This window comes from Phocoena sinus, chromosome 3 (assembly GCF_008692025.1).
Source record: "Phocoena sinus isolate mPhoSin1 chromosome 3, mPhoSin1.pri, whole genome shotgun sequence".
Classification (NCBI taxonomy): Eukaryota; Metazoa; Chordata; class Mammalia; order Artiodactyla; family Phocoenidae; genus Phocoena; species Phocoena sinus.
Window position 1 is genome coordinate 12,755,970 of NC_045765.1, and position 106,877 is coordinate 12,862,846.

Genomic DNA, 106,877 nt, shown 5'->3' on the forward strand with positions numbered 1-106,877 from the left:
CGAAGGGGAAGGGAATGGGTCAGGTCTGGGGGTGCGTCCGGGCTGAGGGCGGGGCGGGTCCCAGGAGATATTGGGGGAGAGTCGGTTTTGAGGGGGGGGATGAGTCCCGGGAAGGGAGCGGGGGGAGGGGGCGGGACGAGGTCCGGAGAGTGGGCGGGGCGGGAGGCCGGGAGGGGGTGAGCGGGGCGGGTCCGGGTGGGGGCGGGCCCGGGGACAAGGCGGGTCCGGGGAGGGGGCTGGTCCCCCGCTGCCCCAGCCTAGCCGGGCGCGGAGTTGGGCGCATGGCGCCGGGCGCACTGCGCGGGGGCTGCGAACAAAGGGCCCCCTACCCGGGCGCGGCAGCCCCGTGGAGCCGGAAAATGTGGGTCGCCCTGCTCTGGCCGCTGCTCCGGCTCCTGCTGCTGCTGCTGTCGCCGCGGGACGGCGTGCGCGCTGCGCAGTCCCAGGCCCCGTGAGTAGCCCCGGGCGACGGAGGAGGCTGGCCGCCTTCTCGGGGTGGGGGTCGCGGGGTCTGGTTCAGAGACGCAGCGACCTGTCCAAGGCCACACAGCCTCCGGGCTGGGCGGGACCTAGAATCTTGACCCCCTAGCCGCCACGAGTCGGACTGGGAAGAGGGTAGCCTGAGGCTTCAGAAGTGGCCCCGTGGGGGTACAAGGACTCCTCAGAGCTAAGGCGGTGAGGCCCTCCCCCCATCCCACCTCGCTCCCTTGGTGTGACCAGGGCTGTCTTCTTGGGTGGCGATTTCCAGTTGTCCGTGGCTTGAAGGTAAGAGGTGCGTGTCTTGGCTGAGAAATGGAAGGAGAGACCTGCCGTTCGTTCCGTTTTCCTTGGGAGGGCGTGGGGGGGGGGTGGGGCGGAGGAAGTGTTTATTTTGCTTCCACATTTTTCTTGAAGTTTGCTTACAGAGCTTCTGGTGAGTTGAAACAGTGAGGAGGTGAATTAACTAGCTGCTAAGGAGAATTTCCCATGAGTTGGCTTCACAGGGACTATTCGCAGACCTGCCAAGTTTGGGTGAGCCCTGCGGGGTTGTGGGCTGGGAGGGGGCCTGCCTGCAGCGGCTCAAGCTCAGCCGTTTAGTGCAGACCGGCCTTTCTGAGCCTTGTTCAAGCAGCCCTTGTATAGGAGTTCCCAGAAAACAGGTCAGCAGTGAGACGAGGTGAGCGGAGGCACCTCCCGTGCTGCTCCTTTGGATTACAAGTTTGAAAAGTAAGACACCGTGCTGCAGTTGGAATCATGGGATTTACCTCCCCTGGGCCTTGTGAAATTGGAACCCAGCAAACTTTTGACCTGATGCTTTCAAAGCTGGCATCCCTCAGGAGAGCAGTTTTCAGCCAAGGGGCGATTTTTGTCTCCCTGGGGTCATTCAGCAATGTCCGGAGGCATTTTTGGTTGTCACATCTAGGGGGAGGCCATGCGGCTGGAATCTACTGGGTGGAGGCCAGGGATGCTGCTACACATCCTGCCATGCACAGGACAGTCCCCAGCACGAAGCATGACCCTGCCTTCCATGAGAGACCCCGCCTTATAAGGACCAAATTCAGAGTTCCTGTGTTGCAGGGTTTTAAACAGTTCTCAGGAGTGTTTGCCTCTGACTAAAATTGCCCTGGGATCTTACCTACTGTTGGGTCAAACGGAACTTCCGTGCTGGGAGACACACAGTGACCAACCCAGGGGTCCAGATTAGCTGACCTCTAAGCCAGAGCCATGGCTTATCAGCCCGAAGGATCCCGTTTTAGGAATAGCCCCGGATACCCACTTCTATGATCCATTTGATTGTAGTGTGAGGAATGCCTGATGCCAGAAAGCCCCATGGATTTGCACACTGTTATGAGACCAATACTGTCTACACTTTACCAAATACCACCCTTCCCCGGATGGGACCTTCCAAGACCAAAGGATGAGAAGCCAGTGTCAGCCCAGATGGCAGGGGTGTATCAGGTAGACAGTGATTGGCTGGCGAGCCCTCCAACAGCTGTAATTCCTGAGTCGCAGGGAGAGTTAATTTGATTCCATCAGGTTCTCTGGGCCTGTGAGTGAAGACCCTAACTCAGATCTGGATAAGGGCTTTAGAAGTGCCCAAGGAAAGTGAACACATGGATTGTGTATTTCCCCCAGTACTCTTCCACACTCAGCAGGTGCTATGTGGGAGGCCCTGTGGGTCATCTGGGAGCTGGGCAGAAAGTTTCTGTCCTGAAGGTGGCCGTATTCCCGTGCTGCAGTGGGGCAGGACACACAGGAACCCAGGGTCATTGCCCGTGCAGGTCGGTGTTAAAGATAGTACACATCACGTACGTGGGGGTGATTGTGTGCTCCAGACAGTACAGTTACGTACCCAGGATCATTGCGTGCTCTGTGCACTGCTGAGGCCAGACGCTGCAGAGGTGACCCCAGGGTCATTGCACCCTCTGGTCAGTGCTGGAGCTGGATGGTGCACATCACACATGAAGCAAAGGTCTTCCCATGCTTGAGGTAGTACATGTCTGTCCCAGGGTCACTGAATGCTGTGTTTGATGCTGGAGTGGGACAGAACATATAGGACGCAGGGTCAGTACACACTGTGGTCAGTGCTGGATCCGGACAGAACATCCATGAAACCCAGGGTCATTGCATGCTCCGGCTGGTGCAGTCACATACCCAGGATCAATGTATGCTCTGTGCAGGGCCAAGGCCTGACACTGCAGAGGAGCCCTGTCATTGCAGGCGCTTGTCGGTGCTGGAGTCAGACAGAACATCGGACCCCAGGGTTACTGGGTCCAGCCACTGCTGGGCAGTGCACCTACGAAACTAGGGTCTTTGCACACTCTCATCAGTGCTGGAGTCATATAGTACATGGCATGTCTCGAAGGTCCTCTTCGTGTATGGTGTGTGGTAAGGGTCTAAATTCATCTCTTTGTATGTGGACCTGGGGTTGTCCCAGAGAGGATGTTGAGAAATAAAAAAACCTCTCCTGATCTCACTGTTTGCCCAGTGTCTTCCCTCTCTCCTCTTTCCTTCTGAAGCCTGTAGTTCTGCAGCGTTGGAATTGTGCTGCCTTTGCTGCCAGGCTCCTGGCACTTGCCATTGCCCTGTGAGTGGGTCACGTGGTTACGGATGAGCCTTTGTGATCTTCTACCTAAGGCTGCAAAATAACGGGGAAGCAGGAGCTCAGGTGGGGAGGACCTAGGCCTCCAGGTCCGGTGCCATAAGGGGACCCCAGGGCCCTCTCCTGCCTGGCTGGGTGATCTGGTGCACGTTCCTTCTCCTTCTGCAAGGTCAGGCCTTCCCGTCTGGAAAACAGGATAATAACACCTCTCTTCCAGAAATGTCTTCCCGGTCAAGCTGAGTCTTTTGAGAAAGAAAGAGCTGTTTTGACTCCATTGTTCACAGTGCTTTTCCTGTTTCAGGCCATTTAGTTTGTTTTTAGGGTCTTATTCTTAAAATTAATGCTGCAGGTAGTTCCTTGCTTCTTTCCACTGGGGTCCAGAGTCTGGCTGCCTGGGTTTGTAGCCTAATCTCTCACTGACTCGGGCACATGAATTGGCTTCTCTGGGGCTTAATTTCTGACTCTGTAAATGGGAGATGTTAGCACGTCTCATGGGTGGCTTTGAGGATGAAGTGGGATCCTACCAGTAACTCAGTCTACAGGGGAGAGTATTTTAGTTTGTGGGTGTGGCATGTGCAAAGGTCCTGTGGCAGAAGGAGCTGCGGAAAAAAGTCCAGAGGCCATAATGCCGAGATCGAAGGGGGTGTGGTTCCGGGTAGATCCAGAGAAGCCAGATTCTTACTTACTCGGGGTGGGGGGTACTTCAGAGGTGAACAAGCCTCAAGGAGCTCACAGGTTGGTAGGGGACACGGACACATAAAGTGACAGTGCCAGTGGAGTGTGGTCAGGCATAGGTGGGAGTCCACCTAGGGTGCACCCTGATTCAGCCAGGTGACAGTGAGGCTAGGGATGAGTCAGGACCTTTGGCCTTCACTGCGGTTCTCCTCTTCTGCAGGGGCTATTTGATCGCTGCACCCTCCGTCTTCCGCTCAGGAGTGGAGGAAGTCATCAGTGTGACCATCTTTAACTCCCCGAGGGAAGTCATGGTCCAGGCTCAGCTGGTGGCCCAGGGCGAGGCAGTGGCGCAGAGCCAGGGAGCCATCCTGGGTAGGTCCCTGGGGTGCCTGACCAGGCCTTCCCCTCCCTTTGCAAAGTGGTCTTTAGGGCTCAGGCAGTATCGGCATTGCTTTGCTTCCTTCCCACTTCACCTCCAGAACCCTGGCAGGAGTAGGAGGACAGGTTGCATTCTCCTCACTTTACAGATGGAGAGAGTAAGGCCCAGCAGGGGAAGCCACCTGCCCAGTCTGGGAAATCAGAGTTCCTTGTTCCTCAGCACCTCAGGTTCAGTGAGTGCAGATCTGGATAGATTTAGGCACCCTTTCGTGCCAGTTTTGGCTAGACGTGGGAAGGGGGCCCAGAGGGAATCTTGTGACCTTTTCAGATCCTTTGTTGAGCTTCTAGCACCCCTGTGGTGTTAGACCTGGAGCTGGGCTCACAGCCAGCCTGCCACTGAGTTGAGCTCAGGCCCTCGGCCAGCCTCTCCCTGGCTCTCCTTCGTAAAATGCAGACAACAGCAGCAGCGTTGGCCTCTTGGACTAAGTGTGGAGACCAGGCGCTGCCTTAGGGCCTGCCGACAAGGCAGCCTCTGTCCCCTGGGAGAGGGAGACTCGGGTAGGCAGGAGAAGTGCAGGCAGTCCCGACTCCACTGGCCAGTCCTGAAACCCAAATCAGGTTGGCTTCAGCAACAGAGAGTTTATGGGCTCTTATAACTGGAAAAGTCCCCTGGCATCACTGGCCCAGTCTCCCAGCTCCACTTCTGGATGTGCCTGTGTCTCTCCAAAGCAGGGAGGGACTGGCAGTTACAGGACCTTTGGGCAAAGTCCCAGGATTAACTCTTGATTGGCTCATGTTGGGTCATGTGCTCAATCCTGAGCCAATCCCCGTGAGCAGAGGGAAGGCCTATGCTGATTGGCCCATGTGGGTCATGTGCTCAACTCTGAACCAAGTCCTGTGACCAGGTGGACGGCCCATGCTGATTGGCCCATTTTAGGACATGTGCTCAACTCTGAACCAATCACCGTGTCTAGGAGGAAGGCCTATGTAGATCTGCACAGAGCCCCAGGGAAGATGGGCAGAACCCACTAAACCTTAAGAATTAGGAGTTGGGTAGGTGGGCTCCTGCAAGAAAATCGGGCTTCTGCTAGCAGGAAATGGACACTGGGAGGCAGAAACAGTAGATGCCTAATTAAGTCCTGGAGGCCAAAGAGCCTGGAGAAGTGTCAGACGACAGATGACTCAGTTTGGGTGGAAGAGAGAGGTAGATGGAAGACTAGTTAGACCCATTGGAGTGAGGTCCACTGGAGACCTCAGGCTTCTCTTTTTTCTCTCCACCTTTCTCCTTGTTCCTCTCCCGTGGAGTTTTCTCTTTGCTCCCCTCACAGCTTACCTTGGGCAGGGGCCAGGGGTGAAGTGAATAAAGTATGCAGGCTGGCCAACCTTCCCCTGAATAGCTCGGCTTTGTCCATGCCCTCCGGTCTTCAGTACTCTCCAGCTTGGAGGAAACCTCTCACTTCCGCCGATCCCAGCCCAGGCCAGACCAGCATGACCCAGGGTGTGTGTTTGTCCACAGAAAATCCCTCTGGGTTGAGAAAGCCCCTGTTTGTAAGGTTGCAGCTCAAGGAGGCAGGAAAACACAGCTCCTGATTTAACTGTTTTTATTTTCATTTTTTAGATAAAGGGACGATCAAACTCAAGGTAAGCTATGAATTTTTAAAATCAGAAACCCTACCTTGGAAATAAAGAATTGAACTGGAATGGAACAAGAGAAGTTGTGTTGTGAAAAGAATCCTTAATGGTGATGTAAAAAAAAAAAAAAAGAATAATGAAGGAAAAACAATTTACAAAAGGAGAAAGCTCACCCATAATCCCATTCCTCATACTTTTCACTTTTTCATGTTTCCCATAAATCCTTGTCCACATAAAGACATTTTCTTTCATAGTTGCAGTTAAAGGGTATATTGTGGTCTTTCATGCCATTTTCTCTTCACACGTTGCGTAAACATACTTCCCTGTTTCCAAGTCTCTATAATTGCATCCTATTGTAAATAACATTCCACTGCATCTCTTTTATATACTAATTTACTAACACCTCCCCCTCACACACACATCGCTTGTACATAGTTAGATTTCTTTCTTGTTTTCAGGGTTTTGATAATGTAATCCAAAAGTTGAGAGCATCTTTGTGCGTAAAGCTGTTAACGTACTGGATGCCTGCCTTAGACTGAACAGCCTGAAAGAACTACCAAATTAGGATCCAAGGCTCTTGCTGTGTCCTGTTTTGTCTTGGAAGACACAGCAGTGCACGTGCATGGCACCACCAGCTATACATTAGAGACCAAATTGCCCTCAGCCTTGTTGGCATTGAATATTATTATTTTAAAATTATTTTACATACCAAACTACAGGTAGGTCATTCTCTGACATGGGTTTTTTAACTGGAGTCCTTGGATTTCAAGGCAGTCATAAGCCCTGAAATTGTCGGCTTTTTCTGGGTTAGCTAGTCCTTAACGCTTACCAGATGCTCAAAGGAGTCCCTGAAAGGATGGGCTAAGTAGAGAATCTTTCCAAATTGTAATGTGCTCTCTCCCAGTGATTAGAACCAAGTCCGGGGCGGTTCCTCTTCCATGGGATGGGATGCATCATTAGTGTCTCATTGCTGTGGGGCAGTGGTCTTCCTGCCCTCTTGTCCATGTTAGAATTCTTTCTCTAGAGTTCTCTCCCGGGGGTGAGGTTTGCAGGGTCTGGAGACAGTTATGGTTGTCACAGCTTGGGGGGCAGGGATGGAGGTTGCTACTGGCTTCTAGTGGGTAAAGACCAAGGATGCTGCTCAAGTCCTATAATACACAGGACAGCCCCTCCGCAGAGAATGAGCCAGCCCCAGATGTCAACATTTGGAAAACCCTGGATAAATAGGCTAGAGCCGCCCTTGCCAGCTTCCTGTGAGCAGATCTGCTTTCTTGTGAATAGAATGCAGGGCTGCCCTGTCCACTGATAGATGAACTACTTAGGAAAAAAGAAAGCCTCGTATATTTTATTTAGAGAAGTACTTTTACTAAAGCATATTACTTACCAGAAAGAAAAAAGAAGAAAGGAAGAAACCAGGGCTGCCCCAGCGGGGTTAAGATTATGCTCTGTCCCTAGTCACCGCACATAAGAAGGCACTCTTCACAGGCTAGATGCTGTGGATTTGTATAAGAAACCAGTAAAGGGCCATATAACTTTGGGAGAAGGGCCGGGGATCCCTGGACTGGAGACTTTCAGAAGGGTCTTGGGATCCTTAGCATTTAGAAGAGCTCTGGATGAGCCTTTCTCAACTTGGGGGATGGGGAAGGATGCTCCCCTCCCCCACCGGGGGACAATGGCAGTGTCTGGAGATATTTCTGGTTATGGTAGCTGGGGGTGAGGGTGCTACTGCCATCTAGTGGGTGGAGGTCAGGGATGCTGCTCAACACTCTACAGGGACAGGACGCCCCCGTCCCCGTCACGGCAGAGGATGATTCAGCCCTAAACGTCAGTAGTGCCGAAGTTGAGTTAAGAAACTCTGCTCTGTGGAACCATGGTGTGGGCCTCAGACAAGAGAGAAGCTGCTCTTGTGGGTGTAGGACTCCCCTGCCCACTACCCCACCCACTCCCCAGCCGTGCCTGCCTTGGGGACCTGAGTGCTTCCGGGTACAGGGTTTGGAAACCCGTGTTGTGGGGACCTAGTGTTGCCACTGACTGCCACGGGCAGGCTCTGCCCGGTCTGTGCCTCTCCTCGTCCTTCTCATCTGTGCAGCAGCGAGGATGCCGGTAAGAGGCCCTTGATGGAACTTTCAAGAAAGCGTACCTAAAACCTCGTGATATTTGTTTTATTCTGATTTTTTAGACTTAACCCGTGCATCTGTGTAACAAATGTCTTAAGCGTCTATTCAGTTTCAAGCAGGAAGTTGGCCACATTCCCTGCTCTCAGCCACCAGCCTTATTGGTGATGGGCAAAGGGGTGGGTCAGATAGTAAACCCTCAACTACATAAACATGATCACCTCAGATAGTAGCATGTGTCCTATTTTAGGACACTAAATGTTAATCAAATTCTAACATTTTATTTTAAAATGTGTCAGAGAAAGAGAATGCTGAGGAGTGGGGGGTAGAGTCACATTTTATATGGCAGCAGGGTCCCTCTGAGCTGAAACCAGGAGGAACCGACATGCAGGAATCTGGGGGCAGGGCATTCCAGGCAGAGGGAACCACCAGTGCAAAAGCCCTGGGGCAGGAAAGAGGCCAAAAGAGGCAGCCAGTGGCCTGGAGTGGAGCCAGCCAGCAGCTCCCATGAATAGTGGGAGGGAGATTTCCAATCTGTGGAATCAGCCTTCACCTGAATCCCTGTGCTTTGGATGGTTTCCATTTAGGAGTGGAATCGTGATACCTGCCGCCACTAACCATGGGTGTCTACTGTGTGCCATGCCTTTATAGTCCTGATCACCCATCTGCACAGCAATGTGTCGGAAACTCAGGGTCTAGTGAGTCTGGTGGCTTCTCTCTCGGGTATGTTTGGTGGAGTCCGGTAATCTGGGACCCACACCCAGAGCCCCAGGGGCCTCTCCTGCCTGGAGGGGTGGGGAGCTGGGCGTTCATCAGGGCGGTGGATCAGCCTGCCGTAGGACTGGCCCCTCCACACAGCCTTCCCCAGAGGACAGCCAGCCTCTTGCTTTAGCTGGGCCCCAAGCCCCCCACCTTTGTACTCAGCTGCCAGCTACACTAACTTTGCCTGGCCGCCTCCCTTGCTTGGATCTCGGCCCCCCGAGTCCTTGGCTGTCACTGATGCTAAAGGAGCAAATGTGGATCACTGAGGTCAGGGGTGGGGATGGGGGTCAGCTCAGTCCAGAACCTTCCGGCAAGACCTCTGAGGGCTGGCAGGTGCAGGACCAGTAGGAATGCCACTTTGAGCTGAGATTTGATTGGAAACGGCAGCTCTGCAGCTTTCAAGACCCGGGGCGGGTCACTTCATGTCCCCAAAGGTCACATCTGATCCTTTCTGTTCTCAGGGGCAGCTTCTTGGTCCCAGCACCCACGACCCCCCGCTGGCACACAGCCCCCCTCCCCTCCCCCCCCCCCCCCCCCCCCCCCCCCGGCCCACCAGCTACTTCCTACCTGTCCATGCCTGCTCCCCTGGGTGGCCTGGGGTTTTTTCCTCCTTGCATGGAGGTCTTTGGCTGGTGCTGAGTGGTTTCCAGAAACAAAAGCAGGTAAAGATTTGGGGGTCAAAGTAAGGGGATTATCCTCAAGTTCGTCCTAAAGGTTCTCAAGGTTAACTGCAGTTAGGAGGGACCCCAGAGTCCTGAGACGCCCCATCCCGAGGGTGGCAGGTGGGCAGGCAGGCAGGCAGGGTCCCTCTGATGCTGTTCAGAGCAGACAAGAGAGGCAGCCAGAGACAGGTGCTGGAAGGATGGAGAAGGTCCTGGCATGCCCCGACCTCATCCATAAAATGGGCACACTGGTGTGAGGACCGGTCAGATAATTCACCAGGATACTTAGCATGGTTGCTTGCTGTGATGGTGATGAAGACTTTTTCACCCCTTGAGCAATCACACAGGTGGATGCTGACAAACAACTGGGAGAAGAACACCCCCGCATTTGGATGGTCTTAGGAACAGGTGGTGCTGTAGCTCCCAGTGTGAACTGATGACACGTAATGTCCACCCGCCAGGCACCCAGGGTTGGCCACGAGCATCGCATTCATGGCACATGGTCACATCCAGAGTCGTGACTTTTGTTTGCTTTAGTCACAAAAGGAGTTTCTGTAGGCTATGACTCACATGCATGGGTATTCGGCTCATCGCTTAAAAAGGAAAAAATGAGGGAATTATATAGGGTAGTTTCCATTCCCTAAATGTTGGAAATTTTGCCATAGAAGGATTTGAACTCCAGGGTGAATCCTTAAGACTGCAGTGGGTATTTTTTTAATCCATCTAGGTGGCCAAAAAAACCCTCTTTTTTTTTTTTTTTTTTTTACCACTTTCACCATTTTAAAGTGGACAGTTCAGTGGCATTTAGAACATTCACATTGCAACCACCACCCCCATCTAGTTCCAGAACACTTTCATTACCCAGGAAGGAAACCCCATCCCCGTTAGCTGTCACTCCCCATTCCCCAACTCCCTCCAGCTCCTGGTACCCAATAATCTGCTTTCTGTCTCTATGGATTTGCCTATTGTGGACATTTCATATAAATGGGATTGTATAATGTGTGTGCAGTGTTTACAGTGAGACAAAGCACAGAGGCTCATGCACTATATACATATATGAAATATGAAAACATACATACATATGCATACATGTATATATGTATATGAAGGGACTAGGGTCTCCATACCTCCCAGCTTACCAGCTATGACTGCATTTGGGTAAGATGGGAGATAATTCTTGTAGCTCTACAGGGATGAGAATATCTTTGCAAGCTTGCAGTGTCAGGAGAGGAGAAGGCTCTGTCTTGTCAAGCTACACCAGTGTTTCTCATTCTCAGCGCTGCTGACCGCTGTCCTGTGCTTCACAGGGTCTTGAACAGCATCCCTGGTCTCCACCCACCAGATGCCCAGTAGCGCCTGCTCCCCGAAGCTGTGACACCCCAAAAATCTCCAGAAACTGCTGAGTGTCCCCTGGGTGCACAATTGCCCCCGGGTGTGCTCCCCTGTCCTAGATCTCCATGCTGCTTTCACAATACCTGGGTACCTTCCAGGGTGACACGCCCTGCCCAAAGCTCTGTGCTCTGCCTGCAGGTGCCCACGGGCCTCTGGGGCCAGGCCCTCCTGAAGGTGTGGGGCCGTGGTTGGTGGGCAGAGGAGGGCCCCTTCTTCCACAACCAGACTTCAGTGACTGTGGACAGCCGGGGAGCCTCTGTGTTCATCCAGACCGACAAGCCGGTGTACAGGCCCCAACACCGAGGTGGGTGGCCGGTGCGCGCCAGGGCGGGGAGGGCCAGCCATGGCCTGGAGCTGCCAAACGCCTATGTCCTTTCTTCCAGTGCTCATCAGCATCTTCACTGTCACTCCAGACCTGAGGCCCATCAGCGAGAAGGTGAGATTGGCTTCTAAAACCGTGGGCCCGGAACATACCCACCTGGGTTCGGCCTGGCCAGGGCCACCATCCACAACTGGCCTTTCCCCCGCCTCTTCCAATTTCTACCTCCATTCTCGGTTTCTTCCTGGGGCTCCACGTCCCTTGGGGGACCCAGGGGAAGTTCTGTGTGACAAGAGCGCTTGTGGGCATGCTTCCTCCGCAAGGGGTACCAGTGGTCCCCGCAGTGGCCAGTACCCCTCTGTGCGGGGTCGGGGCCGTGGCACATCATTTAAAATCTTAATAGCCCTGCATTTGTTTAACGTTTATTAGAAAGAAAATATAATTGCCACTTAAAACCCACCGTTTCTCCTTCAAAGTAAATACACTCACATAAAAAAGGCATTGATTTTCTCTTAATCTTTATTTGGAAATAACTTCAATAACTTATTTGGAAGAAAGTCACAGAGAACTTCCCATAAGCCCTTCATGGAGCCCAGGGGTGGGCAAACTTCCTGTAAAGGGCCAGGTAGTAAGTACGTTCGGGTCTGCCAGTCAGAGGGATTCTGTCATAACTTGAATGGACTCAGCTACAGACAGCACGTGAATGAATGGGTGTGCCTGGGTGCCAATAAAGCTTTATTTACACAAACAGCCAGAGGGACGGATTTAGCCCAAGGGTCATAGTTGGCCAAGCTCTGATCAGGAACAGAGGTTCTCAAACTGGAGTGTGCAGCAGAACCACCTGGAGGGCTTGTTCACATACAAGTTATTGGGCCCTCGCCAGAATTTTTTTTTTTTTTTTGCGATACGCGGGCCTCTCACTGTTGTGGCCCCTCCCGTTGCGGAGCACAGGCTCCAGACACGCAGGCTCAGCGGCCGTGTCTCACGGGCGCAGCCGCTCCGCGGCATGTGGGATCTTCCAGGATCGGGTCACGAACCCGTGTCCCCTGCATCGACAGGCGGACTCTCAACCACTGCGCCACCAGGGAAGCCCTCCCCAGAATTTTTGATTCAGCAGCTTCCTGGATGGGCCCCAAGGATCTGTATTTCTCACAAGTCCCTGGTTTCTGCTGCTGCTCTGGGAAACCCACTTTGAGAACCACGTATCTAGATTCACCAATTACAAAACATTTTATTATATTTATGTGCTTTCAGTGTGTGTATATACATATACATGTATTGTATGTATATATGTATATGTACATACATAGTTTTAAAATTATTTTAATGATATATCATTTGAGAATAATTTGCAGATATCACATCTCTTTGTCCCCGAACACCTCCTGTATCCTTTAAAGAACAAGAACATTCTTTCAAACAACGAAAGTACAATCATTACATTTGGGAATTTTGACATCGGTACAATAATATTATCTAATCCAGAGTCCATATTGTTCCAATAATGTCCTTTATAGCATGTTTCTTTGCTGGTCCAGGACCTAGTCTCTGACGACGTGTCGAATTCAATCGTCATGTCTCTCGCATCCTTTACTCTGAATCAGCTCCTCAGCCTTTGCCTGTGTTTCACGGCACTGACGTTTTTGGAGACTCCAGGCAGTTGTTTTGAATGGTGTTCCCCAGTGGGCTGGTCTGCTGGCTTGTTCTCTGCGATCAGGTTCAAGTTGTGCGTCATGGGGGAGGATCCCCAGGAGCCGTGCTGGTCCTCCCCAGCGTGTCGTATCCTGAGGTACCTGACGGTAGTTCAGATAGAGTCTGCCTGGTTTCTCCCCGCCAAAGTCACTGTTTCCCCTTTGTAATCCGTAAGTAATCTGTGGGGGACACTTGAGACTGTGTGGACACCCTGTTACCAGTCACCATGATCACCCGCTAGTTCTAGCCTCCACAGATGAGTTCAGAATTACATGAATCAAAACTTGCTATGATGCTTACAAAGTGGTGATTTTTCCAACTCTGTTGCTTCTTCTGTATTTATTAGTTGGCATTCGGCTGCAAAGAGGCACTTTCAGAAGGAAAGAGATCGTAAAGGAAGAGATTTAAGTAAACTGTACATATCCAGAGCAAAGATGGGAATGCAGTCTGGGGTGACTTCAGTTGAGGGATCCCTGAGGGGTCACGTGTACGGTGGTTACTGCATGCCAGGCGCCGTTCTAACACTTGGGGCACGTGACTGGGCAGAGCAGACCCAGACCCCACCCCAGGGGGCTGGAAAATAATCCTGCAAAATTCTCCAGTGGGCCCCAGCCTAGAAGCACAGTTCCATTGGGTACACGCAGCTTTCTCTTAACTTTCACCAGCCCGAGTTTCCACGTTACTTTTTTCATTAGATCTTTGAATGCACTTGCCCACGTTTTTGACACAGCCTTGCAAACTCACCTCAGTGCCTGAGGTCCTTCTGCCAAAGGAAGGCTTCATACCCAGCTGCCCCCTCCTGGTGGACATTTGCTTGTTTCCAGGTTTCGGTCATTGTCAGAAATGCTGCCACGATTGTTTTTATGCTCAAACCTTCTTTTTCACTGGTGTGTCCTTCCTTAGGCTCAGCTGGACCCCAGGAGTGGGATACTGAGGTCCACGGCCAGGGAGGTTTTGAAGGTCCCAAACGTGTATGTTTCTGAGCGGATGGTGTTGAGTCCCTGTGCCCAGTTGTTTTAGGGGGTCGTCTGCCCACAGCCTTCCCTGGAGAGGGGGCAAGTTGTGCAAGCAGTTGACCTTCACCGGAGTCAGTGTTGACTGTTCAGTGTGACATTGATGGAGCTAGAAGCCAGGCTCCAGGCAGGTGCTGGGGGTTCAGGGATGAAAGCGTGCATTCCAGACCTTCGAGGAACCTGGCATGATCCCTTGAAAAAACAACCCAGCTGCAACATGGGAGGGCTGCCTGGAGGAGCTGTCCTTGGTTGGGGCGTGTGGGAGTCTGGAGAGGAGGGCAGGGCTGTGATGGGGAGCCAGGAACACAGAGGTCCTGGATGGGGCTCAGCCACCCTCATTGCCAGTGGCCACTGTATGAGTTTGCTCAGTGATTTAAAGGGCAGAAATGTATTATTTCCCAGTTCTGGAGGTCAGAAGTCTAAGATCAAGGTGGGGGCAGAATTGGTTCCTTCCAGGGACCATGAAGGAGGGATTTGTTCCAGGCCTCCCTCCTTGGCTTGTAGCTGGCCATCTTCTCTCTGTGTCTTCATATTGTCTTCCCTCTATGTGCATCTGTGTCCAAATTTCCCCTTCTTATCACACCAGTCCTATTGGACTGGGACCTATGCTAGGGACCTTATTTTAGCTCATCACCACTATCAAGACTTATCTCCAAATACAGTCACATTCTGAGACACTGAGCGTGAGGACATCAACATGTGAATTTTGGGAGGAGGGGGACACCATTAAACCCATTACAGAAACTGTGCCTGTCCCGAGGGATGAACACTTAGCGTGCACGGAGGGCTCGGGTCTTATGGGAGGGTTTGCTCACTGCCTCTGTTTGTCTCTGTTGCAGCTGGAAGCTTATGTCCTGGTGAGTGGCCTGCCCCTCTGCAGCTGGCTCAGAGACAGTTAGCCCGCTCTCTGCAAGACCTGGTCTGTTTTTGCCTAAGACCCACCCTCTGGGTTGACCCCTGCCTGCCTCGGCACCCCATAGACTGGGACCTGGTCCATCCCGATCCCTGGGCCCACCCTGGAATAAGCTGAGTGTGTGTCTGTCCATCTCTTTGTAGATTTGCATGCCGCTCCCTAAATGAGGAGGCAGGCCAGCCCTTTCCGCCACCTTGTCCTCAGACAAGTCCCTTCTTTGCCCTGAGCTTCTGTTTGCCCCGAGCTCTCTGTTCTGCCTAGAGAGCAGGCTTGGAAGGCCCGCATGCACACCGGGCACACACAGGCTGCCTTGAGTTTACTGTGCATCCGTCCCCCTGCAGGACCCCCGGGGCTCACGGATGATGGAGTGGAGACACTTGCAGCCCTTATGCTGCGGTAAGTCTCTCTTCTCATCCTCTCTCCTAATTCCTTCTGTGGTTTGGGGCCACCTTTGGGTGGCAGATGTGATAAACCTTCCAGGAAAATAGAATGTGCTCTGTCTGGGCACCTGCCCCTCCTTCCCTGCAGCGTTGGGACCCTCCGCCCACATTTCTGTGTGCCTGGGATCCCAGCTGGGGATCCTCCTGTAACTTGAGATCTTTCTGGAGTATCAGGGCCTTGTTTGTGGGCACCCCCCACCTTCCTCCTGCTGCAGATCTTCTTTGTCCTCATCCCCAACCCAACACGAGCCATGGCATTTTTTTCTTTCTCTATGACAATAAGGGCCATGTAATTGACATCTGTCTCCCTTTGTGCTTCGGTCCTAAGGGAAGTGGAGTCCTGGGAGAGGGGAGCTGTAGGTGGGGTTTGGGGAGACTGAGGACAGCTGTGCACCCTCGACCTGGGAAATGCACAGACATGACAGACCCCTGAGTCCTGCTCGGGGGCTCCTGGCCCCCGCGTGCCTCTGTGAACCAGACACAGAGAATGGGGTCTCTAGCCACCGTGTGGGCTGTGGTGGTTTGTGCAGATCTCCTGGCCTGGCCTTGACCCCTCTCCATGTTCATTTCGCTCTTCCTGATTCTGAGATGCCTGGAGAGGGCTGCCAAGTAGGGACAGGGCTTGTGTGATTCTCTGTCACCAAGGGAACGACTCGCGTGGGGAGCAGAGCTGTCTGCGCCTGGCCTTGGCCTCGGGGGTCCCCCAGGAACCCAAGGTGCAGTGTCTCGCTGCTTCCCCTTCAGACTGCAGAGGTGCTTGTTCTGCACAAATCCCCGCCAGCCTCGGGTGGCTTCTGGCTTCCCCGAGGGACTGCTCGGCCAGGGGAAGGCGCAGGGTCCCCGGGGCGCCTCTGCCCTGACCTCACCACCAGATGCCAGGCCCTCTGTACACTCACTTGCCCCAGGATGAGGGGGGGCGTCTCTCTTCACACAGGTATCACCAACATGACCTTCCCCTTGTCTGACCAGCCGGTACTGGGAGAATGGTTCGTTTTTGTCGAAATGCAAGGCCACGTGTACAACAAGTCCTTTGAAGTTCAGAAGTATGGTAAGTCAGAGAATCTTAGGACCCAAGGATTTCAGATCTGGGAGAAACCACAGCCCTAGTGACAACACACATGACAAGGGGGAAGATGGCAGGAGCCTTATTCGCTGAGGGCTCAGTAGGGCCAGGCATGATATGGAAGGCTGGGCCTTTGTCATGTCCTTTAAAAAAAATTGTAAAATATATGACTTCATATGAGTAGAATCATAAGGTATTTGTCTTTTTGTGAGTAGCTTATATCACGGAGCATAATGTCCTCAGGGTTCATCCATGTTGCATTATGTGTCCGAATGTCCTTCCTTTTTAAGGCTGTCACTTCCTTTTGTTCTTTCATCCTTGTCCTGAACCTATGAGGTATCTCCATTTTACAGATGGGGAAACTGAGGCTGAGAGAGCTGTTAAGGAAACTGCTCAAGTAATAAGAGCTGGGGAATGAACCTGGGCCAGAGCCATATACTCTGCTTCTGTGCTAAAATTCTCCCTGATGGGGTCAAGGATTTCTCTTCCTTTCACGAGGCAGGTCTTGGAAGGAAAATCCTTAGAGGTCAGGATTATGGGTTGCAAGCAACAGAAGCCTGGTGCAGACCCAGTAAGCAAAAGGAAAGGGTTATAGGCTTGTGTAACAAGCTCTCAGGACCAGAGTCTTCATGTTTCCTCCATTCTGCTCCTTGGTGTCCATCTCTCCGTGGGCTGTGCAGTGGGACGAGCTGGCTGGATGTGCCCAGGGTGGCAAAGAGTGACCCTTTCCAGCTGCAGGCACCCTCAGGATGCCCCTGACGGGTCCAGAAGCCTGGCTACTTGTGCACCCCTGGGATGGGCTGGAATTGGCTGCACTCAGTTCAGGTGGCCTAAAACTGATGATACATGGCCCCCTGAGAAAAACGAAGTGCTGGTCCCCCAAAGATAGGAAATAGATGCAGCCGGCAAAACCCCCAGAGAGCTGCTCAGCAACGGGTGGTGTGGATTCCTATGGTGTCAGCAGCACAGAAACCCCAGAGGTGGCTTTGTGTTCCTCCCTCCCACATCTCCGGTACCCTTCTGGGGCCGCCCCAGAGGTGGAAGCCACCCTGCCTCCTTCCTCTCTGCTCTCTCCCTTCAGTGTTGCCGAAGTTTGAGCTCCTTATTGACCCGCCCCGATATATCCAGGACCTGGACACTTGTGAGACCGGCACTGTGCGGGCCAGGTGAGAAAGAGGCGGCCACTGTCGGTGAGCCCTTCCCACTGTGGGCACGCCCCTCCCCTAGGACCCACCCCTTCCCAGCAGTGCTCCTCCCCTAGGACACGCCCCTCCTCCAGAGCACACCCAGTCCCCTTAGGATTTGCTCCTCCCCTAGTACTTGCCCCTCCCCAGGGAAGCCCCTGCCCCTAGGACATGGCCCTCCCCTAGGGCATGCCCTTCCCCAGGGCACACCCCCCAGGCCATGCCCCTTACCCTGCGGGCAGCATCCACAGCCAGTGGACTGACTTACAGCCAGTGGGCTGACCCGTCTAATGACCAGGCTGTTGACGGAGCACGATGTGAGGGTCGACCGGAGGGAGTCAAGAGGCTCTGTCCCTTTCTGGGACCCCTGGGAGAGCCCTACATGGCCCGCGTCCCCGCCCCATCTCTGCCACCTGCCGGAGGTTGTGGCTGAGACTTCTCCCTCGTGTGTCTCCCCTGGCTGTGTGTGTTTTAAAATCCAGGGACGTGGTGGATACACACATTTTTTTTTTAACATCTCTATTGGAGTATAATAGCTTTATATTGTTGTGTTAGTTTCTGCTGTATAACAAAGTGAATCAGCCATGCGTATACATATATCCCCATATCCCCTCCCTCTTGCGCCTCCCTCCCACCCTCCCTTTCCCACCCCTCTAGGTGGTCACAAAGCACCGAGCTGATCTCCCTGTGCTATGTGGCTGCTTCCCACTAGCTATCTATTTTACATTTGGTAGTGTGTATATGTCCATGCCACTCTCTCACTTCGTCCCAGCTTACCCTTCCCCCTCCCCGTGTACGCAAGTCCATTCTCTACGTCTGCATCTTTATTCCTGTCCTGCCCCTAGGGTCATCAGAACCTTTTTTTTTTTTTTTTAGATTCCATATATATGTGTTAGCATATGGTATTTGTTTTTCTCTTTCTGACTTACTTCACTCTGTATGACAGACTCTAGGTCCATCCACCTCATTACAAATGACTCAATTTTGTTTCTTTTTATGGCTGAGTAATATTCCATTGTATATATGTGCCACATCTTCTTTATCCATTCATCTGTTGATGGGCACTTAGGTTGCTTCCATGTCCTGGCTATTGTAAATAGAGCTGCTGGATACACACATTTTATAGTCTAGAAAATACTAGCAAAATTCTGGGTGTTATTTTTTAAATTTTGCTCCCATTTTGCCCCTGTGTCCCAGTAAGCAGGTGTCTCCACTGCATCAGGCATGATATACATACATTTAAGTATTTTACCAACATCCCTGAGAGGATGGTTTTATTCTCATTCTCCCGATGAGGGAACCAAAGCTCAGAGAGGTCAGATCTCTGGTTCAAAGTTGAACTCCCTGGGCACTTAAGCCCAGCCAGGCCTTCCTGTTGTCCACGGTTGCTCGATCCTCTGGGCTGCCTTGCTCCAATGTGTGGCCAGCCTCAGTGGTTGTCTCATATACCCTGCTGCTTTGGTCCAGAGTTCCTCTTTGACCCTTGGTCTCTTTTTCTGTCCAACATGAGGCTTGGTGCAGAGGATCACAGGGCCCTGATGTGATCTGTCCTTACTCAGGGCTACAGGGAGGGCTGTAAGGTGGAGTGTAGGATGGGAAGCATCCCTGGATTAGCCACTGTACCACTGATCACATCTTGCGGGGCCTGGCCTTCCTGAAACTGACCCCTCCTCCGCTGTCCCCTGGGCATCTCCTGCTTGTGAAACTTACTACCCTTTGTCCTTTCGTTCCAGGTATACCTTTGGGAAACCTGTCTCAGGGACTTTAACCATCAACATGACTGTAAATGGCGTGGGGTACTACAGCCAGGAGGTGGGGCGCCCCATCCTTAGGACCACCAAGGTGAGGAGCAGGAACCCCGACCCACTCGGTGGGTCCCTTCCCACCAGCTTCATCTCTGTGATCGTCCGTTTTATTTTGCTTTCCAAAACACTTTAGCTGGTGGGGATATTCCGATGATAAAATTCCTGCAGGCTGAACATAGAGGCTAGAACATATAAAAAAGAAGTAATAAAGTCGACTTGTCCTCTGATAGGCAGACACAGCCACTATTGGTATTTTGATGTGTTTCCTCTTAGGATGTTGTGTGTAAAGTTAAAAAAAAGTTTTCTTGAGACATAATTCACATATCATATAATTCAAATCCCCATATAGAATGTACGAATCAGTAGTTTTTAGTATATTACAGAGTTGTACAACCACCACCATACAGTTTTAGAATATTTCTGCTAACCGTCCCCCCACCCCCGCCAATCTCTCACATCCTTTTGCAGTTAAGCCCTGTTTGCATCTCCAGCCCCTGGCAACCACTTACTTACATGCTTTGTCTCTGTGGATTTCTGGACATTTCATATAAATGGAATCATGTACCATGTGACCTTTTGTGTCTGGTTTCTTTCACTCAGCCTGATGCTTTCAAGGTTCATCCACATTGTACCGTGTGTAGGTACTTCATCCTTTTTTATGGCTGAGTAATATTCCGCTGCGTGGTTGGACCACATTTTGTTTATCCGTTCATTAGCTGACGGACATCTGAGGTGTTTCTGCTTTTCGGCTATTCTGGATGATGCTATGAACATTCACGTACAAGTTTTTGTGTGGCCAGATGTTTTCATTTCTCTTGCATTTGGAATCCCTGGGTTGTATGGTATGCAATTAAATGAAGACCGCCCAAACAAGAACAAGCAAAGGCTATCTATTCGAAGCTTGCAGCAAGGGAGCCAGCCACCATCACCTGTGTTTGGCAGAGACTCAAAGGCAGGTGGAGAAGTGGGAAGGCTTTATAGTGAAAGAAAGGGAAGGCTTCCAGTGTGCCGTGATGGGAGGCTATTGGTGTGCAGAAAGTCATGGGCGGGTAACTAGAAACAGGCATCCAAAGTGATTGATGAGGGGGTGCACATTTGGCTCTTTCCAATTGGTCCTAAGATGGAAGTGGGAGCCAAAATCAGAAAAATTGTCAGTTATGAATCTGGTCCTGGCCATTTGGGGCTTGTTGTGACGGGGGTTATGGTTTGGTTGCTATTGAGATAGGGGTCTGACTTCTTACAAGTCTGACTTATAGATACAGTTGGCCCTTCCATGTCTGAGGCTTCTGCATCCCAGGATCCCAGATTGAAACTCTTTGAAGTGGGTTGAATCCGCAAATGCGGAGCCGCGAATACGGAGAGCCGACTGTAATGGGTTGGCTTCCTTGCTGGTGGCTGCAGAGTGTGGGTCCGAGTTCTCTTTTTTTCTGTATTATCTGGCCCTGGTCCATTTGTATATTCAGTCTCTCAGTGGTGTCTCTCTGTTTAGTTGTTTGAAGAGCTCCCAGACTGTTTTCCAAAGTGGCTGCATGATTTCACGTTCCCGTGCGTGTCCAGTTTTATAAGCTGGTTTTTGTTTTTCTTTTTCAACTTAACATTAAGTTGTGAGTGTGCTACTATGTAACATACACACACATCTTGGAGATTCGGTGCCCCTGTAGGCATTAAACCCTGTCAGCGCCACCTCCTTCCCATTTCCACCCGAAGCTATGTCTTCATCCCTTTGCCACCTGGGATGTGTCCCCGCTCTCTGTCCCTGAGGCTTCTCTTCTGTGGAGTAGACACCCTGGCCCCTCACCTCTTTCGTGCCTGGTGTTGGTGCCCTCGGTATCCTAGCCATTGTCCCTGGAGGCTGCCCCTGGTGGCTCTTGCCTTAATTTTCTCCTTTACTGAGTAATTCACTCCACAGCTGTTTGTGAATGTGGATTATTTGCCAGCCTCTGCCTCCAGGTCCTGAGATAGGGGTTGATTGAGGGGGTTCTGTACCCCGGGCGTGGGAGGCGAGCCAGTGCTCCAGTGTGGCTGACCAGGTTCAAGTCCCTGCCTGCAGTCTGGCCCGAGGGGTTGTCTCACCTTCTGCCCAAGGAGCTGACTCCCTTCCTCCTGGGACATAATGCATGTCCAGCCAGGGATTCAGTCCCCACGCAGTGACTCACGGCATAGGTTGGGTGGGTCACCGAGTGTCCCCCTGGGCCTCCAAGCCACCAGAGGCACCTACTTTTTTTTTTTTTTTAATATTTATTTATTTGGCTGCGCCTGGTCTTAGTTGCGGCACGCAGGATCTTTGTTGCGGCATGTGGGATCTGGTTCTCTGACCAGGGATCGAACCTGGGCCCCCCAGATTGGGAGCATGCAGTCTTAACCGTTGGACCGCCAGGGAAGTCCCCAGAGTCACCTACTCGAGCTCTGCGCTTGCGAGTCGTCTCTCAAAGCCACTCCAGCTCCCGGCGAGCACGACCTGTGTGTTTCCCGCCTCCAGATCCACGGCTCCCAGGACTTCAACATCTGCGTGAAGGACATGATCCTGGCCGATGTCCCTGAGCACTTCCGGGGCACCGTCAGCATCTGGGCCATGGTGACCAGCACGGACGGGAGCCAACAGGTGGCTTTTGATGACTCCACCCCCGTCCAGAGACAGCTGGTGGATGTCCGGTACTCCAAGGACACCAGGAAGCAGTTTAAGCCGGGTCTGTCCTATGTGGGGAAGGTAAGCCCTGGGCATGGTGCCCAGCAGGGGCCGTCAAGGTCACAGGTTCTGCGCTGCCTCCCAGCCCAGCTCCTGCCCAAGGACCACTGTGTAACCACTGCAGTGCATGCCGCGTGCCCCACAGCCGTGACTTGGCTGAATACTACGTCGTTTGATTTTGCCAGCAGAACTTTTGCCCTCTTGGGATCAAGGGACTGCTTTGCTGAGTGTGATGAGAGCTGGTACCCAGGGCAGGGGACACTGGACATTCTGCTCCACCTAAAAGCATGGTTTACTTTAATCCACATAGTTAGACATTCCCGTACCTAGAGCGTTAAACCATGATGCTACGTATCCACTTATTATTTTTTTTAACATCCTTATTGGAGTATAATTGCTTGACAATTGTGTGTTAGTTTCTGCCTTATAACAAAGTGAGTCAGCTATACATATACATATATCCCCATATCTCCTCCCTTGCATCTCCTTCCCATATACACTACCAAACGTATCCACTTATTAAATCACCTTCCTTAACTGGGTTGACGTTATCTCTGGATGACTTAATAGCTAAGTCCCTAAAAGTCAGATCCCCGTCCCTGAGACAGACTGATTCAGATCCCCTGTGGGGAACAGCATTTTGAACAAGCCCCCATCTCCCTCCCACCCACCACACCATTTTTTCTACACAGTAAAGTTTGAGGTGACTAGAAATTCGAGATCCTTATCCTAATTGCTGAACTGGGGCATCTGTGTTTCAATTGCAGCTGGGGGAGTCAAGGCCAGTGGAGCCTAGCATCACCTCAAGGGGAAGCTGGCCATGCCCTCTAACCCCTGCCTCTGCCCAGCACCCACACCCCTGTCCCCTTTTATGTTCCATGGGTCACCCACAGGATCCTAGCGGTCTGTCCTCATGCTGTGTCCTGCTTCTCCTGCTCTGCTCTGGGACCTCTCTTTTCTCCTCCGTGATGAGATCTCAGTTCTCACTGTCCCACACACAGAGACATGGCTTGTGTGCCCCTGGCTTTGAGGGTACCAGCTTGAGTAGAAGCTAAGGCACCATGTGCAGGGTCAGATGGTGTGTGAAGAAGGGGCTTGGAGCTGTCCATTCAGTGAAAGGGGAGCATTTCACCTACACCTAAGAAATTTTCTACTGTCTGCCTTAAAGAACGGAGCTGAAGCTGGTCACCCCATCACCAGATAACCTACACAGTTGAGGGGTGCTCCAGGGTCCTTCAGGAACCACTGACCATATTTCTTCACAATATCTGAACCCCTCATTCTGACTGCCTTTTCTACCTGCCTGAATGAGTGAGGTCTGAGAGTCACGTGGCACGGTCCGTGGCATTGCCCGCCCCATTCCTACCTGGCTATGGCACCAGGAGAATGGCTGGCATGGGGTGATTTGTGCCTTGTGACTTCTTTGCCAAGTCTAAGGTCATAAAAGTTTTCCCCTACGTTATCTTCGAAGTGTTTTGTAGTTCTAGCCATTACATTTAGGTTTCTGATCCATTTTGAGTTAATTTTGGTATATGGTGTGAGGTAGGGGTTCAACTGCATTCTTCTGCATGTGGAGATCCAGTTGTCCCAGAACCACTTGTTGAAGGAATTGTTCTTTCCCCATTGAATGGTCTTGGCACCCTTGTCATAAATCAATTGACTATAATCTTTTTCTTTTCTTTTTTTTTTTTTTGCTGTGCCACTCGGCATGCAGGATCTTAGTTCCCTGAGCAGGAATTGAACCCATGCCCCCTGCAGTGGAAGCGTGGAGTCCTAATCACTGGACTGCCAGAGAATTCCCCCTCACCATATTTTAATCTTATTTTTTTGAATCAATTGACTATAGGTGGGTGGATTTATATCTGGACTCTCAGTTCTTCTACTCCACTGGTCTGCATATCTGTCCTTATACCAGTACCACGTGTCTTGATTACTGTACCTTTTTTTTTTTTTTTTTTTTTTTTTTTTTTTTGCGGTATGCGAGCCTCTCACTGTTGTGGCCTCTCCCGTTGCGGAGCACAGGCTCCAGACGCGGAGGCTCAGCAGCCGTGGCTCACGAGCCCAGCTGCTCCGTGGCATGTGGGATCTTCCCGGACCGGGGCACGAACCCGTGTCCCCTGCATTGGCAGGCGGACTCTCAACCACTGCGCCACCAGGGAAGCCCCTTGATTACTGTACCTTTGTAGGACGTTTTGAAATTGAGACGTGTGAGTTCTTGGTTCTTTTTCAGGATTGCTTTGGCTGTTCGGTGCCACTTGCAATTCCGTATGAATTTTAGCATTAGATTGTTGATTGCTAAAAGGAAGCTGGCTGGGAGTCTGCTGGGTGATTGGGTTGAATCTGTAGATCCATTTGGGAAGTGTTGCCACCCTAACCACGTTGAATCATTGGTGACTCCTTCCAGGTGGAGCTGTCCTACCCAGACGGCAGCCCGGCTGAGGGGGTGACGGTCCAGATCAGGGCAGAGCTGACGCCGAAGGACAACATATACACCACCGAGTCTGTGTCCCGGGGTGGGCTGGTAGGGTTTGAAATCCCCTCCATCCCTGTGTCAGCCCAGCACGTGTGGCTGGAGGTGGGTGAGTCACCTAGACCCTTGTCATTCAGCCAGCAGGCATGGATTTGGCCCCTCCTCCAGGCCATGCTCAGGCACTGGGTCAGTGGACCTGGGTCCTGCCCCTGCCCTGAGGGAGTTCAAAGTCTGATGGGGGAGGCTGATAGTAAGTCAGATAACCCAACCACCCCAGAGTGAGGCGGGGGCTGAGAAGAGATGAGGGTGCCTGGCTTCTGTGAGGGGATCTTCCCAGGTGGACTCCTGACAAGGGGGAGGTTCAGCCAGGCTGCTTCCAGGAAGGTGGAACAGCATATGCACAGCCCCAGTGGCCCAGAGTCCTAGCGTAATTGGATCCTGCAAATGCCCAGGCAGCCAAGCCATTTCAAGAAGATATGGAGGAGGGAGCCAGTGGGGCTTCCCCTCACCTCACAGGGGTGCTCAGGGCTTACCCAGAAGGCAGTCTGTCACTCCAGTGCCCATAGTGGGGGATGTCTGGGCGGGGCCACAGGTGGGCAGACGGGAGGTGATGATGGAGAAGACACTGAGCCTGGAGCTGTGGAGGTAGAATTGGCAGGACCTGGTGTCTCCTTGTCCGGCGAGGGAGGAGCAGGTGTGGTAAAGAGGATGTCCCAGCCCTCACCTCTATAGCTGGTGGTAGGCGTGGTGGCCCCACGGACACTGGGATGGTGGGGACAGAAGGTAGCTGAGAATAAATGTGTAGGTGGGAGCCGAGGACACTTGTGGTCACTATGTCCCCTGTGGGCGACATGTCCTTAAAGACTTTTTTTTTTTTTTTTTTTTTGCGGTACACGGGCCTCTCACTGTTGTGGCCTCTCCCATTGCGGAGCACAGGCTCCAGACGTGCAGGCTCAGCGGCCATGGCCATGGCTCACGGGCCCAGCCGCTCCGCGGCACGTGGGATCTTCCCGGACCGGGGTAGGAACCCGTGTCCCCTGCATCAGCAGGTGGACTCTCAACCACTGCGCCACCAGGGAAGCCCTCCTTAAAGATTTTTAACAGCCAGGGATCCCCAGGCCACCGACACTTTTTACCACCTGGCTACAAATTTGGAGGTTCCTGCTACCCCACTACCTTACAATTACAGCACCTGTGGACATGTAGCATTATATTCATTTCAGGTGTTCAACGTAATGATTTAATGTATGTATATATTGTGAAATGACACCGCAATATGTCCAGTTACCATACACAGTTACACTTTTTTTCTTGTGATGAGAACCTCTAAGATCTATTCTTTTAGCACCTTTCTCAAATGTACAATACGATATTATTAACTATAGACCCCATGCTGTACATTACATCCCCAGGACTGAATTTATAACTGGAAGTTTGTATTTTTTGCAATTACAGTTTTATTATAGCAAAATGATACAAATTGGGACCAACCAAAGAGAGAGACACACATGCACAGGACGAGAGCTGGGAGGGTCCCCAATTTGTAGCTTCATGTGCTGTCCCCATGCAGTTGGGACACATCACCCTCCTGACACTACACAGAGCACTGCCAATAGGGATGCACACTTCCACTTTGGTGTCCACCGTTTTAATTGGGGTTTCACTACATAGGCTTGATTGATTAATCATTGGCCCCATGACTGAACTCAGTCTCTAGCCGCCTCCCCTCCCTAGAGGTCAAGTTGATACCACATCACGTGGCTCAAAGCCCCAACCCTCTAATCCCATGATTGGTCTTTCTGGCATGATTGTCCCCATCCCGAACTATCTCATTAGCTCATATTATCAGGACCCACCATGAATAACAAAGACACCCGCATCACTTGGGAAATTTTAGGGGTTCAGAGGCTATCTGCCAGTAACTGAGATAAAGGTGGGCCAGCTTCTTTTCTCTAGTTGCGGTGAGCGGGGGCTACTCTTCGTTGAGGTGTGGGCTTCTCACTGCGGTGGCTTCTCTTGTTGCGGAGCACGGGCTCTAGGCATACGGGCCTCAGTAGCTGTGGCTCGTGGGCTCTAGAGCGCAGGCTCAGTAGTTGTGGCGCATGGGCTTAGTTGCTCCGCAGCATGTGGGATCTTCCCAGACCAGGGCTCGAACCCGTGTCCCCTGCATTGGCAGGTGGATTCTTAACCACTGCGCCACCAGGGAAGTCCCCAGCTTCTTTGTTCTTTATCACACAGAGGTCTTAGACTACTCCCTTCTTGCCCCCACTTCTGGCAACTCTCTTGTGTTAGCAACACTTTTCCAGCAGCAAGTGAAGGCAACAGGTTCAAACTCCCAAAAGAGCAAAAGTAATATAACGGGGCATGAAGGGGGAGGATGGAGAACTCCAGGGGGAGCAGCGTCCACAGCTCTGGGGATGCTGCCCAGCGCGGCTTCTCCCTCTCCTGACCACCATCTCCCCTGTGCTCACTTCCCAAGGAGGTTTTACCCTCCGAGAAGCCACCGAAGCTGCTGGCAAGCCCAGGACATGGGCTTCCCTAATATGCCCATGATGGAACTGTCTCTCAGTGGCCACGTGGGCCACCTGCCATTGCCTGAGCCAACCCCCAACACCCTGTGGCCAGCCTTGGACACTTGCTTCCCGTGGAGCTGGGGAAGAACAAGCTAGCCACACTGGACCCCATACTCTGAGAATTGGGGAAGAGGTTCTCCAAAGGGAAATTGGAACATGAGAAGATCTTGTTGCAGGGCAGGGCAGGGCAGGGCAGGCAGAAGCGTGGAGTCGGGACACATCACCCTCCTGATACTACACCCAGAGCACAGGCAATAGGGATGCTCACACCCACCTCAGTGTCCACAGTTTTTATTGGGGTTTCATTACATAGGCCTGATTAAGACCCCCTTCCGACACCAAGCATCCAAGCCTTGATCAAATACCCTCTCTTCTTTAGACCAAGGTGACAGCCCTCGGTGGAAAGCTCGTGGGGGCCCAGTACCTGCCCAGCTACCTCTCCCTCAGCAGCTGGTACTCCCCCAGCCAGTGCTACCTGCAGCTGCAGCCGCCCTCCCTCCCCCTGCAGGTAAGGCTTTCAGGTGTGCCCTTCTGGAGCAGGACGGGGCCCGAGGAGCAGCATGCATGTGCCTCCAGGGAGTCTGCACGTGCCCCAGCAGGGTTAATACTCATGCTGACACAGGAGCCCCATCCCTCCGGCAAGGGGAGTATTCCATGGAATGAATTCCTGTCATTCATTTATGATGGACATTTAGGCCAAGGCCAGGGTTTACTGTGATGTCACCTGCCCTCAGGGTCCCGTTGGCCCTGGTTCCCCACTGTCTGGAGTTTCTTGTGCAAAGGCACCGGAAGTCACCCACCAGACACTTGCAGACACACCGAGTGCAAAGATGAGACAAACTCAGAGCTGGGTCTCACGTTATAGTTCTTCCCAAGTCTGTTATTCCATGATCCAAATTAAGTAAGATGCGTGAAGATGTGTGTGGAAATAGGGATCCGTAAACACTGAGCAGAAACTACGGAGACTTCCCATACACCCACTTCCCCTGCACGCAGTTTCCCTGATTATTACCATCTGTTAAAATTGATGAGCCGCTATTAATATGTGACTATGGACTGAAGTCCCCAGTGTATGTCAGGGTTCCCTCTTGGTGGTGCACGTTTTATGACAAATGCACAATGTCACGTATCCACCGTTACAATGTCATACAGGATCGTTTCACTTCCCGAAAAATCCACTGTGCTCTACCTATTCCTCCCTCCCTCCCTCCAACCCCTGGCAAACGCTGAGCTTTTCACTGTCTTTATACTTTTTCCTTTTCAGGAATGTCATAGAGCCAGAATTATATAGTGCATGTACTTTTCAGATTGTCTTCTTCTTTTTTAAAAAATATTTATTTGGCTGCAGTGGGTATTTTTTTTTTTTTTTTTTTGGCTGTGTTGGGTTCGTTGCTGCACGAGGGCTTTCTCTAGTTGTAACGAGCGGGGGCTACTCTTCATTGCGGTGCCCGTGCTTCTCATTGCGGTGGCTTCTCGTTGTGGAGCACGGGCTCTAGGCACGTGGGCTTCAATAGTTGTGGCACGTGGGCTCAGTAGTTGTGGCACATGGGCTTAATTGCCCTGCGGCGTGTGGGATCTTCCTGGACCAGGGATTGAACCTGTGCCCCCTGCATCGGCAGGCGGATTCTTAACCATTGCACCACCAGGGAAGTCCTGTGCCGGGTCTTAGTTGCAGCACGTGGGATCTTTGTTGCCACTTGCGGGATCTTCGTTGTGGCACGTGGAATCTTTTTTAGTTGCGACATGTGGGATCTAGTTCCCTGACCAGGGACTGAACCCAGGCCCCCAGCATTGGAAGTGCGGAGTCTTAGCCACTGGACCACCGGGGAAGTCCCCAGATTGGCTTCTTTCATTTAGCAATTTGCATCGAACTACCTCCGATTCTTTTCCTGACTGGAGAGGGCCTTTCATTTTCGTGGCGAATTACATTGCATCATACGGTTGGGATCAACTGCGGTTTGTTTGTCCCCTCACCTCTTAAACGATGTATACGTATATGTATGTTTTATAAAGCACTCCGTTAATTCCCCTAATTGATGTTCTGAGGGCTGAGCCCGGCTGCCGTGGGTGGTGGCAGGCTTGCCAGCATTGCCTCTAATGGAAACCACTTGCCAACGGGACTCCCAGGTCCTACCAGCCCTGTAAACCTCTGAGATCCCCTCTCCGAGGGTGCTGCCCAGACCTGAGGGGCCCCTGGGATGCGTCTTGGAGGAACTGAGGTGGCAGGGCTGCCTAGTCCCTGGGTTTAATGGCCCTCTGTGGGGGTTATGAGAATGAGAAACTCCAGTGAGATCATGCCCAGCTTGGCTGCACACCCTGTTCTTGTTTTAATACTGTTTAACCATCTGTGCTGCGTAGGGATGCTGGGGTTGGCCACCTTCTTGTGGGGGTGGGAAGGAGTCCTGTGTCATGTCTGCTGGGACCACTGTTCCCGTAGGCGAGGACTTGGCTGGGCTGCTCAGAATTTCTTCTTGGAGGGACACCTCTGTCCTGCCTCAGTTAGGTCAGCAGGCGCCAGCTCTCCCCGTCCCAGACTGTCATCGAGGGGCCCTGAGTGTGACCTCAGGGCATTGAGGCAAGAGTGGCCATGCCTGGTGCAGTCCCAGCTCTGTGTTGGGGCCCTTTCTTCTTCCTCCAGCACCAAGAGATGTACAGGGAGGAGCTGCTCTGTAAATGGGACTGTCACCCCAATATTTTAGGGTTGCTCTGATGCCATGGGGTTAGTTCGTGAGAAGAAAAAGATTTGCACTCTTTCCTTTTTTTTTTCCCAACATCTTGAACAGAAAGAGACTTTTGTTTGGGTGTTGTTATAAGGAGGATATTTGCAAATTTAGAGAGAAATAAAAAAAAGTATAATAAATAACCATACGCTTTTCACCTAGATTTATGAATTAATATTTTGCCTCCATCCATCTACCCACCCATCTACCCACCCACCCACTCACCTACCTACCCATCCATCTACCCATCCACCCATCCATCCACTCATCTATTTATCTCTCCATCCACCCATCCACCCACCCATCTACCCACCCCCCCACCCATCCACCTAGCCATCCATCTTCCCATCTACCCACCCATGCACCCATCATCCACCTACCACCCATTCCCCCACCCATCTACCCATCCATCCATCCACTCACCTATTTATCCATCTATTTCTTTCCACCTTATTTATTTATTTATTTATTTATTGCGGTACGCGGGCCTCTCACTGCTGTGGCCTCTCCCGTCGCGGAGCACAGGCTCCGGACGCGCAGGCTCAGCGGCCATGGCTCACGGGCCCAGCCGCTCCGCGGCACGTGGGATCTTCCCGGACCGGGGTAGGAACCCGTGTCCCCTGCATCGGCAGGTGGACTCTCAACCACTGCGCCACCAGGGAAGCCCTCCCCCTTTTTTGACTGCAGTATTTGAAAGTAAATTACAGATATGATGCTTCACTCTTAAATACTTGAGCATGATGTGTTTTAAAAATAGGGACATTCTTCAACATGACCGCAAGGTCATTGTTATATCTAAGAAAATTATATTAACTCAATCACATTGTTTAACTCACAGGCAATATTCAGATTCTCAAAGGTGTCCTCGAGATATAGCTTATATATGGTGTGTGTGCGCACCCATGCATGCCTGCACATATGTGTGTGTGCATGCATGTCTTGCAGATGCATGCTTGTACATGTGCACATGTGTGTGCGCTCACCTGTGTGAGCATGTGTGTATGCGTGCATGGATTTTACTCAGGATCAATTTAAAAGTTGCATCTGGCTCTTCCTGTGTCCGTAATCGTTCTTGATCTAGAACAGTCTCCCTGCCTTTTCGTTGCCATGACTTCTGTAAAGAATTCAAGCCTGTGATCTTGTAGATTATCCCACATTATGAGTGAGATTCAGGTTAAAACATGGTTCTGGCAAAACCACTATGTACGTACTCCTTTTGTTGAGTGCCATCAGGAGACACAGATTTGGGCAGCCCCACCCTTGCTGAAGCTGGGTCTGGTTCCTACCAGCTCTTTCCCTCTGCAGGTGAAGCTAATAAATAATCTGGGTGACACTCTGAGGTCCCTGCCACAGTGTCCTGAGCCCCAGCAACCTTTCACCAAATGCCTTTGGCATCTTTGATGATTCTTGCTGTAATCAGTTATCACATTGGCTTTATGATGGATATTCTGATTTCTGCACTTACCGTGATTCTGACATTCCTTCTAAATTTATTAGCTGGTAAAAAAAGAACTTGCCCCACTATTAATTTTGCTGTATTATTGTTGTTTTCAGTGTGCCTATGGAGTTGTGAACTTCTAAAAGATTATTCAATGTGTTATAATCTGTTACCACCATGCTTCCTTTTTTCATTTCAGATTTTGGAATAACTTTAGACTTACAGAAGAGTTGCTCATATAGGGCAGAGAGTTCCTGCATATCCTTCATCCAGCTTTCTTTCCCTAGTGTTTTAAATTGTTTGTCTTTTTGTTTTTGTGAGGGTACTTTATATATTTTGGACATTAGACCCTTATCAGATATATGACTTGGAAGTATTTTCTGCCATTCTGTGGGTTGTCTTTTCACTTTCCTGATAGTGTCCTTTGATGCCACAAAGGTTTTTAATTTTGGTGAAATCCAATTTATCTATTATTTTCCTTTGGTTGTTTGTGCTTTTGGTGCCATATCTCAAAGAAACCATTGCCAAATCCAAGGTCATGAAGGTTTACCCCTGTGTTTTCTCCTAACAGTTTATGGTTTTAGCTCTTACATTTAAGTCTTTGAACCATTTTGAGTAAACTTCTGTATATGGTGTGAGGTAGGGTCCAACTTCATTCCTTTGAATGTGGAGATCCAGTTGTTCCAGAATCATCTGTTGAAAAGACTGTTCTTTCCCCATCAAAACGTCTTGGCACCCTTGATGAGAATCAATTTGCCACAGATGTTTATTTCTGGACTCTCAGTTCTATCCTATTGATCTATATGTCTGTCCTTATACCAATACCACACTGTCTTGATACTGTAGCTTTGTAGTAAGTTTTGAAATTGGCAAGTGTGAGTCCCACAACCTTGTTCTTTGTCAAGATTGTTTTGGTTATCCTGGATCCTTTGCATTTCCGTGTGAATTTTAGGATCAGCTTTTGCACTTGGACAAAAAAGGCCACTGGCACTTCGTTAGGCTTCCCCCTAATGTTACCATCTTATGAGACCATGACACATTTGTCAAAACTAAGACATCAGCACTGGACATGACTATTAACTAAACCCCGGACTTTATTTGCATTTCCCTAGTTTTTCCAGGCACCTGCTTTTTTTGGTCCAGGATCCCATGCAGGATCTCACACTGCATTTTGTGTCCTCCAGTCTGATGGTTTCTTGGTCTTTCCTTGTCTTTCATGACCTTGACACTCAAGAGTTCATTCTTCTTTCTGCTACTCCAGTTTCCCAAATTTGGCTGTGGGAGTGAGGACCTTTGGGTCAGCTCCTTAAACGGGTGGGTTCTTGTCTTCAGTGGGAAGTAGAATGACATTTATTAACCACCCACAGTGAACAGGTGTGGTGTTGAGAATGATACATTCATCATTTCATTGGATCCTCAGGACCTTCTGTCCAGGAGATATAACCTTATTTTACAAACGGGGAAACTGAGGATCAGAGAGGTGAAATGACTTGACCAAGGACCCACAGTGAGAATGATACTCACCACTCACCACCTCAGATTACCCTCCTCTGGGCATTCAGGGTGGCCCAGATGTTTGGGGAGAGTCATGGATTGTAAAACATGGGGCAGAGGAGGGAACCTCTGGGGCAAAAGTCCAGAGGATGACTTCTCATGCAGCCTGTAACATCAGTGTTGGAAATGGTCACACTCCAAGCTCTTGGGGAGGTCACAGGACCTGGGAGACCTCAGCTGTAACACAGGGAATGAGGGCAGCTTGGAGGTTAAGCATGGGGCTCTGGCTTCAGCCCTTTGGGGTTTGAATCCTGTCCCCACCACTCACTGATGTTGGGAAGGGATCAAACCCCCTCTGGAAACTTGGGGATTGTGATAGAACCCAACTCATCAAGTGTATATCCAATGAGAAGTTCCAGCCCATTGCCTGCACTGGTGCCTGTGAAGTTAGGGAATAGTCCCCAAGACCATCCCCCATCAATTGCAGAATTTGGGGGGGGGGTCACCAAACCACTTTCAGTTTCTTTAATCTCTAGAGGGAGTCACAGAATCACTGAAAGCTGTTAGAATCAGTTACAGTTTAATACAGTGAAAGATACAGATTAAAATCAGGCAAGGCAAGAGGATCATAAGGCAGGGGCCAGGTGAGTTCTGAATGTGAACTTCCAGTTGTCCTCCCCCCACAGAGTCAAGGACAGTGTGGCTTTGCCGGCAACAATGTGTGACTACACGCATGGTGTACTGCCAACCAGGGGTGTTCACCCGAGCCTCAGTGTCCAGGGTTTTTATTGGAGGTTAGTCACATAGACATGGCTAACCACCTGCCTGGCCGACCCTAGTCTCAGCCCCTCCAGAGGTCAAACTGATATGGTGTGGTCTAATGTCCCTACCATAAATTATATTGTTAGTATCTGGTGTGGCCCCAGACCCCAGATAAACAAAGACTCATCAGGCAGGACATTTCAAGGCCTTAAAGATCACCTTCCAGGAGCAGGGGACGAAGGCCAGACCTCTCTTAGGCTAGGTTCAGATCCTTACTACACTGCACTCACTGAGAGGTTCCGTACCCTTATCACGGTCCATCTGCAGCACAGCCCCATTTACAGAGCATCAGCTGAGGTTGCCATGGCGATGTGGCCACAGCCAGGACCAGATGCTGAGCACTCAGCTCTGAAGCTAGTGCTCCTCCCTCAGCTTTCTTGGACTCCCTGTGGCCCCACAGTGGCCTTCTCCCTAGGGTAGGCTGTGGCATTGGTGCTGGGCTGTGGGTGCCAGGCATGGCTCCCCATGCTACATGTCTCCCACAGGTCGGGGAGGATGCCCATTTCCCAGTGAAGTCCACGTGTCCCTGCAATTTCACTCTGTACTATGAGGTAGCTGCGAGGGGCAACATTGTGCTCTCGGGCCAGCAGCCTGCCCACATCACCCAGCAGAGAAGCAAGCGGGCAGCCCCGGAGAAACCCATCCGCTTAATGCACCTTTCCGAGACAGGTGAGCTAGGCCACGGGCTGGAGTTTCCTATATTCCTTCTGAACCATTGAGACTGGGGTGGGTGCCTCAGCAAGGAGGAGTAGGCAGGGTGCAGCCAGGAGTGGGGGCCTGCCTCAGGGTGGAGGGCACATGTTCCAGGTAAGACCGGGTTGGGGCCAGGAGGTTGGGCAGTGACCAGCTGTTGGAGGCAGCTCCTCTTGAGCCTGCCATGGGCTGGGCCCCTGCACAGGCCCATGATGTGCCAGGTTGCCATCTGCCAGGCCCCTTCTGCCTTTGCCCAGACTGATTCCACATTCAGGGGTCCTTCTTTTCCCTCTCCTTGACTCTACATGTTCCTCACAAGACCCACCTCCTCCCCTGGGTCCCCCCAGCCTCCTCCTCTTCACAGCCCTTCTGCCTAAAGCAGGATCCCCTAACTGAGGACTGTGGACACTTGCAGGATATTCTTTGTGATGGGGCCTGTGCTGTGCACTGTAGGGTGCTGAGCAACATCCCTGGTCTCCCCCCACTAGATGCCAGGGGCAACCCCCCTACACACAGTATGACAACCTAAAATGTCTCCAGATATCACCAATGTCTCTAGGGGGAAAAGTGACTCCTGGGTGTGAATCACTGAGATAGATAGATAGATAGATAGGGAGACAGATTCATAGAATTATCAATAGATAAATTGATGGATGGATAGAGTCATGGATAGGTGGGTGGATAAAGAGATAGCTTTATAGATAGAATCATCAATAGATAAATTGATAGATGGATGGTTAGATAGAGTCATAGATGGATGGATGGGTGGATAATTGGATGGATGGATGGATAGTTAGATGGATGATGGATAGGAAGGCGGGCAGACAGGCAGACAGGACGTCAGACAGGGTCTCTCTCATCCACGTCACTTTCTCATCCTCCACACTACTGATGTTTGGGGCCGGATTATTCTCTGTGGGGCTGTCCTGTGCATTGTAGGGTGTTGGATAGCATCCCTGGCCTCCACCCACTAGATGCCAGTAACACCCCCAAGTTGTGACAACCCAAATTACCAAACGTCCCCTGGGGAGCAGCATTGCCATGGTTGAGAACCACTGGCCTGAATGGTGCTTTGGACATTGTGCATCCACATCCTCTTGGGTTTATCTTCCCTTCTGGGTGAAATAACAGGGGGTGTGAGTATCCATGGAGTAGTTGCCCTGGGCCAGCCCTGGGCTGCCATCTCTTCGTGCTACCCCCTATGTAACCCCCAGAGCAACTGGGGCGTCAGTGGTTCTACTGTGGGATGCTGAGTTTTCACGTCTGTCCCCACCTTTGACTTGTCTAAGAGCCCTCTCCAGCCCCAGCAGCAGAGGTCAATGTGTGCGTGACCTCTCTCCGGCTGACCGTGACCCCCAGCATGGTCCCCCTCGGCCGCCTGCTGGCCTTCTACGTCAGGGAGAATGGAGAAGGGGTGGCTGACAGCCTCCAGTTTGCTGTTGAGACCTTCTTTGAAAACCAGGTAGAGCATCGGGTACCAAACTGGGGGAAGGAGAGGCGATGGGCAAGAGTCATCAGGGCTGAGGGCTCCAGGGTGTCGGGGCTGGGGTAGACCGCACACAGCTGCCACTCAGACTTTCACATAGTATGACAGGCAGGACTTTTAAGGGTTGCCCTACCTTCAGGATCCTAAGTTGCGTCTTTACTGGAGATCCTCCAAAACTCACCCAGATGGGGATTGCATTCATTACACACAGGAAAAGTGGTCAGCTGTTCTCTGTCCCTGCTGGGCTCCAGACCTAAGGGACACCACTCATGTCCCCCCAAACGGGCTCCACCCCCCACGTCCTCTTCCTGCGCCCTCCAAAACTGGCTGCAACATGTCCTCTGTCACCGCCCACCTCCCCACCTCTCTTCTCCCCGCCCATCTTCTGCACAGAATGTACCAGTTGCGCCAGCCTAGTTCCGGTCATTCATCCTCCCATCCCTTTCCTCATCTGTGCAGCAAAGCCAGGGTCCCAGCTGAGCTGGCGAGGACCGACTCTTCTCGGAGGGCAGAGAGGGTGGGTGGGTGGGTGGGTCTGGAGAGTTCGGTCAAGCTCCCGAGTTTTCTGCTGTGTTTGGGTCCAGGTTTCACTGACATATTCAGCAAATGAGACCCAACCCGGGGAAGTCATCGATCTGCGGGTCAGGGCTGCAAGGGGCAGTTGCGTGTGTGTAGCTGCGGTTGACAAGAGCATCTACTTGCTCAGGTCTGGGTTTCGGCTGACTCCCACCCAGGTGAGCGGGGGCCCTTGGGCGCTGGGCTCCAGCATCCTCACGGACGTCTCTTCCTTTCCAATAACTGAAAAGCCCCGTATAAATCCAGATTGTCTCTCTTCACTGGGTTCATTCTCAGCAAACCCCATCCTTGTCGCTGTTTGGGTGCAGTTAAAAGATCTTGGAGTCAAATCCAATGTCACGTTGTCCGGGTCCCACCTCTTCAGCCCCATGCTTCCCATCTTAAAAATGGGTTAATGCCACCAACTCCTGTCTGCTAAGATTGGTTCCAAGTGATACATGTGAGAGGAGGTTGAGATGGGAGCATGCCAGGCCAGATTGGGTTGAAAAGAAACCCTCAGTTGACCAGTTCCTGCTCCCCTTTGTTTGTAGGTTTTCCGGGAATTGGAAGATTACGATGTTTCTGATGCTTTTGGGGTGTCCAGGGAGGATGGACCCTTCTGGTGGGCTGGGCTGATGGCCCGACGACGCCGGCGCTCCTCCATCTTCCTGTGGCCCTGGGGCGTTACCAAGGACTCCGGGTTTGCCTTTGCCGTAAGGAGAGGTGGTCTTGGACCCCACCGCCCCCTTCTGAGCTCCTTTTCCTTAGAAACAAAGGGTCTCGGGATACAGAGATGGGTTGGGGTGGAAGTTTCCAAACTTTTAGCATTGCAGAATCTTTTTTGATTCTCCCCAGTGGAAGCTCATATGTGGACCCTCCCAGTTTGCAAAACGGACGAGAGCAGAATGAGTATCCATTGATAACTTGAACTTGTTCTGGAGCAATGATGATGAAAGTGCTTTGGTGGAAGGAAAACCTACACTATGGGTGCAGGTGCCGTGTTCTCAGGTCCCTTGCTGACATTTATAGCTCTAATCTGTCCCCCTTCCTTCCTGGCTCCGGGGACCAGGGCACTGCTGGAGATGCAACACACACAAATGTCATTCTAGCCTACTTTAGCAAGCTGGCGGTCTCCACTCAAATGCACGAGAACACTTTTCATCCTAGGTTTTAAATCATTTAAAAGGCATCCTTGGGAATCCTCTGGTGGTCCAGTGGTTAGGACTCTGTGCTTTCACTGCTGGTGCCTGGGTTCAATCCCTGGTCGGGGAACTAAGGTCCTGCAAGCCCTGCGGCATGGCCAAAACAAATTAAAATAAATAAAAGGCATCCTTTTCCTCCCATTTTTATTATGGAACATTTTCAAACATACAGAAACGTTGAACAAATTAGCGAACACCTGTGGATCCACCACTTGGATCCCACAGTTAACATTTTGCTGTATCAAATATATATACCAATATATATACATATATATCATTTTTTATTAAAGAATTCTTTTGATGTGGACCATTTTTTTGAAGTCTTTATTGAATTTGTTACAACTGCTTCTGTTTTATGTGTTTTGGTCGTGAGGCACGTGGGATCTTACCTCCCCGACCAGAGATCAAACCCGCACCCCCTACACTGGAAGGTGAAGTCTTAACCACTGGACCACCAGGGAAGTCCCTATATTATAACAGTAATAACTGCAGCCCACAGTCATTGGCTCTTGGTCCAGATCAGGCACTGCACCAATTGATTTGTTTTAAATAGAGGTGAAATTCACATAGCAGAAAATTAACCCATTTTAAAGTGAACAATTCAGTGGCATTTAGTACATTCACAGTGCTGTGCAAACCAGCACCTCTGTCTAGTTCCAGAACATTTCCATCACCCCAAAAGGAGACCTGTCACCATTAGCAGTCACTCCACACCCACCCTCCCCCAGCACCTGGCAACCACTGATCTGCCTGTGGTTTTGGACATCTCATATAAATGGAATCATACAAGATGTGGCCTTTTGTGCCTAGACCACAAACGCGCTGGCCTCCCCTCTGCTCTGCCCTGGATGGTTACCGGGTCCCATGACCCCCTTAGTCCGTGTCACCAAGCCTGGAGAGAGGACTGACTCCCTCAGGGCTACGCAGCAGTGATGTTGGGGCAGTGACCTCTGGGACTACAATGTCCACTTCCCCACTGTGGGTCTGGGCATTATCTGTTGCCTAGGAAACAGGACTGGTGGTGATGACAGACCTGGTGAGCCTGAACCACCGGCAAGACGGCGGCCTGTACACTGATGAGGCTGTCCCTGCCTTCCAGCCCCACACAGGGAGCCTGATGGCAGCAGTGTCCTCCAGACAACCCCCCAGGTAATTGTCACTGCCTCGAGTAGGGTTGTCTAAACTCATACTGTTGACATTTGGGTCTGGATCATTTTCTGCAGTGAGGCTGTCCCATGCACTATAGGGTGTTGAGTGGCATCCGTGGTCTCCACCAACCAGATGCCAGCAACCCCCCGCCCCTACCCCCAGTTGTCACAACCAAAAATGTCTTCAGACATTGCCCAGTGTCTCCTTGGGGCCAGACTCACCAATGGTCTAGTGTGCTGGGGCACTGAGCACTTTGGTCCTGCTCCCCCTAGTCCTTGGACCCATCCAAGTGCATGGAATTGGGGGTTAGGGGTGCAGAAGAGAAGGAAGGTGTAACAGGGGAGCAGATCTGCCTAGGGACAGACAAATTGGGGCAGGGTGGGAAACTGTGGCTTGATCCTCCCACTCCCAGAAACTCTGCTTAGAAAATTCTCTCTATTACCCTTTCTCCTTCCTCCCACCATTTCCTCCTTCCTTCTGTTCCTGTCTCTTCCCCCTTCCCCTCCAACTCTTTACCTTTTGGAGTTAGACACCAAGTAATTACTTTTCAGTCTTTCTTATTTTAAATCAAATGTTTAAGCCTCAGAGTGTTGCTTTGGCTGCACCCAAGTTGTGCTATGAAGTGTTTCCATTATTGCTGGCTTCCAAATAGATTCCTACTAGCAGAAAAATTGATTTGCCCAGATGTGGCAAGTGACTTACCCAGAGGTGTTTTCAATTTTCAAGTGATTTTTAAAATTATTATAATTTTATGTGTTTTATAAATTTGTGTCAGATGTGCATAATGGCCAGAGAACATGGTCTGTATGATATCCACTACGGTCAACAAACATAGTCAGTATGATACCCATCATCTGGTTTTTATTTTGGAGACGGGCTATGTGGTATATGGTCTGCTTTTGTAAATGCTCATATCTACTTGAAAAGAATGTCCAAGCTCCTGTCATTGGGTATAGGATTCTCTATACGTACTTTTGGTCAAGTCTATGGTAGATGGTGCCCAAACCCTCCATATCCGTGCTCATTTTGTTTTTTTGTTTGTTTGCTAACTTATGAATTACTGAGAGAGAGGAGTTCACATCTCCCCCTTAGATTTGTGGCTTTGTCCCTGGTCTCATGGAAACCTTTGTTTCACAGAAGGTAGTGTCTCCTGTTCTCTCCTGTCTTTCCCTTTGTTCCCTCCCTTCTGCTCCCCCATCCCCCACCTGTCTTCTTTCCCACCTTCTTCATTCTCTGCCTCTCCCACTAACTCCTCAACTCCAGCCAGCTTGGGGAGGGGTAGGGTGTTTTGAAGACCTTGCCTTTTCACTCTCTCTGAATTTAGGGGTGTGTAGGCTGGGAAAAGGGAGGCAGGCCTTGGATGTACCCTTTCCTACCAACTCATTAAATGAGAAGCACAGAACCAAGTGGGCCAGGGATGGGGTCAGTGTGGTCAGCAGTGCCCCAGCATCTGGGTCTCTTTGGAGACCTTGAGGGTGGCACCCAGACTCCTTAGCCCTTGTTCTGAGCCAGATGTGGCCCAGAGGATCTCCCACCCTGGCAGGCCTGTCCATGAAAACCCTCTTCTTCTTTCAAGCCCTCTCTGCCCAGATTGGGAACCTTCCCAGTCCCCCCAGTCTCCTCTGCAGTGGTTTCTGGATACCTGGATCCCCTAGGTTCTTCCTGCCCAAGTCACACGTTTAACAGGCCCACAGGGGTCCTCGTTTCCAAACTCCACATCAGGGCATAGGCAGACCAGGCTCCCCCTATGGTACTTTGGACGCACACGAAGGCATTTCTGAGATGTGGTTGAGTGAGGAGGTGGAATATTGGCCCCTGAGCATCCTTCAGCCAGACACTACTCTGGAAGCCTGGAGCCTCCCATGTGCATGCCTCCTGAGAGCTTGGCCTGAAGTGGATATGCAAGCAGCCTCGAAACCCAAAACCTCAAAGGGAATTGTAAATCCCAATGCAGAAAGGCATAAGAAATGCCTTAAAAAGCAAATGTTTGTGCCTTTTTGTAATTGGATAATGCATCCTTATTCTGAAGGACATTTTTCTTAACCATATGCATGTGGTTAAATTATTTTTCAAAGAGTATGAAAGGGTATATAATGAAATGGAAGTCTCCCTCCCACCTCCAGATCCTCCGCTCCCTTCTAAGAGGCAATAATGGTCAATAATTCCTTAGATATCCTTCTAGAAATTTTCTGTGTATACACAAGGATTTAAAAAAAAAAAAAAACGCCGTGGGAGAATACTATAATACTGTTCTGTGCCTTCCTTTTTAAAGTCAGCGATAAACCTTAGAGGCCATTTCATACCAGTACATATATACTTACCTCACCCTTTTTCACTGACACATAATATTCCACGGTGTGAATGTACTGTCATTTGATTAACCAAACGATGTTTGTTATTTCTCACAGTGCTGCAGTGAGCCACACCGTAGTCTGTCTTTGCACATGTGTCTGTGGTTAATTTCAGGGTTCATCCCTGGGAGAGGTAACCTCAGGTTGAAAGAGATGTGAGCGTTTCTAATCTTGAGAAGTTTTGCCAGATGTCAAGTAGGGCTTATTAATATTATTTTTCAAAGAATAGGACAGTCCCTGGACTTCCTTGGCAGTCCAGTGGTTAAGACTTTGCCTTCCAGTGCAGGGGGTGCAGGTTCAATCCCTGGTTGGGGAGCAAAGATCCTACCTGCCTCAGGGCCCAAAAACCAAAACATAAAACAGAAGCAATATTGTAACAAATTCAATAAAGACTGTAAAAAAGAAAAAAAAAAAAAAGAATAGGACAGCCCCTGAGGAAGGTGGGCTGTGAGGCTTCTGAGGATAAACCAAGAATGAAATCACATGAAAGAATGTATATACGTACAACTGAATCACTTTGCTGTACTTCAGAAACTAAACTAACGCAATGCCGTAAGTCGACTATACTTCAATTAAAAAAAACTAAAAAAAAAAAAAAAAATGAAAGCACAGAGGAAGGGGGAGAGGGGATAGGAGAGCTCTATGTAATGATGCAGAAAAACATGGCAAACCCAGGGAGGGAAATTAACAAAGGAGAGGACATGGGGTGGTCCCTGTGGCCCTTCTTACCTTCTAAATTCAGGATGCGAGGCACCACTGTCGTTTTAAGAAGCCTCTGCCAAGCCTTTGATGCCTCGCTTGTACTAGTCCTAATCAAGTAGAATGTTAACCCTGCCAGGTGAAAGAATTAACACATTATGTCCTATTAGAGTAGAACACTAACCTTTCCAGGTCAGAGAATTAAAACGCGTAGAATATGAAGCTGCTGGGTAAGAGAATTAACATGTTATAGGCTAATCAAGTAGAATGTTAACCTGCCAGGTAACAGAATTAAGTTATGTCCGTGAAACTTTAATCATTTCTTTTTTTTAAACAAAAATTTTCGTAGAGCAGAGAAGAAGAAAAGGACCTACTTCCCTGAAACATGGATTTGGCACTGTCTCAACGTCAGGTAAGTATGATTTCTTTCCTTTGCTGCCTTTGTGGGCTGACTCAGAGGCACTCATGAAAGATGGTTCCCCGTCGGTGTGCCTGGAGATCTGACACCAACATCTGAGTAAGACATTGGGCATCCTTTTCTAACACATAAAACTCAAAGCTATGAAGTCAGCCCCAAATCCCTCTGCAGCCTCAGACATCTGCCTGTGAAATATGAAATTTGAGGGCTTCATGCTTCTTAACAACTCCCTCTTGGGGTAACTCTGTCCGCTCTGTTTATATAACGAGCTCATTAAAATGATTACAATTCCCTGGAACATGAACTCAGTTCCACCCACCCACCCCCTCCTCGCTCCTCAGGGGACTCAGGCTCCTGCCCGCAAAACAGGCTGCTTCTCTCAGCACATTTCCTTTCTGCATTGTTTTCTCTTTTAGTTCGCCTTGAAGCAGCAGTGCTGTGCTAAATTCTTGCCAGATGCAGTTGGCTTTTTTCTTTCAATGCTTAGTGTCAGAAGGTAGTGGTGACTTGCCCTGGGAAACCAGTTAGGCATGAAAGTTCAGACCCTGGGGCTAGTGGATTGGCCAGCGGGCGGACCGACTGCTGAGCTGGGGTCCCCTTCTTGGCATGAGATGCCGTGGTACATGCTCAGCACAGAGCCAAGCACTCAGCTGGGGGTTCCTCAGGCTGCTTTCACGGATGTGCGTGTCCTCATTATGGGCAGTCTTCCCCGCTGGTCAGAACAGAAGCTGATTACTGCATTTTGTTCTGGGAGTCCAGATTTAAGATGGGCTGTCGGTCCATCATCAGAGATGTACAGAGAGTAAAATCTTATCTATTCTCTGTGTGCTGGGTGATGTTTTGGGTGCTGGGTAGTGTTTTTGGTGCCAGGGATGGCACCTTGAACAAGGCAGATAGGGTCCCCTCACGTGTAGAATTTATGTTTTATGCCTCCAAAGGCTTCATGCTTCAGTAGGGCCAGTGTTCTCATGGAGGGCTTGGCCCAGGGCTTGGGAGGAAGTAGAGGGACCCTTTCCCAGGGCAGGTGGAGCCCAAGCTGGGTCCCACAGGATAGATAAACAAGAAGGGGGATGGGGGTCCAGGAGGCAGGACCAGCATGGGCAAGAGTTGGGGCTTGGGAGAGGCTGGTGATTTTCACATGGTCGGGATGAGGCAGGTGGGGCCAAGAGGACGAGGCAGGGAGTGTGACGGCCGTGTGGTCTGTGGTGGGGGTGTGGAGAGCCACAGAGGGTTGCTGGGAGGCATTTGGGATTTGAGACGGTCTCTCTCCCTCTGTTGGCTGGAGCAAGGATGAGTCAGAGAGTACAGATCTGAGACCAAGGAGGAGGTTCTCGCTGGGCCCAGGCAAGGACTCGTCAGCTCTTTTTTTTTTTTCTTTTCTAATTTTTAAAATTGGTAAAATACACGTAACATAAAATTTACCACCTTAACCATTTTTAGGTGTACAGTTCAGTGGTAATAAGTGCATCCATATCGTTGTGCTGCCATCACCACCCTCCGTCTCCAAAACTCTTTTCCTCTTGCAAAACTGAAACTATGTCCCCATGAAATACTAACTCCCCAATCCTCCCTCCCCTCAGCCCCCTAGCGTCCACTCTTCTACTTTTTGTCTCTATGAACCTTACTGCTCTAAGGACCTCATGTAAGTGGAATCATATAGTATTTGTCCTTTTGTGACTGGCTCATTTCACTTAGCATGGTGTCCTCATGGTTCATCCTTGTTGTGGCATGTATCAAAATTTGCTTTCTTTTTAAGCCTGAATAGCATTCCGTCGTATGGGTGGACCACATTTCGTGTATGCATTCATCCTTTGGTGGACACTTAGGTTGCTTCCACCTTTTGGTTATTATGAATAATCCTTCTGTGAATATGGATGTGCAAATATCACTTTGAGACCCTGCTTTCAGTTCTTTTGGGTATATACCCAGAAGTGGGGTTGCTGGATCATATGGTAATTCTGTGTTTAATTTTTTGAGAATTCACCGTATTGTTTTCCACAGTGGTTGCACCATTTTACATTCCCACCAACAGTGCACAAGGGTTCTTCTTTAAATGTTGGATAGAATTTACCAGCGAAGCCATCACATCCAGAGCTTCCCTTTTTGGGAAGATTTTGATTGCTGATTCAATCTCCTTACTTGTTAGAGATCTATTCAGATTTGTTATTTCCTTGTGATTCAGTCTTGGTAGGTTTTGTGTTTCTAAGAATTTGTCCATTCATCTAGATTATCCAAGTTGTTGGTGTACAGTAAGTCTCTTAAAATCTTTTTTTATTTCTGTGGAATCAGTAGTAATGTCCCCACTTTCATTTTGGATTTTAGTAATTTAAGTCTTTTCTCTTTTTTCTTAGATCATCTAGCTAAAGGTTTGTTAATTTTATTAATCTTTTCAAAGAACCAACTTTTGGTTTCATTGATTTTCTCTATTATTTTTCCTTTATTAAAAAATTTATTTATTTATTTGGCTATGCCGTGTCTTAGTTGTGGTATGCGAGATCTTCATTGCAGCATGCGGGATCTAGTTCCCTGACAAGGGATTGAACCTGGGCCCCCTGCATTGGGAGCGCAGAGTCCTAATCACTGGATCACGAGGGAAGTCCCTCTCTATTATTTTTGTATTCTTTATTTCGTTTATTTCTGCTATAATCTTTATTATTTCTGCTTCTTTATTATTTGATCTCTTTTGTTTTTCTTTTTCAAGTTCTTTAAGTTACAAAGTTAGACTGTTTATTTGAGATCTTATTTTTTAATGTAAGCATTTACAGCTATGAATTTCCCCCTTAATACTGCTTTTGATGCATCCTGTGAGTTTTGGTGTGTTGTGCTTTTGTTTTTATTCATCGCTAAGTCCTTTTTTTCTTTTTTTTTTTGCAGAGATTTTTAAAAATTTCTTTCAAATCCAGAGATAATTTGAGTAGCGAAGTAAAACAGTTAATTTTTGACATATCATTTATCTTTGCAAAAACATTTTTCTTTTTGAATTTTATTTTATTTATTTATTTTATACAGCAGGTTCTTACTAGTTATCTATTATATATATATTAGTGTATATATGTCAATCCCAATATCCCAATTCATCCCACCACCACCACCACCCACCCTGTTTTCCCCACTTGGTGTCCATACGTTTGTTCTCTACATCTGTGTCTCGATTTCTGCCTTGCAAACCGGTTCATCTGTGCCATTTTTCTAGATTCCACATATATGCATTAATATGCAGTATTTGTTTTTCTCTCTACGACTTACTTCACTCTGTATGACAGTCTCTAGGTCCATCCATGTCTCTACAAATAACCCAATTTCTTTCCTTTTTATGGATGAGTAATATTCCATTGTATATATGTACCACATCTTCTTTATCCATTTGTCTGTCGATGGGCATTTAGGTTGCTTCCATGACCTGGCTATTGTAAACAGTGCTGCAATGAACATTGGAGTGCATATGTCTTTTTGAATAATGGTTTTCTTTGGGTATATGCCCAGTAGTGGGATTGCTGGGTCACATGGTAATTCTAGGTTTAGTTTTTTTAAGGAACCTCCATACTGTTCTCCATAGTGGCTGTATCAATTTACATTCCCACCAGCAGTGCAAGAGGGTTCCCTTTTTTCCACACCCTCTCCAGCATTTGTTGTTTGTAGATCTTCTGATGATGGCCATTCTGACTGGCATGAGGTGATACCTCATTGTAGTTTGATTTGCATTTCTCTAATAATTAATGATGTTGAGCAGCTTTCCATGTGCCTCTTGGCCATCTGTATGTCTTCTTTGGAGAAATGTCTATTTAGGTCTTCTCCCCTTTTTTTGATTGGGTTGTTTGTTTTTTTAATATTGAGCTGCATGAGCTGTTTATATATTTTGGAGATTAATCCTTTGTCTGTTGATTCATTTGCAAATATTTTCTCCCATTCTGAGGGTTGTCTTTTGTCTTGTTTATAGCTTCCTTCACTGTGCAAAAGCTTTTAAGTTTCATTAGGTCCTGTTTGTTTATTTTTGTTTTTATTTCCATTACTCTAGGAGGTGGGTCAAAAAAGATCTTGCTAGGATTTATGTCAAAGAGTGTTCTTCCTATGTTTTCCTCTAAGAGTTTTGTAGTGTCCGGTCTTACATTTAGGTCTCTAATCCATTTTGAGTTTATTTTTGTGTGTGGTGTTAGGGAGTGTTCCAATTTCATTCTTTTACATGTAGCTGTACAGTTTTCCCAGTTTTCTTCTTATTGAAGAGACTGTCTTTTCTCCATTGTATATCCTTGCCTCCTTTGTCATAGATTAGTTGACCATAGGTGCATGGGTTTATCTCTGGGCTTTCTATCCTGTTCCATTGATCTGTATTTCTCTTTTTGTGCTAGTACCATATTGTCCTGATGACTGTAGCTTTGTAGTATAGTCTGAAGTCAGGGAGTCTGATTCATCCAGCTCGGGTTTTTTTCCTCAAGATTGCTTTGGCTCTTCGGGGTCTTTCGCTTCTCCATACAAATTTTAAGATTTTTTGTTCTAGTTCTGTAAAAAATGCCATTGGTAATTTGATAGGGATTGCATTGAATCTGTAGATTGCTTTGGGTAGTATAGTCATTTTCACAAAATTGATTCCTCCAATCCAAGAACATGGTCTATCTCTCCATCTGTTTGTGTCATCTTTGATTTCTTTCATCAGTGTCTGATAGTTTTCTGAGTACAGGTCTTTTACCTCCTTACGTAGGTTGATTCCTACATATTTTATTCTTTTTGTTGCAATGGTGAATGAGATTGTTTCCTTAATTTCTCTTTCTGATCTTTCATTGTTAGTGTATAGGAATGCAAGAGATTTCTGTGCATTAATTTTGTATCCTGCAACTTTACCAAATTCATTGATTAGCTCTAGTAGTTTTCTGGTGGCATCTTTAGGATTATCTATGTATAGTATCATGTCATCTGCAAACAGTGACAGTTTTACTTCTTCTTTTCCAATTTGGATTCCTTTTATTTCTTTTTCTTCTCTGATGGCCATGGCTAGGACTTCCAAAACTATGTTGAATAATAGTGGCGAGAGTGGACATCCTTGTCTTGTTCCTGATCTTACAGGAAATACTTTCAGTTTTTCACTATGGAGAATGATGTTTGCTGTGGGTTTGTCATATATGGCCTTTATTATGTTGAGGTAAGTTCCCTCTATGCCCACTTCCTGGAGAGTTTTTATCATAAATGGGTGTTGAATTTTCTCAAAAGCTTTTTCTGCATCTATTGAGGTGATCATATGGTTTTTATTCTTCAGTTTGTTAATACGGTGTATCACATTGATTGATTTGCGTATATTGAGGAATCCTTGCATCCTTGGGATAAATCCCACTTGATCATAGTGTATGATCCTTTTAATGTGTTGTTGGATTCTGTTTGCTAGTATTTTGTTGAGGATTTTTGCATCTATATTCATCAGTGATATTGGTCTGTAATTTTCTTTTTTTGTAGTCTCTTTGTCTGGTTTTGGTATCAGGGTGATGGTGGCCTCCTAGAATGAGTTTGGGAGTGTTCCTTTCTCTACAATTTTTTGGAAGAGTTTGAAAAGGATGGGTGTTAGTTCTTCTCTAAATGTTTGATAGAATTCACCTGTGAAGCCATCTGGTCCTGGACTTTTGTTTGTTGGAAGATTTTTAATCACAATTTCAATTTCATTATGTGTGATTGGTCTGGTCATATTTTCTATTTCTTCCTGGTTCAATCTTGGAAGGTTATACCTTTCTAAGAATTTGTCCATTTCTTCCAGGTCGTCCATTTTATTGGCATAGTTGCTTGTAGTAGTCTCTTAGGATGCTTTGTATTTCTGTGGTGTCCATTGTAACGTCTCCTTTTTCATTTCTAATATTATTGATTTGAGTCCTCTCCCTCTTTTTCTTGACGAGTCTGGCTAAAGGTTTATCAGTTTTGTGTATCTTCTCAAAGAACCAGCTTTTAGTTTTATTGATCTTTGCTATTGTTTTCTTTGTTTCTATTTCATTTATTTCTGCTCTGATCTTTATGATTTCTTTCCTTCTACTAACTTTGGGTTTTGTTTGTTGTTCTTTCTCTGGCTCCTTTAGGTGTAAGTTTAGACTGTTTATTTGAGATTTTTCTTTTTTCTTGAGGTAGGATTGTATTGCTATAAACTTCCCACTTAGAACTGCTTTTGCTGCATCCCATAGGTTTTGGATCATCGTGTTTTCATTGTCATTTGTCTCTAGGTATTTTTTGATTTCCTCTTTGATTTCTTCAGTGATCTCTTGGTTATTTAGTAACGTATTGTTTAACCTCCATGTGTTTGTGGTTTTTTACATTTTTTTCACTGTAATTTATTTCTAATCTCATAGTGTTGTGGTCAGAAATGATGCTTGATATGATTTCAATTTTCTTAACTTTACCAAGGCTTGATTTGTGACCCAAGATGTGATCTGTCCTGGAGAATGTTCCATGTGCACTTGAGAAGAAAATGTAATCTTCTGTTTTTGGGTGGAATGTCCTATAAATATCAATTAAATCTATCTGGTCTACTGTGTCATTTAAAGCTTGTGTTTCCTTATTAATTTTCTATCTGGATGATCTGTCCATTGGTGAAAGTGAGGTGTTAAAGTCCCCCACTATTATTGTGTTCTGTCAATTTCCTCTTTTATAGCTCTTAGCATTTGCCTTATGTATTGAGGTGCTCCTATATATTTATAATTGTTATATCTTTTTCTTGGATTGATCCCTTGATCATTATGTACTGCCCTTCCTTGTCTCTTGTAACATTCTTTTTTTTTTTTTGGCGGTACGTGGGCCTCTCACTGTTGTGGCCTCTCCCATTGCGGAGCCCAGGCTCCGGACGTGCAGGCTCAGCGGCCATGGCTCACAGGCCCAGCCACTCCGCGGCACATGCGATCTTCCTAGACTGGGGCACAAACCCGTGTCCCCTGCATCAGCAGGCGGACTCTCAACCACTGCACCACCAGGGAAGCCCCAACATTCTTTATTTTAAAGTCTGTTTTATCTGATATGAGTATTGCTGCTCCAGCTTTCTTTTGATTTCCATTTGTGTGGAATATCTTTTTCCATCCCCTCACTTTCGGTCTGTATGTGTCCCTAGGTCTGTAGTGGGTCTCTTGTAGACAGCATGTGTATGGGTCTTGTTTTTGTATTCATTCAGTGAACCTGTGTCTTTTGGTTGGAGCATTTAATCCATTCACGTTTAAGGTAATTATCGACATGTATGTTCCTATTTCCATTTTCTTAATTGTTATGGGTTTGTTTTTCTAGGTCCTTTTCTTCTCTTGTGTTTCCCACTTAGAGAAGTTCCTTTAGCATTTGTCGTAGAGCTGGTTTGGTGGTGCTGAGTGCTCTTATCTTTTGTTTGTCTGTAAAGCTTTTGATTTCTCTGTCAAACCTGAATGAGATCTTTGCCGGGTAGAATAGTCTTGGTTGTAGTTTATTCCCTTTCATCACTTTAAATATATCATGCCGCTCCCTTCTGGCTTGCAGAGTTTCTGCTGAGAAATCAGCTGTTAACCTTATGGAGTTCCCTTGTATGTTATTTGTCATTTTTCCCTTGTTGCTTTTAATAATTTTCCTTTGTCCTTAATTTTTCTCAGTCTGATTACTATGTGTCTTGGCGTGTTTCTCCTTGGGTTTATCCTGCCTGGGACTCTCTGCACTTCCTGGACCTGGGTGGCTATTTCCTTTCCCGTGTTAGGGAAGTTTTGGACTATAATCTCTTCAAATATTTTCTCGGGTCCTTTGTCTGTCTCTTCTCCTGCTGGGACCCCTATAATGTGAATGTTGTCCCAGAGGTCTCTTAGGCTGTCTTCATTTCTTTTCATTCTGTTTTCTTTATTCTGTTCTGCAGCAGTGAATTCCACCATTCTGTCTTCCAGGTCACTTATCCATTCTTCTGTCTCAGTTATTCTGCTATGGATTCTTTGTAGTGTAATTTTCATTTCAGTTATTGTATTGTTCATCTCTGTTTGTTTGTTCTTTAATTTTTCTAGGTCTTTGTTAAACATTTCTTGCATCTTCTCGATCTTTGCCTCCATTCTTTTTCCGAGGTCCTGGATCATCTTCACTATCATTATTCTGAATTCTTTTTCTGGAGTTTAGTGGTTTTTCTGGGGTTTTATCTTGTTCCTTCATCTGGGACATAATCCTCTGCATTTTCATTTCATCTATCTTTCTGTGATTGTGGTTTTCCTTCGGCAGGCTGCAGGATTGTAGTTCTTCTTGTGTCTGCTGTCTGCCCTCTGGTGGTTGAGGCTATCTAAGAGGCTCGTGCAAGCTTCCTGATGGGAGGGACTGGTGATGGGTAGAGCCAGGTGTTGCTCTGGTGGGCAGAGCTCAGTAAAACTTTAATCCAATTGTCTGCTGATGGGTGGGGCTGTGTTCCCTCGCTGTTGGTTGTTTGGCCTGAAGCGACCCAGCACTGGAGCCTACAGGCTCTTTGGTGGGGCTAATGGAGGTCTGGGGGTGGGGGCTCACACCAATGAGTACTTCCCATAACTTCTGCTGTCAGTGTCCTTGTCCCTGCAGTGAGCCACAGCCACCCACCCCCACCTCTGCAGGAGACCCATCAACACTAGCAGGTAGGTCTGGTTCAGTTCCCCCTGGGTCCTAATGCACACACTTTGTATGTGCCCTTCAAGAGTGGAGTCGCTGTTTCGCCCAGTCCTGTTGAAGTCCTGCAATCAAATCCTGCTAGCCTTCAAACTCTGATTCTCTGGGAGTTCCTGTTGCTGGACCCCAGGTTGGGAAGCCTGACGTGGGGCTCAGAACCTTCGCTCCAGTGGGTGGGCTTCTGTGGTATAAGTGTTCTCCAGTTTGTGAGTCACCCACCCAGCAGTTACGGGATTTGATTTTATTGTGATGGCCGCCCTCCTACCGTCTCATTGCGGCCTCTCCTTTGTCTTTGGATGTGGGGTATCTTTTTTGGTGAGCTCCAGTGTCTTCCTGCCCGTGATTGTTCAGCAGCTAGTTGTGATTCCAATGCTCTAGCAAGAGGGAGTTCTAAGTACTTTTTATTTATTTATTTATTTATTGGATTTATTTTTGGCCGCGTCAGGTCTTAGTTGCAGCATGTGGGATCTTCACTGAGGCATGCGGGATCTTTTGTTGCGGTGCGCAGGCTTCTCTCTAGTTGTGGCACGCGGGCTTCTCTCTAGTTGTAGTACACAGGGCGCGTGGGCTCTGTAGTTGTGGCACACAGGCTTAGTTGCCCCATGGCATGTGGGATCTTAGTTCCCTGACCAGGGGTCGAACCCAAGTGCCCTGAATTGTAAGGCAGATTCTTTACCACTGAACCATCAAGGAAGTCCCCTAAGTACTTTTTAATTTCCTTTGTGATCTCTTCTGTGATCCTTTGCTGTTTAAGAATGTGTTAATTTCCACAAATTGGTAAATTTTCCAGCTTTCCTTCCCTTGTTGATTTCTAACTTCATTCATCTTATTGTGGTCAGAGAAGGGACTTGGTATGCTATCTCTCTTTTTAAGCCCACTGAGGCTTAGTTTGTAGCTTAACCTATGGGTCTGTCCTGGAAAATACCCCAAGTGCACTTCAGAAGTATGTGTGTCCCATTGTTGTTGTTGGGTAGAGTGTTCTGTATATGTCTCCCCCTGTTCTGTTCCCCACAGAATGGCCCACTGTCAGGTGGATCCGCCAAGACATAGGGGTCATCTCACTTGGAGGGAGCCCTGGACAAAAGGCTCCAGCAGCTTTATGGACCATGAGGTGGGGTTGGGGGTGGACAGGGGAGAGAGTTAGGAGTGGGAAAGTACTCCAACTGGGGAGGGATGTCTTCAGTGTTTCCTTCTGACCATAAAGAGGCCTTGGCAGAGGTGTCTGAAGAAAACCTCTGCCCGTGGTCCCTTATGCTAAAGAGACCTGGGAATGGAAATTCTGGGCTGGGAATGCAAACATGAAAAGAGCATGGCCAGCCAGGGGCCCTGAGTCCTTGGCTGCAGCTCCCCTCAGAGACCCCAGTGCACACGCACCCCTCACCTCCCTACCCTACTCCCACCCCGTGAGACCTGCAGGCCTGTGGGCAGGCCTGAAAAATCACACATACGTCCTTAGTTAACAGGGAGCTGGGCTCCACAGGAGTGTATGGGACAAGGATGCCAGGCCAGGAAGTGTGGGTGTCCCCCACAGGCAGACATTCCTTGGCTTGTGGCTGCATCACTCCAGTCTCTGCCTCCATCCTCGCCTGGCCTTCTTCTCTCTGTCTGAATTTCCCTCCTCTTCTAAGGACACCTGTCATTGGATTAGGGCCCACTCTACTCCAGTGTGGCTTCATCTTAACTAGTGGCATCTGCAAAGACCCTATTTCCAAATAATGTCCCATTCACAGGTTACCAGGGGTTAGGGCTTGGACATGTCTTTCTGGGAGACACACAAGCATGCTCTAAGTGACCAGTCCCCTTGATTCAGCGTCTTTCTCCCTTAAGCTGGGCAGAGCACACACTGCCAGAGTTTGCCTCTCTGGACCCATGTTTTGAATGGTCCTGTGATCACAGCTGTCCTGAGAGACATTCATGTTTCTGATTATGGCGAGTCAGGGCCGAGGGATGACTTTCTCCTGTCACACGCTGTGGGGTGCCTTTAGTGCTTATTTCCAAGCTGTCGGGGCAGTTGCGGGGGGCACCACCCTGGAGCCCAAGGCCATACGGCTGGACTCCTCTGTTCCCACCTGGCCGCTGCGGCACGGCCGTGGAGAAGAGCACACGGTTGTCCATCTTTCCGCAGTGATCCATCAGGCGAGGACACACTCAGCGTGCAGGTCCCTGACTCCATCACCAGCTGGGTGGGTGAGGCAGTGGGTCTGTCTGCCGAGAGGGGCCTGGGCATTGCCGAGCCCACTCTGCTGAAGACCTTCAAGACCTTCTTTGTCGACTTCACCCTGCCCCCCAACGTGGTCCGCGGGGAGCAGGCCAAAATCCCGCTCAGCATCTACAACTACATGGACACCTGCATCGAGGTACCGAACCCGCCCTCCATACACAGCCTTTCCCATTAAGGGGGGGAGGGGTGACATCCTTAACGGCAGGAAGCAGAGGGAGGTGGGGTCATCCTGGGGGGAGGGATTGGAGGGGCACAGCACCTGGGATGTGGGGCAGGCAGGGCGGCATGGGGTCATCCTGGAGGGCCGTGGGGGACAGCATCTGTGTTATTAGTGAGGCAGAGGCTGGATGAGTCAGCTTCTACTTCACCAGCTGTCTACACCCGGGCAGGTTGGGGGTGGGAGTGTGTGCATGGCGGGGTTAGAGGGTGACGGATGTGATGGAGCCACTGTCGTTGACTCCTGACCCTGCAGGGGTGCGGGAGGGTGAGTATCATCTGGAACGGCATGGAGTCAGGTGATCTCGGAGCGACAGCAGCAAGTGGTCTTGAAGCTGGGTCTTAGTTCTCTGCCCAGGAATTGGACCTGGGTAGCCTGGATGAAAACCAGGAATGCTAGCCACTAGACCACCAGGGGCCAGAGGCTAGAAGCAGAGTTTCCCTGGCTGTTGCTCTGTTTGCAAAATGAATTTCTCAAAGAGGCAAAACCTGCATAAACAGGCGAAGTTTATGATGAGAGACACAGCGCTACAAGTGGGAGAGCACACAGAGAGACAGTTGTTTAAGACAGAAGCAAGGCAGAAGTACACACCCGGAGAGGAAGGTGTGGGCATCCTCCCTAATGAGAAGGAGTGCAGTAAAGGGGCGGTTAAATCATTTCTACAGGGCAGTTCTTCCCGGCCTTTGTTTACCTTTGGCCAGTTGTCAGCACCTTCTCTTCCCACATCTGACCTGCCCTAGGACCCGCTCCCAACATGCTTGTGTATCTTTTTGCCAAGATGGATTCTAGCACAGAGGCCTGTGGGAGGTTTGGCATCACCTATTATGGAGTGGCGCCCCCTCCTTTTTGACCCCTGAGGAGGCTTTCTGCGCATGTGTAGTCAGGGAGGTCTCCTTGACCTTAGGAGTGGTCATCTTATCTCTTTACTCCAGTAGAGCTCAGCTCCTGCCTTTAACTTTGGCCTTGGAGTGTCTAGGGAAAAACAAAGCTCCAATTTTACTCCACTTGGCAAACACCAGCTGTCCAGCCCAGGGGCCCCTCTACCTCCTACCTCAAATCCCCCCTGAGAGACGTGAACCCCAAGAAATCTTTATTGGGAGGATAAAGGGCGACAGAGTCTGTCTTCTGTAGCTTCTTCAGGCTGGCAAGGGGCTGGTAGACCCGACCTAGTTGGGGTCATAGAGCTGTCGCCTTATCTCATCAAGGGGCCCCAGGGTGACTTCTCTTGTTATCTCTGTGTCCAAATTTCCTCTGAGAAGAGTCCCTGTTTTATTGGATTAGGGTCTACCCTAATGACCTCATTGGAACTTGACGACGTCTGCAGAGACTGTAGTTCCAAATGAGGTCACATTTATAGGTACCGGGGGTTAGGATTTCAACATATCTTCCTGGGGGACACAATACAACCGATAACAGCTACCCCAAGGAGGTGGGCTTGGGGATTTCAGACGAGGAGGAGGGATGGCAGGCAATGTGGAGGGAGCCGCGAGGACCAGGGTCAGGTGGGGGCAGGATAGGGAAGGGGTGTTTGGGGGCCCGAGCATCAGTGCGGCTGCAGGAAGGCAGGGGCACCCTCCTCCCCCGCCTTTGTAATCATTTTGCACCATCTCAGCCTGGATGTCAGCTGGGGGGTGGCAGGAAGAGAGAGGAGGTGGGCACCCAGAGTTAGGGGCAACCCTCAGGAGTGGGAGCTGGGAGCCGAGGCTGCAAATGGAGGAGTGCGTGGGGTGCAGGGCCAGGGGTCTAGCTGGGAGCAAGCCAGCTTTCCGCAGCTTGGCCTGGAGGTCAGGCTACAGGTCTCAGCCTCACCCCAGCCAGCCGGGAGGAGCCTGCTAACCTTGTCCTGGCCCGGCCCATGTGTGTGCACCCGCCCCCCTCAAGGCTGCCGGCACATTCCCCACCAAGGGCAGAGATGGGAGGGGCAGCCCCAGGCCACAGACACTGGAAACCAAGAGATTTTATCCACCCCCTGCCCAGATTTCTGGCTTTTCTTGAAAAACAAGGCCTGGCCAGGGAGTGATTGGAATTTGCCACCTGCAGGGCAGCGAGGCTGCTGGGGGTGGAGGTCCTGAGTGGAGGTGGCGGATCCCCCACGGCACAGCTGTAGTCCCAGCGCATACCTGTCTCAGCATCCCCCAGATGACCCTTTGGACTTCAGCCTGCTGTTTCCATTCACCAGCCCACTTTGTCTCAGTTTCCTTATCTGGGTGTGAGAGATCTACCTTCACCCCCTGCACCCTCGGCTATGTCTGTGATCATTTCTGAGGCTGGCCCAGAGTGGAGACAGCAGTGTCCCGAGTCTCTGAGTCTCAGCTCAGAGGCTGACCTTGAGCTTCCATGAAATCATTTACTCCCTTTTTCCTTTGCAAATTCTATACCTCTGCTGACTGATTACATCTACCCAAGAACGTGTTGTTCAGAATGCCGTATGCTGGCCCTGAGGCCAGTAAAGGACCCCTCCCATTGCCTTCTGCCTGGCACAGTCCGGGTTTGAGGCTGGTATTTGCATTTGACTCCCCGATGCTTATTTGAGCCACACGTAATGTACTGTCACACAGTAACTTCTGTCTTGGGTCTTTATGAAAAGAAAATTCCAAGTGAAAATAAAAGGGGTCAGTGGGCTTCCCTGGTGGCGCTGTGGTTGAGAGTCCGCCTGCCGATGCAGGGGACACAGGTTCATGCCCCGGTCCGGGAAGATCCCACATGCCGTGGAGCGGCTGGGCCCGTGAGCCATGGCCGCTGAGCCTGCGTGTCCGGAGCCAGTGCTCCGCAACGGGAGAGGCCACAACTGTGAGAGGCCCGCATACCCCAAAAAAAAAAAAAAAAAAAAAAGGGGTCAGTGCAGGTCTGGAATAGAAATGAAACACCCAGAGGCCACCAGAAAGGAATTCCTGTGTGTAAGATGTGAGAGAGTTGAATTCTTCACTCAAAAGCTATCGCCCGATACCTGATGCGTGCCACGCTCTGTGTGGGAATCTGAAGACCCCAATGCTCAGGACGTGGGGTCTGCCTGAGCTCACCTGGAGCTCTGATGCCACTAACTCGGTGTTCTTGGGCACGCATCTCTGTGCCCAGTGCTGGGTGGATGATTTTAACTGTATCATTATCAAGTGCCCACGTGGGCTGAGGAAGGAGGGGCTGTGATGGAATCATTCCCGCTTGGGGAGCTCAGCGAAGCATCGTCGTATGTTCAAGGTCCCCCAGGGAGTGAGTGGCAGAACCTGTGTTAGAATTAGGTGTCGGGAATTGCCCAGCCGTCCAGTGGTTAGGATTCTGCGCTTCCACTGCAGGGGGCAGAGGTTTAATTCCTGGTTGGGGAGCTAAGATCCCGCAAGCCGTGCCACACAGTGCGGCCAGAAAAAAAAAAAAAAAGAATTAAGTGTCTACAGGAAGCCAGGGAGGCCCTGAGGAGGGGTGGCTTCTCTGAACGCCGAAGTCTTTGGGCGATGCTTAAGCTGGGCACCAGCTCTGGAAGGGCATTCCTGGAAGTGGGAATAGTATATGCAAGTGACAGGCAGGAGGCAGCTTGGCCTGTCCCAGAAACTGACTGTGACACAATCTGGCTGGGCTTTAGGGTCTGGTTGGAAAAGCAGGAGAGAAGGGGGACGCTTCTGCAGTAATCTGAGTGAGAGCCACTGAGTGAGAACCACGGCAGTGGCCACGCGGTGGCCTGGAGGGGGCCAAGGAGGACATGTGAGGGGCTCAGGGCAGTCAGCTGGGATAAAGGTGCCCCCAAACCCAGAACCTTTATCATTCGTGCTTTTTATGTAGCTTATGGCTAGGAGGAATAGGACCCTAGTTTCAGAAAGCCAGAATAAATGTAGGGTGGTCCCTAATCACAGGGTGGCCCCCAAGGGAGGCTCCCTCCTGAACTGCAGGCAGGCCCCCCAGGTGCCCATTTCAGCTCCTAGCAGGCACTGGTGGTTGGCTTGTCAGCGGGAAGAAGGAAGCCCTGCCGGGCAGCAGGTGTGTCCAGGGATCACCACACGTCAATTTCAGGAACCGCCCTCCCCGCCCCCCCCCCCGCCCCCCCACCTCCATGTGCTCTTCCTGAGGTTCCAGGAAAACAGGCACATCCAGACCCCTCAGCCTGGACAGCGGGTTCCATCCAGCACCTGGAAAATGTATCTCACCGATGCTTGATGCTTGAATTTCTTCTTTCCTCCCTGGAAGAACTTTCTAGAAGGATGCTGTCTCGAGGGGAATGGGGGAGTCCCCAAAGCACCCTGCACCAACCGTTCTCATTCAGGTTCTACTGGGCCTGCCCTTGGGCAGGATTCAGACACTGTCACACTTGCCACTGTAAAGCTTCCTTGTACACACCTGCGTGTGTGCGTGACTCAGGCACGTCAAGCCTCTGACGCCCAGGGATCGCTCTTGTCTGTTCAGATCTGTTTCTTGAGCTCCTAGCAGGGCTCCTGAACCCACCAGGTGCTGCATATGTGCTGGTTGGACAAATGCATGTGGAGCAAAGAGCCTATTGTAGATTGAGGGTTATAAACACACACACGTACACAACATGCACGCGGAGACATGGTGTGCACAAGCACACATGTGTAGAGAGCCATGCTTGCACGTGTGCAGAGACACTTGCCTTCACTCGCGTGCACTCACACACCGTGTAATGCTACGCCTACACACAGGTGTGCACACAGAGACGCATGCATGCACAGCACACACATGACACATACACGTGTGCACACCAAACTCTATTATGACTCGGTGGACCTCAGTGGTTGGAAAGAGGGTCAGATGAAGTTCCCTGCGGGGCCTGCATGTGGAGTGGCCCCTCTTATCCCATGCTTGGCCAGAGGGACAGCCCTTGGTCCCAAGGGAGAGCTGGACCAGTGAGGGTTCAGGGGGCTGAGGGAAGGAGGGGCTCCCAGCAGGACAATGGTAAGTGGTTTGTTCTGATCAGAAATGGAAAGAGAGCCTCCCAAAGAGAGCGTGGCTTTGGGGGAAAGGCTGCCAGGGTGGACGGAGTGCAGTGGGCAGTGGGGTGTGCTGGGAGGGCACACAGATTCCGGGCACCATGGTTCTTGCCACACTCTCCAGGTCTACGTGAAGATCTCAGTTCCCAAGGGCATCCAATTTGTCGGACATCCTGGCAAACGCCATCTGACCAAGAAGACGTGTGTGGTCCCCGGGGAGATGGAACCCTCCTGGCTGGTTCTGTCCTTTGGCGACCTGGGTCTCAGCAGCATCACAGGTGAGGGTCATGTGCTTCTTTGGGCAACTCCACTCTCCAGGCTGCCAAGGGCTTCAGGTGCAGAGTCCAGGCACGGGTGAAGGGTCAGCGGGGCAGAAGATGAGATCAAGGGGCAAGACAGCTGCTGGGGATGCAGGCCAGAGGGAATGATCAGGAGGTAGGGGGCCTCATCTGGGGGAAGCCAGTCTTTTAAGATGCCAAACCGAGGTAGCACACGCATGCACGCATATGCATGCACACACATCCAGCCTACACCGTGCACACACGCGCATAGGCACATACACGCACATATGTGTGCATGCACACCTGGGAAGCCTGGGACAAGGGTGGGGTATAGAAGAGCGCCGGATAGGGACCTGTTCTGAGAGCCAGCACCGAGTACTCAAATCTCCGCAGCCAAAGTCCTGGCTTACAGAGAAACGAGCTGCTGCCGGGATGGGAAGTCGGTCAGAACCCCGGAGGAGAATTACGCTGACAGGAGGGTCCCCATTGGGAGGGATCACATCCGGCGCGGTGTGATGGTTGAGGTAAGCCTATGTCCTCACTCGAGGCACTTGGCCAGGGCCTGATTACCTCAACAGTGAGGTTGGGGCCGGAGAGTGTGGTCCCTTCCCAAGCCAGGGCCAGGGCAGCCCCCATGAGTCCTGCTCTGGGGCTTGGGGCAGGTGACGGGGCTGCCTTGCTGGAGGACTGCGGCATCCATCTCCTCTCCAAGGAGCAGAGCAGGCTTTGGTGAAGTGATTTGGGACTCACACGGGCTGCAGGGAAGTGTCCTCCTGACCCCCGGCTTGATCACCCTGGAGGGTGGTGTGCCCCTGTCTCCTGGCTGTCCGTTTGTCAATAGGCAATTGTAGGGACTGTGACCCATCATTCAGAGGGTTGTCCTTGGAATGCCTGTGTGGGAAGGACACGGAGCCTCCAGCAGGGGCGCCCAGACCACCGCCCACCCGCCCCGCCCTCCACCCCCACCTCCGCCCCCCGACCCTCCCCGGGCTGTGAATCTGGGATCTGCCACTTACGCATGGGGCTCAGCGAGTGTCTTGTTATTCCGACTCTGCTCTGTAAGACTGGGATGCTCACGCTTACCCCATAGCATGGGGAAGGTTGGAGAATGCACACGGCACTTCACAGTGCTGGGCTTGTAGCAGCAACAGTGCCCCGTCTTTTTTGGGCTGCTCAGATGTATCAGAGCCCAGAGCTGTGGAGAGACTCCTGTTTAGTGCTGCATGGAGAGCACACAGCAGCCCCACTGAATCTCCTCACAGTGGCCCCGAGTCTCTGCCCCTCCCCAGTAGCCCAGCTGCAAACAGCTGCCCTCCCTCCCAGCTGCAGTCCTCACGGGGCTGAGCACAAATGGTTCCCATCAGTGCCTGGAGTCACACACGCGCTGGGCGGAACTCCTGGAGGTGGATGGGTTACTGCTGCAGCTTTGTTGACATGACGTGATGGAGTCCTCCGAGTGTGTCATCAGATGAGGCACGCCATCTCTGTGAGCCAGCAGGATAGGATGGCCTCAACAGGAAATGCAGAGACCCCTGGTGACCCTTTGCACAGCCTGAGCACGTTCCCTGGACCACAGCCTGCCCTACCTCAGTCCAAGGAGGCAGCGAGCCCCCCAGTGTGGCCAGCCTGATCTGGAGGCCTGGAGCTCTTGTCTTCTTCCTCTGCAGGAGGAATTTCTAGATGCACAGAGAACGATTCTCTTATCCTCAAGCCTTTCCTCCCTTTCATGCTGTTCAGCAGTGTCCTATGTCTGCAGCATCCACTGGTCCAGCTCTGTACAGACAGCACTGGAGGATAGGAGGTATGAGTTAGGCATCAGAAGACTTGAAATGTCAATGCAAAAAAATGAAGCATGAATTAGAAAAATGGATTTATGAAATAGGAGGCACTGGGTGCACAGCTTCTCCCATCTCATCCCACCACAGAGCTCTGAGCGCATGGGTCGCTCGCTCCATCAGTTATACGATGGACCCTCCCAAGACACCACGTGCCACCTGCCGGGCAGGAGTCTGAATACAACAGAAAGGCCATTCCTGAGAGACACGTGGTGGGGAAGCAGGTGATGGCCGAGCTGTCGTGGGTGTGTATCAGGAGGAGGGGCGGCGAACGCCATCCCTCCTGGATCCCCAGCTGGCCCAGGGGATTGTGACCTTTTGCATTTCTGCTGGAAGGCTGAGAGCCTTCCATCACCCCACCGTGTCTCAGTGGAGTTCACAGGATCAAAGAGGAGGCTGACATAATTCAGACCCATGAGGGGAGCCTGGCGGGCATCACAGGAGTGAGAGGAAGTCTGCCTTCTTGGCTTGGGGTGGGCTCTGGAGTGAGAGCCCTGGATTCAAACATGAAACTGCTGGACGGTTAAATGAGAGTGTGTGGAAGACATCTCTTGATGCCTGGCCTGAGTGCTAAAGAAAAGTGGTCTGTGGTCATCCAGGCATTTAGAATGGTCAACTGGGGGAACCTGGACATAAACCAGGGACGCTCTTTCCGTTTTAGGATATGTCCATCAGCTGATGAATGGATAAATGTGGTGCAAGGGGATCCAGTTACCCAATTCCACGGAATATTACTCAGTCATAAAAAGGAATGAAGCGCTGATTCATGCAACAGTGTAGATGAACCTTGAAAATGTTATGCTGAGTTAAAGAAGCCAGACACACAAGGCCACATGGCGTATGATCCTATTTATATGAATAGATAAATCCATAGAACAGACAAGAACGAAGCACTGATCTGTGCTACAAGGTTGTAGAAAAGTCTTGCCAGAGGTAATAATGACATCATGCAGTGACCATGTGTTGGAACCTGGTCAGGAGCTGCCTTGAGCACAGAGACGAAGGAGGTTGGAACCCAGGATCAGCTAAAAGCCAGGGCAGCATGCGGAGGAGAGAGGCTGGCTCCAGGGTCCCCTCTGAGTTGAGCCAGAGAAGAAGACAGGGTGGCGTGGCCACGAGTGGCCCATTGGCTGCTTCAGAGGCTATGCTGGGGGTGGGGGTGTGTCCAGGAGGCCCTGGATGGTCAGCCGGAGCCAGAGGGCATCTCAGCACCAGCAGAAAGACTCAGATTGTGTCTCTGGGCTTGCTTGTTCTGGACATTTCATATAAATGGAACCGTACACTATGTGGCCTTTCCTGTCTGGCTTCTTTCACTTAGCACGATGTTTTTGAGGTCCATTTACATTGTAGCGCGTGTCAGCGCTCCATCCCTTTTCACGGTTGTATAATGTTCCGTCATATGCATGGACCACATTTTGTTTATCCATTCAGCCATTGATAGACATCTGAGTTATGAATCATTTTTATGATTGTATAGCTATCATGGGCTTACAATGGCCAGGCCCTGTCCAGTGACTCAACCCCTTTTCCAACAAGGGGCTGAGCTGATAGATCGGTTAGGGGGTTGCTGAAGTCCAAGCAAAATCTCGAGGGCTCACCCTGGAGCCTGTGGCTGAGCAGATGGCCTGTGGGCTCCGCGTCAGGCCTTCTGGGTGTGAGATGACAATCCGGCTGCTGGACAGCTCAGCATCATCCACAAGGGTGCGCTTGGCCTCTCGGTGCCAACCGCGGGTGATTTTGCTAAAGGTTTGCTAGCGAGGTGTGCAGTGTGGGTGTCAGGTTGTGGCTTGCGTGGGTGAGGCAGGACCCCGGTGCAGGCCCCTGGGCGTGGCCCTGGGATGATAGCAGGAAGTGGACATGATCCAGACAGGTGCCTCCCGGACTCATCAGTACAGACCCAGGATGGATGACGCCCATCTTTGCAGCTTCAACAGAGGACTGGGGGCGGGGGTGGGGGGAAGAGGGGGATGAGGAACGCTAACAAGAGCTGACTGTTGAGCAGCACTGAGAAGACGCCAGGCTCTGTCTGAAATACACCTAACCCTCACATCGCGGTGAGGTCGGCACCTTCATCACCCCCGTCTTAGAGATGACAAATAGAGGTCCAGAGAGGTTAAGTGAGTGGACCTCGGTCACCCAGCAAGGAGTGGGTGTATTAGTCAGGGTGCTGCGGATAAACAGAGCCAATAGGACGTATACATTTCTCAAGGAAGATATTTATTATAAGCAATTGGCTTACACGATCATGGAGGCTGAGAAGTCCCCATGGAGGCTGAGAAGTCTGCCATCTGTGAGTTTGAAGGTCAGAAGCATCGAGGGCAGAGAAGATGGATGCCCCAACTCAAGCAGTCTGGCAGAGAGAGAATTCATCCTTCCTCTGCCTGTTGTTGTATTGGGGCCCTCAATGGAGTGTTTGGGGGCCACCACGTTGGGGAGGGCCATCTACATCACTGTCCACCAATTCAAGTGCTGACTCCTTTAAGACAAGTCCTCACAGGTATGCCCAGAAGTAACATTTGGCCAGATGTTTAGGCATGCCCTGGCTTACACAAGTTGGCAGATAAAATGACCCTCACAGTAGGAGGAGTTGGGACCCCAGGAGGCTGCCTGGCTGCAGTGGCCAAGCATTAACCGTCTGAGGTCTGACCTCAGGTGGCCCCAGCTCACCGATTTGCTGATGGCGCTAAAAGAGATCTGGAAGAGCGAGAACCCCACAGGGGCCGTTCTGGTCAGACGAAAACCCACAAGGTGTATCGGGTTAAATTCCCAGTGCTCCCTTTTAAGAGAACAAGCCAGGACTTCCCTGGCAGTACAGTGGTTAAGACTCCACGCTTCCACTGCAGGGGGCACAGGTTCGATCCCTGGTCAGGGGAAGTTCCTCGTGCCGCGTGGTGGGGCCAAAAATAGATAAATTTTAGAAATAAATAAATAAGAGAACAAACCAGCTGCCTTCTGTTATTTGGGGGACGTTGTGGAAGGGGTGGAAGCAGGAGCATGATGGACAGGAGACAAGGGATGCATCGGACAGTGGGACAGAGACCCCGTCCTTGGCAGACCTGGGTGCCCCCTTCTCAGTGCTCTTGGACATTGGATGGGGCCTCAGATCCTGGCAGCCTTCAAGTCATAGTGTTCTCTGCCCACAGGGAGCAGCTGGGCTTGGAGCTGGGCCAAAGGGGTGGCTGGGAGGGTAGGATGGGGGTGTGGGAAACATGATAAGTCTAGGAGCGGTTGGTGAGTTTGTTTGACTAGAGCCCAGAGAAGGGGAAGCGAGCCTCAGTTTCCCTATCTGGGCATGGGAGGCAGGTGACCTGGTCCATCTCTGTGCACCTGTGGTCGTGGTATCACCCCGCGGGATCCACACTCAGAGCTGCTGCCGTGGGAGGGTGGCTTCGCCCTTGCACTGGCTGCCACCCCCCATCTCTCAGTTCTCCCCATTTCTCTGTTTCAGCCTGAAGGAGCCCCCCGGTCATACACCTACAGCGCTTTCTTCTGTCCCAATGGTGAGTTCCCGTGTCCACCCTGCCAAGGACTTTGGCCCTTACCCCTGCACTTCGGCAGCTTTCCTGCTGCTGAGTGGACACCCACCATCCCTGGGAGCTGGGGACACAGCAGCAAAGCTCTGATATGTCCCAGTTGGGGGCACCTGTAAGCCAGAGTGAGGACTGGGCATCTGCCATGCAGGAAATGAGCACATATGATGGTAGACTGCAGACACCAATGAGAAGAGACTGCCGTCAGGGGTAGGGCTGCCCTTGGGCCCTGGGCTCCTCACCCAGGGTCTGGGGAAAGGAGGTCTTAGAGTCGCATCATGGGAAAGCTGTGGGAATGAGGGTGACCCAGAACCCAGGGATAGCAAAGGAGGATGCAGGAAATTAAGGTGGGTTCCAGAAAGTGTGAGATCTGGGGTGCACCTTGATCCCCTGAAATTGACATTATACCCGCCCATGATCTGTGAACAGGAAATGGGCACAGAGTGCCCAGTGGGTGGAGTGGCCAAAGGCCTGTCCACACCTCTGCCTTGTGGGATCAGGGCAGTGCTGGGAGGAACATGAGTCTGAGCTGCCTATGGGAGGGTCTGCCCCTTCCCCATCCAGTCCCTCCCCAAAGAGCCCTCCAGCTTGGAGGTTGGGCTGGGCCTGGCACTGGGCACTCACCTGGCAGGTTTTGCCAAGAGGCACAGCAGAGGATCTGAAGTGGAGTCCCCTGGTGATGCCTACCCTCTAGGTGTACCACCTCCTTGTTCCCAAAGCATTCAGCACAACAGGTCCCCTGACCCACAGCACACTCTGGACACAGGCTTCCTTTAACATCCCCCCCTCCCTTTTTTCAGTAAATAGCAATACATCACATATGTGCTCAAATGAGTTTTGACAATGGTGCACAAGCAGTTCAATGGAGGATGGAGAACCTTCTCAACAAATGATGCCAGAGCAATTGGACATCCATTGGCAGAAACACGAAATTCGACTGAAAGATCATACCTTATACAAGAATTAACTCAAAACGGAGCACGAACTTACATGTAAAACTGTACAACTTCTAGAAAAAAAAACATGGGAGGAATCTTTGGGATCTAGGGCTAGGTAAAGAATTCTTAGACATATTACCAAAAGTATGAATGACAAAAGGAAACACTGATAAATGTACCTCATCAAAATGAAAAATGTTTGCTCTGTGAAAGATGCTGTTAATGGGGGGAAATTCAAGTTACTGACTGGAAGGAAATATTTCCAAACCCAGATCTGACAAAGGACTAGGATCTAGAATATATAAAGAGCTCTCAAAATTTAACAGTAAATAAAACAAACAATCCAATTAGAAAATGGGCAAAAGAAATAAACAGTTCACCGAAGAAGATGTACAGGTGGCAAATAAACACACGAAAAGGTGCTCAACATTGTTAACCATTACAGAAATGCACACTGAAATGCAGTGAGTTATCAGTACACACCTACCAGAATGACTAAATAAAAAGTAGAGATAGCACCAAAAGATGGCCAGGATGTGGAGACACTGGATCTCTCACCCATTGCTGGTGGGAATGTAAAGTGGTACAGTCACTGCTGGTGGTTTCTTAAAACAGTTTGGTGGTTTCTTAAAAGACAGCATGCCATCAGCATACCCACCAGTAACTACACTCTTAGGCATTTATCCCAGAGAAATGAAGACTTATGTTCACACAAAAACCTGTATACAACTGTTCATATCAGCTTTATCTGCAATAGCCTCAAACTGAAAATAGTCTGGATGTCCTTCAGTGGGTGAATGGTTAAAAAATTGTGGTCCATCCATATCTTAGAATACTATCTAGAGTAAAAAGGAAGAAGCTATTGATAACATGCAGCAACTTGGATGAAGTGGATTGAGTAAAAAAAAAAAAAAAAAAAAAAAATCCTAAAAGGGTACATAAAAGATTCTGTTTTTCGAAATGACAAAATTTTAGAGATGGTTGTCATATTATTGGTTGTTAGGGCAAGGAGAAAGGGTGTGGGTGTGATGATAAAATGGCAACATTTATTTTTCTCCCATAAAATAAAATTGGAGAAATCTGAATGAGGATTGTAACAGTGCCAATATCCCGTTAGTGATACTATACTAGAATTTTGTGAGACGTTACCATTGGGGAAACTGGGTCAAGAGTACACAGATTTCTCTGTGTTATTTATTAGAGTCACATATAAATCTATAATTATCTCAGTAAAATTTAAATTAAAAACGTTTTAACAAAGCAATGCGTGTGTACAAATACCATATGATTCCACTTATATGAGCTCCCTAGAGCAGTAAAAATTATAGGGTCAGAAAGTAGAGTGGTGGTTGCCAGGGGCTGGGGGGAGGGGAAAGTGGGGGTTTATTGTTTAGCGAGTATAGAGCTTCAGTTTTACAAGATGAAAAGAGTTCTTGAGGTGGATGGTGGTGATGTTTGCACAATGTGAATGTATTTAATGCCACTGAACTGTACACTTAAAGATGGTTAAGATGGCAAATTTTACATTGTGTGTATTTTACCATAATTTTAAAAATTGGGAAAGGAAAAAGCAATACCTGTGTATTAGAGAAAATTTAGAAAGAGAGAAAGACAGAAACTATCTCCTCTGGTTCATACCCAAAGATGACCTCTTTTGACATTTTGTTGTATTCACTTTCATAGGATTGATTATTGTTTGTTTTAGCACAGTTGTGACTCATGAGCTATGTAATTTTATATCTTGCCTTTCTCACTTAACACATCCTGAGAACTTTTCCTTGTTATTGTAAAGTCATTATAAACAGCATTTCAAAAGAGCTTTAGTATGCTCCATGAAAGGACTGCTCCAAAATTTGATCATTATGGAACATTTTGAAACATTATTGGACATTTATATATTGTTTGTACTTCTTATATCATAATCAACACTAGGCCAAATATATTTGTATTCAAAGTAAGGTCAGTAACATTTTAACATGTTTATTGAGGTATAATTGACATACAATAAATTAGACATATTTTAAGGGTAGTTTGATAAATGTTGACATGTGTGTACATCTGTGAAGCCATCACCACAATTAAGATAATGAAGATTTTCATTAACCCTAAAGTCACATCCCTTTGAACTCTCTCACCCTGTCCACTCTTGCCACTAGGGAACCACTGATCTGCTTCTGTTTCTCTATAGATTACTTTGCACCTTCTAGAATTTTACATAAATGGGATCATGGGGAATGTCCTCTTTTTGTCTGGCCTCTTTCACTCAGCATAATAATTTTGAGATTCAACCATACTGTGTGTGTCAATAATTCAGTCATTTTAAGGCTGAGTAGGAGTCCATTGGATGGATGTGTCACACTTTGTTTATCCATTCACTTTTTGAATGTTATTTTTTCAAGTTATTTCCCGTTTGGGGCTATTTCATATAAAGCTGCTATGAACATTCATGTACAAGTCTTTGTATGGGTGATGTGTTTTCCTTTCTCTTGAGTCAATGTCTAGGAGTGGAATAGCTAACTCATGTAGTAGGTATGTGTTTAACTTTCTAAGAAACTGTCAGTTGTTTCCCAAAGTGGTAGTACTATTTTGCATTCCCACCAGCACTGGATAAGCCAGTTCTGCCCCATTCTTATCAACACTTAGTATTGTCTGTTTAATTTTAGCCATTCTAATAGGTGTCTAGTGGTGTGTCATTGTGGTTTTAATTTGCATTTCCATCATGACTAATGACGTTAAGCGTCTTTTCATATGCTTATCTGCTATTAGTCTATCTTTTTTTGTGAAGTGTCTTTTAACCTTTTTAAAATTGAGTTGTTGGGAGTTCCCAGGTGGTACAGTGGTTGGGATTCAGTACGTTCACTGCCGTAGTCTGGGTTCAATCCCTGGTTGGGGAACTAAGATCTAATAAGCCGCATGGTGCAGCCAAAGTGAAATAAAATAAAATAAAATTGAGTTGTTTATTTATATTGAGTTTTGAGAGATTTAAAAAATGTGTTCTGGATACAAGTCTTTTATCAGATAAATGCTTTGCAAAGGTATTTCTCCCAGTCTGTGGCTTGTCTTTTCGTTCTCTTAATAGTGTCTTTTTTTTTTTTTTTTTTTTTACTGACACACTCTTTTTTTTTTTTTAACATCTTTATTGGAATATAATTGCTTTACAATGGTGTGTTAGTTTCTGCTTTATAACAAAGCGAATCAGTTATACATATACATATGTTCCCATATCTCTTCCCTCTTGCATCTCCCTCCCTCCCACCCTCCCCATCCCACCCTTCTAGGTGGTCACAAAGCACTGAACTGATCTCCCTGTGCTATGTGGCTGCTTCCCACTAGCTATCTATTTCACGTTTGGTAGTGTAGATATGTCCCTGCCACTCTCTCACTTTGTCACAGCTTACCATTCCCCCTCCCCATATCCTCAAGTCCATTCTCTAGTAGGTCTGTGTCTTTATTCCCATCTTACCCCTAGTTTTTCATGACCATTTTTTTCCCCTTAGATTCCATATATATGTGTTGTTAGCATACGATATTTGTTTTTCGCTTTCTGACTTACTTCACTCTGTATGACAGACTCTAGGTCCATCCATCTCACTACAAATAGCTCAATTTCGTTTCTTTTTATGGCTGAGTAATATTCCATTGTATATATGTGCCACATCTTCTTTATCCATTCATCCGATGATGGACGCTTAGAAAACCCAGAGATAAACCCACGCACATATGGTCACCTTATCTTTGATAAAGGAGGCAGGAATGTACAGTGGAGAAAGGACAACCTCTTCAATAAGTGGTGCTGGGAAAACTGGACAGGTACATGTAAAAGTATGAGATTAGAACACTCCCTAACACCATACACAAAAATAAACTCAAAATAGATTAAAGACCTAAATGTAAGGCCAGAAACTATCAAACTCTTAGAGGAAAGCATAGGCAGAACACTCCATGACATAAATGACAGCAAGATCCTTTTTGACCCACCTCCTAGAGAAAGGGAAATAAAAATAAAAATAAACAAATGGGACCTAATGAAACTTCAAAGCTTTTGCACAACAAAGGAAACCATAAACAAGACCAAAAGACAACCCTCAGAATGGGAGAAAATATTTGCAAATGAATCAACTGACAAAGGATTAATCTCCAAAATTTACAAGCAGCTCATGCAGCTCAATAACAAAAAAACAAACAACCCAATCCAAAAATGGGCAGAAGACCTAAATAGACACTTCTCTAAAGAAGATATACAGATTGCCAACAAACACATGAAAGAATGCTCAACATCAGTAATCATCAGAGAAATGCAAATCAAAACTACAATGAGGTATCATCTCACACTGGTCAGAATGGCCATCATCAAAAAATCTAGAAACAATAAATGCTGGAGAGGGTATGGAGAAAAGGGAACACTCTTGCACTGCTGGTGGGAATGTAAATTGATACAGCCACTATGGAGAACAGTATGGAGGTTCCTTAAAAAACTGCAAATAGAACTACCATATGACCCAGCAATCCCACTACTGGGCATATACCCTGAGAAAACCATAATTCAAAAAGAATCATGTACCAAAATGTTCATTGCAGCTCTATTTTCAATAGCCAGGAGATGGAAGCAACCTAAGTGTCCATCATTGGATGAATCGTGTCTTTTAAAGAACAGAAGGTTTTCATTTCAATGAAGCCCAGCTTATCACTTTTTCCTTTTATGGATTATTTTTTGTTGTTTTATCTAAGAAATCTTTGCCCAACCCTACGTTTTCTTCTCAAAGTATTATAGTTTTAGGTCTTACATTTATAAAATGGCTATGATCTGTTTCGAGTTACTTCTTGGAGCCCATGCAAGGTATGGATCAGTGTTCCTTTTTATGCATCTGGAGGCCCGGTTGTCCTGGCATCATTTGTTGAAAAGACTTTTGCTATTGAATTGCTTTTGCACCTTTGTTGAAAATCAGTCGCTCATACATGTGTGGGTCCATTTCTGGACTCCCTGTCCTGTTCCATTGAGCATTTGTCTATGTTGACGCCAATGCTACACTCTTGTGATTGCTCTAGCTTTAGAGTACGTCTCAGTGTCAGAGGGTGTGAGTAAACTTGGTTCTTGTTTATCAAAGGTGTTTTGGCTCTTCTAGATCCTTTGAGTTTCCATATAAATTCTGGAATCAGCTTGGCAGTTTCCTCAAAAGACTCTGCTGAGATTTCGATTGGGATTGGATCGAATCTATAAATCAGTTTGGGGAATAATTAACATCTTTGCAGTGTTATCTTCTGACCCACGAACACGCTCTAGCTCTCCATTGATTTGTGTCTTTAGTTTCAGCAGCATTTTGCAGTTCCCAGCTTATGGGTCTTGCACGTCTTTTGTAGGATTTATCTCTGTGAGCATTTCATCTTTTGTGTGCTATTGACAAAACGGTCATTAAGCCAGCTCCGTTCCACCATGCTTCCTGCAGCTTCATGGGGAGCCACAGTGAGGCTGGCCCCCTGAGGTCCCGATGCTCAGCTCTGGGCATGGGCGGGGGGTGGGGGTAGGATGATTCGGTGCCCCCTCAACACCCCTTCTCCTTCCCTCCATCCAGAGAGAGTCCACATCTCCACACCCAACAAGTACGAGTTCCAGTATGTGCAGCGGCCGCTGCGCCTCACCCATTTTGACGTGGCCGTGCGAGCCCACAACGATGCCCGCATGGCCTTGTCCCCAGGACCCCAGGACACGGCGGGCATGATCGAGATCGTTCTGGGAGGGCACCAGAACACCAGGTCCTGGATCTCCACCAGCAAGATGGGCGAGCCCGTGGCCAGCACACACACAGCCAAGATCCTCTCCTGGGATGAATTCAGAACATTCTGGATCAGCTGGCACAGCGGGCTCATCCAGGCATGGCTGGGCTTGCCTGGGGTGGGCGCGGGAACCTCCTGGTCCTCTGGCATTGTTGCTTCCTGATACATGTGATAGGGGTGGGGAGGAGAGAGAAGAAACACAAGGCAGCTCTCAAGTTGCTCATAGTCTGCCTGGAGTTACGTACAAAAAACAGGTGGTGAGAGCTGTGGTGGAGGAAGTGCCTAGGGATCTGGGAGCTGAAGGGTGGTGGATGGTCAGGGAGAAAGAAAGTGGATAAAACAGGTAAAATGGGGACTGTGGACTCTTTCTGGGCCAAGCAAAGGAGACATAGAAAAGAAGCAGCTGACACAGCTTCCTAGAGGAGAGATATAGCCAAGTGGGGTTTTGAAGTACAAATAGAGGAGTTTGCCAGGCATATGCTAAGATCCAGAGGTTCCAGGGAGCCCAGCGACTTTGGAACCTGCAGATGCCACACTTGTGTCTCTGTTGGGTGTTTCATGAACAGTGTGGTGTCTATAGTTTCTCTCATCTCTGACCCCTTGAGAACCCCACCCCAACTTATGAGCGTGGCCAAGGCCTCTGACCATGTCTGAGCACAGCTTCACGCTTCCTGCCAGCATCCAGCAGCATTGGCCTCTTTTTCCAGGTTGGCCATGGTCCAGAGCCATCCAATGACTCTGTCATCATGGCCTGGACCCTCCCCAAGACACCAGAGGTCCAGTTCATCGGTTTCTCCACTGGCTGGGGTTCTGTGGGCGAGTTCCGCATCTGGAGGAAGGTGGAAGTAGATGAGAGCTACAGCGAAGCCTTCACTCTGGGGGTCCCGCACAGTGCCATCCCTGGGTCTGAGCGTGCAGCCGCCTCCATCATAGGTGCGTCTGCCCTGCAGCCTGATTTGGGGAGGACAGGAGCAAGAACCCAGGCCAAGGGACAAGTGTTTACTCTGGGCTCAGTCTCATACCAGGCTTTGCTGGGGACCTGTGCCCCGGGGCCTCCAACCACACACCCACTCACCTGACAAGCAGCTTCTAGTGCCTTCTCCATGATGGGCGCTGGGGCCAGACTCAGAGATGACCTCAAACCCGACCTTCAGGGCTTCCTAGTCTGGCTGAGAAGGCAGGTCCTTGCCCTGTGTGGGGCAACCGGGAGGGTGGGTGGTGAACTCCATGAGGGCAGTGGGTCTGGTGATATACAAGAAGGTTGAAAGGCCAGGTGAAGTTAACCAGGTATGGGGTGGAGGGCGGGGCTTCTGGGTGTCCAGCTGAGCGGGCAGGACCATTTCAAACGCTTAGAGCATTTACTGAGCAGGGGTAAGAGGCTGTGGCGAGGGATCTCTTGGGCTGTGGATTGTCTCCTATAGCCCAGGCATAGGATTGGAAAGTGGGGACTGTGTGATCCATCTAGTGCTGGGAATTGGAAGGGTGAGGTGAGGGTGAGACACCAGGAGGAGGCAGACAGGCCTGAAGGAGGGTGTCTTGGGTCTCTCTGACATCAGAGGATGGAAGCCCTGGGTCCTGGGCAGGGTGGTGGTTGTGACCAGACCAGAGGATATTGGAGTTTATGACTTCTGAAGCATGAGATAAACTCAAATGTGGCCTTGGGGATGAGTGGCACAGATGGAGGTGAGGGATGTAGGGGAGAAGGCAGATGGACAGCAGTGGAGAGGAGGTGAAGGCAGGGACTTGTGTGCCAGTCAGTGTCATCAGCACAGTGGGATGGAAGGTTGGAGAAGAAGCTGGAAAACCCAGAGAAGGGTGATGAGAAAGTAGCCAGGTAGGCCCTGCCACAAGAGGAGGCTGCAAGAGCAGTGGCAGCCTCAGTGGGGCAGGAGGAAAGGCTGAGGAAGGAAGAGAGGTGCAATCAGGGGACAGTGGGGATTCCGGAGGGCCCATCAGCAATGTTTGGGGCATAGAGGCCAGGGAGAGGAAGGCAGGGTACTGAAGGGATGAGAACATAGTAGGTCAGAAATAAGAGAAAAAAAGAACTTTTAAAAACACACCAACAATACCACACATGTGGGAAGAGTTTTATAAAAAATCTAAATACTCACAGAGAGAAAAATCACATTTCATATTGGAAGTTAGAAAAAATATTTAGAATGGAATCGCATGGCTGGATTGACATCTTAATGTCTGTGGGATGCAGCCAAAATTGTACTAAGAGGGAAATGTATAGCCTTAATTGCACCTGTTTAAAAAGCCAGAAAGGAAAGAGCATTTAACATAACGGAAAGGTAGAGAAAGAGCACCTGAGTTAAAACTAAAGAACACAGAGGGAGGTATGGAAGAAAGGGCCAGTGGGTGTTCACCAAAGCCAGGAGACCAAGCAGGCTGACTGGGCAAGGGTGCAGCCCAGTTTCAAAGGGCAGCACTGGCAATTAGAGGATGGGTTGCTGGTGTTAGGCCACAAGTGGGCTCTCTCTAAGGAAAGCTGTCCGTAGGACAGCCAGGGCACTGGGTGAGACCAGTCCCCAGCCCATCCTTCTTTTTCTTCCCACCAGGAGATGTCATGGGGCCAACTCTGAACCATCTCAGCAACCACCTGCGCCTGCCCTTTGGCTGCGGAGAGCAAAACATGATCCACTTTGCACCCAACGTCTTTGTCCTGAAGTATCTCCAGAAAACCCGACAGCTCAGCCCTGAGGTGGAAAGGGAGACCACTGATTACCTGGTGCAAGGTACTTGGGGACACTGCCTGGGTGGAGGGGGTGGGACTGCAGGTAGCCTTGACCATGCTGGGGGGGGCAGCTCATATGCCAAGTGCGACAGATGTAGAAGAAGGCAAAGAAGTGGGTGAAAGAGGCCACTCTGGCTGGCCTGATGGGGTCCCTGTTAATAGGAACCTGGTGTCTGCACCTGTTAGGAAAAGGCTCTGAATGCTGGTAATCAGCCATGGGGAGAGGAATAGCATCTTTTAAAAATGTAGATATTTTGAACAACCAGAGCAGTATAATAGCATTATAAAAACATCCGGAAAGGGAAAAATATCCCCATAACCTCCCTGTCTTGCTGGCTCTGGGTTTACTCCTCTGCCCTCCAGGAGCAAAGATTAGCTTTGCCACTCTTGGTGTCTCATAACATGGCATCCTATGGCATGCCCTCCACCCCCAACCCCACACGGTGTGCATAAGATTCGTCCACTGGGCTGTGGGGACCTGTGGTCTGTTCACCTCCATTGCTGTGTGGGGAGACCATAGTCAGTGTGTCTGTTGATGGGCTTTGGAGCAGCTTCCAACTCAGGGATTTCAGAATGGTGCTGCCATTAATCACCCTCTTAGTGTACTTGGTGACAACACGTCCAAATTTCTGTGGGGTGAAATCGCTGGGTCTCAGGATGTGTTCAGTTCATAATCACTTTGGAGACTACACTATTTGTTCATCACGTGCATTTATGGAGCACAACATACTGAACTATGCTTTTGGACATACTGGGGTTATTTCCAGTTTTTTTTCGCTAAATAATGCAGCACTGAACATCTTCAGAAATAAACCACCAGCACTGAACTTCTTCAGAAATAAACAAAGCAGCATTGAACTTCAGATATAAATAACACAGCACTGAACATCTTCCATTGCCATGACTCAGGTCCTTAGGATAGGGAACAGCCTTATGGCAGAGGGGGCGGAGGCAGGGGGGCGGACAAGGCCTCTGAGGGCCCTGTCTTACCCACTTTGCACATCTAGGCCCCACAGGTAGGAGGAAGGGGGTGGGAGGCTGGAGGTGGGGTCTCACTTCTGTCATGGATTCCCACTCTGTGTCCTCGGGTAGGGCCTGCTTTTCTCAGTAACTTGGTTTCCTACCTGTGTAACAAGGGAGTTGTCAGTTGATCCCAAGGTCCTGGGGCCTCCTGGGCTCTGCTTCTAGCCTTGGGCTGGAGCTGAAGTGAAAGGAGCGCATGGAGGGGGCTGGACCCAGCTCTGAAGCTGGCATCCATCTTGTGCCAGGCAAGTGCCGCTCCATCCACGCTGCCCTGAGTTGCCTTCCCGGCAGCCTCCACACTGATGGTCCTCATTTCCCAGATGAGCAAAGTGAAGCTCCTGGGAGTGAAGAGGTGCCCACAACCTCATAGGGGCAAGTGGTGGGGGCTTCTCAGACTGCAGGCTCCCCTGGACTGGGGCACGAGGGGCAGCCAGGGCACTAGACCCAGCCAGAGGGAGATGAGAACCCACGGGCACAACCTTGGAAATTTCTGCCACCGAAAAGGACCCGCAGGTGCCTGGCTCAGACGATGCTGGCCCCTATCAGATGGGGAAACTGAGGCATGTGAAAATCTCGATCCCTAAGGCGAGTCTGGGGTCCCTGCCTCCTGGCCTGTTACAGTTCCCGCAGTTACTGTACTCCAAGGGCAGTCCTGATGATCTAGAACCATCTGTCCTTGTGGATGAGAAAATGAAAAAACTTACTATGAAGAACGTACAACTCTCAGATGAAAAGAGAACTCAGGGGTTGCCATGGGCTGAAGGTTTGGCTTCGTGAAGGCTGACCACAGACTGCCCAGAACCCCAAGTCTGCTTGGTCCATCGTGGGGACGGGGGGCTCAGGTTCATGTGCTGTGAGGGTCTTGGAGGTGGGTGGGCCCTGGCCTCCCAGGGCCAGGCATACCTCAGTGGACTCATCTGGGCTCAGGCCCTTGAATGCCACCCAGAGTGCGATGACCTGTATGGGAGAGTGGCAGCCTGGACCCCACCCCGGGACAGCCAGACCTGAGGCTTATCAGCCAATTGGCCTTTCAGACTCAACAAGCCCCAGATTAACCCCCGTCCCCCTGGTTTTCCGGCAAACCTTTGGTGTTAGTTTCCTGGGGCTGCCGTAACAAAGTACCACAGACTGGGTGGCTTAGAACAATAGGACTTTATTCCTTCATGGTTCTGGAAGCCAGAGGTCCAACATGAAGGTGTCAACAGGGTTGATTCCGTCTGGAGGCTCCGAGGGAGCATCTGTCCCAGGCCTCTGTCCTGGCGGAATTCTGGTGACTCCAGGTGTTCTTTGGCTTGTGGACACATCACCACGCTCTCTGCCTCCGTCTCCACAAGCCCTTTTATATCTGTGTGTTTCCCTTTCTTTCCTCTGAGAAGGACACCAGTCATTGGATTTAGGGTCCAGCCTAATCCAGGAACATAATTCCATCTGCAAAGAACCTCACTCCCGATAAGGTCACATTTTGAGGTTCCAGGTGGACATTAATTTGGCGGGGGAGATACTGTCCACCCAGTTCAGAGTTCCTCCTGCCTCTTTCCCCGCCTCCATGGGCACAGCTCCATCCTTCCTGCCTTTCAGGCCGCAAACCTTGATGCCCTCGGCATCCTTCTTTTCCTTCACATCTTATTCAGCTAAGGCAGCTCTGCCTATACCGCAGAACCCCTCCCTCCCTGTCCCCACCACCCGCTCCAAGCCCATGGTCATGCTCGCCTAGACAGTCCCCACCTGCCCAGTTTCTCTGCTTCCTCTCTGGACCCTACGATCCACCCACTACATTTGTCCCCTCACACCCCTCCCCTGCTCCCCTCACCCCCTCCACTCATGCCCCCTGCTGCCCTCACAATAAGACCAACCACCCAGCCCAGCCTTGGAGGCCCCAGTAACCCACCTGACCTCCCTCCCTCTTGTCCCTCCTTGCTCCCTTGCTCTGAGCAAACCAAGCTCGAGGGCGCCTGGAGATGGTGCATTTCACTGACCAACCCCTGCCCCAGGTACGACTGAGGGGCCGGTGTGTGACCAGGAGTCACAAAGGGGCGATATCAGGAAACAAAAGAAGAATAAAGTAGAGGTTTCAATCCCCCCAGCTGTGGGCGTGGGGCAGTTTCAAGGACCCCAGCTGTGGGCGTGGGGTAGTCTCAGGAACCCTCGATGTGGGTGTGGCATTGTTTCAGGGTCCTGGGGTAAGACATTGGCTGGCCAGCCATTCACCAGGGTGCTGTCCCGTCTTCTTGCCCCACAGGCTACCAGAGACAGTTGACCTACAAGCACCAAGATGGCTCCTATAGTGCTTTCGGGGAGCGGGACAAGTCGGGGAGTATGTGGTGAGTCCTCACTCCCCAGGCACGGCTGCTGAGGTTCTTCCACTTGAAGTCACATTCTCATGTCCAGCACAGCGTAGCCGGGAGCCTGCATGGGAAATGCAGATGGCCATGGTCTTAGCCCCTGGGGTTTACAGGTCTGGATTGTTGGGGTGGCGGGCGGGTTCTGCCTGGCCTGTGCATGGTGGAGCTGGCGGCGGTGACAGTTACTATTACTCCTTCTGCTGTTGTTGCCACAGGGCCCAGGAACTGAACCCCTGCCCTCTGGCCCCTTGAGGATGGGTCCTGGTGCTCTGGTCCTCCTCAGAGCCCACGGGACCCAGGAATGGGGTGACCCTGAGCAGGAGGGGATGGGCTGGGAGAGGCCAGACCACTGCCTCAAAGCTGGCTTGTGGGGTTCTGGAGGCACGTCCTGGGGTCCGGTTTCCCTTGCGAGCGGCTCCCTCTGGCTTTCAGGGTCAACCAGAGCAGGGAGGGCCTGGGTGTACCTGGGTCTTATTCCCTGAGATCTTTGGGCCACAGCAGTTCTTGGCATCATCAGGGATTTGCCTCGTCCACTTTGGGGCTTACTGAGGAAGTGGGGCACCCCGAACTTTCTGTCCCTAGTGAGGCCTCCTTCTCAGAGCAACACCCTGATGGCGCCTGCAGCAGCTATGGGCATGGAAAGTATCCAGTCCTTAAATCGGCCCAGCGTCAGTGCCAGGGGCCAGGGGAACAGGGACACGGCTGGCTGAGCCCATGCTGCGGTGAAGTGTCACTCGCTTGGCTCCCGAGGGGCCCAGCCTTGATGACCTGCTCAGCCCCCACCAGTCCCCAGAAGCCAATCGTCTGACCCAGTTCTGGTCCCAGGGCCCTGCCTTGCTGACAGCCCATGAGGCAAGGCCACAGTCATGCACTAGCAAGCAGAGGCCCCCACCCTCTGTGGGATTGGCCAAAGCCACTGAGTCACTCTGAAAGCTGGCCAAGTCCTGGCAGCTGCCAGAGGTCTCCACCGGTCAGAAATAGTGAGCTGTGACCTTTGTATGCCCTCCCACAGTTCACACACACACACACACACACACACGCACACACACACACACTGAGCAAGAAAAGACCAGTTCTGCCGTGGTCATGGAAATGTGACACCCAGCAGCTTGCCTCTCCCCCTTAGCCTTGTGAAACCTCCCTGTAGGACAAAACTGCAGGATGCACAGGACAATGGCAACAGTATCCACCCCGGGGCTGGGCAAACCCAGGCTCTGTCTCGTGTGAACTGTGGCAGCCTTAGACCAGATGCTCAACTTCTCTGAACCTGTTTCCTCACCACACATCCCGCTCTGGACTGGGATCGGGTAGGCAGTAGGATAAGGGTGCGGGCGTGCTCATTACAGTGCCAGGTACCCATTGGGATGGATACCCTGTTAGCACCTCTCCCTAAATATTTGGCCAGGGAGTCCAGGATCCAGTCCAACCTCCTCAACTTCCTTAAAACTCAGGATCTGTTATAGATAGGTTCCGGTGCATCCAGTGTTCATTCACTCATTCATTTGTTTGTTTATTCAAGTGTCTACTATGTGCCAGGCTCTTTTCTTACTCCTGAGAGAACAAGAAAGACGTGGTTCCTGCCTCCAGGAGCTCATTGCCCGAGAGAGAGAGACCCTGTACAAGACGTAATGGTTATGTACTGCTGTGTAACAAGTCACCCCAAAACATAGCCATTTAAAACAAACATTTAGTCACAGTTCTGTGGGTCAGGAATTCAGGAGCAGCTTAGCTAGCATTGCTGGCTCAGGATCTCTCCCAAGGTTGCAGTCAGGGTGTTGGCTGGGGCTGTCATCATCTGAAGACTTGACTGGGGCTGGAGCATTTGTTTCCAAGTTAGTTCTCTCACATGGCTATTGGCAGGAGGCCTCAGTTCCTCACTGAAGACTATCCCATAGGGCTGCTTGAGTGTCCTTACAACATGGCAGCTGACTTCCCTTTGAATAAAAACTCCAAGAGAGAAAACAAGGAGGATGCCACATGCCTTTTATCATCTGGTTTCCCAAGTCATACTGTCACCTCCACCACATTCTACTTTAAAAAAAAAATATTTATGTATTTATTTTTGGCTGTGTTGGGTCTTCATTGCTGTGTGCAGGCTTTCTCTAGTTGCAGCAAGCGGGGGGCTACTCTCTTCGTTGTGGTGTGGGGGCTTCTCACTGTGGTGGCTTTTCTTGTTGCAGAGCACAGGCTCTAGGTGCGCAGGCTTCAGTAGTTGTGGCATGTAGGCTCAGTAGTTATGGCTCGCAGGCTCTAGAGAGCAGGCCCAGTAGTTGTGGCGCACGGGCTTAGTTGCTCAGCAGCATGTGGGATCTTCCTGGACCAGGGCTTGAACCTGTGTCCCCTGCATTGGCAGGCAGATTCTTAACCACTGCGCCACCAAGAAGTCCCCACCACATTAAGTTCTTTAGAAGCAAGTCACTATGTACAGCCTATACTCAAGAAGGGGGGAAATTGAGTTCTACTGCTTGAAAGGAAAAGAAGCAAGGCATTTGTGGATATATTTTAAAGCTACTACATCACCTATATAATTTCTCGTATCTATGAAGCATGCTAAGGGGGTAGGGTACGATGAGGCACACAGTTACATGGGGTGGTCAGGAAAGGTGCCCCTGAAGAGGTCCCCTGAAGATGAGAGAGGAGCTGTATGAAAATCCAAGGGGAGAAGATTTCAGGCAGAGGGAACAGCCTGTGCAAAGGCCCTGAGGTAGAACTGAGCTTGACGAGTTTGAGCCACAGAAGGAGACCAATGTGGCTGAAGCAGCACAGATGAGGAGGAGAGTGGCCCAACGTGAGGGAGGAGAGGGTGGCAAGGCCAGACTGAGCAGGGGAAGGAGTTTGGATTTTATTCCACATGGAGCAGGAGGGCTTAGAACAAAGCATGGCTGTAATCTGAGTCATGCTGGGCTGTGTGTGTTTAATTAATAGAGTTTATTTTTGTAGAACAGTTTTAGTTTCATAGAAAAATTAAGTAGGTAGAAGTGAGTTCCCATACACGCCCTCTCCCCTACACACAGTTTCCCCTGCTGTTAACGTCTTGCATTAGTGATATACATTTGTTATAAACGATGGACCAGTATTGTTACATTATTATTAACTGATGTCCATAGTTTAGGGTTCATGTTGCATAGTCTATGGGTTTGGACAATTAAGGTATCATACAAAATAGTTTCACTGCCCTAAAAATCCCCTGTGCTCTGCACATTTGTCTCTCCCTCCCCCCAGCCCCTGGCAACCACTGAGACTTTTACTGTCTCTATAGTTTTGCCTTTTCCAGAATGTCATAGAGTTGGAATCATTCAGTATGCAGCCTTTTCAGATTTCTCCTTTCACTCTGTAATATGCATGTAAATTTCCTCCAGGTCATATCGTGGCTTGTTAGCTCTTTTTGTTGCTGAATAATATTCAGTTGTATGGATGTACCACAGTTTGTTTATCCCTGTTTGTGTTTTAAGATGGAAAAATAAAGAGAACAGTGGGGGCTTCCCTGGTGGCGCAGTGGTTGAGAGTCCGCCTGCCGATGCAGGGGACGCGGGTTCGTGGCCCGGTCCGGGAAGATCCCACATGCCGCGGAGCGGCTAGGCCCGTGAGCCATGGCTGCTGAGCCTGCGCATCCGGAGCCTGTGCTCCGCAACGGGAGAGGCCACAACAGTGAGAGGCATGCGTACCGCAAAAAAAAAAAAAAAAAGAGAGAACAGTGTAGCAGAATGTGGAAATTCCACAGATCCCAGCACAGGGGCAACTAAGTTCCATCTTGGCCCCCCAGTGTTTGGAATTTCTAAACTCTGCTGCATACGGAGTAGGTGATGGGGCAGGGCTGGGCTGGTGGAAGCAGTGGGAGCCATGGGGTGGCCTGGCTGACACAGGAGCCATGGGGGTAGAAGGAAGAGGATGGCTTTGAGGTATCTTGGAAGGAGAGTGGCCAGGACAAGGTTAATAATGGTAAGGTTAATATTTCAGGTTTTGGTGATTCACAGAAACAGAGCTTGGAGCCACTTGACTTTCTTTCTTTTGGTTTTTTAAACGGTATTAAATAACAGAAAATTTACTGTCTTGACTATTTTTAAGTATACAGTTCGGTGGTATTAAGTGCATTCATACTGTTGAGCGGCCAACACCACCGTCCATCCCCATAACTCTTTTCATCTTGTAAACCTGAAACTCTATACTTATTAAATGCTAACTCCCCATTCTCCCTTCCCCCCAGCCCCTGGCAACCACCATCCTACCTTCTGTCTCTATGATTCTGACTACTCTTAAGTGCCTCATATAAGTGGAATCATACAGTGTCTTTTGTGATTGGCCTATTCCACTCAGCGTAATGTCCTCAATGTTCGTCCACGTTATAGCACTTTGCGGCGTTTCTTTCCTTTTCAAGGCTGAATGATATTCCATTGTATGGATATACTGGTGTCGGCAGGTGAGAGGACCTTGGTCCTCGTCTTCTTTAGAGAGACAGTTCCACAAAGAGACTTTGTAAAGCAGAAATACACACCCAGAGAAGAGTGCGGGCATCCTCCCTAACGAGGAGTACACCAGAGAGATGATTTAAATCACTTATATGGGGGCAGTTTTTCCGGGTTTTTGTTTTCCTCTCACCAATCATCTTTCTTGGTTTTCCACATCTCACCTGACCCAGGGCCCTGCCTGATACACGCATGCATCTTTTAGCCAAAATGTATTCCAGTGAGGGGGGTCTCTGGGAGATTGACAGAACAGAGATTATGGGTTAGTGCTCCCTCCATTTTTGATCCCCAAAGGAGCTTTTTTGTGCATGGGCAGTTGGGGAGGTCTCCTTGACCTCAAGAATGAAAGATGTGGTCCTCTTATCTTTTTACTCCAGCAGAGCTCAGCTCTCCTCTGCTCCTGCCATTAACTTTTCCGTTGAAATATCAGGGGGAAACAAGCTTCAGTTTACTCAGCTTGACAAACACCAGCCACTCAGCCCAGGGGCCCATCTACATCCTACCTCAATACCACATTTTGCTTGTCCATTCATCTGTCAGTGGACCCTGGGTTGCTTCCATAGTTTGGCCATTGTGAATAATGCTGCTACAAATATGGGTGCACAGATATCTCTTTAAGACTCCGCTTTCATTTCTTTGGGGTGCATACCCAGAAGTGGAATTGCTGGATCATATGATAATTCTGTGTTCAATTTTTTTAGGAACTGCCATATTGTTTTCCACAGGGGCTGTACCATTGTCTGTTCCCACCAGCAGTGCACAAGGGTTCCAATTTCTCTGCATCTTCATCGACGCGTGTCGTTTGGTTTTTGTTTTATGGTAGCCATCCTGATGTGTGTCAGGTGGGGGAGCCACTTGATTTTGAAAAGGATGGATTACTCTTTGGTCCTGAATTGGGGTGTTTCCCCTCCTGATAGTTCTGCTGTTTGTCCCTCTTGGTTCCCTGGTTTCCATCTGGTGGTTCTCCTGAATTCCTTTTTTCATTCATTCATTCTCCAGCTTCATCGTCTCCCATTCAGGGTGCGCTAGCAACAGTTGGGCTGGGGGGATGGGGTGGACAAGGGGCAGGCTGCAGAGATACAGACAGAAAACAATGACACAGAGGGAGGGCCTGGGGGTCCAGAGGCAGCATGCCCATCACAGAGTGGAGATGTCTGGGAGGCTTCCTCTGGGGAGAGACCCCTGGGTTGAACACTGAGAGGCAAGTAAGACTTCATCCTGTAAAGAAGGGAGGTAGGAGCATGGTGCGTCCAGGGCCTGGGTAACTGAGTAACTGAAGCTAGTGGGTTGGTGGGATGTTTTCAGCTGCAAACAAAAGAAAACTGGCTGAAAAAGCAATTCTGAACATCTCCTCACACCATAGAGCTGGGGAGGCTCCAGGATTGGCCAGTCTGGCAGCCCCACAATCCATTGGGGTTCCTGGTTCTTTCCCTTGGTCCCTGTGGCCATCCTTGGCACAGCGGCTGCTCTCCTCGTGGTGGCAAAATGGCTGCAGCTGCTCCCAGCATCACCTGATGTGCCCATTCCAAAGCCATTTGCAGGTCTGGGGACTGGAAGGCCCATGGCTGTGGCTGGCTAGGGCTATAGAGGAGCCCAAGTGTCCAGTGTACCTGGTTGCCGGTTTTTCCTGGGATCTCTCAGCAAAACCTGGGATCTCTTGGGGAGTGGTTATGGAGGAGCAACAAGGAAGGTCTTCTGCACATGGCGGGGGCGGGGTGGGTGGTGGGATTGGACCAGCTCACAAAAAGGCCTTGAGTGCAAGGCAAGGAGCAGACCCGGGTGCTTCTGGCGGGGGAGTGAGCAAACGGGGAGGCTGGGCTCCATCATCAGGTCCTGCTGGGTGCCCACACACTTCCATCAAGTGCTCACAACAGCCCTGCGAGGGCAGGCTGGACCCTCCTGTCTTGCAGAGTAGGAAGCAGAGTCTTGGATGATGCGGGGAGCGTGCCACAGTCCCTGGCGGGGCACACGGGAGGTGACTCTGTTTTGCAACTCCCCAGCCCATGGCTCTCCCAGCCCCCACCTCATCCTGTTTCAGGCTCACAGCCTTTGTCCTGAAGTCCTTCGCCCAGGCGCGCAGCTTTATCTTCATTGACCCTCAGGAGCTGGCAGCCGCCAAGGGCTGGATTGTCCAGCAGCAGCGGGCAGACGGCTCCTTCCCGGCGGTGGGCAGGATTCTGAACAAGGACATCCAGGTTGGCAGCCTCCCAGCCTCCTCCTGGGGTCTTGGCCTTGCCCTGGCTGCTCCCCGGTGTTGTTTGGGCCCAGCGGGGGCAGGGGGCTGTCCCCTCTGGCTTGGGATGAAACCTACAAATCCTCTTACAGGGTGGGATCCACGGCACAGTCCCGCTGACAGCCTACGTGGTGGCAGCGCTCCTGGAGATGGGCCTGGCCTCGGAGGTAAGCGCAGTGGGCCCGGGAGATGCCGGCTGGAGGAGCAAGTGGACAGTTTTGCCCTGCAGGCCAGGTTGGCCATCTTCTGGCCATCTTCAGCTTCTATTTATTCCTTGCTGCCCCCCTTCTGCTCACTAGTGAGACTTTTTGATGCTTTTCAATGGTCACAGAACATCCAACTTCTTGTGGCCTGAGCAGAGGTGTGAGAGATTCCAGCAGTAATCACCGGGGACATGCGTGTGTGGGAGAGTGGGGTAGGGGTGACTGTATCCTGAGTATGAGCCCTCCCAGGACTGTCCACAGCCCCCAGGCCCAATTGGAGAATCATTTTGGGCCTAATCAGGTTTCCGGCCAGTGACCCATGGGCTGCCTTCAGGGAGCCCTATGCAAAATGTTGGACTCATGAATGCTTTTGTGGGGAAGAGTCTAGAACCTTCAGGGACGGTACTAGACCCAGCAGGGCTTAGACGTCCCAAGGAACTCAAGGGCCATCGTCACTTCTGTGAGGCTGTCCCAGATGGGTGTGGTATGTCCCCTGCAGTGAGAGCTTAGACAGATCTCAGCCTCTGGGGTCGGGACTCCACCATTCCTAGCACCTGTGTCAATTCTAAATCCTCTGGTGATGAATTGTGAATTGTGGCACTTCTCAGAATTTTCAGCCTCACAATCCCAATGTGACTGTGTCTAGGCTTTGGTGTGACCTAAGACCCTCCACGTCCCACACGCTTTGCCCAGAGAGCCCCTTGCTTGCCCTGTGTTAAGGGGCTGAATTGTGTCGCCCCCAAAATTCATATCCTGAAATCCCAACCCCCATCTTAGTCAGCTCAGGCTGCCGTCACAAAACACCACAGAGTGAGGGACTTCAACAACAGACATTTATGTCTTATGGTTCTAGAGACTGGAAAGTCCAAGGTCAAGGTTCTGGTCGATTTAGTTCTTTTTTTTTTCTGATTCAGTTCTTTTTTTTTTTTAATTAATTTATTTATTTTATATTTTATTTTTGGCTGTGCTGGGTCTTCGTTTCTGTGCGAGGGCTTTCTCCAGTTGCGGCAAGTGGGGGCCACTCTTCATCGCGGTGCGTGGGCCTCTCACTGCGGCGGCCTCTCCCGTTGCGGAGCACAGGCTCCAGACGCGCAGGCTCGGTAGTTGTGGCTCACGGGTCCAGCTACTCTGCGGGATGTGGGATCTTCCCAGACCGGGGCACGAACCCGTGTCCCCTGCATTGGCAGGCGGACTCCCAACGACTGCACCACCAGGGAAGCCCCTCTGATTCAGTTCTTAATGAGAGGTCTCTTCCTGGCTTGTAGACAGCCATCTTCCTTCCGTGTCCTCACGTGGCCTTTTCTTGGTGCGTGACCATGGAGAGAGGTGGGATGGGGTTGGGGGAGAGATTGAGAGAGAGATCACTCTGGTGTCTCTTTGTCTTCTTATAAGCAGCCTCATTGATTATAGAGGCTCCACCCTCTTGGCCTCATCTAAACCTAATCACCTCCCAAAGACACCCCTTCCTAACACCATCATATTGGAGGTTAGGACTTTAACATATACATTTTTTTGGGGGCGGGGCGGGGAGGCACAGACATTCAGTACATAACAGCCCCAAGACTTCAGAATGTGGTTGTATTTAGAGACAGGGCCTTTAAAGAGGTAGTCACGTTAAAATGTAGCCTTTAGGGTGGGTACTAATCCACTATGACTGGCATCCTTGGAAAAGGGGGACATTAGGACACAGAGACCAGCACAGAGGGAAGATTATGTGAAGATAAAGGGAGAAGATGGCTAGCTACAAGCCAAGAGAGAGGCCTGGAACAGATCCTTTCCTCATGGCCCTCAGAAGGAACCAGCCCTGCTAACACCTTGATATTGGACTTTCGGCCTCCAGATCCACGAAACAAGAAATTTCTACTTTTTTAAGCCACCCAATTTGTGGTACTTTGTTACGCAGCCCCAGCAGACTCATACACCTTGCCTCTAGGAAGACCAACCAACTTGGTTGGCCCGGGACCAAGGGATTCCGGGGACACAGGCCTCGTGGGTGCCTCCTCCCTGCCTGCACCTGAGACTGAGGAACCCAGGCTCCTTGGCGTTCCCAAGGTGGGCCTCTCCTCCATCCCCTGGTTCTGCTTTTTGTTTTGGTAAAATCGACATTTAGGTCATTCTGACCGTATCAGATTTTTCTAGAGCTGAACCAAGTGTTTCTTCCTGAACTCAAGAATGTGAAGGCCCCTGTGCCTTAGGCTGAATAAAGGCCCCTGGACTTGTGTCCTGTGGCATTTGTAACAAAGTACCACAGACAGTGGCTTTAAACAACGTGAGTTTATTCTCTTGCAGTTCTGGAGGCCAAGGTCTGAAGTCAGTGTGTGGGCAGGGCCATGGCTCCTCTGGAGGTCTAGGGGAGGATGCTTCCTAGCCTCTTTCACCTTCTGGGAACTCCCAGCATTCCTTGGCTTGTGACTGCATCACTCCAATCTCTGCCTGTCTTTCCACGGCCTTCTCTCTGTGTCTCTTCGTCCTCTCTTCTTATAAGGACATCAGTGCTACCTCTGCAAAAGTGTCCAGCCACCCCCACCCCAGGCTCTGGGCTTACGTGGCTCAGGCTTGGGGTCCAGTTAATTTGCTCTGTCATCCCTGATACGTGCCCCGGGAGGGAGATGGTACGTCTTAACGACATGCTGTAAGGGCGGTTCCCATGCTTTATCCTGATCTAAAGATGGAAAGCTTTGGGAGAGCATTCCTTCTGCAATCTTAACAATCACCAAAGCAGAGTTATCTTAACTCCGGTGCCCACAGGAGCACCATTGCTCATTTGCTAAATTCCTGAATGCTTTGAATCACTCCTTTTTCCATTTAGCCTATATTACTGGGCAGCTTCTCTGAACTAAGTCCATCACTGGACAATGGACTTGGTTTCTGTCCTTCACCTGCTCACACTGTGGGTCAGGAGCATGATGAGGATTGGTGGGCTTCCTGGAGGAGGTGACAATTGAAGCTAGGCCTGGAGGATGAGGTGGGCCTGAGCTGGGGGTCTTAGAAGCCAGCCTAGTGATAGAGTGGGTTGGGGAGGGGCGGCCAGGGGTCTGCCTGCTTCCCCCAGAGTGTCTCTGAATTGATTTGTCATGCTCAGACTTCATTTGGAAAACATGGCACCAACATAAAAGAAAGGGAATGGGGCTTTGAAAGCTGAGGCTGCAGGCAGTGGGGCACCAGAAGGATACAAAGTGAGGGGCTGCAAGCCATCCAGTGCTTGCCCCAGGCGTGTCCTGAGAACCTTTGGGAGCGTGGTGGGTGGGGTGAAGGCAGAGCAGCCTCCCAGGGCTCCAATTCCCATCCACCCCCGCTGCACCCCGCAGGAGGAGAGGGGTGCCATTGCCAAAGCCAGGCACTTCCTGGAGTCCAGCGCGCCCCTGGCCATGGACCCCTACAGCAGTGCCCTGACCGCCTACGCGCTGACCCTGCTCCGCAGCCCTGCAGCCCCCGCCGCTCTGCGAAAGCTCCGGAGCCTGGCCATCACCCAGGGTAGGTGCCCCTGCCTGCCACCCCAGCGGACACGGTGTGGGGCCAGCCCACTGCGGGCCCCAGTAAACAGCTCATGAACATGTTAATGGAACTAAGGAGGCGTCCTTTGCTCACTCTGTTGTTTTTTTTTTTTATAAATTTATTTTTTTAATTATTTTATTTTATTTTTGGCTGCATTGGGTCTTCGTTGCTGCACACGGGCTTTCTCTAGTGGCGGCGAGCAGGGGCTACTCTTCGTTGCGGGGTGCCGGCTCCTCGTTGCGGTGGCTTCCCTTGTTGCAGAGCACGGGCTCTAGGTGCACGGGCCTCAGTAGTTGTGGCTCGCGGGCTCTAGAACGCAGGCTCAGTAGTTGTGGCGCACGGGCTTAGTTGCTCTGCGGCATGTGGGATCCTCTTGGACCAGGGATCGAACCCGTGTCCCCTTCATTGGCAGGCGGATTCTTAACCACTGGGCCACCAGGGAAGTCCCTCACTGTTTTTTTTTATTCATCTATTACTCATTTATTATTGCATCTACTAGTGGCTTCATTTGATGAAGTGGCTTGAGTTTGAGCATCATTTTCTTCCCCTATGAAGTAGGGGATGCCACCCCGCCCCCACCAGGGAAAACAGTGCTCGGAGATCCCCGGTAGAGGATTCCCCAGGCTTCCTGGAAACCATTCCCGGTCAGGGTGCTGGGAGGCAGGGGAGGGCTGCAGCCGGCTCCCACCCTGCCCCCCATCACTGGGTGAGCCTCGGAAAGCCTTTTCCATCTTGGAGTGTCAGTCCCCCATCTACAAAATGACTCCTCACTGTGTTTGGGGAGCCCCAGTCACTGAGCTGTGACTTCTCAGAGGTCCCCAAACTCAGTCTCCTTCCCCCCAACCCCTGGGCTTTCCCAGGAGCTGCGCTCGTATTCCATCCAGCTTCTCTGCTTAAGATGTCGCCTGAAGAATTGCTTTCACTGCTTAAGAAGAAGAAGAAGAAGAAAAAAACTTAAAAAGCAAAATTCTAAAACCATCCAGTTGGATGACGGTGTCAATTTAGGACTCACTGCTCAAGCTCTGAGGCAGGGAGTGCTGATTTCTCAATGGTTTGATGGCTTTTTATACCACACATGAGCCCAGTATCTTTGGAGCCTTTGCAAGTACGGAGTGGCTTCCTGGTCCCCAGGTGGGGTAGACTGGGGCCTGCCTCAGGGCTCCAGCCAGGAGGGAGGCCATTGATTAGTGATGTCTGCCGGGGTACAGAAAAGCAGCCAGGGATTGGTGATGTCTGCCAACGGTGCAGGAGGGGCTGGGTTTGTTGCTGTAGCTGCAGATCTGAGATGTAGCCCCAAGACCCTTCCTGTCCCAGCCATCTTCCCCTGGTACCCTCTTGCCCTGGGGCCCAGCCCCCTGATGTCTATTCTTGAGACCACATACGCTGACACTCAGCATGGGTTGCCAGGCTGAGTGCCAACAGGGGTTGTGGCCCCTGACCTGTTCTGGCCTTACAGATGGGGTGACCCACTGGAGCCTGACGGGTTCCCGGGATGTGGACAAGGATGCATTCCTGAGCTTCAGTGACGGGGTCTATCAGACAGGTACTGGCCACCCCACCTGCGGTGCCTGCTGTGGGCACCGGGTCCTGGGTCCCAGTGTCAAAAGGGCCCCAGCTGGCCTCTTCCGTTGCAGTGGTCTCGGCCGAGGTGGAAATGACAGCCTATGCCCTGCTGACCTACACCCTCCTGGGAGATGTGGCCACTGCCCTGCCTGTGGTTAAGTGGCTGTCCCAGCAGCGGAATGCCCTTGGAGGCTTCTCCTCCACTCAGGTGAGCCAGGAAGGCCAAAAGAGGGGCTCGGGTCTGAGCGGGGTTACTGTGGCCCAGGCTTGGGACTCAAGAGCCAGGTAGGAAGCCACTGGCTGCTTCAAGTCTCAGGACGGCTCCTTACCCGCAGTCCCTGGGGGCATGATGTCCAAGAGAGGGCAGGAGGATGGGGCCGAGGGACAGATGTGCCTGGCTCTGGGACAGGAACCCAGCCCCTGCCTCCATGGAGATGCTCCCCACCTGCCTGGGGCCCCCAGCCCTGTGGGTATCTACACCGGACACCCAGTGCTCTGTTCCAGCCTCACGGGTCGCTGGTATCCAGAGAGGGTCCGTGGCACCCGCAGTGTGGGCCAGACCTGCTCCTGGGTCTGACCCCAGCCTCCTGCTCTGTCCCTAGGACACCTGCGTGGCTCTGCAGGCCTTGGCAGAGTATGCCATCTTGTCTTACGCGGGCGGCATCAACCTCACCGTCTCCCTGGCCTCCACCAACTTGGACTACCAGGAGACCTTCGAGCTGCACAGGGCCAACCAGAAACTTCTACAGATGGCGGCAGTGCGTGCTCCCGGGACCAGGGTTGGGGGGTGGGCAGCGATGGCAGCCCCTCCCTGCTGCCTGTCTGTCCACGTGGGTCTGCGGGGGAAACCACGGCATCTTCTCTCCCCAGATCCCCAGCCTCCCCACAGGGCTGTTTGTGAGCGCCAAGGGTGAAGGCTGCTGCCTGATGCAGGTGAGGCTGCGGGGAGAGGGGGGCGCTTCCAGGGCACCCTTGGAGGGGCGGGCGGGAGGGAGCTCAGTGTTGGGCCAGGTTGAGTGGGGTGGATGTGTGTGTGAGAGCCACCCCAGGGCAGCCTGTCAGCCCCCTGAAATGCCATCCACTCTGCCCAAGGCAGGACCCAAGGCAGATGGCAATGTGTCCCCTTGAGGATGGAGTCCCCCCAGAAGCTCCATCTGATCCCCGTTCCGGTGGTCTCTGACCTTAAGCAGACCCCTCCCTTCACCCTCCATGGTGGGACTTGTTATTCTCCCTGCCAAGGCCTGAATGGAGATGGCCAGCCTGGCGTTCCCCACGACCCCTCAGTCACCAGGCTCAGGATTTAGTCACACTCTGGGTGGAGACAGGCTGGCCTCCTAGGCTCTGGCCGGCGGTCAGAGGGCAAGTCTGCCAGGAGACCCTCGCATTCTCAGCTTCTCCATCTGGAAGGTGGGAGCCCAGAAAACACAGTGGATAGGGTAGGGAGCCTGAGAGGCAGATAGACCTGGGCTTGAAATGTGGAAAAATGGGGTGATGGTCGTACCTACACCATCAGGGCGAAATGGAATGACCGTAGTGCCCAGAGCTATTGTTGATGTCACCGTTGTCGTCGTTCTGGCTGTCCCCCACCTTGTCCTGCCCTTGCCTCTCCCCTCCCCACTCCCCTGTCCCCTCAGCCTCTGTCCTCCCACCCCCCCAGATCGACGTTACCTACAACGTGCCAGACCCAGTGGCCAAGCCGTCCTTCCAGCTGCTTGTCAACCTCCAGGAGCCCGAGGCCGAGCAGCGGCCCCCTGCGCCTGCCTCCTCGGCTGACGATGACGACCCAGCAGCTGACCAGCATCAGCAGGAGTACCCGGTGACACTGGAGGTGTGCACCAGGTAAGGCCTCCTGCCCCGCTGGCTGGCACCGCCACCTGGACGGCATTTTATACAGTGACGCTCTCGCCTAAGAACGCCTCGGGCATTCATCTGGGCCTGTACTACTTGTAGGAGCCCCACAGACATTTCACCGACTCGAGCCAAAGTTGTGGCTGGACCAGCCCTTGCGGTCCTTAGTCTGATCACAAGACACACCTCAGCCACACCCATCCGGGACCTTTGAAGAACAAGGTTTCTTACTCACAGGTCCTGGAGGGTACATGACCCTCCTGAGGGTCACACAGCGAGGTCACAGGTAGAGAGACAGAGAGAAGGCACGGACCTGAGGTTCTGCCTATATTGGGGTCCGAGGGGGGGGTTGTCTACGTTCTTGTGGATTCACTCTTTATTGGCGACTTTAAAATAGAAGAGTGGGAATTAGGGTGCTGGAAGGGGAAGGCAGGGTGACCCAAGTGGTCCGTCATCTAGGTTACCCAGGGCTTCCTGAAAGAGGGACCTTCGTGGCTGGGGGCAGCCTGATTCCTCTTCTGGTTGTTTTGCTAGTAGCTGTGTCATACAGCTGCCAATATCTTTATTCGAGATGGATGTCTTCGAAATGGATGCCTTTGCAATCAGAAGCTTACACTCCAAATGATTTTTGAAATGAAAGAAATGGAAGTGCTTCTGAATGGGTGCAGCAAACCCCAGTGACAGCTGGGGCTGGGTGGGATGGCTGCTTGTGGCCCCTGTGTGACCCACCAGCCCCAGGTGTGACCCTGGGACCAGGCCACAGAGGGTCCTCGGTGGTGGGTGCAGGCAGCTGCCCACAAAGGATGCTCATTACCATGGCAACGATGGGGGACCCCAAAGGTGGTTGCAAGCTATGGCACCTGAAGCCCATCAGAGCTGCCCAGACACCTTCTTTAACCTTGACCCTCAGCCCTCACATGTCCAAGGCCCCCATCTTAGGAAGTTCTGAAGAACAAGCCCAACTTGGTCCAAGCCCGGGAGCCCTGGCTGAGTGGCTTCCCAAACCTCCAGCTGTGTTTCCTGCTCCACAGTGAGACTCAGGATGGTTCCACTAAGCACGGCTGTGATCACCGTCTAATCAGGCGGGGGAGCGAGAAGCAGCTGGACTGGCCCAACTGTCTGGTCCCGGCAGGCCTGCTGGGGCATCTCTGTTCCTCCCTCAGATGTGTTAAGAAAAAAAACCCCACTGTGTGCCACCCGGATATAGGGTCTCTCAGGCCTCACCCCTGCAGGAAGCCTCCCCCGTCTGCCCCAGGAGCTGTGGCCACCCGGTCCCCTTGGGACACAGTCTGCAGGTTCCTCACTCCATGTCAGCCTCCCTGTCACCAGCACCCAGCACAGGGAGGGCCTGGCACATAGCAAACCCCAGAGCCCATATTTACCCACCCCCCATGTCACAGAAGGGGAAACTGAGGGCTGGCACTGGAGAGTGACCAGGTCTCCCCCAGTGGCCTGGACTCCCTCGGCCCCATGGAGCAGCTTCCCACACTGGGGGCACAGCATGGAGTTCGGGTCAAAACACAGCCCAGAGCTGACAGACCTGGGTCAGGCCCAGAACCCTCGGCAAGGCCTTTTCTTTACGGTCTCAGTGTCTTAGCTGTGAAATGGGCTGACCAACGACCCAGCCAAGGGTGTTTGTGCAGATGGGCTACCAGCCAGGCAGGCTCGGGGGTTGTGGGGACAGAGGGGTCCATGAATTCCACAGCGGGGTTTGAGTTCAAGAGCCTGTCTCTCTCTCCCCTCATCGGAAGGTGGCTGCATACAGGCTCCTCCAACATGGCGGTCCTGGAGGTGCCCCTGCTGTCAGGGTTCCGGGCGGACATTGAGAGCCTGGAGCAGGTGAGGTAGCACTGGTGGGCAGGGCTCGGTGCGGGTCTCTGGCTGGTGGCCCTGCCCAGGTTGCAAATTTCCAGCCCTTCATAAAATGGGTTTTGTTTTTTTGTCTTTCTGGGCAAAGTTGGTGTTTGGGGGCTGGCCATCTGCTGAGGGGCAGGTGGGGAGGGGTGGGAGCTTTCCCAGTAGGTGTCATTCAGTGGGCCACCTGTGCTTTTATCCATGTGGCAGAGGAAGGGTTCAACGAACCTGCCTGCACTTTGGGGATGATCTGGGATACCAGGGAGAGATTTGCCACCATCCTCAACTTAAAGAGAGACCGGCCCCCTTTTGGGGGGGCGGAGGGGAAGAGGGTCACAAAGTGGGTAGAACAGCCTTACCTGAGGATGTCTGCAGTGTGGGGAGGGACAGGAAAGTAGGGCCTGTCCTGGGGGAGGGGGTTTGAATGGTGCAGGTGAGGCAGGAGCAGGTGGCAGGGCTCTGTGGGCGCCTAGGGGGCCACAGGGAGGCCCGGCCTGGGACTGAGGCTCGCTCAGGGGAGACTGCAGGCAGGGAAGGGGAAGCAGGCACTCGGGACAGTGGTCACCAGCCTTGAATGCCCTCTCCTGGGTGCTGACCTCCACCCCCTGGCCTGGCCCACGGGGACTTGCTGGATGACCGTGGGCAAACTCCTCAGCCTCCGGGGCCTTGGGTCTTCACGGGTCCAGCCCACCTTGGGCCCTTGGAGATCGGGGAGGAAGAGAGCACTGGGGTCTGAAGGGCCGGGCAGACCCTGACCTCTGGCTTCCCTGCCAGCTGCTCCTCGACAAGCACATGGCGCTGAAGAGGTACGAGGTGGCTGGTCGCAGAGTACTCTTCTACTTTGATGAGGTACTGCTGGCCGGGGGTGGTGGGTGGAGGCCTCCACGGCAGCCACATTGGCGAGGGCACAGCTGCCACGGCCCGGCGTGGTTCCTGCAATGATCTCATACCAAGAAAAAGAAACTGGGAGAGGCAACTCAGGCGGAGTTGGCACGGCTGCCTGCCCTGTGCCCTAGCCAGCTTGCTTTGGTGCGGAAAGTTGGGAGGGGTATGGAATAGTATTCAGGCATCAAAAGGAATGAAGCAGTGATGGTTTGAACCTCAAAAACATGAGGAGTGAAGAGACAGAAAGCAGACTGGTGGTTGCCAGGAGTTGGGGGGATGGGGAGTGCAAATGGGGATAGGGTTTCCTTCTGAGGTGATGGACATATTCTGCAGATGGATAGTGGTTGCACAAGTTTGTCAATGTCCACACACACACACAAGGACGGAGGGCACCTGCCATGGAGGGAGTGGGGGATGAAAGACCAGCTGAGATGTTTTTCCCAAGTGGGATGGAAGGACCCACAAAATTAAAATGGGATCACGTTTCTGTTTCACGCCTCCTGGGCATCCCGAAATCAGCCAGTTCTGGGCCCACATTTTGCGGCGTCACAGAGCACAGAGGCCGGAGCTCAGTCTCTGGCCCTAGTGGCCCCGGCCGAGCCTGAGCCTGCCCGCTGCCCCCGCAGATCCCCAGCGAGTGTTTGACGTGCGTGAGGTTCCGGGCGCTCCGCCAGCACGTCGTGGGCAGGACATCGGCGCTGCCCATCTCCGTGTACGACTACTACGAGCCTGGTAGGTCCGCGCGCAACACCCACAACTCTAGCTCAGTCCCTCACCCTGTCATCCATCACTTGGTCACCCTTCTCCCCTGGTCCCGCAGCCTTCGAGGCCACGCGCTTCTACAACGTCAGCTCGCGCAGTCCCCTCGCCCGGGAGCTGTGCGCGGGGCCTGCGTGCAACGAGGTGGAGCGTGCCTTGGCCCAGGGCCCCGGTAAGTGCGCGGGGCCATTGCCCCTTCCGACCACCCGTCACCCCGACCCCACCCGCGGCAGAGGAGGGCGTGGTAAAGGCAGGAGGACTCGGCACGGTCAAGGGCGCGCTGCCTGAGCGGAGGGGCTTGGGGTTGAGCAGAGTGGGCAGGCAGTGAGAAGGAGGCGGGGCTTAGCGGGGCGCGGGGGTGGGGGGGGTGGGCAGTGAGGAGGGGCGGGGCCTAGGGGGGTATGAGGGGGCGGGTGAAGAAGCGGGCGGCCCAAAGGAGAGCCCTTGCCTCCGCTTCCCCACAAGCCAAAGGGTGTCGGGACCCAGGCCGGGAGCCCCAATCGGCCACAGCGAAGGACGCAGGACGGGCTAGGGGTCCCTCGGGACCTTTTTCTTTATTTTCCAGACTTCTTGAAATGAGTTTAGATTCCTTTTAATTTTTCTTTTTGTTATTTATTAACATCTTTATTGGAATATAGTTGCTTTACAATGGTGTGTTAGTTTCTGCTATATAATAAAATGAATCAGCTGTACGTATACACATATCCCCATGTCTCCTCCCTCTTGCATCTCCCTCCCACCCTCCCTATCCCACCCCTCTAGGTGGTCACAAAAGCACTGAGCTGATCTCCCTGTGCTATGTGGCTGCTTCCCACTAGTAATCCGTTTTACGTTTGGTAGTGTATATATGTCCATGCCACTGTCTCACTTCGTCCCAGCTTACCCTTCCCCCTCCCCATATCCTCAAGTCCGTTCTCTAGTAGGTCTGTGTCTTTATTCCTGTCCTGCCCCTAGGTTCTTCAGAATCAATTTTTTTTTTTTTAGATTCCATATATATGTGTTAGCATACGGTATTTGTTCTTCTCTTTCTGACTTACTTCACTCGGTATGACAGACTCCAGATCCATCCACCTCACTACAGATAACTCAATTTCGTTTCTTTTTATGGCTGAGTAATATTCCATTGTATATATGTGCCACATCTTCCTTATCCATTCATCTGTTGATGGACACTTAGGTTGCTTCCATGTCCTGGCTATTGTAAGTAGAGCTGCAATGAACATAAAAGTTTTCTTTTTAAATTTTATTTTGGTAAATACTAGGCAAATACTTGCGTGAAATTCTACCAGGTCAGGGCTCAGGGCTTCCTAGGAACTGTCTCCACGCTGTGGAGTGTGGTCCGGACCCCAGGGACTTCTCCCCAACCCCAGGCCCAGGTGGAGGCAGGGATCAAGTTGGGGGGTGGAATTCCCAGGGCCTGCCCATTTCGCCTCGCCCGCCAGGCTGGTCCCCCGGCGAGGCAGGTCCCGCTGCCATCCCGGAGGAGGGGACGAAGATCACGCGCTGCGGCTGTGCGCGCGACTGCACCACCAGCGGGGACCCGGTGTGTGGTTCCGACGGCGTCGTCTATGCCAGCACCTGCCACCTCCAGGAGGCTGCCTGCCGCGAACGCGTGAGATTGGAACCTGCGCCCTCTGGCCGCTGTGCCCTTGGTGAGGATCCACCCATGCCCCGCCTCGGGGACCCCACCTTGTCCCAGAATGTATCGCTCCATCTTCTTCTCTTTGCATCTGGGTCCCTTTGCATCTCCTCAGTCTTGGTCAGTCTCTCCCCAGCCCCACCCCAACTTTGTGCTTTCCTGCGTCTCCTCATCTCTGATTTCTGTGTCCGCTTCCCCACCTTGTGACCTCACCTCCTATCTGTTGCTCTGGGCCACAGATCTCCTCCCCTCAGGCCCCCTGGGTTGTTGGTCATCCAGATCCTCTCCCTCCAGTGCCTTCCCTACCGACTCAGTCCTCCTTCCTTCCAGAGCAGCCGACACCAGCCTCTGCTTTGTACAGCTACGACTATGACCTGGGTCCCCTGGACGCAGGGCACGTGGCAGCCGGCCATGAGGTGGTGGACTTGGACGGGGAAGCAGAGGACAGGTGAGAGCTGGGCCCGCCCCCAACCTCCCTCCACTGGCCCTGGAACCTGGCAGGGAGTGGGAGTGACTGATGGAGGGGTCAGCCTGCTGTAGGGTTTCAGGGGATGAGGTGGGGGATCTGTTCTCCCTTGACCCCCATCCACCCAGCACACATAGAAGAGCAGCCTGTATGTGTAGGGTGAGCTTAGCGAACCCTCCCAAGGACTGGACCCCAGCACAGACCTGTCCCTGAGACCCACTGGGCCTGGGACCCCTGTTAAAGAAGAAATTATTCATGACGCAAGGAATATATTTTTCAAGGGGGAGCACTATAGAGTCTTGCAGTGGGGATAGAGATTGTAACCAACTCCTAATAATAAAAGAAGGAAAAGTGGGAATTTATAGCCAAGGAGTGGGGGGTGGCAGTCAGTGGATGGAAAGTTACTAGGAGGAAACGTCAGGGGCGGAGGGGGGATATTCTAGCTAAACCGACTGCACCTGATTGTTGCTGAAGGTAGGCCAGGGTGATGAGACATTACAGGGGGCAGGGGGTGGATGGTGGAGGACGAGGAACCCAATCAGATATCAAGGGTGATCAGTACGGTGGAGGGGGGTTTCTGGCTAAACTGACACGTTAGCAGATTCTTGCTACAGTTGGGCAGTGCTGAGATGAACGTGGAAGCCTAGAATTTGAGACCGAAGTGAAAAAAGAGCTCAGAGGAGCCCGGGTGGAGTTTGGTTAGGTAGAGAATCTTTGTCTCCCCTAAAGGAATGATGGAGGAAATGGTCAGGAGACCAGAGAGCCCTGTGGGGTGAGGCTGGGAAGGGGCTGCTGGGCAGACTTCCTGGACGAGGCAAATCTTTTGGGTTGAACAAACTCAACTCAAGAGGTTTAAACAGTAGGTTGATCTATCTGCTCAGGTAAGTGCCAGGTCCTGGAGGCTGGCTGCACTGGCGGGCCTCAGAGCCCTGCCTTCCTGGGTGGCAAGGGTCTCTCCACCCCATGCTGGTGGCAAAGGCTGGTTTACATCCCCACTCAGCAAACCCAGTAGGAAAGTTTTTCCACCAGCACCAACCAAAGTCCCAGAGATTTAGGGGTGCGTCATCTCGCACCAGGCACTGGGTTTAGTTCACATGCATATAATATAATTATTGATAGGGCTGGGTTTAGGGTTACTGTTGCACTAATTTTGTTTTGCCCCCCTGTGTTTCTCCTTCCATGCCCTCTTTTGAATATCTTTTAGAATTGCATTTTGATTCAGTTATTGTTGTTTTAGCATTAACTCTGGGGATAAGACTATTCATCTTTAAATTTTTCACAGTCTACTTGGTGGGAGTATTGTAACCACCTTCAGCAAAATGTAGCAACTTTGAAGCCATCTCTGTCCATGTGTTGTCCCCTCCCATCTCTCATGCTAATAATTATCATATGTATAGCTTTAAAGTCGCCCAAGTGTTGCCCACCCTGTCCAGTGTCTTCTGAGAGAGATCTGCTTTTATTTTCCTTTGGCAGGGGAAGATTTTTATTAAACTTCTAAATTTGAGGTACCATAGGTTCGCACGCAGTTGGAAGAAATAACAGAGAGATCTTAGGTGCCCTTCATCCCGTTCCCCCCAGTGGTAACATCTCCCAGAACTCAAGTTACAGTGTAACACCAGGAAATTGACATCAATGCAATCTACCCGTCTTACTCCTATTTCACCACTTTTACATGCACTCATTTGCAATTGAGTCTGCAATTTCCCCCCACGTGTAGATTTGTGTAATCATGACCACAGTCAAGATACAGGACAGCCCATCACCTCAAGGATCCCTTTAGCTGCAGGTTTATAGCCACACCCACCTCGATTTCCGCCCCCCACCCCCCAACCATTCATTTGTTCTCCTGCTCTATACTTTTGCCATTTCAGGGATGCTTTGTAAACAGAATTGTGGGGTATGTAACCTTTTGAGATTGGCTTTTTCTCACTCAACAGAGTTCCCTTGCTGTCCATCCATGGTGTTGTATCAATAGTTCCTCCCTTTTCATAGCTGATTGAGTTCCACAGATAAGTCTTCTATTTGATCAGTGGTCCCTTGCATGCTGCGCTCATTCTTACCAGAAGTGAAGGCCCCATCCCATCACTGTGGCCTGGTGGGGATGGGCGGGGTCCTGAGGGGCCCTGCTGGACCATGTCCCCCAAACCCCGGCTCCAGGTGGGGCGCTCATGTCTCAGTGGGCGGAGGCAGCCAGGCCGAGACACTTGGAGGCGGGTTTAGGGAGTGGTCCGCAGTCCCGCCCCCACCAGGCCTGGCAGCCCACAGGCATTTTTCGGCTTCTCTCCCCATCAGTCAGAGTGGCTTCTCTTCCTAAAGCTCCGAGCAGGAAGACGTGATCTGGCTGTGATTTCGCCCCACCGGAAGAGGGTCGCTGACAGGAGACTTGACTGTCTGGGGGCTGCTGGACCCTGCCCGGGTGACCCCTGCTTCCAAACGAACCCGATAAACAGACCATCAGAGACAATGGTGGGCCTCCTGGGGGCCCAGTCCCCACCTCAGCAGGAAGGATGGTCAGCGAGGTGGCTGGAGGCGCACCCCTCCCTGCCAGCTGCAGCTGGAGCACCAGTCACCCCACCCTACAGCCTTGGGCTGGGTGGCCAGAGCCCACAGCCTGACTCCTACAGTTGTGCTCCCCGGAGGAGGGACATTTCTGGGAAGGACTCATAGCCAAAGACCTGTTTCTGAGGGGGCATGACTCTGGCCAAATCAGGGACGGAGCGTCAGCAACGTGGAAACGAAACAGGCTGCTTTTCTGCATAATGACTGCCTGGGCTGCTGAAACCCCGGACCCAAACCCCAAATTGTCCCAGAACTGTCACAGTCCCTGCACCCCTGCCTCAACCCAGGGGTCCCTGAATGTTTAGCCTCGACAGCACCACTTTCTCTGCAGAGAAAGTCCTGGGCTCCAGACAGATGCACCTTTATCTGCCCACTTCCTGACCTCGACCTCTGAACCCCTGATCTTCCAATGCCCCGCCTGGAAGATTGTCCCCCTCCTAGCAGCCTGGGAGGGTGTCCCAGCTCTGGACCTACCGAAGCCGTGTGCTCAGACCTGCCTCCCGGCTCTCCGTGCCCCCTCCTGCATTCTCCTGTCTTCCGCCTCCACGGTGGTAATTTATTTCAGCCAACACTGCTCATCTCTGGACAGCATGGAGACCCTGAGGGGGCTGCCCAGCCTGTGGGTCCCCGTCGTGCAGCACCGGCCACTTTCCACGCCCCTGACCCCTGCCATCCTGCAAGGTTACAGCGCCCTTGCCGAGGCCCTGTTGCCACTTGCCATAGAGGCTGCTGGTGTAATAAAAACTCATTTCCATAGAGTCCCTGACAGACTTGGGCCTCCTGCAGGCAGGAGAGGCTGAGAGGCAGCTCTAAGCGCTGGAGCCCAGCTCCCTTCCGGCCCCTCACCTCCATTCCTTCATCTACAGCCCAGCCTTTCAGAGCAGGGTGAGGCTTTGGAACACTTGCATCCCAGGGTAATCATAGATTCCCATGCACTTGTAAGAAATCAGACCAATACAGAGAGGTCCTGGCTACCCTTTACCCAGCCTCCCCCAGTGGTAACACCTTGGAAGACTCTAGCACATCATCACACCAGGCTATTGACATGATATTCTTCATTGACTTTATTCACACAGCCCCAGGTTCACTTTTACGTGGGAGAGCGTGTGTGCGCGCGCTTGTGTGTGTGTGTGTCCATCCTGGGGCTTCCGGCTCACTCTTCCCCAGACCAGAGACATCTGAACTTGATGGGGAGCCCAGGAATGGCACCCATTCCCCTCTGCCTCTGGAGAGGGCTTGTGTACTCCCACAGTTGACGCCTCGGTGGCTCCTGACACTGTGCCCTGTGTTGCCTTCTGGGGTGGGGAACAGCAGGGTGTATGTGTCTGGGTTATGGCTGCCTTTCCCCATGTGGTGCCCCCTGACTTGATTCAGAGCAGCCTTCAGCTGGCTGGGGGTGGGTTCTGCAAAGCTGCAGCCCCCTGACCCTGGGTGTACACTGTAAATCCTTGCATTGCTCCACCCACCCAGTCCATGGGGGAGTTACCTGAGAAGAGGGATCAGACCAAGGGAAAGCAGGAGGAGGTGACGTCTTGCAGCCAGGGTGACAGTAGGAGGCTGAGCCCTGTGGCTCCCAGTGATGGGTTGCACCAGGCTTTGGGGAGCAGAGTAGAGGTCTCCAGTGCTCAGGAGATGCCCCAGAACACTAAGGCCCATCCTGGGAACGAGGACCGCCAACAGGGCTCCCAGCCGCCTTGGCCACAAGCGGGGAGGGCGCCCGAGCCTCCTTCTGGGTGGGGTCCTGCTGCAGGTCCAAGGCAGCATCAGCTTCGCCTTGTCCACACCTTGGACACGGACACAGGCGAGCTGGCTGGGCCTGGGAACCTGCATTTAACGCTCGCCTTAGTTTCCTGGGGCTACCGTAGCCAAGTACCACGTACCAGGTGGCTTAAAACAACAGAAATTTATTCTCTGACAGTTCTGGAGACCATAAGTCTGAGATAAAGGTGGGCAGGGTTGGCTCCTTCTGGGGGCTCTGAGGGAGCGTCTGTCCCAGGCTGGTCTCCTGGCTTCTTCTGGTGGCTGCCAGCAGTCTGTGGCATCCCTTGGCTTGTGGCCATATCACCCCATCTCTGCCTCCGTGGTCACATGGGCTTCCCTGTGTGTCTCTGTGTCCTCTTCTTATAAGGACACCAGTCACATCGGATTTTGGGCCCGCCCTACTCTAGTGTGACCTCATCCTAACTAATTACACCTGCAATGACCTTATTTCCAAATAAGCTCACTTTTGGAGGTTCTCGGTGGACATGAATTGGGAGGGGACCCTATTCAACCCAGTGCAACCCCCTTCCTGTTTGTCCGGCCTGTGGAGGGGCTGTCACACAAACGAGGAGGACCGGGTGCAGGTGGCCGGGCTGCACCCCTCCCTGGAAGCTGTTGCAGTACCAGGCGCCCGGCGAAGCATCACTTCCTGCACCTTGCTCCTGAACTCGGCCGACACGTAGTAGTAGATGAAGGGGTCTACACAGCTGTTGAGGGTGCTGAGCGCCAGGCTGGGCAGGTAGGCGGCGTACAGTTCCCCCCAGGCATCGGGGTCCGGGTTTGAGTAGTGCAGGAGCAGCAGCACATTGCTGGGCGCAAAGAGGGCCACGGCCGAGATCAGCACCAGTGCGGTCAGCCTGAGCGCGTGGCTGTAACGCCGGCCGCCGGCCGCCAGCGTGCGCAGGGTGGCCCCGTAACTCAGCAGCATGGCCAGCAGCGGCAGGAAGCAGCCGAGCACCGCCAGGCAGATGAAGGCGGGCCGCCAGTAGGAGGCCTGGGCACCGACGGGCAGCACGTCGTGGCAGAGCACGTGGTCCGAACGCGACAGCCGGAAGGTCTGCTGCTGCAGCGCCAGGGGCAGCGCCAGGGCGGCTGCCACCAGCCAGGCTGTGACACAGAGCCCGATGGCCAGGCGCTGGCCTCGCAGGGTGCGGGCCCGCAGCGGGTGCACCACGGCCAGGTAGCGGTCCAGGCTGATGGCGGCCAGTAGCAGCACGGAGCCGTACATGTGACCATAGAGCGCGGCCGTGTCCAGGCGGCAGGCGGCCTCGCCGAAGGGCCAGCGCTGGCCCCGCAGGTGGTAGGTGATGCGTGGCGGCAGCGCCAGGGCCAGCAGCAGGTCAGCCGCTGCCAAGTTCATCAGCAGCACCGTGGACGGTAGTTGTGGCACCCGTGTGGCCAGCACCCACAGCGCCAGGCCATTGGCGGGCAGCCCCACTGCCAGGGCCAGCCCGTAGAGCGCGGGCACCAGTCTCGTGGGCACCCAGCCTAGCAGCAGTGCCCGAGAGCTGCCCGGGACCTCCAGAGTGTTGCTGTCATTGGCACAGGGCTGGCCAGGGAAGCTGCGCGGGTGGGGCCCCGGTGTGCTATCTGAGGGAGAGAGGCCCGGAGGGAAAGGGGATAGAAGCGCTGAGAGGCCAGGAGTCACCCCCCAACCCCTAGCCCCTCACCTGGTTCCCCGGCTGGATGGCGAGGCCCCTGAGAAACTGTAGATCTAGCCCCCAGCTCTCAGGAGCCCCTGGGCTGGTGGGACAGAGCTGGACACGGAAACCCCCAGCCCTGGGGACTCAGGGCTGGGCTGGAGAAGCCCCACCCCTGTTCCCTGTCTCCCCTTCACCGGCTCTGGGCACCCTCCCAGTCCCAAGGCAGGGCCCGAGGTCACTCACCATCACCTCTCTCCGTGCTGCCCCCATCGTCGTCGTAGATAATGGGGGTCTGAGTGTCATCCAGGCTGAACCCCAGTGCTAGGGGCCACAGCATCAGGAGAGCCCACATGTTGCCGGTGCTGGGTGCCGGCTACTCTGGGCTGTGGCCGGCTGACCTCAGGCTTCCTGCCTGGCCGGACTCCCCTACCCCCGCCCCCAGCTTCCTGAGTGCCGGCGGAGGAGGGGACAAGGTCTGGTGAGATAAACCGGTCCCTGCCCCCATGAGCCCGTGGGAGGCCCAAAGCCTGGCCTGAGGAGGCCTGGCAGCTGGAGTTACTTGGGGTCTAGGTGCTGGGCCAGTAAGATGGGAGAGGAGGTGCCAGGCTGCAGCCCCCATCCAGCCTAGGAAGCCTCTGTAGGCCAAGTGGCCACTTCTTGCTGGCCGATCACATCTCGGCCCCATCCTCATGACAACCCAGCCCTCTGTGCCACGCTCCCCTCCCTCCATCAGGAACGCTTGGCCCTTCCTGAAGCCCCCTCCTCCCAAACCCCACCCCTGGCTCTGGCAGGTAGGACCCCAAATCAGAGGCCAGGACAGGTGAGCGGACCCCCCCCCCCCGATGCCCCTGGCCCTCTGTGGAGGTTACCCTGCCGTATGCGGCCTCACCCACGCCCCAGCACAGGTCCCCCGGCAGGCGCAGAGAGGGGCAAGCCTCATGAGCCTGCTGAGGAGGTCTTGGTTCTCAGCCAGAACCCCCGATGCTGAGCATGCGCTGTCCTGGGGGTCTTAGGGGAGCGTGGCTGCAGCCCCCTCTGGGGGGGTGCCCATTTCCAGTTCTCAAAGCCGCTTCTGCTCTGGTCCTGACCCCACGCTCAGCCTGGGGTCCCAGGTGTGACCGGGGGCCACAGCCATACATGAGCCAGAGGGGGTGGCCCAGCCAGCCCAGAGAGCCCCCTGAACCACCTTCCCTTGGGGTCCTCACCCCTCAGACCTCTCCACGTCCCACCCAGAGGGGAAAGTACTCCTCCGTCCTGAATACGATCCCCGCTCCAGACCTCAGAGCAGCTACACCGTCCTACCCTGGGGGAGCCCTGCACTGGGGTTGCTCGGTCTCTGTGAGGTCAGGGCTGGGTTACAGTGGTGGGGGCAATGTCTGGGAGCAGATGGACCCCAAGGGGGCAGTGGGGGTCAGGGAAGAAGAAATGAACTAGGGGTGGGAGAGGGGGTCAGATGCAGCCGTGTCCTGGTATGGCGAACCCTAATCTAGCCACACACTCGGGGTCATGGGAACCAGCCAGGAAATGACCGAGCAGTCCTGGACAGAGTCAGTGCAGCCAGAGGCCAAGATGCCGAGGTCCCTGCCCCCCAGCCCCAGGGTTGGTCGGCGGGGATCGAGGCCTGGAGAGCTCCAGTCAGGGCAGGGGTCTCAGCCAGGAACCTCTCCGTCATTTCTGAGCAGTTTCCACCAGCACCAATGACAAATTCATCCCACACCCACGCCTCACAGCACACGTGACCAGCGATGATGATGACACCCTCAGCGCACAGGAAAACGGGGATGGGGACCCCCTGCTGCCCTCCAGGAGACAGCAGGGAACCTGCTCAGGGGAAGCTGGGCCCGGCAGCTCTTCCCTGCCAGGGATAGGGCGGACTGGAGCGTGAGGCAGGTGGTTTGACTCAGGAATTCCGTGTCTAGGAATTTATGGCGAGTCTGTACAGGGAAACGCTCAGGAAGACGTCTGTACAGGGAAATTTCCGGCAGCGGGGCGGGGGGCCATAAACAACCCCCCCTCACCCCTGCCGCCATGGAAACAGCCGTGGAGGTGCAGGGCCGCTGTTTCCAACCGGATGACAAGCCCCGTGAATACCTCCTGCGGGACACTGCGGGCAGCTGCCTTCGGGGGAGGGACATGGGCACCTACTCTTCTCTGTGAGCTTTTTTTGTGCTGTTGGAATTTTCTGTGCCGTGCGTCACTTTCCATAAAAACTCATGTTTCAAAAAAGGCATAACAGTAGCTTTAAAAGGAAGAAAATTCTGCCACAGGCTACAACATGGATGAACCTTGAAGACATTGGGCTGAGTGAAATGAGCCAGTCGCCAAAGGACAAATACTGTATGATTCCACTTGTATGAAGTCCCTAGAGTGGCCAAGTGCACAGAGACTGAAAGAAGCAGAAGGGTGGTTGCCAGGGGCTAGGGGTGTGGGGAATGGGGAGTTAGTGTTTAGTCGAAGATAGAGTTTTGGTTTGGGAAGATGAACAGAGTCTGGAGATGGATGGTGGGCATGGTTATACAACCACGTGGATGTACTTTTTATTTACTCATGGCTGCGCTGCAAGGCTTTGCGCCATCCTAGTTCCCCAACCAGGGATCGAACCCACACTGTCGGCAGTGAAAGCGCCGAGTCCTAACCACTGGACCACCAGGGAATTCCCAACGTGGGTGTACGTTATGTCACTGAACTGTACACTTAAAATGGTCGCGTGGTAAGTTGTGTTACGTGTGTTTTACCACAATTTAAATAAGTGAAAGGGCTTCCCTGGTGGCGCAGCGGTTGAGAGTCCGCCTGCCGATGCAGGGCACACGGGTTCGTGCCCCGGTCCGGGAGGATCCCACATGCCGCGGAGCGGCTGGGCCCGTGAGCCATGGCCATGGCCGCTGAGCCTGTGCTCCGCGACGGGAGAGGCCACAACAGTGAGAGGCCCGCATACTGCAAAAAAAATAAAAATAAATAAATAAATAGATAAGTGAAAATAACGGCAAACAGACCTAAGCCAGTGGTTAGTCCTGGGACTCCTCATCCTCCAGCCTCATCTAGACCGTCCAAGGCCCCTCCCCCAAGCCTGTCCTCCCTGGCTGCCCCTTCCTGCCTCACCGTCTCCACTGGAAGATGGAGGTCATTGATGACTCACCCCTCAAGTCCTTCCGAGGCAATGCTTCTCGGGATGGCCATCTTTGTGGAAATTGTGTTTTCTTTATGTTGTACTTTGAAGCCAGATGGGCACCTGCAAATGTGCCCGGATCTCCCCTCATTCCCGGGCTGGGCCTCGGCCTGCGGCCAGGGACATTAACCCTTGGACCGGAATGAGAGGTGGGTGCTGTGACCCCCGACTTGCCGGACACCAAGGTTTGAGGTCCAGCCCTCCCAACCACAGAGGCCCTATGCTTCATCCCTGGAACCCCAAATCTGAGTCTGCTCACCTGTCCTGTGGGCTGGAGCTCCCGCACACAGGGCTGCATGGAGAAGGTTCTGGAGAGCCTCCGGCAGGGCTGGAGGTATTGCATGCTCATCACCTCCCATCCCTGCAGGCTCTTTCTGGGCACATTGCATCCCCACCAGTCCCACCGCTACCAGTTCTACCCCCCCGCCCCACGCCCGCCACGGACCTCCTGAGACTGATTTTAGGTCAACTTGCTTTTTAGGACAATCAGCTTCATTCTCAGCCAGGACATCAGGTGCATTGCGCTAGTTCTATTTTGCAAAGACCCAGCAAGGCAAACACCTCATTAGGAACAGAGTAAATGTTCTACCTGAGCCCCGCACTGCTGCCCCAAGCACCACAGGCAATCCCCGCCCCCCTCCACCATGCTAGGGTGGGGGAGGGCAGCCCACCTGGTCCTGCAGCTCCGCACCACCTGAAGGAGGCCGGAAGCGGAGCTGCAGGGCCGTTAGGACGAGGGCTGCTTTATGTAGGCGCAGGGCCCAGATCCTCAGCCACATTTGCCAAGCCCCCTCTGCCACATGGAGCTGTTGTCTTCAGGCCAGCGGAGACCCTCCCCCCTGTCTCTTGTCCAGGAACCTCATCCCAGTCACAGGCACTGCCCACTCGAGGGCAGGCACTCTTCTGGAAGGTGTCCACTAGGGCTGGAATCCTGGGGCCAAGAGTTCTGCCCGCCACAGAGGTCCCTGGGGACGCCTCTTGTCTGCTCTCCTGGGACCGGGTGTCCTTTCTGGGAGCTGCAGCAACCACCATCTGCCTCCCAGGCCTGCCCTCCCAGGGCTTCCAACAAAAGCCAGTCTAGGAGCACAGAGCGGGCCCTGGCCATGGCCGGATGTGAGCTTGCGGCAGGAGAAATCTAGGGCAGCACCAAGCCTCGGTCACAAACGCCCGAGGAGCTCTGACCCTCTGGGGAGTTGCGCACTGCCAGGGGCGTGTGGGGGGGTCCCTGGGAGGCAGCTGTGGCCCCTTGGGAAGGTTGGGGACAACTCTTGGGAGAGGACTTGCCAGGTGGGCAGGGTGGGCTGGGCAGAAGGCAGGGCCAACTGAGCTCAGGGACCCAATGGGTGAGGCCTGGCAGTGGGCACTGAGTGGGAGGGGAGGGGGTCGGCCAGTTGTGCTGCAAAAGCTTCGCAGGGTGGGGGGCAGCTAAGAGGACCCTAAGCAGAGCTGAGGGCTCCCTCTTACCTGGAGGCAGGTGTGGGGCTGGTAGGAGGGGGTCCTGGAGATGTTCAGGGGACCCGATGATGGTGAAGACACAGGAGGTGAGAGGAAAGGAGGGGGCAGGGGGGCAGCTGGGAGGGGGGACCAGAGAGCACGGAGGGTGGTTTTGTAGGGCTGGAGGAGGGAGAGACCCCGCATCCCCCGCCATCTGTGGGCTTCTGGACCTGGTGTCAGAAGCGGGTGGGCAGGCACAGAAAGCTCACAGCAAACGCTGCAGTCTTCAAATTGTTTTGCGTGTGCAACACTGGAAGGAAACACTTCTCATTTCCAGCAAATACGAAAACTGAGCTGGGAATGAACACACCCAAGTCCCCTACATACGAACCTTCAAGTTGAGAACGTGGGTTCCATCAGCGTCAGGCGTGAGTGAAACTGCAGCTTGCCCTGCGTCTCCCGTTGCTGACGATCCTTCAGCTCTACCATCTCCCACCTCCTCTCCCTCCTCCAGTCACCCTCCCTTCTCACCTGTTCACTTGACGCCAGCCCTGTATGCCAGCTGTTGTACTGGACTACTGTCCTTTTCAAGGGACTCTACTGCAAGATTA

At 51.6% G+C, this 106,877-nt stretch overlaps 2 protein-coding genes across 4 annotated transcripts; one reads left to right on the plus strand and one right to left on the minus strand.

Moving 5' to 3' along the window:
- The first annotated feature begins 275 nt into the window (after window positions 1-275).
- CPAMD8 (C3 and PZP like alpha-2-macroglobulin domain containing 8) lies at window positions 276-99,081 on the plus strand. 3 transcript variants are annotated; one of them, XR_004349427.1, is made up of 42 exons: window positions 276-451; window positions 3,978-4,129; window positions 5,754-5,776; window positions 10,836-11,001; window positions 11,081-11,133; window positions 14,561-14,578; window positions 14,976-15,030; window positions 16,009-16,122; window positions 17,219-17,303; window positions 19,055-19,163; window positions 21,606-21,833; window positions 24,217-24,387; window positions 27,235-27,363; window positions 33,815-33,998; window positions 35,312-35,484; window positions 36,093-36,242; window positions 36,615-36,776; window positions 38,272-38,414; window positions 41,814-41,876; window positions 52,594-52,825; window positions 57,962-58,115; window positions 58,512-58,642; window positions 63,402-63,453; window positions 69,992-70,290; window positions 70,901-71,126; window positions 72,755-72,931; window positions 76,193-76,274; window positions 82,797-82,953; window positions 83,084-83,158; window positions 86,503-86,668; window positions 88,146-88,232; window positions 88,324-88,460; window positions 88,855-89,010; window positions 89,123-89,185; window positions 89,910-90,091; window positions 91,852-91,939; window positions 92,729-92,803; window positions 93,466-93,571; window positions 93,660-93,770; window positions 95,041-95,250; window positions 95,573-95,685; window positions 97,996-99,081. XR_004349427.1 is itself a non-coding variant. In XM_032629015.1 (42 exons), the coding sequence occupies exons 1-42, from the start codon at window positions 282-284 to the stop codon at window positions 98,015-98,017; spliced, it is 5,454 nt and encodes a 1,817-aa protein (XP_032484906.1). In that variant the 5' UTR covers window positions 276-281; the 3' UTR covers window positions 98,018-99,081. The 3 variants fall into 3 exon arrangements, 2 of the variants coding, with proteins under 2 accessions (XP_032484906.1, XP_032484905.1); XM_032629015.1 differs by having other exon boundaries at window positions 95,568-95,685; XM_032629014.1 differs by having other exon boundaries at window positions 95,568-95,685; window positions 98,020-99,081.
- A 227-nt stretch (window positions 99,082-99,308) lies between these two features.
- On the minus strand, window positions 99,309-102,061 carry F2RL3 (F2R like thrombin or trypsin receptor 3). The gene is made up of 2 exons (XM_032625076.1): window positions 101,910-102,061; window positions 99,309-101,613 (listed from the first exon to the last, which is right to left on the minus strand). Exons 1-2 carry the CDS (start codon window positions 102,016-102,018, stop codon window positions 100,580-100,582), a joined length of 1,143 nt encoding a protein of 380 aa, XP_032480967.1. The 5' UTR covers window positions 102,019-102,061; the 3' UTR covers window positions 99,309-100,579.
- Window positions 102,062-106,877: the final 4,816 nt, after the last annotated feature.

Coding starts and splice junctions, on each gene's coding strand:
- CPAMD8 (XM_032629014.1), top strand. CDS start 282: ATGGCGCCGGGCGCACTGCGCGGGGGCTGCGAACAAAGGGCCCCCTAC. Junction 21,834..24,216: donor GTCTGTCCTATGTGGGGAAG/GTAAGCCCTGGG, acceptor GACTCCTTCCAG/GTGGAGCTGTCCTACCCAGA. Junction 38,415..41,813: donor TCCTCCAGACAACCCCCCAG/GTAATTGTCACT, acceptor AAATTTTCGTAG/AGCAGAGAAGAAGAAAAGGA.
- F2RL3 (XM_032625076.1), bottom strand. CDS start 102,018: ATGTGGGCTCTCCTGATGCTGTGGCCCCTAGCACTGGGGTTCAGCCTG. Junction 101,614..101,909: donor CAGCACGGAGAGAGGTGATG/GTGAGTGACCTC, acceptor TCTCTCCCTCAG/ATAGCACACCGGGGCCCCAC.